The following is a 112,349-nucleotide window of genomic DNA, read 5'->3' on the forward strand; positions in this document are numbered from 1 at the left end:
TGGCTTTTTTATGATTTGTTTTCAACAATGGTGTCCTCCTTGGTCGTCTCCCATTAAGTCCACTTTGGCTCAAACGACGACGGATGGTGCGATCTGACACTGATGTTCCTTGAGCTTGAAGTTCACCTTTATTCTCTTTAAAAGTTTTTCTGGGCTCTTTTGTTACCGTTCGTATTATCCGTCTGTTTGATTTGTCATCAGTTTTCCTCCTGCGGCCACGTCCAGGGAGGTTGGCTACAGTCCCATGGATCTTAAATTTCTGAATAATATGTGCAACTGTAGTCACAGGAACATCAAACTGCTTGGAGATGGTCTTATAGCCTTTACCTTTAACATGCTTATCTATAATTTTCTTTCTAATCTCCTGAGACAACTCTTTCCTTTGCTTCCTCTGGTCCATATTGAGTGTGGTACACACCATGTCACCAAACAGCACAGTGACTACCTGTAGTCCTAAATATAGGCCCATTGACTGGTTACAAGATCGTAGACACCTGTAATGCTAATTAGTGGACACACCTTGGATTAACACGTCCCTTTGGTCACATTATTTTCAGTCTTTTGTAGGGGTACCATCATTTTTGTCCAGGCCTGTTTCATGAGTTTATTTTTTTAAATAATTCTGTTGAAACATGGTTGAAAAGCAATGCCTGACTTTCATTGGTTAAATTTCATAGAATTTTTATTTATTATTACTTTTGTGAGATTCAAGTTATTTCTGTGACCATTGTGATATTTTCTTTCATTAACCGAAGGGTACCAACAATTTTGTCCATGACTGTATGTCCAATGGATATCTGGAAATTCATCTCCTTTCTTTAGCCACCAACAGTTCCATCAGTCCTTTAATTAAGCTCAAACCATTGGCAGTATGAAGTAAAGTATGAAGCTGCTTCTGCAGGGCAATTACCTCTCTGAAGACAAAAGTATCGTGCAGCTATACTCTTTACCTCATCACACGATTGGTCATAAACCAAGTGTCTGGGCATGGCCAGGCTGCTGTAAAGCTGTCTCAGTGCTCTGCTACAGGAGAGAACATCCTGCCAGGGCATGAGCTCTCTTAGACATTAATTTCACTGCCATGGTCTTTGAAGGCAGTTCTCTCCCAACAAACTGTTACGGTACCGTGACTGAAGAGGGCAGAGGCCAGCTGTTAGTCACTCAGAGACGAGGGAAAGGCCCGATTGCTGGACTGTAGACCCTTTATTTGATTTCTCTAGAATGGCTGCAAGAGAGAAGACCAGGCAAGAAGCCTCTCAAATACAAACTGCTGTAAGATTATACTGTTCACAGACAATAAGGGAATATTTTTGCAACTTACTTCTTTATATTTATAGTCTGACCTTGTGGGAATTTTGTTTATTCTTGTGTAAATTTATATGAAACAGTAACTAGTCATGAGTCATAACCCTTCAACCATTTCTCAAAAGTGAAGAGAAACAGCAAAAATGTTATTAAATAAAAAAAATAATTAAGTAAAATTAAGCAAGTGTGGTCTTTGGGGATGCTTTTACAGAATACTGTCATACAGGCAGGTGCTACGACAACACAAGCTGAGCTTTCCTGGAGTATTTTTTATCCACTCACAGTAGTTATTTTAACCCTAGTGATTGTATATTAAATTTAAACCCACTATCTTCAATCTGAAAGTGGACTGTTGGAAGTTTTCAAATGAGGTTAGATTCACCTGTGTGAGTGATCCACTTAAGGAGGAGCTGAGCTACTCAGAGAGGAGGCAGCCAGGGTGTTCAGGTTGGTATCATTTATCTTGTGGCCACTAAATCCCCACTGCTGGTTTCCTCATTCTGTCAGTGAATTGCTTGTCCTGTTTGGTGTCCTGATTTGAAACACAATTTGGTAACTTTTTGACACAGATTGACCTGAGAGTGCTTCATCTTAATGTTTTTAAAGTACCTTTTAATGAATTAAGACTTAGTTTAAATTGCGGAAGAATGCTGTAGTCAGCACTAATTTTAAGAGTAAGCATCTAATCTAATCTAATTTAATCTAATAAACACATTTTTTTGTGTAAAAATACTGGATTTATCTTATTCCCTTAAATATGTTGCTACCACAAACAGCTACAAATGAGTGTATCACTTTAAATTCAACAACTAAAAGAAAAAACTGAGCTTTTATGGGTGTAACTAGCTGTTTCTGAATAATATATGATGAATATCCATGCCAGGACTTCCCGTTCTATACAGGAGTTATTGTTTGAATGTAAAAAGGTAATTAATCATCAGACAATAGCTAATGGTCTCAAGCTTCTATTCATGCCACTTTGCTCTAATTTTGAGTGTTATTTAAGTATTACCAGCTCAGTTTGTCTTATTATTTGGGGTGCAAATAGAAACTAATGTTTTCCAGAACTAAAGCTTTGCCCCTTGCCAACAGGATCTGTATTTTCATATAAGGATATCTGTTTATAGAGATAAGGCTAAGCGGAACAGAAATTTCACATGACCTACAGCAACTGACAAAAACAGTCACAAGCTGCTTGACAACATATCAACCAGTCACAGCAAAGCATCCCTCTGGCTGGACAAATCTAACATCTTCTAACTTTAAATTAAGCTTTTTTTTATTTAAATTTGTACCCACAGGAAGCTAGAAACTACAAAACAGAAATCTCCAGGAAACATGGGAAATTATACAGTAAATAAAAGTGGCCCTAAAGAAACTCCTTAATGAGATTGTAAAGTCATTTTATGTTTTTTTTTTTAACTCCAAACTAACTGTTGTTGCAGTATGTGCCTCCGGACCTGTGCATCTGTACCTTCGTGCTGGAGCAGTCTCTGTCAGTGCGGGCCCTGCAGGAGATGCTGGCCAAGAGCGGACAGAACAGTGAAGGAGTGAGTGACAGAAAACACAAATCCTAACACATGCAGAGATAAAACACACTGACAATCCATGCTTCAACTCATTTAAGCCATCTTTAAGTCATGATGTGTATGCCCCACTTTTTTATGATGCTCCAAATAAGCGGTTATAATGAACACAGACAGCTAAGTTGGCTTAACATGTTCAGTCACTGCAAAGAGATTATAAGGTACAATAGACCCTATTATAAAAGCTTGGATTGCAGAGATGTCCAAGTCACTACGATGAAGATGCCCTGACATTGCTGCAGCTTTTTCTCAACTGCTGCATGCACTTCCCCCCCCTCTGAATAACATCAAGACTGAACTATTTAGTCAATTGAGTTAGATATTTTCATTGCTAAAACAAGAATCTAATATTTAAGACATGCAGCTGAAAGTAGTCTTGGATTGCTGGACTTTTCTGAGAACTGCCAAAAAAGAAGAGTGGAGGAAATCTGAACATGTAATCAGTACCTTGCGGTTGCATTTGTTAGTAATTAGTGCTCATTCATCACTGTATTCTGTGCTCCTGATGTTTCATTTGTTGTCTTCTTGCAAGTTTGCTTCCTCTTCCTTTGCATTGCTGTGATAGATGTGTAACTCTCCCATATTTATCTTCTATTTTCTGTGTATAATCTTCATCCTTCGCATGGTAGACACGAGGCCCGGATCGATGGGTACGTCCACCACTCATGCCATTCCCCTCTCATCCCTTATGCATGCAAGACACAGTAGATACGTGACAATTAACAGTTTCATCTGTTCTCTCCTCATTGCTTTTCAGTAGTTTCTCCACGTTAACATGCCACCACTTAACATTTGTCTTTACATCGGAAATCATTAGATGATGATTTATCACACGCCTAAACCAATGCTTTGAAATGACTGATGATTGTATGGATTATTTGTGTACTCTATGTGAGTAGTTGGGTATGATTGGGTTTTGTATGGACTTCCCAGTAGCGTTCTCCTCAAATATAATTTCTCTCTCAACTTACTCTCTACTGCTCGAGAATTAGAGCAGCTTCAATGCTGGATTAGCATCCGATTAACATTTGTCTTGTCCTCAGGGGATTGAGATGGATGTTCATTGCAGTATCATTTAATTTTGTGCAGCCCACCATATATGATAAGCTCTCATTTGTCACAGCATTTTCCTGTAATCATAGTGGCCATATGAGATGCAGTGAGATGATGAAAATAGCTTAGCTGACACAAACATTTGTGAAATGAAACATAAAATCATAACAAGTGCTCTGGTCAAATAAACCTCTCAGCATGACTCTTCCCAGCTTTTCCATGTTTACCAATTAATGCAATGTGTCTAATGACTATGAGAATCTCCTTAAATTTTCAGTTTTAAAGCTCCAGTTAAGAGATAAAAGAAGGTGTCAGGACCAGAGGTTTTTGACCACAGGGGACAGTGCAGCAGAATGATGGACATCAAGACCATTAGTTCCACTCTTCTGTGGAATGTGTTAGCTAGCTGGAAGGAAAGGATAAAAAAGGAAGCTGAGGATAATCATAAAAGGCTCTTCAAAAGAACGTTTTTAACTTATAGGTTTATTCATTTAACAAATGCTTTTTTCTGGCCTTTTTTAAAATGCATTTTTTTAAATTGATTTATTTTTTCTGGTTGTTGATAGTATTATATGATTTACATAAAAATAAAGTGCAGAATACTTTCTGAAAGAAAAAAAAAGCCAAAAAACAAGCACGAATTACATTACAGTCATTTAGCAGATGCTTTTATCTGAAGCGACTTACAGTCGTTATGCAGTAGCGTTAAGAGTCTAGCCTAAGGACTGAACAGGAAGGGGTTAATATTCATCCTCTGGGGGATTCAAACCCTGGTCTCCCACATGGGAAACTGATGTTTTGCCAACTGAGCTAACCAGCAGAATTTTTTAATTGCCCTCATCCTTTTCTCAGATTTCAGTTCTCAAAATCTCTGAATGTTTATGGATAAAAACTTGTTTCCATATTTGGAAAAAAAAAAAAAAACAACAACTTGTAATACATAAATTTAATTATAACACAAATCAGTTAGACATAATCTCAAACTCTGGTCTTCAAGGGCCACTATCCTGCAAGATTTAGATGTTTGCCTACTCCAACGCACCTGACTAAAAGAATTAGGCCATTATGCAGAATTTTACAACAAGCTGTTGGATCAATTTAATTTGAATCAGGTGTGTTGGGGCAGGGAAGCATTTAGGAACCTGCAGGACAGTGGCCCTTGGGGATTTTGAGACCTCTGAACTATGGAAATGTCATTGTGGGATTTATTCATTAAAAATTAACCTGTGATGTGCCCACTTTAACACCATAAAACATGTCAACAACATGTCAATTTATATGCTGCTCTCTTGCATTTTTGCTTTTGATTTCACAAGGAGAAGCTAGGTTGCATTTCAGCTTGGCTTTAATATTATAGTATTTAATAGCTCCATAATATTTTTCTAGACCTTTCACATCTTGATGTTGTAGCAAATTCCTCTGGAGATCTTCAGACCTGAGATGGCTTGAATTAAATATTTTCACTGGGATACTCTCTCATTCACATATATCTGTTTTCATTATTGTCCATCTATTCATCATTCTTCGCCTGCACTGAAATGTCACTAGAGGAAGCACCATTAAAGAGGAAGTGGAGGCTGAATGTGTCTCAGGCCAAGGCTCTGAAATCAATATGTCTTTGAACAGATGGGCTTATCAATAGACACTGGCTGGAGAAAATGGCTTGTTCATGCTGTTTTAACCGGAAAACAATGAGACATGTTGAAAACCTGCAAAAATAACACAAAGCAACAAGTGTAAATGCCAAACCTTACTTAACGCAGGGTCTACCAGTGCTGAACTGTTTTTTTAGGGGAGATATGCCGGTCAAAAAGGCCAAGTTGATGCTGTCAGTTATTCTAAGTGACAGAACTGCTTGAGCTTCATTTGCTTTCTGTTCCTCTGCTGTTTTGTTTACTGAGAGAAGCCACAACACTGCAACTACACATAAACTGCTGCAGGGCTCACACTCCAGGAGGCTGGATGTTGGTAAAATGTCATACATCTAAAATGATATGAGGTTGTCATTTGTGGACACAACATATAATACATGACCTGTTATCTTTTTTTTGTCCCTCTCTAATCCAAAAATCTTTTCGCTTTTAGTTTATCGATTTATAGGGTGTTACAGTTTAGCTCATTTCACTTGTCTGAGGTGAACTGGATTTTTGTTGCAATGTGTTACACCTGTAGAAGATTAGTTTTCCTGCTGATAATGTTCTGCCCAGTGCTGGAAGTGAGCATAAGACTTAGTTTTATTGGTTGGAGGTGATTGCACATCGATGTGCCTCGCCGCATTAAGCTCAGTACCTCAGCCAGCATATAACAGTAGCCAGCAGCACAGACGAAGCCTTGAAGCCAGTGCTGCAGTCTGCACGACACAACTGCACCAAATCAGGCAGGCTATTGTCCCAGTAGCCAATCGAGGCAGATTAAGAGGGGAGGAGAAAAGGCAACACAATGAATATAATCATAGAAAAATTGTACATAGCACAGCCATGTTTCATGAATCTCTCAGATGTTGGATGGCTGTAATTTTATAAAATTTAAGAGAACAAAAATATGCTTTATTTGGCACACATGTTGTCAGTGTCCTGCTGAGATTGCAGTTTTAATTAAATTTGACATTTTTTCCATTAAATGTGTCTGTTTGGCATGGTTATATAACTCATGTCTAGATGTCATATTGATGACATTGCTTTGAAAAATGCCAAAACAATTTAACTTGTTTCCCCTTCATTCCTTTCCTTAACTTGTTAATGATCATATGTTTCCACTAAATATCAAAACAAAGCAGAAGGACTCAGGAGAACAATGGTTCTCTCTGAATAATGACACTCTTTCTTACCTTAATGCTTCCTAGAGGCTCATAAGGAAGGTGAGTAACATAGGAGTTGCTTGCCGAAGAAAACCAACAAAAGTCTTCTCTGCCCCGTTTGCATCTCTCCCAGTAGAGAAACCATTTGTCCCCCTCATCCATACTAATCCAACCCCAGAAACAATGCTGTCATTCCTTGCTAAAGACTGACAGTAGTAGTGCATCCTTCCCACATTCCTGTAGTCGGGAAAGATGACCCCGTATCCAGTTTGCTCAAGGATACAGGAGCCAGTAACACCATCTTCTTGTGGCGAGTCCGATTGCATGTCTTCATTGGAAAAAATCCTTCTCAGGAGATATGTGCCCCCTGCTTGAGGTCACCATCATCGGCCAGGAGGTCTTCACTGAGGTCAAGTGTTCAGTGTCAGAGGTCGGGTGGAGATTGAAGCAGTTGAAGGTGGACTGTTAGGGCTGTTTTGTGAGAAGCCTGTGCTGACGTGTATGTGTGTGTGTGAATTATCTCTACAGGCAGCGCAGAGCGGAGGGCACAAGACTCTACTCTATGGACACGCCATCCTTCTGCGGCATTCTTTCAGCTCTATGGTGAGAGATCACACACAACCACCATAAAAAAAAATAAAATCATTGCAGCAGGATTTATGCATAATTGTCACCTGGAAAAGAAAGAGAAAAAAAGAATAAATGTGCCAGGTGCTGTCTCTTATGGCTTGATGTTTGTGCTGACCACAGTACCTGGCATGTTTGAAGACATCAAGGTCACAAACAGATAAGCTATCCTTTGATGTTGGACTACAGGAGGATTCAACAGGTAAAAAAAGAAGCTCTGGAGCAGTTTCATTTTATCCCCCTTTTCCATTTTTTGAAGTTTTTGCTCCTGCTGTCTCACTGTCTTTGTTCTATGTTTGATTCTTTCACTTTTATAGTCTCTTTATCTTTCTCTTTGCACCTCATTTGCTCATGACTGAATTTCACTGTATTTCTTTTTCAGCATCTCAGTTAATTGTCCCCATGGAGCATGGCAGACACACAATGAGCCTATGTTGTCAGTTGTGATTACATCTGGGCAACATATTTGATAGTCTTGTTGTTACATCCTGATACTTAAACCCACTTTTTTCTTGTTACTATCATTTATTCTGCACTATGCAGTACAGTAGAGGACCAGATGCCTCAGGATAGTTTTAAAGATTGTTACCACCATTCATCCACATGTGCTAAAGTCCTCATTTCTGCTGACTGTAATCTAGCAGTGATATTACTAATAATAGATTACTTCTGAGCACAGTGTGGTGTTTTTTTAAAGAGTGGATTATTATGCTGATTCTCTGGCTTTTAATATCTTCTTGGGACCCATTCACTGTATTTATTTTTTCATACTTTACACTGCTGCAGCAACTCTTCAAATTTTATCTGAAATAATGTATTTTAACTTCTTTTTCTTAAAATAAATAAATAGATAAAAGCCCAGTGTATCATAGCTGGTCAGCTCCGTAAATGTATGTGTGTGTTTAAAATTATAGGTGAGGCCTGTTGGTGGACCATCCACCCTGCCTCCAAACAGAGATCAGAAGGAGAGAAAGTGCGCATCGGTGATGACCTCATCCTTGTCAGTGTGTCCTCTGAGCGATACCTTGTAAGTTTACTGTTTGCCTTTTTAATTCCTCAGAGTTAAGCTGGGGTATATGCATGTGTGCGTGGATGTGCATAATGTAGAGGTCTTAGTAGGAGAAACGCTATTTTTCATGATGTGACAACATTTCTGGTAAAATCGCAATCCTTTTACCACATGCCACACTCTCTTTATGACGTCTTTTCAGCAAAGCAAACAACTTTTGTTTTCTAGTTTGATCAGCACTGGAAATGTTTGGTTTTCTTCAGACTTTTGCCAGTGCTGTTTCAAATGAGCCTCTTCTGTTAAAACGTTTCTTTTAGCATTAGACCAACCGTCATATGAGCTTAGCATCAAAGAATGGTGCTGTCTTAACCCTTAAAACATGTTTTCTGTTATTCACAAATTAGATGGTAATAACCACACACACACACACACTGTGCTGAGGGCATGGGTGATAGACCTATATCTTCTTACAATCATCCATGTCAATCTGTTAGTTTGCCCCAGCTGTCACCAACCCGGTGGTGTGTGGGGACATTCAGCACCTAAGGGCTGCATGGAAACTCTAGGGAAAAGGAATGATTGGGACACAGCTGCCACAAATTTAGTTTTTTGAATAGAACATTGTGCTAAACACGCTAGTTCATAAACACATTACTTGCATTAAAGCCCACTACATAGGCTTTAAAGCCATAAATGCCACAAAACACTCAAGGCATCTGTCTGTCAGTTTTATGACTCCTTCAGTACTCAGCGATAAACTGGAACTTTCTTCTGGATCAGCAAGTAATGATGGTTTTAAACTCCAGTTGAACTCATGCCGTCATCACTTTCCATGATGAATCACTTTGTCAGATTTGTTTAATCAACAGAACTTACCGTGTTATATTCATGGTTCTAATTCCTTTTATACCATAAAAATCAGATTATTCATCTCAAGATTTGTTTTAATTTCTAAGTTTTACTCACTAACAGCAGTTGACATCTTAGTCAGTGTACTGTCTGGTGCAACATTGTGCAAAATAAGTCTCCTGTGGTCTTTCCTGCAGCACCTATCCATCTCCAATGGCAACATCCAGGTGGATGCATCCTTTATGCAGACTCTGTGGAACGTTCATCCCATCTGCTCTGGCAGCAACATAGAAGAAGGTGGACTTCACACAGCAAATGAGTGAAAATTGAGAAGGACTATGCTCCCTAATCAATGTAGTTATGGAAATACAGTGGGGCTCACTAATTAGTTAAGGAGAACATCCAAGTATTAGAAATTCTTCTCTTGAAGCAATTTAAATACTCACTTTTAACTACTTGCCATATTAGAATAACCAAAGTTTGCCAAAATTGTAGAAGTAAATTGTGAAATTTATGTGTAGCACACATCTGTGATCTAGAAATTCCATCTTTCCAACATGCATCTCTGATCTGGACGTTGAATTGCCTTCAGAAAAAGCAATATAACAGGAAAATTTACAGTAAGTCAATACAATTAAACCTTATGGTCTTCCTCCTCCAATAGGATACCTACTAGGTGGTCATGTTATGCGCTTGTTCCATGGACATGATGAGGTGGTCACCATCCCGGGATCAGACCAGAGTGAAGAGCAACAAAGGTGAAAAAAACAGTGCAGCCACAATCTAGAATACTAGCAAAAGTGTGTGTGTTTGTATGTGTGATAGTTGGAACTAAATTGATGGCAAAGCACATGTGAGAGCTGAAAGTTAACTGTTGCCTTTGCTTCTCTCACCTTTTACGAGTGTAACACTTGGCTCTCCAGGGAGCCAAAATGGATGCTGATGCTATTTTTAGCTACTGTATAGCTACAGGGTGTCACCACAGATAAGTTAGGCTGAATAAAAATGGCACACAAGACTTGAAGTGGGTCAAAACAGTGGGCACAGCCCATACACATCAGCCAGGTGCCAGGAGATGTGCTGCTTCCTCTTGGACACACATGCACACACACTGTGTCTATTTTTAGAACAGTGCATGGCAAACATGGGGGCGGGATTAGATAATAATTTTAGCTTTGGTTCTCCCCTTGTGTTGTCCTTGAAATTCAGCAGAAGGAGCTTTCTCTTAAGAGTTTGTACATTTTTCTGGGGCAGATCAAGCACTACTGAGCTGTCACCTCGGGGTGATGAGTGTTTTCTTTTATCTTCGGACCCAGTCACCCATATCACTGATAGACAGTGTAGCTGTGGATTATCAGGGCACACGCGTCTCTGTTTGAATGATGTGATGTTGTAGTCGGCAGAGTGAATACAGCCCATGCGTTAGCATGTGTTTGTGTGTTTCAGTCAAACATCTTGTCAGTGTGTATCGGTGTGACAAATGAGAGCTGCAGTGTAGAGGTGGTTTTCTCCAGAGCTAGGATGAATGACCTTGACAGTGTAAGTGGCAGCTACACAGTTAGAGCCGCCACAGATGGACCACCCACTCATGCTTCTCTGTACTCCCCAGGATAGTCAACTATGAGACGGGTAAAGCAGGTGCCAAGGCAAGGTCCTTGTGGAGGCTGGAGCCACTCCGAATCAGGTGGGCTCTTCCTTCCTGTCTGTCTTGCCCTCTTTCATATCCTTTTCATTATTTTTATCACTCTCTTATGTTTCCATCCCACAGCTTCTATTTCTTTTCTTAATGCCAATTTGTCCATCCCTCCCTCTTTCTGCCTGTGGCTTAATATAATTTCTTAAATCCTTCTCAGTTCCTTCTGTCCCTCTTTCTTTCACATCTCTGGCCCTGCCTATTTTACATAGTCACATATGATGTTTGTAACATCTGTTCTGCTTTGAACTTCCTAAACAAAGACAAAGCACATAATTAGAAAACGTTTGTTTCAGCCACAGCCACGCTAGATAATTAACCACTGGCAACGATGTTTAGATCAACTAATTAGCAGAATGCTCGTAAAAAGCATTTTTCTCTCTTTGATTGCTTGATTGTGTGCCTAATTTTAATGTGTCAGTGCTTTAACTCAACAGCTGGAGTGGAAGCCACATCCGCTGGGGCCAGCCTTTCCGACTACGACACCTGACCACCGGTCACTACCTGGCTCTGACTGAGGACAGGGGGCTGGTGCTGCAGGACCGGGAGAGGTCTGACACCGTTGCCACAGCCTTCTGCTTCAGAGCTTCAAAGGCAAGGACACCACAGAAAGAAACAAACACACATCAAGATGTGTGCACTTGAGCCCTTGCTGTTCCTCAAGGTGACCTGCATTACACGGGATCAGCCAGAGGCTTCCTAGTTAAATCAAAAAGATCACCTCTAAACCTTTGCAGAAGACCCACCCACAATCATTAGGCTGGAAAATCCCCATTTCTGTCAAGGACAATGAAAATGACAAGAGTTACTGGTGCAATGAAAACTATGCAATAGAGGTTAATTGAGTTGAATTTGCTAACTGCAACTGAACCAACCATTTAGCTGTACTTGGTGTAATGACATTTCCAGATATGACCACTGATTGTGATCCAATTAGTGATCCTTAAAAAGTGGATTTAAAGCTCGCATAATACAATATAATTGAAGTCATTTATCATTGGATTTTTTGTGCCCACTACGGAGCTTAAAAACAGGACAATTACAATCCTCTAACTGTGCTGGGTGGAGCCATAAACAGCAGATGCTGCTGACATTTGGATGGTGGTTTGATTAAGAATAAATTTGCATGCTGTTTGTGCTTGTTCGTATCATGGTTTTCATGTGACAGCTTTTTTCCCTCTCTTTTTTTCCCTGTATAGGAGAAGCTGGAGCAGAGCCCCAAGCGGGACATTGAGGGCATGGGGGTGGCGGAGATTAAGTATGGGGACTCGCTCTGCTTCATCATGCACGTGGCCACAGGTCTGTGGCTCTCCTACCAGGCTCCTGATGTCAAATCTGCTCGTCTAGGTCCCCTCAAGAGAAGAGTGAGTGGCAACACACGCAAGTGCTACATATCTTTAGATGCACAGCACATACACAAACAAGCAAAATGAATAAATGAGTAAAATTTCTCAGAGCAGATAATTATTTCAAGGATAATGAGTTGATTGGATCAGGAAAATTGTTTTTTGGTTTCTATGTCTGCCTCGACTAAACTGTGTCCCGTGCCTGCTCTAGCAGAAATGAAAAAAACGCACGTGCACTTAACGTGTTTGACGACGTGAACTCCATATAAATACAGCCAGATAGCCTGTAGTGTCAGCACCTGTGTTTGTGTCTCAGTGCCCTTTGAGGATGCTTGAAAAAAGAGTCTCAATTAAATACTTCCTTTATTTGCCCTTTTCTCCCTTCTTATGTATATCTTCTAATTGCATGTCTTATCCTCTTTGTGTCCCTCTCAAGGCATGCCTACATTCTGAGGGCCACATGGATGATGGGTTGACCCTCCAGCGATGTCAACATGAAGAGTCCCGCGCTGCGCGAATCATCCGAAACACCACGCTACTCTTTAATCGATTCATTAGGTATGCAGCTGTAAATAAACTGTGCTACAGTGTTACTCACCTCTGCACACTGTGATATGATTGCACAAATTATCCAATCAAATCAAATTACCGTCCACATTTGTCTTGAGCCACTTCACCAGGGTAATTTGCAAAATGCGTTGCCATTTGTAAAGTTAATATTAGTACCCACTGATAATGATGATAAAACTGAGTCTGTGATGCTACCACGGAACCCTAAATATATAGGTGAGGAGTAAATGTTGACTTCCCAAAGCACCCCAGACTCAGACACTGGCCAAACAGTTTGGGATTGTGAATGTGGAGATTCACACTCTGGGCCTCTGAATTTGACTGAGTGGGGTGCCAAAGTACTAGACAGCTCACTCAGTGGATCAGTCATGCATCTCCGAATGGCAGTCGCTGCAGCAGCGTAATAGCTACGCACGGCCAGCTGTGGAAAAAGTGAGCCGTGATGTGCATAAGTGGATGCTACCTTTATTTATTATCGAAAGACCCGCTTCTCCCCTGGGTCAGGCTCAGGGGCACTCGTGGTGGTAACATGTGAGAGGCTGTCAGCCTCCCCTGCGGCTGTGACACATACACCCTCCCCCCACCTCTCCCACGCATACGTCGGGATCTATTTTTAGCAGGTCAGCGGAAATCAGCATTTCAGCATGAATGAACTTGTGGGCTAAACATCGTGTTAGTCATCATTGAATACCCCCAAGTCTGCACAGCCTCCCAATGAGAGGGTTTCTATCAGCGTTTCTTTTAAAGCTTTACCAGATGACAAACCTCAGTAGGAAGTGTCTAAATGATGTATATTTGTCTTTGTCTTCCCATCACAGAGACCTTGACTGTCTGAGTGTTAAGAACAGGGCACTGGTCGCCCTGCCTGTCGAGGAGGTACTCCAAACCCTCAATGACCTCATCACCTATTTCCAGCTCCCTGATGCTGAGTTGGAGCATGAAGAGAGGCAGATCAAACTGCGCTCCCTCAAGAACAGGCAGAACCTCTTCAAGCAGGAAGTGAGTGTAGCAAACGAGGAGCTCTTGAAATATCAGCTGATAATATCACCACAGTTCAGCAAAATATTACAAACCCAGAGTAAAGACTTGTGATTGAGGCAATTTTAGTCATGACCACATGTGTGATTGAGCTCACAGCAGAGCAATCCTGAAAAAGTGTGAGAGAGGCAAAAACAATTGATCCTTTGTGGTGTGTTTCATTGCCTTCCAGTGTTTGGTCGTGCTGCATATGAACGTGTCAGCAGTTTTGGTGTTATAACTTTTCCATGAGAGGTGCATGAGTGCACTGAAGCTTCCTGCTAAGCCTTTAGGGTCTAAATTGCTTTCATCAGTTATGATATGCCTGCTGCCATACTGAGGGGCCCTGTAATGTCAAGTATCCAAATTACCCTTCATTCATTTTGACTTGTCATCCAATTTATTAGAGATCTTAAATGACTCTGAATCAGTAAAATGTAATGTATATGTTTCTTTCAACTTATGATTTCGTTTTACTTCTGTGTTAAAATAATAGGCCAAAATAGAAATGCCCTGTCCCACCCTGAATATATTACATTCAGAAGGTCAATTAGTCATCATACACAGCTGACTCATGATTTTTCATGGCATCATAAATCACCTCCAATTTCCATTTTGTCTTTTACCGCCATCCATCTTTCTTATCTTAGCAGATATTTCTTTACTGTATAAATCACTATGGTTTAACCACCTAACGGTACAGGGAAGAGCTGCAGCTTGGATGGTCAGCTAATTAAAAGCAGGAGGCAGATTTTACTGATACTAATGAGAGCTTGTTGTAATAAATAAGTGTGCAAAATGATCTGTTTCTTGATATATTTATTTTTTACTTTAGCTAAAACAGCAGCCGCAGTTTCCCAATTGCTAATCATAAAGGTGCGTTGTCTCCTATCACTGTAGATTTAAGCAATTATATTTATTAGAGAAGGACAAAAAAATTCCCAATGGGATTAATGTCAGGTAAGGACTGGGGTCATGCCATTACTTGATCATGTGGAATGCAAAAAGTGTTGTAGTTAGGAGCTTGTAGAAATTGGCAGCAGGTTTGAGAGTTAATTTGAATCCATCTTCATCTTGAAAACGTTCGTGTTCATCCCTAATAATAGCAGCCACACCAGTACCTCTCTTTTACCCTGCTGCCTGAAGTAAAGTAGTGCCAATTAGTGACACAGCAGTGATACAGACCATCTATTTGTTCCAGCCACTCTCATTTTATGTTCTTTCTGAAAAATCTCTCTTCAGTTTTTCTTGATCCAATTTTGAGACTTGAATTTTTGACTCATTCATGTGAGGTGGACTTGTTTCAGCCTTATCAACCTTCACCATGTCTCTGAGCACTTGTACTTTTGGATGCTACAGGCTGCAGCTGTGAAATATTTGCCACTAGAGAAAAACTGCCACCACGGTGACATCATGTTTAGTATTTCTCAAGTCTTTATCACCGATTTACGTCTCTTAATCTCCCATACATTTTTAGAGACCTTGCTTGCAGAAAAACATTTGATTGCACGTTGCTCATGCATCAATAGTTCAGCTGTTTGGAGTGTTGTATCTGCCTGAAAGGCATTTTATATGCTTTAAATTTTCACCATCAATTAAATCACTTTTCATTTTTGTCTATTTTACCTGAGATAAGAAAGATGGCTATTGAATTTTTCACTTAACATAAATAGTTACAAACTAATCCCTTGTTAAACTTCCAAGTATACCCTTAAAAGCATTCACATTTATGTAGTTTTGAGTACAAAATATGCATAGAAATAAAGATTAGTCTCTAATAGTTACACACATGGTGTATATGTAATTTTTTATTCCTTTTACTGTAGAATTATGTTAACGTCTTGGGTTACTGTGGGATTTTTAGGGAATGCTGGCTCTTGTGTCCAACTGTATCGACCGTCTGAACGTCTACAACAGTGCAGCCCACTTCGGGGAGTGTGCCGGGTCAGAGGCAGGTGCAGCCTGGAAGGACATTCTCAACCTGCTCTATGAGCTGCTAGGTAATAAGCTGATCCAGACAATGCCACACACACACACACACACACACACACACACACACACACACACACACACACACACACACACACACACACACACACACATGGATATGTACAAGAAACTCTCTACTATAAACAATTACAGTGAAAGATTTGTTTGTAGAGTAGCAGCATGTGGGATCAGCCCAACAATAGCTGTCAACCTAAACCCCATGCACACACACACACACACACACACACACACACACACCTACACACACACACACACAATTGTGGGCATCCCCGATTGGCACAGTTTAGTTGAATGTCAGTTTTCATCACTGTCTGTCCAATTATCTGATTTGTTTGCTTGTTCTTGCCATTCTCTTTATTCTTCTACGGCCCAATGTCGTCAGCCCTTCTGTCCAAAAATCCCTTTAACCTTTTCCACTGCAACCATATGCTACGTCAGACACAAACATATCTCTCTGAAGTGATCTGGCAGGGAGAAATATATCTTTTTGCGTTCCCTTTCTGTCTGTTAATCCTGCTGTCTTCTATCTGATGGGCACAATGTTTGTCATGCGCATCTTTTCATCAGCTGTCACATAAAAGATGTTTTGGCAGGAAATTGAGAGCAGGCTTGATTTTTCTAAATGGCAAAAGAACTAAAGAACAGCATCTTGGATTCTTGAGGCCTCATGTTAAATGTTAAAGTCCTTGCTTGTCTTGTCTGTTGTTTATCGGTTGCATTGACCTAATTTTAAGACAGCTTCAGGATGAGAGATTATCTAAAATTGTAAGAGTGTGTACTTTCTTTTTCACACATATGCTAGTAAGCATGATATATGTGTATATCCCGTTTGTGAAGAGATAAAGTGGAAGAGCCAGATGCAAAATCTTGCCAAACAGAAGCCCCTCTACTCTTCAAGAATGCCCTTCACGCTCTTGTTTACGCTGATTTCACCTCCTGGCTCAAATTAGTGTTCCAGCCACGTCTACTCACCCGTTCTCTCCTGCACACACCTGGTGCAGCGTTAAGTAGATTTGGGATGCCTCCTTCCTTTCTTCTTTCTGTCTCTAATGGATGACCCTGCATTTTTTTCTTTTTTGTGAGGACAAACATTATCTGAGCGTGTTTGCTCGCTTGTGTTTATGTCTTCTCCTTGTCTTCCTCCCTCATTGCATCTTAGGCACCCTTTGAAATTTAATATGTATAAGAGTGTCAAAGCACGACCTCTCACTTAACTGTCTTTGGCATGAATTTGTATCGTCCACCTTTGGATGACATTGTTTATCTGTCATGTTAGGCTATATGCTGGTGTGGATCAATCAAATCTCTTCTTTAATTTAAAGTTTGACTCATGTTCACCTTTTTTTGTGACTTGCAGCAGCGTTAATCCGAGGGAATCGGAACAACTGCACCCAGTTCTCCAACAACTTGGACTGGTTGGTGAGCAAACTGGAGAGGCTGGAGTCATCTTCAGGTACACTCATTTTTAAGATAACAGCTGTGAGATATCACAAATGAATTTTCTTTGATAGCAATCTGTAGGTGCCTGTGTGCTCGTTCCTTTTATCTTTTATATTTATAGTTAGGAAGCACTCAGTGTTTTCTGTTGATCCATGTGGACCGGAGGTTTCTTTGACAGGTGTCCTCTGCTGTGCCTTTCTGTTATGTGTGTGTTAACTAATTGATGAATTTTGTGGTCATGCAGGCATCCTGGAAGTTCTGCACTGCATTCTAATTGAGAGCCCTGAGGCGCTCAATATCATCCAGAGAGGACACATTAAGTCCATCATATCACTGCTGTACAAGCATGGACGCAACCACAAGGTGAGCATTAAGTAGCAACGCTGCGGTCAAGTGTTAATGCAGGATACTGTTGTGATATGAAATACTCCTCTGGGCTCTTGTTTTGTCTATGTGGAAGTACTGTACATGGGAAATGTTGCATGGTGGTTACAGCTTATAAAAAGGTGAACATGTGTGTGAATTTTTAGAGAAAAAACATTGACAATACAATGCACAGCAAATTACAAAGAAAAGAAGAATTGTGTGTATAAGCATAACATGATTACTTTTTTGCCTTGAATTTTGCATTTAATGCATCCATTCTTCTTTTTTCTAAATAAACAGGTAAAAAATTAGAAATGTTTTAGGTTTAGATTTTAATAGCAAGCCCATTTTCCCACATATTTTGGTCCCCCTCCCCCTTCTGAAATAATGAGTCATTTCTCCCTGATGTGAATAGAATTGACTGTTGAAAAAAAGGCATTGGTTGGATTTAATGTGTTTGTGCTTTATTTAAACCTTTAGGAATATTTCCATGGTACAGTAATGGTGGGAAGATGTCAAATTATGCCCCAGATCTATCCAACTTAAGACAAAAAAAGTGCATGAAATGCTGAAACGGATTTTAGTGAGAGAGATGAGACGCACCTAGTTTAGTTTTCTGATATGGGTCAACAAAGATTTACTTTCTTTTATGAAGTTTAAAGAGGAAGATCTAGTTTAAATTATGGATGCATCTGTGCACTGATAGTAGCTGCAGCAGAATTTATTATGCTTACAAAGGATGACAATGAAAGAACGAACTAGGGATACTTGTTTCTTAGTCATTAACTTGCTGCTGCTACTACTATTAATCCAGTCAGGTTATATAACTTAACAATACAGCTATCCCTGATCTTTAGATGAGCTGGTAGGTGCATTTTTTCAACTCTGTACTGAGCCATCCTTAGCTGTTAACATGTTTAGCATCTCTGCTCACCAAACAAGCTGCTGGTTAAGTATCAATATGCATGTTAAGTGCATATTGAGGGAAGTAATGATTTCCTCTCCTGGCAAGAAATTGTGACACTGTCAGGAATCAGTCTGTTTACTGGGGAAATTAGATCAGGAGGAGACATTCAGGTGGCTTGGGTCATAAATCAGCCTGAATGTATCATTTTGCTATAAAAGCAGAAGGAAAAGGTCAGTGATGAAGCAGCCTGCCACCCTTGGCTGAGCTTCCCAGCCAATTTAATTCAATGGCTTTGTTAAGCGAGCATCAAAGGGATATTACTGGACATGTTTTTACCTCCAGTAAGCATCACAGGTAATTATGCAGTGGTTGTGTAAAAAGAGGCTGTCCCCAGAGCTGCAACCTAGACAGTTATTAGGGACACAGATAATTAGTCTTTTCTGGGAAGATATGAATTCATATCCAGAGTTTAACAAGGAAAATGAATAAATGTGTAATAATCTGCTGGAGAACTGCTGTTGACTTGCACTCAGTGTTCTTTTTCTTCCTCTGTGCTGCCTCTACTCTGTGTTTCAGATTCTGGATGTGCTCTGCTCGCTCTGTGTGTGTAATGGTGTGGCTGTGCGAACCAATCAGAACCTCATCTGCGACCACTTGCTGCCCAAAAGAGATCTGCTGTTACAAACCCAGCTGGTCAACGATGTCCAGAGGTGACAAAAAACCATCCACCAATGCTTTTAACATGCTTCTCATGACATTTGAACATTATTATACTTTGCAGAGTTTGCAGATTGTGTGGCACAATCCATTTTTATTTGATAATGTGTAAATATGGGCTTTGTAAACACTGTGTTCCAATGAGGGTAATTTACAAATTTACAAACAGCTGTTCACATCAGCTCAAGAGGCACAAACATTTTATTATGTGTAATTGTACATTCAGAAATCCAATCTGTTGACCCGATTATTGGGCAAACAAGGTACGCATCTGAAACAACATGCCTTGTGTGGACTGTGTAGTCAAACTGGAACATTGACCATGAATGCTCAGCTTTCATGTCGCATTGGGGCCATGACATGCTGCAGCTCAGACTATATTTGATTGTTACACCCTCATTTTTTCTTCCACTTTTTACCATTTACAAGATTTTACTTGTTCAGGGGGACGTGTAATGATTTTGCATTTCATTTCATTGCCAGCATGAGACCAAACATCTTCCTGGGCGTGAGTGAGGGTTCAGCTCAGTATAAGAAGTGGTACTATGAGCTGATGATCGACCATGTTGACCACTTTGTGACCAGTGAGCCCTCCCACCTGAGAGTGGGTTGGGCCAACACCAAAGGTTATGCACCCTACCCTGGAGGAGGTGAGGGCTGGGGAGGCAATGGAGTCGGGGATGATCTCTACTCGTATGGTTTTGATGGACTGCACCTCTGGTCAGGTGAGTGGGATAGAGGATTTTCATTCTGTGACTGTGTCTAACTGAGATTGGAATAGGCTAACATATAATCTAAGCCTGGGTTAAGGCCAGGTTGTGTCTAGACAGAATCACTGTCCTGCAGGGATGATCTTCTTGCCCAGAGTGTGTAGCTGTGTACAAATGTGTTCCATCCTGTGTGTGTTTGAGAGATGTGATCCGTGCCAGCATCACTCACCAGGTGATATTCACATAACGGCATGTGTGTCCTAAACAGGTCGTATCCCACGGGCAGTTGCCTCTGTGAACCAGCACATCCTGACCTCAGAGGACGTGGTGAGCTGTTGTTTGGACTTGGGAGCACCCAGCATCTCTTTCAGGATCAACGGACAGCCCGTTCAGGGCATGTTTGAAAATTTCAACACGGATGGACTCTTCTTCCCCGTCGTCAGCTTCTCTGCAGGGGTCAGGTGAGTGTTGATTGCATTCTCCTGTGAGTTGATCAGATACTCTGACACGGGGGGTCCTAGGTATGCCATCAGAGACCGTAGGCGGTCAACCCAGAATCTTGTGAACATGTCCAATGACACTGGATCTACAAAAATATTTAGAAAGTGACACCCCTTTTACTGAAGCATATTGAAGTTACAGTTATAAATGGATATGGGTTTAAAATACAGACGCTCATCTTTTGCTCATTCATATCCTCATATCATCATAGCAAGAAAAAAGGTTGACAGTGATCTTATAATACCAGGTATCTGAACAGAACAAGCCAAAACAGAGAGCAAAAATAGTTCTAATTTTGTAATAAAACTTGGTATTTCTCATATAAATTAAAGTATTTAAAATCAGTCACAAATGAAAATAATGCAGATTCTTCCTCTTTTACTTGTGTCTTCCTCCTCTGAAAATGAATAGAAACCACTCTTGCTATGACTAGCGACTGGTTGCTCCTGAGTCGTTCTTTCAGCTCCCTCCCATTGCTCCCTTTTTTGGCCGTTGCCTCCATTGTTCCCTTCCTTCTGCACAAGTCAAACTCTTTTAATTAGATGACCTGAACAGTTATACTTTTCTGAGTTGTGAGAAACTCTGGGAAGTGTAGTTTGTGTTCTAGCAGCTATTTTGTAATCTGGTAACTGAAATTGTATTAATTATAATCTGCTAGGTAATAATTTTCCTGCCATAACATTTTTATATTTTTTTCCAGTGTGCTTGTACGTTGTCTGTCTGTGCTAAAAATAGCATCTTATAAAGTTGATGTACCTGGTTGAATAAGGAGACTGTATATTCATCTGTTTTACAGATGATTTTATGTTTAGGATCATGAGCCCCTGCAAGCTTTCCCTATTATACTTTTTTCCTGTCATTCTGTTACATATTGAGCTCAGAGAGTCCTGCTCAAGACCTGATCTGACGTTTTAAGATATTTTCTTCTGGCTTCTTGTGGTTTGCACCTTATGGTGAATTCTTTGTGTTCTTTCTTTAAGATGCTCTCTTTTTGTAGTAGACTTGGATAATGATATGCATTAAGCCTGTGAAAGAGCTGGTTTTACATATTTAAAAAAGCTATTCTTACTCTTACTTACTCTTCCCTTAAATGGGATAAAAAATTAAATCCTAGAGTCTATATTTTAAGCCCAGAAAATCGATACAACATTAACATAAAAAAGTTTTGGCAAAACAGCTGAAATTAGTTCACTTGCAAATATTTCCAAATCCAACAGTATATATATGAAGTATATTTAATCCACTTTCTTATTCTGTTCAGTGTTTAAATATTCAAGACCTTTACAAATAAAGAAAGGAAAAAGACTTTCTTTATCTTTCCCCCTGTTGTCATGGTGAACACATTTCGTGTGATTGACAAGCCTTTAAAAAGGAATTTCAAGCTTCAGCAGTTTTTCCACGATTCCATGATTGACTTTGCCCTCAAAAAGCACAGCAGGGTTTTCTATCAACAGATTTCACTCTGAGACACCAAGAGACAAGTAGGATTTTACTTGGTTATGTCAGTTATCAGTAAATTAATTAGTTACTAACTGTGGCAAAAAATGTTCATGAACAAGTAAAACTTTACTTATGATGAACAAAGAGAGTTGTGAGTGATTAAAGCAACAACTTCCTTTTTTATTTCTCCAAACATGTTTTCTCCTGTTATTTTTATCTATATGTATAGATAGAGGAATTGGAAACAGAGAATAAATGATATCCTAATTTTTAGAATCCATTATTTATAGATGTTTGTGTTTCCTATTAACAAATTATAACTTAGGGAAACTCACAAATTTACAAACCTTATTAAGAATACTAATATAAGACCATATTTGCAGTGGATCTAACTTTGCATTGTGGTGTGCATGGTGATTTTGTGTATTATACATGTGTTTTCTAAAACTTCCTCATAAAGCAAAAAATAATAGAAGGTTGTGATAAATTTAGATACTTAAACGAATACATTTGAGACAAGTTTTTCAGGCATAAGACAAACTTTTTCTGCAGGGGCCCCTTTTTTTCTTCAGTTTATTGGCTGTTAGTCTGTTTACTGTAGTTTAAACCATGTAAGTGGCAGAAGGAATCAGGAGACAGATGCTGCTTTATTAAAACAACTCTGATATATAGGACAGTTAAGTAATTTATTTAAAGTAAAAGGCTTTTCTTTGTGTTCAGGATATGATGTAGCCAAGTAGCATTGTTACTTGTTTAGCATCATACTGTCAGATGCTAATATTTGGCAGCATACAACAGTGTCTCTTCATTACCCACCATTGACCATTACCATTTATTGACCAGTACCTGGTCAAGCCTAGAAGAAAATATGCATCATCATATTTTCTTCTTCTTTTTTGTAGTTTAAATCTCTGTTGTTGATTCATCAGGACTTGCCCATTGGTACTTTCACAAATTTTTTCCATGTTTTACTAGCAGTGCAAAAACTATACGTTTTATTTAGCCTTGCTGCACCCCCTATGTCATAAGGAACCACTGGCATAAAAACGAGTATATTTAGGATTATTAAACTATTCTAAGATTCAGCATTTTCCTATAAAAAAGGAGCAACACATGAATTAATCAGTTGTTCTAAACTCGGATCATACTTGCAAATTTTGCAATAAAACCACAGGGTCTTTATCTTGTGTACATTTCTAGCACCATTCGTAGAGCTGCTAAATGCTGTGTTCTGTTTTCATTCCAGTTAGTGAATTTAGAGCCAAGGGGTTTTCCAAAAAAGTATTTCATTGATACTACACTAATATTACAATGTTTTTGTGTAGAGCAAAATGACGATTAATAGTTTAGAGCAAAGCATGAAACACTGGAAGTGTTTGAAAATGAGAAAATGAAATACTTCAAGTACTTCAAGCAATGACCTCTAACTTTTACCATTTTCATTCCTTTTCAAACTTGGCTGCTCCTTCACAAAATGAGACCTGAGAGCATTGGCCAAGGAGACACAGACAGCTGAAAGCAGTACATCAGAAAAAAGTAAAAAAGCACAGTTGCTTTAGAGCACAGCTACATGCTCATAGTGGTTTTCAGGACTCCAGTTCCTTACATTCTTTCATTTGCAACACACCCTATACTGGCATCTGCTTACATTTTCACCCCTGTAGACTTTATAATTATGATTACATGCATTTCATAGCAACACTTATAGTTCTTACATCATGCCATTAAAGAACATTTAAAAACTATTGAATGGATTGCACCTCCAGCAGTATTTGAAAGTGACCCAGTGAACAGGTGAACCTCTTTTCAGATTTAAATGTGCCAGAAAATGACAGTCACACAATTTGACTGCTCAATAATTGAGGGCTGCAGTCAGAATAGGTTGGTTGCGTCACCTCTACTACTCCAAGCTATTTTGGGCAGTCTCTGGAGAGCTTTTTACAGTGATGGACTAAGATGTTTTTCTCACTCTCAGAGCTCAACTTGTTCCTGTTAGAGCTGAGCTGAGAGATGGATTAAGAGTGGGGAAAATGTAGTTATACTTTATTTATCAGCATGATTAGTTTCCTTGCCAATGAATATGTCTTTCATTAATAGCTACTGATATAAGACAAAAGATATTTGAACAACTTTTGCTGCATGCAGCTTCTTTTTTTCTCATCAAATAATCCAAGACTAACCTTTTATCTCTCATCAGGGTACGTTTCCTGTTGGGTGGACGACATGGGGACTTTAAGTTTCTGCCTCCATCTAGTTATGCTCCATGTTATGAGGCTCTGCTGCCCAAAGAGAAGATGAAGGTGGAGCCAGTCAAAGAGTACAAGAGAGATATGAATGGAGTTAGAGATTTACTGGGCACCACCCAGTTCATGTCCCAGGCCTCCTTCATACCCACACCAGTGGAGACCGGCCAGGTAAGCTCATAAGAAGAACTGTAACATGACAAATCAAAAGACAAACATCTCAATGAGATTCTTTTCCCTTCAGATTGTCACACCACCTCATTTGGAGAAGGTTCGGGACAAGCTGGCTGAGAATATCCATGAACTGTGGGGCATGAATAAGATTGAGCTGGGCTGGACGTACGGCAAGGTAAGAATCATTACTTAGCTGGAAAGATGAAAAAGCATAATCCATACATTTTGCCATGTTTGTGAAAAAATAAATGTCATAATTAAGCATTTTCTCAAAAAAAAAAAAAAAAAAAGTCAGCTTGAAACGCATTATGAGTAGTAGTAGAATTAAACCATCACAGAAGCCTGTTCGTCATCTTGCTTTCTCTTTTATAATTTGCGGTTCACACCAAAAAGAGGGTAAGTGAAATGTACACTCTCATTTTCCCTGTTCAGTGCTTTTCATATAGCTCATTTAGATGCTTCATTCCAGTTTGTAGGTTGCAAATTCATCGTGTCATTGTGTGTTTACGATATGTCATGAATTAGTACTGTTTCACCCATGAGCAAAACAGGAGGTTTGGCAATTTTTACACAGCAATAAACCAAGAGCAAAGTCAGAATTTTTACTTTCTTCTTTTTGTTTACAAAAAAAAGCCTTTGGGATTCTAGTTGTTGTTTTTTTTTAAAGACTGTGACTCAAATTTAAACCCAAGTGATGAGTCATAATCTAAAGCCAAAATGCAAGGACTAAAAGACGCTTTGAGTTTTCATTGTTAAAACAAAGAATTAGCTTCTAATGTGATATCTATCTATTATTGATAAACAGATTAATATGCTTTTTTTGCAGCTTATGATAAATATTGCAAAATCTCCAGATCAAGTCTTAACAATTTTCCCATTTTACTGTGTAAATTTCTATGTAGTCGACTGAAAAACGATTTTGTACTTGTAATATACCATGCCAGTCCAAAGTCTTTACACATACTCATTAATATTTAATGGAAAGGTTTGTCAAAACTTTTGACTGGTAATGTATTTTATGTCAAAAATATTATTAATTGTGCAAAAGACTGAGACTTTCTGGTTTATTGTAAAGGGGCCATAAAACGATGCCAAAGTAACCTGTTTGGTCTTAAAGGAACAAAACCAACAACAATAGGGAACTCAGCTCTTATGTTTATAACACAAACACACACATAAACAAAAAATATTTCCTCTACTGACACTCATGCAATATTTATTAGTGAATAATAAATAAAAGGTTTGTCTGCTTAAGGGTTCTGTTACGATGTGTTAGATACTGTGGTGCTAAACATATTGGCTGGGTGCACTTAATTGTTACATTTAGTTTCCATTATTTGTATTTAATTATTGCAGCATTCTTATTTAAGGTAACAACACAGAGGGAACAAGCAAGAACGGTTTGGCAATAACATCCCAGCTCATAAAAATACTTTTTTGCTCCCTAAATGCAGTTGTGTCAGAGAAGAGAGATCCTGTAGTTCTTGTACTGTTCACAAAAGAGCTGGCTGCTTTTGTTTTTTGGACACAAATACACACACAGCTGCATATCAATACACAGCCCTGCATGTTTTCTTGGTAAACATCTACTACAGCCATGCCGCCTCCTCTGAGCTGCATTGCCAAAGGGATTTCTTTTTTTTTTGGCATAAAGTGCAGCCTTGAGATATGCATTAAAGTATTCAGCATTCCTGCTACATACCTTTCAATCTCTCCCCAAGAAAACATGCTTTCCTGTTCCTTTTCCATAACATGTTCACTAGAGAAGACTACCTTACCACTGCAAGCAGTCATACCCTGAACCTAAACCACATGCCAACTGCCTTGTTAGCTCACAAAGACTTACAAGGCTGTGTATTTCATATGCATCTACCCAGCAGACCTTTCCATGTGGTGTCCATATTTATGTTAACGATGAGAAATGCTAATGAAAACCGAAGAAGGTTGATATATTCTGTTTCCTTTTTTCCTCGCAGATAAGGGATGATAATAAACGACAACATCCATGCTTGGTGGATTTCTCCAAGCTGCCAGAAACTGAAAAGAACTACAACCTACAGATGTCAACGGAAACTCTGAAGTATGTTGAGCTTTATGGGGTTGTCTTCTTCACGATGCAGAGAGGGAGAGAAGCCATTCATAAAACGCAGACCAAAATATTAAACTTGCTTATTCATTAATGTGAAGACTATATCCAATATTATATGATTATATGATGCAAATGTGTCTAAAAACACACTGCATCACATCTAAGCCTTTGCTTTCAGTACCTGGGGGGACCTTTGTGCAGCACTAACAGAAAGGAGTTGTTAACTAACTTTTTCTTGAAGGGATTTTATACCTTTTCTCTGTATACAAAAGCTTCATCCTTGGTATATTTGTTTTTAAGTCAACTACTTGTTTCTTTGATGATTTTCTAGTATAACCTAGAACCAAATCTGTGGTGTACTTGCTGTCTTGCTGCACTTTTCATATGCTCCTCTGATGGTGGTTTCATGAACACTAGTGAGAACCCCTTATTGCTCAGAAATGACACTGTGTTCCTTTGGGATCGTATGTACAATTTTTATGGGTCGATCACTCATTTGGAGGGTAACAGTGGTCTTGAATTATCCTCTATTGCGCACAATCTGATTGTGGGCTGAGTTGAAACTCTTTAGAAATGGGTTTGTAACCTATTACTGAGCATCAACAGCTCTTCTAAGGTCCCATAAGGTTTTGCCATTTGACTCTATGCTTCGGAGCTTCCAGCATAGCCAGCAGATATCAGGATACAAGTTAATGGATATCTGTGGCCAAGACTTCCTGTACCACACATCAGTGAGTACTTGAAGGCAGATAGATTTGAAAGAGCCAATGAAATGCTACAGTGTCACCAGATGGTGGCTTTGGGGTTCTGTGTAGGACAATGTCCCTCTTGCTCCCTGCACTCATCTGCATGCAACCACATTGTCAAATATGATCAGTCAAAACTACTTGGCCTATAAACAGATGCCAGAAAAACGGTATCCTTTACCTAGAGATACTGTATATTTATGTGCCGACATGTCAGAGAACAATCGCGTTGGGCTACAGTTGGTAATGCTGATTGGTTTTCAAGAAACATAAAACTAATTTTGTCACTGTGCCCCTGACAAAAACGAGTCAAATGTATTTCACACCTAGTTCCTTCCTTTTGTTTATGTTTGGCTTTTATATTGAAACAGGTTAGAAAATGTAAAGTTTCACCCATTTTTGCCTGTTTCAACACTCATTAGTTACTAGCGTGTCCAGATGGATAGTCAAATCAGTATTGATGTTGATGTGGAAATAAAACATCTGCAGAGATTTTCTCCCCATTTTCTCACAGCAGGTTTTTTATTTTCTCTCTCCACAGGACTTTGCTGGCACTGGGTTGCCGTGTAGTTCATGTTAATCCAAATGCTGAGGACTCCCTCAAAAAGATAAAATTGCCCAAGAAGTAAGTGGGCATGATTTTGTTGTTATTCAGTTGATATTCTGTGTTAGACATGAAGCTAGAAATAACTACTGAAATAGCTGTTACATGATGATAAAAACACCATTGTTAACCTCTAAATCTAGATGAAACTGTAAATCAAATCATTATCAGAACATACGAACAATAAAAAGTTATAAATGACATTTATTGTTAATATAAATTCTGTACTGCCATTAAGATTTCTATCAGGCAGTAAATGTGAGAAAAATCTGTCCTGGTGGGTTTATTCTCTATTACAGTACACCCATAATTGAAGGAGAAATATTTATTTATTTATTTATTCCTCTCTGTAGCTATATGATGTCCAATGGTTATAAACCATCCCCTCTGGACCTGGCTGACATAAAACTGACTCCAGGTCAGGAGCTGTTAGTGGACAAATTGGCAGAAAATGCACACAATGTGTGGGCTAAAGATCGCATCAAACAGGGATGGACCTACGGCATTCAGCAGGTATTCCTGAATACACTCTTAAAATAAACAAACATACTATAAAGCATATAAAATTGTTGTTTTTCATCTGTACTTGGGCTTCTTTTTTATTCATTATAAGCAAAGCTATTCTAAAGAAGAGCTGTAACAGACAAAATAGTAACTAAAAACTGACAGCTGCTTTCAGTAAACTCAAGTGGGTTTTTTTAGTTATTCTCTTTAATACTATGATGGGGGAATAATTATATCTGCAACTTATATAAGAACATCTTACTTCAAATAAAGCACTACAGCTCTGCTTAAGTGGCGGTAACGTGACTATGAGTCCCAGTGAGAGTAATGCTAATGGAAATGACAGTAATATAGATGAGGTGAAGAGCAGTAATAACCCAATGGTAATACACTATATGGTTAATTAACTTCTAAATGAATGAGACTGACAGCACAGTGATATAAAAAAAATACATGTTTACGACTGATCTGACTTGATTCAGTCTACAGCTGATTGGATAAACAAGAGATTTTTGGGAATGACCTCTCATTAGATTGGTGGCTCCATGTCTCTTTTCTGCTCAGGATCTGAAGAGTAAACGTAACCCTCGTTTGGTTCCTTATGTGTTGCTGGATGAGCGTACCAAGAAGTCTAACAGGGACAGCCTGCGGGAAGCTATCCGTACTCTGATTGGATATGGGTACAACATTGAGCCATCGGACCAAGAAGGCGGTGAGCTTCACCCGTGCAATTAAGGCCTATTAAAATGCACTGTAGTTCAAATTGCATAGTACATAATAATAAGACGCTGATTAGATTATATCCTGACTTAATTTTCCAGTCCAGATATGGGAATCTGCCTCCCACGCTCTTTCCATTTACAGTAAAAGAGAAAAGGGTGTAAAATGCTTGCATTTAACTGTACCCACTGGGTTTATTGCAATCTATACTTCCATGAAAGGCTTCTTTCTTTGTTGAGCGTTCTCTTACATCACTGTGCTTTTCCCTTTTACCCGGTAGGACAAGTGGTTGAACGGCTCAGCATCGATAAGATTCGTTTCTTCAGAGTAGAGAGGACATATGCTGTAAAAACAGGAAAATGGTACTTTGAATTTGAGGCCGTTACAGGAGGCGACATGAGAGTGGGCTGGGCCAGACCTGGATGTAAGCCAGATGTGGAACTTGGTACAGATGAGCTTGCATTTGTGTTTGATGGGTACAGGGTAAGCCATCAAGCAGACCTTTATCAGTCCAATTTATTGTACTCTTGTGCTGCTATGTTTTTACCAGTATGTGTTGTAAACAGGGCCACTGTCTGAACATGGGCAGCCGGTTGTTCGGGCGTTGCTGGCACGCTGGGGATGTAGTCGGCTGCATGATCAACATGGAGGACAAATCTATGATCTTCACTCTTAATGGCGAGATCCTCATTACGACCAAGGGCTCCGAACTCTGCTTCACTGACTTTGAAACTGAGGATGGTAAGAAAGAGCATGTGTAAATGTGGGTATAATGTGAGCGACTTCTACGAGCTTAAGGTCAGGGAATGTCAGACTGAAAGTGATTTAAGGAAGAGTTGTTAAGCATAAGCAGCCCTCTGCTCATCTTTTAATAAAGCCTTCACATGCAGAGTAGAGAGCTTTAATCTAGAATGCTTGGAAATGTAAGTCAAAACAAAACCCCCCTCATTTAATGTGACAGTTAAATATCACCTTTCTGCAAAAGCTGTATTAATTTTTCTCCCTTCCTTCCTGCTGTGTGTGTATAGTTTTATTCTTTCATACCTCTACACCTGTCATCTCTTCCTCACTTACTTCCAACGGCTGTACCTCAGGGTTCATTCCAGTGTGCAGTCTCGGGCTGGCTCAGGTGGGTCGCATGAATCTAGGGAAGGACGCTAGCACCTTTAAGTATTACACAATGTGCGGCCTGCAGGAGGGATTCGAACCCTTCGCTGTCAACATGAACCGAGAGGTCACGATGTGGTTCAGCAAGCGCCTGCCTACTTTTGTCAACGTGCCGAAGGACCACAACCACATCGCAGTAAGATGAGAGCAGCACATGTGCTGTTTATAAAAAACAGAATTCATTAGGAGATAGATTCAAAGATCTTCTTCGTGTTTGCAGGTAACCAGGATTGACGGCACTGTCGACAGCCCTCCATGCCTTAAAGTCACTCACAAGACATTCGGCACTCAGAACAGCAATGCTGACATGGTGTTTTGTCGTCTCAGCATGCCTGTAGAGTTCCACTCCTTCTTCAAGACCTGTCCCGTCTTAGACATGAACGGAGTACACGAGGAAGATATTCTTAAAGTTAAACACAGGTGCTTACCTTTGCAAAAAAAAAAAAAGGATTTTAAGCCACATACACACATACAGCTTGTTTGTGAATGTTTTAAGTACAAGTGATGCAGTTGAATCTTTATAATTTTATAATAAATACATAATTTTCCAATCCAAATTCTATATATTTGTTTGCTAGCTACTTCATCATCACATTTTTCATGTCTCTTCTAGATATCCATTGAGATCTGTGAGACATAGTGAGGAAAGTAGACGGGTGGACTACAGCAGCATCACCATGGTATTTACTAATCTTCTTTGTGATAGCACTTTGTATTTGCAACACCTGCATTCTTTGCTAACTTCTTTTTGTTTTGTTCCAGTACTACCACTCAGTAAGGATCTTTGCAGGTCAGGACCCAGCCTTCGTGTGGGTTGGATGGGTTACCCCAGATTACCATTACTATAGCAACAACTTTAACCTCAGCAAAAACCGAACAGTGACTGTAACCCTTGGAGACGAGCGTGGACGAGTCCACGAGAGGTGAAGTCCCCCTCCTCCGTTGAGCATTCACTTCACATACTTTAAATGTTCTGAGGCTCAGGTGGTGAAAATGTGTATATCTGCTGATAACTGACAGTGTGAGGAGGAGTAACTGCTACATGGTGTGGGGTGGTGATGTGATCAGCACTGCTCATGCCTCCAGTCGCAGCAACGTTGACCTGGAGATTGGCTGTCTCATAGACCTGGCAACTGGTCTGGTGACATTCACTATCAACGGCAAGGAGATTTCTACATCCTACCAGGTGCTGAATGCTGGCAAATATTATGTTTTTATTGGGATCTGCTTTAGCTTATGCAAAACATGACATAAAAAAACACAATTAAAAAAAATACAGACAAACCTTTTAAAGGCTGCTGTGTTGCTTTTAGTTAAGTCTTGATATATAAACTGGAATAAACAAAGCTAAATCTACTGTCTTTGTTCCTGAAATTAAAAAAATTGCAGCTACAAATGTATTTCCTTAATCAGCCTATGGGAAGACAAAAGGAAATTAAGTAGCCACTGCTAATCAGAAGAGACACAGGAGGGTTTTTACTACTTATACTGGATAAAAAAAATGCCTGAGGCTTGTAGAGACAAGCTCACCACGAGAGACCATCAGATGGGAATATATATGCACATAAGTAGTGTAAAATGTTTGTTTTATTAAAACAAAATGTGCGACAAGTAATGCCAGTCTTTGAACATGAAGGGAAAATTGTGTGCTTGTCTGATCACCAACCAAGAGAAATGCCAAATGCCATTGTTTATGATATATTATGCATGTGATAGTACCAATGGTAAAAATGTGTTTTAAACACTTCTAATTTCTTAAAATGTGACAAACCCCCTAGACACTGGACAGGCAAGATGCAAAGAGTCTTGATGCACTGAAATATTATTTGAAGTGTATAAATCATGATCAGGATGAGGACCGGAGGTAGTGACCACTGCCGTAGATGAAGTCAGTGTGGAAATGTGGTTGTATTGCTCTGAATATAATGTTTGGGTTTAAAGTGGCTTTTTTTTAAAACCTTGACATATCAGTGCCAGCAATTGAATTATTTTCGCACAAAATAGATTTCAGATGTTTTCAAAGGCTATGCACAGATTCTGCGAACTTCTTACTGGGAAATCAGTGCTTGTTCATCTGTTAACTCAGTCATTCGGCTGCTCACACTCTTAACCTTGTGTGAACCTCATTTTAATGTTTTGAATATTTTCCTAACAGAGCAGTGATGTCTGTATTGTTGATTTTGTTCACTTGCAATTTGCTTGCTCAGATGTACTTTTAGAGCTAAATCTATAAAGAAAAACCTTTCAAGTTGTATAATCTTCTTACGTTCTCCCTCACTGAAATTCTGTGAAGCCTCACTCAGCGCTGACTCATCCTGCCTGACTCAACTCTTGAATGGTCACACACACAACACACACACAGAGGCACACAAACACGTGCAATCATTAAGTAGTAGCAGTCTTTACGCATCTTTAAGCAGCTTTCTGGAAGTCATGCTTTCTTGCTCCTGTGCAAGTTTTTAATGTGTTTTCTGTTTCTCTGCTCTAGGTGGAACCAAACACAAAACTCTTTCCTGCTGTGTTTGTGCGACCTACAAGCCCTAACCTCTTTCAGTTTGAACTGGCTAAAATAAAGGTAGGCTCCTGTAGATTTTCCTTTAGGACATTGTTGCTGAGTAGTTTGAGATCTACACCTTTATAAAGACAGCGCTAGAGACAATTACAGATACAGTCTTGTGAAGGTTTCACAGCTTTACACCTTCTATCTGGGGCTAATATTGTAATGCTTATGTCTGCAAAAAATATTGAAAGCATCACCAAAAAGAAGGATACTTTCCAGAGTAAAATATGTGTATCTGTGCAAGAAAAAGCCACATAATCACAAATATGTATTTAGACTAATAAGAACTTAAAGAGTGTTTTCAAAGAGCTTAGGAGATTTCTTATTTCTTCTTTTGTTTGTCCTCTTCAGAATGCCATGCCTTTGTCTTCAGCCATCTTTAAGAGCGAGCATAAGAACCCGGTGCCCCAGTGTCCCCCCAGACTTTATGTCCAAACCATAAATGCAGTGCTGTGGAGCCGCATGCCCAATACCTTCCTCAAAGTAGAAACGGCTAGAGTTAATGAGAGGCAAGGCTGGGTGGTTCAGTGTGTGGAACCTTTGCAGATGTTGGCCGTACACATACCAGAGGAGAACAGGTTTGTTACTTTATGTGTTCATGAGATGTACTGGATTCATTTAGTGTGTTTTAGTTTATCTTAAAGGGATTATAGAGCACACAAGTTTATACATGTCTTGCACATGTGTCATACTTTAAAAGTCAAATGTTTTGTCCAAACTTGGAGTTACAAACTAGATGGAAGCTCCAAAAAGCTCCATGTAATTAAATCTTTTGCTTATCAGTTCTCATATTTCCATTTCATTAAATATTACTTGATTATTTACAACCCTCAGTACAACCAAAAGTGAATACCAGAGTGAATTTTGTGTAATGCATTGTTGTTCACAGATATCTGGACAGTTAGATGTATCCTGAAAATGCCTGATCTTTTTCTTTCAAAGGTGTGTGGACATCATGGAGCTGTCAGAGCAGGAGGACATGAAGAAGTTCCACTACCACACCTTAAAGCTTTACTGTGCCCTCTGCGCACTGGGAAACACTCGTGTAGCCCATGCCCTGTGCAGCCACATGGACCAGTCACAGCTCTTATACACCATTGATAACCAGTATCTGTCTGGCATGCTACGTGAGGGTTTCTACAACGTTCTGATCAGCATCCACCTGGAGACAGCTAAACAGGCTAGACTCATGATGAAAGATGAGTTTATCATTCCAGTTACAGCGGAGACTCGTTCCATCCGTCTCTTTTCCAATGCTTCTAAAAGGCACCTTCCACCAGGGGTGGGGCTTAGTACCTCTCTCAAGCCCCGTCTCAACTTTACCCCGCCCTGTTTCATCAGCACCAAACGAGAGCATTTGTTCACCCCCCAAATGCCACTGGATGCACTAAAGGAGAAAGCTATTTCAATGCTGACAGAGGCTGTTCAAGGCGGTGGGCCACACATTCGGGATCCTGTAGGAGGAGGTGTGGAGTACCAGTTTGTGCCAATCTTGAAGCTTATTAGCACTTTGCTGACTATGGGGGTTTTATGCAGTGAGGATGTTCAAAAGATTTTACTGCTCATTGACCCGAATGTGTTCAGGGAGGCACGAGAGGAGGGAGTCACAGGGGCAACAGATAAAGAGGGACTAACAGGTACGGAGGAGAAAGCGGTGGAAGCTGGAGAGGAGGAAGCAGCCAAAGAGGCAAAACAGCCAATGAAGGGACTGCTGGAGAAGAGGCTGCCAGAGCCTGTCAAACGACAGGTAATGAAAACACATGTATGCACACACAGAAGATTTAACATCATCCCAACTGTGTTAAACATTAATGTCCAGCAATTGAGGTAAATCACCAAAACATGAAAAATCAATGAACACTTACATGCACAAGTACCAGTTCACATCTAAAGAGTGACACAGCTGTGCTTTCAATCACATGCGCCATAACTGCTCCACTGTAATAGGCCAATTCAGAGGTCAGTCAAACATGAAATGGCTGTCTGGCATTGAACAAATGATCACTTGGGAAAAGATGTCTTTTTAACAAGTGGGATAATGTGAAGCCATAAGGCGTTTGAATGTTTTTTTAACAGTCTTGCTTGTAAGAGTTGTGTGTAGATATGCAGCAGGGATGCAATGGGTGCATGTGTCTGAACAAATGTTTCTCCTCCTCTTGTCTGCTCTACAGATGTGTGAGCTGCTTCACTATTTCTGCGACTGTGAGCTGAAGCACCGCATCGAGGCCATTGTCTCCTTTTCCGACAACTTTGTCTCCAAACTGCAGTACAACCAGAAGTTCCGCTACAACGAGCTCATGCTGGCCCTCAATATGTCTGCGGCTGTTACAGCGAAGAAGACTAAAGAGTTCAGATCACCGCCTCAAGAACAGGTGAAACAGGTGTTGGAAGGGATAGAAATGTGGTGAAGCTTGGGATGAACTACATACATGGGGTGGTGTTGGTATAATGAGCTTCAAATGTATTTATTTGGTATTTTCATTAGAATGGCAGCACTTCTTAGGATGGGCAGATAGGACTCTATTCACTCAGATGAATGATAGATTTAGCCATTTTAAAACACAGATTACACAACATCACAAAGAGGAAATAGTTGTTATGCTTCTGACCTTTGCTTGTTCATGCTAACAAAAAAGAGGAGGCATAATGTCACCTCAGTTAATGCATTCAAATAGCACTCAGGCATTAAGGAAGAAGGGGAGCGGCAACAACAACAATTTCTAAAGCAGTAGCAACTTTGATCGGACCCACTTGTCAGTTCGGCTTTGTGAATACCTTAGCATCCTCTGCTACATGCTAACACAGTCATATGGAAAAGGATATATTATCTACTGTGTGAGAATCTTTACTGCTGTCTTTCTCATCTCAGCTTTAAATGTGGGTGTATGTGTATGTATGTATCCCTGGTGGCTGTTTGTCTTTGCCCCATTCAGCCATCATAAAGGATTCCCACCATTCATCCCACATTCTGTTTTCCTTTTTTGCCATCAGGAAAATGGCCCCGAAGCATCAGCTGCAGGACCAGCAGGATGCTGAACAGTTTCTTTTCCCAAGCAGTGACATTTGTCAACTCACTGTGTCCCCTACCAGCACTACACTACCACACACACAGACTAATTACCTGTATCCTGGCACATTTGCACCTAAGGAGGGCATGCACATGGAACTGTCTGCATCCTTACTAAAGTTTTTTTTTTACTTTACTAATTATTACTATTTGATCCTTTAATGTGTTCTAATTTAATTTAGTTTCTCATCTAATATAAAGATACTTGAGAAATGACAATAAAAGCTATTCTGTTCTATTCTATTCTATTCTATTCTATTCTATTCTATTCTATTCACACACAGACACAGTGTGAAGAAGAGCAATTCAAAAATATGTGTGTTCATAGAGCCAGGGGTTGCATGTATGACACTCTTAAGTCATAATTCTATTTTCTTGGTAAAAAAAAAAAAAAAAAAAAAAGAAGAGTTTAATCAATGCACAGAGGACAATTTTATATACTGTTCATCCGAAAATAAAAAGTTGTGAACGCCTCCTATAGCTTTGATTATGACACACATATCCTGTGTCATTGTTTCAGTAGCTTCTACAATATCACAACATTTACTTCCCACCAGAGTTGCATTCATTTCAGTCGGACCGCTACGCATTTTCTTCTTCAGCACATTCCAAAGATTCTCCATGGAGTTCAATCCATGTGTGAAAATCATGTCTGGTGCTCCCTGAACCACGCTTTCTGGCATTGTCATGCCCTTGCATTCAGGGAGGAAAAACATCCACTGATAGAATAACCTGAGCCAGTTTTTTATAAAGTGTTGGACAGTTCTTAATTTTAGTAGTTTCAGCATCTCCTTAGCTACTTTTTTTCTTGACACATGCCTATAAGTTGACCCTTCTGAAACAAATTAACATCTTTTTCACAATCACAGGATGTGTCTTCAGACATGATTGTTCGAGAAATGAGAAGCTACTCACTACATCAGTTTTGGCTAAATAACTTGTTCCGAACTGAAACATAGTGATCCATGAAGTTCTTGCCAATTTGCTCATTTAAAGCCAGGTCATGACTTTTTTTGGAAGGGCCGTGTATTTCTGTTGTTTCAGACACATCATATGTGATATATGCTGTAACTAAGGTGCTTTGAAACAAGAACTTTAAAACATAATTTCTGCTGTAAAATCTGTGTGCTTTAAAGTGAATTCCTACTGTGGATAAGAGGGTTATTATATTGTTACAAATTGAGGGCTTTTAGCACCTTCCTTATCTGTGCATTGCTCCCTTGTAACATATCAGTTTCACACTTTTGTTCCTGTTATTCTGATTACACATCTGCAGTCTGATTTCAGTGATGCAGTTGCTGCATCATTAAAAACATTAATGAAAAAAGAATACACATGAATCTACAAAAAGTGACTACAAAGACCTGCAGGCTCTGCACCTCAAATTATGCATGTAACTGAATAAATGAAGGGAGAGGTTACATAACTTCTGTAATTTTTCTCATACATGGTTCATTTCACTTCCAACTGTTATACTTTATCTTGCTTTTCGAATCGTTGAATTGTGTAATTTTGGCTTTGTGGCTTGAGAGAATGAGAGCTGCTCATTGTTCCAAACGTTTCTGAAAGCGTTCCTTTTTGAGTGTCGAGCAAAGCTCCGAGGCAAATACACTCAGAGGGTGCACTCGGCTGCGCAGGCACACACACATTCATTACAGTGTCTCTTTAAGGTCACAGTTGGAGACGGAGTGCAACACTTCGCAGCTACTTTAATGGCATGTCATGTTGTCCTGTCTGGGAGGCATTTAAGATGTTTTTCTTTCTCTCTCTCTGGATATTTCTCTTCACAGTAAGGTTGCATCATGTTCAAATGTTATTAAAGTTGAGAACAGTTTAGTCGAGTAATTTGATAAACAATTCATAGTTTTTCATTCACAAGAAAATATATTTTCTTATTTCAGATCAACATGCTGCTGACCTTCAGTATGGGTGAGGACTGTCCGTGTCCCACAGACATCCAGGAGGAACTCTATGATTTCCACACCCAGCTGCAGCTCCACTGTGGTGAGATGCAGATCAAGCAAAATGTTTATGAGCTGCTTTATTGGTTTTGTAATGATAGAGGCATTATTGTTTTTACCATTGAGCAGTAACCTTATATTACTGTAATCAATTTTTGAATTTATCATTTGTCAATTTATCAACATTTTCCAACTTCAAAACATATTAGAATGAATAATTTTCAAATAATAGGCATTTGTGTCACAATGTGTGTTGCTTCATTTGATTAATACTTTCCAGTAAGACGCTTAAGTTAGTTAGCCTCATTATCTCAGGTGAAATGGGTCAAAACAAACAAATACCCTTTAAATAGATGCAAACAACTTACAGTAACTACGACAATAGTGGCAATTGTATTGTTTCTGATTAACTTACTAGACATTTCCAAATGTGTTTACAAGGAAGAAAGTAGCAAATCAAGAGACTTTTACCTGAGTTTAGTGGGTAGAGTTACATAAAATCAGAGTAAGGGGGGTTTGGCTACAGACGTCCAACCGATCTTTCTTACCTACTGAAACTTTGGAATAATTATCTGGGCTCCATCTCAGCGGTCAGGAAGGTGCATACTGGGTCAATAAGTCTGAGATGTATTTAAGTTTTAGGCCTTTTAAAGCTTTAAAGTGGAGTAATGGCTTGGCTTCTTTCCTCACCTGACTTAACTCCTATTGAGGACTGAGGGGAAAACAATACACCTCTTTAAACAGCATTTGGGAAAGCTGTTAATGCTGCTTTTGTGACAGTTGATCATAAAATGATCAAATTGGGTGGATAAATGTACTTTGGCACATACACTCCCATGAGCAAAAAACTTCTCCTTCCGGTTTGAGGTTCAGAAACATTTCTAATTAGTTAAAAGTATAAAATAATCATTTATTCGTGCAAAAAAGAAGTAAATATTAAACACAAGAAAAGAAAACAAATTTTCCATGCTTCGTTCTAAGCTGCTATTGTGCCAGCATCAGCAGGGTTCTGCTGCTGTTGCCATGAAATGCTTTTTTTCCTGTTTCTGAGTTTTTTTCCATCTCTCAGTGGAGGCTTTAAAGTTCAGCGTCTCTATGGTTGTTCTGACATCTTCATGTTTTAATAAATAATTGAACTGCCCCACCCTCCATGGTACCACTGAGCCAATAGCAGTCCCAGCTGTGTCGCATGGTGCCAACAGGCGACACAATAAACTTTCAGCTGACAAAATACTGGGAGGGATGCTGTACATCCTGTACTATGCATAATACCAAAACCTCTTTTGAACTAAGCTTCAGTGAGATGTTTTATTATTCTCCATGGATATAGTTTGCAAGTCTTCTTCTTGTGTTGTGCAGGAATCCCTATGGACGAAGATGAAGATGAGCAAGATACATCTATTAAAGGTCGTCTGTTATTGCTGGTGAACAAGATCAAAAGTCAGTCTCACAAAGCAGAGGAGCCCACAGAGAAGGAGCAAGCTGCACCATGTGAGGAAGTAACATTTAAATTATCACTGAAGCTGTGTGCTTACAAACACCTGTTTACACACAGCTGGGAAGAATGTATTTGTAATTGGTCTGTTGATGTGGATTCAAATTAGATATCCACTCTATTATGCCACTGTTACCATAGCAACATTTTAGAAAGAGCTAAGTCCTTGGGGATCACAAATTTCTTATTCTGTGCCTTTTCTTTGCCCTACAAATGTCCATAAACAAAGAAATGCTCAAAATGCTCTTCATGGCTTATACACAAGAATTAAATGCACCACAGCACTAATGTATTTACTCCCCTGCACATTCGGCTAGTTCATGCCCTTGTTCACCTCTTTTTGTACAAGCTCTCTTGCTGTGCTCCTGGCACAAAGAACGGGGAGAATTAACATGAGTCGCTCCTGTATTGCATTTCTAGCCCCTTCGGCCTTACCTGCATGTCTGCCCAGTGGCTGTCATATGGACTGAGTCACTGTGTAGTAGTCATTTCCATTCCAATTTCTTTTCAATTTCATTATGGTAATACAGAGCCTGGTGGAGGAGAGGTTGCAGAGTGAAGTGTATCTTCTGTCAGCAGCTCCGGGAAGGGAGAGGGGAAAATTGAGGGGGGAAATAAAAATAAAAATAAAAACACACTGGTGATGAAGCCAAATCCTTCACCTGATTAAGTCCCCTGACATGTGTGTGGATGAGAAAATCCACACAAGGATGATACACAGTCAAATAAAAGCCATCCCAGTCAGTTTGTTGTCTCAAGTACCACTTATGTTAGCGATCTTCAAATTATTGATTTTTTCTAAGTACCAAAAATGTGCTTTGCTTTGTCTTGCTTATTCACCCTTTTTTGTTGATGCAGTAGAAAGCAGTACGAGTTTTTTTTTTATTTGTACATTTAAAATATCCCTGCAGCAAAAAGAAGAAAAAAAAAGCATATGCAACTGCCTTTGATTATATTGACTATGTGATATGAAATAGTGGATTTTATTACTCCTGAAAACCCTTTTTAGATTCAGCCAGAAATCGTAAGAATAAATTTAGGGCTTAAACCTGTGTTGCTGACTAGAGGGAATGAAAGGCAATCTCTCCACAGGGATTTGGTGTGACCCTGACAAGGCAGCTTATAGACCACTGCACATATCTCAAGGAGAAAAGTTGGATGAAAATAGAGTATCTTTCCTGAAACGAATGCTTTTTAAGTTATGGTGAAATGGCTGATGGACGGCACCGGAGGCTCAGGAGCATCACATACTTCTATAAAAACTCAAGTGATCAGAGAGGAAATGAGGGACGTTAAATGATGAAAATCTGTTGAAAGTGTTTTCATTTGAGTAATTTTCTAATTGTATTTGTATTTTGTGTAAAGCATGAATTGGAGGCTGTGTGTACCGTTTTCTGTCAACATCTTTAGCACAGGATATATGATTTATTATCAACCAGTGTTTTAAAGCTACTCCTCAGAGTCCTTAGCCACTTATTTAAAGCTGTATATCTCAAAAGAAACACACAACGGATTTTTGCAATAAACACTGAATGATTTATTATTGTCCTCTCTTTTCTCTACTCAAAAGACCCATTAAGAACTGCTGGATTTTTTGAGTGAGAAAGTGTTTATTTCTGCATTGAGACACCCATCAAATGACAGCAGAGGTTGTGGGTATTTATTGGCTCTGGCCCTGATCTGCATTGATAGGAACACAACATCCGAGTTCACTGACTGTGCTGCTACTAAGGCAACAAAAGTGGGCATGGAGCTCAATTTTTTAATTAATTTATATATCTCTTTTATTTAATATGAAGCTTATGAAATTGAAAATAACACCTTGCACTGCAGGTTTGATGTAAACTGGAAGAAAGCTGGCTGCTCATTCTCAGTCCTACTAAAGGCTGACGTGTGGTCAAGACAAAAATGAGAAATTAGTGTAATTGTATTTAAGTCATGATTATAGGAGATTGTGGTCCAAAATAGCTTACAGGATACAGTGTATCACCATCATCAGGCTTTATAACAATATATTTTTTTTAGCAATTTATAATATTTAGGCTGATAATTAATAATAATGGTAGAAATGGCTGCACTTATTATAAATATGTGCAAACAGGCACACATTTACTTCTCAGTTACTTAAATGCAAATAGATATCACCATCCCCTCCTCCTCCTCTTCTTTTGTGGATGCAATCTTGTTGAAAGCTCGTTCAAATATGCTTCTGTTGGTGTAAAAACAACATATAGTACAGGGCTATGCAATATGGATCGCACTGCAGGTTTTCAATGTGTCCCTGCTCCAACACACCTGATTAAAATTAATGGATCCAACAGCCTATTAAGTTCTGCACAATGATTTGAGTTCTACACATTAATCTGAGTCAGTTGTGTTGGAGCAGGGGTACACTGAAAACCTACAGGACTCCATGGGGCAGAATTGAGTAGCATAACATGATGAAATGGGTTGCCTCTGAATGTCCATATGTTATTTGTTTTAGGAATATTCTAATAAGTCACTTTGATCAACTGAGATTAAATCCAAGCAAAATAAATGTACAAATTTCACAGCAATTCATACAATAATTATTGAGCTATTTCAGTCTGACCTTGAGGACTAACATATGGACTGATCATCCAATTAAAATGATTAAAAAATACTAATTCAGCTCAGTTCTGTTTTGAAAGGCATATAAAACACAAGTAGATAGTTCTGGTTGTGAAAAGTGGGTCTATGAGGAGGAAGTAGGATGCAGTGAGGATAATGAATAACATGTTCTGAGCTGTGACTCCAGCCATAACTTCTCTTCCCCATCACATCATCTCACTACCAGAGACCCTGAAGATAAAGGCGTCGCCGCTGTCGTAGCATTATTTAATAAAAATGAAATAAAAGGAGAGAAAAAGTTATTTTCCTCCTCTGATGAATGGCTCATCTTGCTGAAGCATTTAATGGTTAGACATGATAAGTTGACTTGAAGAAGTCTGTGTGTGCATCACAGAGAGCATTAGAGTTTGTGTGAGCTCTTACACTATGAAAGATGTTGGCTTTCATCATTGTAACTCTTGACCAGCCAAATGTGTTGGAAAAGGTGCATTTGAGGCTACAACAAATGAAGAGAAAATGAGTGAGTGTGTTTTAAAGTGTAACATGTGAGTCAGGTGTTGTGAAGCATGTGGGCTGGGGGGATGAAATGTCACTTCTGATTGGGAACAGATATATTCTCCTGGTATTTTTCTTATTTTTTTACTTATATTTTTGACATCTGCACACCTCTCGGCAGAAGGATCCCTTACTGCTGTCATTCTGCAGTAATTCCCGTCTTTCTCCTGTTTTGTGTTTACACCCCAAGAACGTACCTACCCCACACGATTTACTGATTCAGTTTTAATGAAGCCATAAGGGTAGCCCAGGTATAAGCTATCCAAACAAATTTCTCTTTTAACCACAGGAGCAGAACACAGTTTTCTTCTTTTGGCCTGAGTAGTAGAAGGAAGGAAGGTTAAAGCTTATTTTACACTTGAGTCTAACAGAACATCATTCCCCTCTTGTTTTGGCATCTTTAATTTAAAAGAATCTCTTTGATTAGGACAAGATGTCCTTTGGTAAGAAATCTGCCTATAATATAAAAATTCTGTTGAGTAACTAAATGCCCTTCATTGTACATGTAATGAGTTGCAATCTACATGCAACTTCTTCAGCTAGATGCCATATTCTCTATAGGCTTCATCCAGCTATGCATGAGCCAGCAGCTGTGATGCTATAGAGGCACATTAATGAAAATGACATGGGGAACTTGCACATGCATTGTGAATGCTGAAAAATATATCCTCATGCTGCCATCCAGAAAATTTTTTAGTAAAGTTTTTTTTTTTTTTAATTATTTCAAGAAAACATAGCCAAGCCACATTCTGCAGACTTTACAGCTACAAGGCTCCAGGCTCAGAGTCCAGATGCTAAGCTGTAGTCCTGCCTGCAGTCCACACCTGTCACCCACTCACCCACTGAATATATTTAATTACATCATAAAATACAACAAAACAAGCCCCTTTGCTGTTGTGTTGTTGAAAACATTTATCCAGCAAGAATTGCGGAGAAAACATTTAGTTTCCACATCTGCAACAAATATTCTCCTTAAATGCTTACAAGATATGGATTAAAAGTCATTGCATACTGTTTTTATTGGGTTTGTCATGTTAGTAAGGTATGTTTGTTCCATTTAGAATATGATTTTAAAAGAAGAAAGAGTGCTTTTACTAATTATTTTATTGCTGAAATTCCTGTTCCACTGATAAAAAGGCGTCTGAGTAATTATTATTTCACCCTCTCTTCAGCCAATCTGAAGGAGCTCATCTCCCAGACTATGGTCAGCTGGGCCCAGGAGTGCCACATCCAGGACTCAGAGCTTGTTCGAAAGATGTTCAGCCTGCTGAGGAGGCAGTATGACAGCATTGGGGAGTTGCTTCGAGCCATGAGGAAGACTTATACCATCAGTGCTGTCTCAGTGCAGGACACCATAAACCTCCTGGCCTCTCTTGGTCAGATCAGATCTCTGTTGTCTGTTCGTATGGGAAAAGAAGAAGAGAAGCTAATGATAGATGGACTGGGGTAAGTTGCAAGACGAGTGACCAGTTTCTCTTAATTCTACAAAAACTTAGATTAGAAAACAGTTTCTGGTGAAAAATTTAAAATTTTGTCTAATAATTTGCTGCCAATGCTTATGAACGAACATATCTAGTCTTTTTATTTGATTTTTATTTACCTATTTACTTTCCAGTGACATCATGAACAACAAAGTTTTCTACCAGCACCCGAACCTGATGAGAATATTGGGCATGCACGAGACTGTCATGCAGGTCATGGTCAACGTTCTTGGAGGAGACAAGTCCCAGGTTTTAAAACTTCAACTCCTTAGTTTATCTGTTATATGAGTCAATTAAAAAGGCATCATAGACAAAAGATTTAGTATGTTATCCTTTGTGTGTGAAGTATGGTTGAAAGGGTAAGTGTGTGTTAATGATGATGCTGTGACAGCAGGAGCGTTGCTAGACTAGAGCTCTACTAGGGCACAGGTCCCCCCCATTACTCAGATCACATTTTTAATTATAACCTGCTATTTTCGTAAAATGGGCAACTGCCTTTTTTTCATCTTCTTCCCTTCTAAAAAAACAAATTGTATTGAAGAACTTTATTGTCCCACCAAGGTAGGAAATTTGATTTTGGTGTCACTAATAACAATAAAAACATAAAAGTCAGTAAATAATAATATAAATAATAATAATATGGTTGCAATAGACTTTGTGTGTGTTGTCTGCTTAATGTGAAAGATACAAATGTAAATTTATAAGCTAATTAAACCAATAACCTAATATGAATTCAAGTTAGAAATCTTGAATATCAGATTATTTTGGTAAAAGCAGTCAGATAATTTAATTATTTTCTTTCTTACATGAATTTGGAGTTTTCTCTTAGAAAAAAAACAACTAACAAAGTTCAAATAGTAAGACTATTCATATTTATTTATATTTGGAGAAAAAAATCATTATTAGGGATTTTGGAAATGTGTTCAAACAAAAATGTTTTTTAAAAAATGATGTTGGGATTTATTCTCCAGTCCACTGGGTCATGTTTTGTATTGAACCTGCTGTCTGACTATGAACTTCTTTTACACTATATCTTATAACGTGCAGGCTGAACACTTTTCTAGTGGGTGGTACTACCAAAAAACTTTATTTTCTATGAGTTGATAAATTGAATTTGGTACCTAACTTATTATTATTATTATTAAATTCCCCTCTTTCAACATAATATAATTATCATAAGACATTCAATCTGACTCATATGCACCCACAGTAGGTCATAATAATTAGATGATGCCTTATTCATTGTTCGCTATGGCCTTAATGCTGTAACATTAACTGCTTTAACTGTGACTTCTCAGAGTCAAATGATTATCTATAATAACTTTGATGAATTTCTGATTAATCTGTGTTGTCCCTGAATAAATCTTAACATGCTGTTGATATCAGCTCACACTGTGTTAGTCCAGGTGTGCTGCTCAAAAAAAAAAGAAAAAAAAAAGAAGCTTTTCCCTTTATTTTCTCTCCCTCTCCTTTCTTTTTTTTTTTTTTTTCAGACATAGACATCATACTTATATCTGCAAATAACTAGAGTGTGCACATCTGTTTTATTTCTGTAAATATTTTATACCTTAGATCTTTCATTTATTATTTATTTCTATACTGCTCTCTTTGCACTGACACTGGGGATGGCTTAATCTCGTTGTACATGTGTATAATGACAATAAAAGGCATTCTATTCTATTCTATTCTATTCTATTCTTATCTGTTTTGGTAGCTTGATTTTCCTTCTTTGGGAAAAGACATAACTTTTCCCCTGCTTCCTGTGGCTGCCCATCACAGGCTACCGGCAGGACTCATAACTCAGTTGAAACAGTCAGTGTGGATTGTTTATAGGGGTCAGAGAAGCTTCAGAGAACATACACAATTATTGTAAAAGGTGAATTTAGAGCAAACTGAAGGTTATATTCCCCTAAAACCTCATTATTTGAATGTGCATATTAGTCTGTAATAACTGTCTTCTGTCCTTGTTACTGTTATACCATCTTATCCCGTACTACTGGATGGTTAACTCCTGAGTTTTTACGGGGCATGTGCCTGGTATAAGAAGTCTGGTAGTTATGATGTGGTCTATGTGTGACTGAATCTTCAGAGAAGGACAAATAGGGCACAATGTGGCTTGGTGACTGACAATGTGTAAAAAATGTCAGGCTTTCTACACATTAACAAGGCATGAAGGCATGTGCGGGAATTCAAAAGAACTCGCCTGAAGTACCCTGGAGGAAAATAGCAACTCTCCAAATCCACTCCTTATCACATGTCAGCTTTCTGAGTGACAGTTTGTGAGCAGTAACTAGACAGGTTTTGGATTCTGTTGCATGCAAGTCTACTATAATAAAACCACAACAATGATCCCTGAAAAATACATCAACACTGAAACACAGTGTCAGCTTTTGGAACTTATTCTGTATGTTCCACCCAACAGGAAATTGCTTTCCCTAAGATGGTGGCCAGCTGTTGTCGTTTCCTCTGCTACTTCTGTCGGATCAGTCGCCAGAACCAGAAAGCCATGTTCGACCACCTCAGCTACCTGCTGGAGAACAGTAGCGTGGGCCTTGGTGTGTACAACTCTCTTTGTTTGGGCATTAGTTGACGGTAAGGTTTATGACGGTGTAATGTAAATAAATTTAACAATAAAATAAAAATAAGGCCAAATATGACCAAACTATCCAGAGCAAACCAGTGACACTAACCTCAAACAAGTGTTGCCAGATGAGCTGCTGGTTAGATTTTAAAGAGAGGAAACACCACCTCCTGCTGTTTGTTGAACATTGTGTTTAAATGTGGACAGAGAGCAGTAGTTAGCTGCTGATCCTGTTTATGTGCTTTGTGTTGTAGCTTCTCCAGCTATGAGGGGATCCACTCCTCTAGATGTAGCTGCTTCCTCTGTGATGGACAACAACGGTTTGGCTCTGGCACTGGAAGAACCTGATCTGGACAAGGTAGGTCCTTTTCTTAAAAAGTCTGCTTGATTCATAGGGGAAGTCAGATAAAGGTATGAGATCAAAACCACAGTATGGATGAAATTAATGTAATGTAATGTTTGTATAGGTGGTCACCTACCTGGCTGGCTGTGGCCTTCAAAGCTGTCCAATGCTTTTGGCTAAAGGCTATCCAGACATCGGCTGGAACCCTATAGAAGGAGAACGATATCTGTCCTTCTTGCGCTTTGCTGTTTTTGTTAACGGTATGCTTACAGTTATGCTCCGGCCTCTCTATCTCCTGTTTTTATATGTAAACATGCTAAAAATCCTGTAAAGTCTTATTGAAAGTAGGCATTAATATGTTTTTATTTTCCATGTCAGGAGAGAGTGTTGAAGAAAACTCCAGCGTTGTGGTCAAGCTCCTCATTCGTCGTCCTGAGTGTTTCGGACCTGCCCTGAGAGGTGAAGGCGGGAACGGCTTGCTAGCAGCTATGAAAGAAGCTATTAAGATATCTGAGACGCCTGCTTTGGACCTGCCGGGCTCCGTGCAGGGAGTCAGCTCTGATGTGTGAGCCATAAAAATCAAGCCAGTCTTCTATAATGAGTGTCACCACATGTTTATCTTCTTTATTTACATCTTTGCTGTGGTTCCCTTTAAAAATCTTCATCCTTTTGCTTTTTTTCTCTGGTAGGTCTGCTGATGGTGATGATGAGGAGGAAGTGGTCCACATGGGCAATGCCATCATGTCATTCTACTCTGCACTTATTGACCTGTTGGGACGCTGTGCCCCTGAGATGCATGTAAGTTTGTTTGTACCTATTGCATTTTTTTTTCTTATCATGGATTATTTTCTTTTTTATGATCACATTTCTTTTCCTTTCTTCAGCTCATCAACAAAGGGAAAGGTGAAGCTCTGCGTATCCGTGCCATCCTGCGCTCTCTGGTTCCTACTGAGGACCTTGTAGGAATTATCAGCATACCACTCAAAATGCCTGTTGTTAACAAAGGTATTAGTGAGGATGTTTGCCCTTTCTATATCAGATAATTCATCCCTGCTTTTTAGCATGCGACATCTGGATGTCAGTTACAATAGTTAGAAAATTGTACACATCCCTTGCAAAGTGGAAAATTATTGATTTCACTTCTCTCTTCGTGCCTTTTTAATCAGCACAACCCTTTACCATTCACTCCCATGACTGAGTTAGCCAGATTATTTCTATAGCGAGCTGTCCTGCACTATTGATTGATCTACATATGCATGGCAAGGCTTGGCTCTTAAATTTGCTGCTGTGAGCACCACCACGCATGCTTTGTCAGCAGGCCAAGAATGAAGACAGTGAGTGGAGGCTCCAGCACCAGAAAACTGCTGCATGCAGCTTAATGAATACACATGACTGTCCTAATCAGAAAGGACTTGCCATTATGTACTGTACACTTCTCCCTTGGTATTTTACTACTTCACAACCTGTGTGGATTGCACTGTTCAAATGTTTTGCCTTTCTGTGTCTGTTTCGATTTCTCCCAGATGGATCAGTAACTGAGCCGGATATGTCAGCGAGCTTCTGTCCGGACCACAAAGCTCCCATGGTGCTGTTTTTAGACCGAGTGTATGGTATTGAGGATCAAAGCTTTCTGCTTCACCTGCTAGAAGTGGGCTTCCTCCCTGACCTGAGGGCTGCTACTTCTTTGGATACGGTTGGTAGAGCTGACCATAGTGTTGCAAAGAGGCAGTAAATTTAGTCAAAGAGTTTCAGAAGCACTAATATTTGGGAGTATTTCATGCTAATGAACTTCTCATTAATCTGTGGTTTGGGTGTAATATTATTAGCTTGTACTTACCAAAGTTTTTGTAGTTTTGGGATGTAGGGGATGCACAAAAATGATAGTCTGCTCGACTTTAAGCACTCAAATCCAAATGGCACTGATTTTAACTTACAGCATATAGGTTAGGATCATTGGCTTGTCTTTGTTATCTCCCTAAAGCCCTGAAAACAGCTAACATGCACCTCTAATGGTGTACTGTGGTGTCTGTCTGGCCTCAGGATGTTGTGCTCATTGTGCCTGCTATGGCATATCTGACAGATGCTTGATTAGATTGGGATCTTGAGATTTTGGGAACTGTTTAAACACTTGGGAATGTGTTGTGTTCTTGGAGCCATTCCTGAGCATTTTGTGCAGTGTAGCAAAGCAGATTATCCTGCTGGGGGAAGCCACTGCTGTTAGGGAGTGCCTGTAACAGGGTTTTAGGTGGTGGAATGAATCCCAGAGCCCAGCAGAACATTGCATTATCGAGAAATGGCCGTTCACTTCAACTGCCAGTAGTTTTAACATGGTGGCCAATGGGTGTAATTTGTCATAATGTTAATTCAAAGCACAAAACCACACGGTGGGTGAAATGTTTTATCAGCCTCTGGCTATGTTTTGGGGTCAGTTATTCTGAGAGCTTGAGCATGTTTGTGAGTTTAAATTCTGGATTTGAACTTGACAGCAAAGGCGTTATAAGAAAAGGCCTAGACAAATCATATGGCTAATTTTGGCTGATATCTCTTCTGGTCAACTGTGTTAATATGGAAACACATTAAAATATCACTCAACCAGCAGCTATAATTTCTTCCATCAAGCTATATGCAGTCCTGATTACACTGATAAAAACTTCTTTGTGTACAAATTGATCCACTGGTGTACTGGTCTTCTGTTTGTTGCAGTTCTCCTTTAACTTGAACAAAAAGCACATAAATATGAATAACTATTGAATGATCTGTAATCTTTTCTCTCTGCAGGAGGGTCTGTGCACCACTGAGACAGCCCTAGCCATGAATCGTTACATCGGTTCAGCCATGCTGCCTCTCCTCACCCGCTGCGCGCCTCTCTTTGCTGGCACAGAGCACTATGCCACCCTCATGGACTCCACTCTGCACACCATCTACCGCCTGTCCAAGGGCCGTTCACTGACAAAGGCGCAGAGGGATGCCATAGAGGAGTGCTTGCTATCTGTCTGCAAGTAAGGAGCAAAAGAAACATTTCCAGCCAGTTATTAAACTTAATTATCTGTATCTCATCTAGCAGGAATGGCAAAGAGTGACACATTTTATCAGCTTTCTAGGAAAATCCACATATAACTCAGACAGATTTCCCCAAATATCATTTTAAGTCAGTGTGACAAACGTGGTCAGAGTGTGAGGATCATCAGGGCAGCAGTAATCTTATCTCCTTTTACCTTTTTCTTCAGGCACCTTCGTCCCTCCATGCTGCAGCAGCTCCTGCGACGCCTTGTCTTTGATGTGCCCTTGCTCACTGAATACTGCAAAATGCCTCTAAGGGTTGGCAAAAATTTCATCTTACATTTATTTATTTAATTTTTTTCATCTTTTATTCTACATCTTATGTGGTCCTTCTTGCCCTAGTTTAAGGTTCTTGCTTGCTCTTTTAACTGCTTAGCTTTCCTTTTTTCCCTTGACCCTTTCACCTAACCTCTTATTTTTTGTGGTCGCTACATTTTCACTGTCTGTTCCCTCAGTTTATTAGACTGTTAGCTTGCTACAAAGAGCCTATTTCCACCCAGCTCTTGTGAAGGTGCACCTTTAATGTAATATAACATGTTCTTCAACTCTTGCCTTCACACACACACGCTCAGAGGTGCATGGTGGTAACACTCGTGTGGTGTTAATAATCTGGTGTGCAAGAAGCTGGTAGCTAGAGGAGAGAAAACAAACAAAGTATTGGACTGTGTGATTACAAGCCTGTTGGCTCCAGTGCTCCACTCCGTCTGTCAGGTCTCACGGGAGAAATACTGGAGATGTAATAGATTGTGACTGGCCTGTGGAATTTTTAATGTGTTCTTTTGTCTTTTACTTTCATGTACTGATTTGTGTTTCATTGTGCCAAGAGAGAAGTCATTCCCTTTCAGCAACTGCCTACTGTACAAGCATTTTTTGTGCAACCTGTTGGCAGCATGCATGCACATTGCCTTCTTTACTAAATCTTCTACATCTATCATTATAAGTTCTACACTTTCCCTTCTCTGTGTCCTCCAGCTACTAACCAACCATTATGAGCAGAACTGGAAGTTCTACTGCCTCCCATCAGGCTGGGGCAGCTTTGGTACAGCATCAGAGGATGAACTGCTACTCACCAAGACAATCTTCTGGGGAGTGTTTGACTCTCTGTCCCAGAGGGTAAGATGCCGTTATTGCTGTTTTGTCACAACTTCATTTTGACCTTGTAATTTTTATTTACATTAGTTTTACAAATACTGGGCATCTAATTTTTTTTTAATGACTTCTTTCTAAGAATGTGTGACCACAACTGCTCTGCAGAAGTGATAATTCAGTAAAAGTGGCAGAACTCACCACTTTTATTTGTCTTGGTTAACATGTCTGCATGCAGGGGGGCTCTTCTTGTCACAATAAGTCTTCTAATACCTTATTAACGATGCAGAAAGCTGGACTCAGCACATCCCTCTGAACGCCCGTCATGAACGCAAGTTATGCAAAGGACCGGTCTGAAAACATCAATAATTGGAAAGTCGTCATTGATCCAAAGCCCTTAGCTGGCTGGTTCCGCTGGTTCCTCAGCATTTAGAATAATTTCTCATTTACGTCTGTTCCTCTGGTCCTGGCACTAACTGGAGAGATTTTTACAGCTTAATTTAGATTCAGCCTAAATTAACGACAAAGCAAATTACTTCTATTTGTTAAGTTAGGACAGTTTGAAAACATTTCTGGAGGTACATTTTTCTTGCAATTCTAACTTTCTTGCTCTTCCCATGCAGAAGTATGACCCAGAGCTATTCAAGATGGCCATGCCTTGTCTCAGTGCCATAGCTGGAGCTTTGCCACCAGACTACGTGGATGCCTCTATTAGCACCACGGTGGAAAAGCCCGTTTCTGTAGATGCTCAAGGAAACTTTGACCCTAAACCCATCAATACAGCTAAGTAAGCCATCTTTGTGCCAGAATCAATGAGAATTTGCATCAGCCTGGTTAAATATATTGAATTTATGACATATATATGACTCTACTAACATGCATTGGCACATGCTTGCAGAGTAATTGTCACACTACTTTTTTTTCTCCTAGCATTGCTCTTCCAGAGAAACTTGAGCATTTTGCCAACAAATATGCTGAACATTGCCATGAGAAATGGTGTGCGGAGAAGGTAAGGTCAAACATAAGAGCATCCTCCAGGTGTGCAATGTGTATTAAATGGTGCAGTATTGGACATAGAGTAAGACATAAGTGTTGTAAGAAAATAATAGGGCACTTGATGCCCTAAAATATAGAATATAAAATATTGGCCATGGCGTGAGCTGAAAAGCATTTCAGCCAAATCAGATTTCCACAGTACTGTACTGCTTTAGTAATGCCTTCTTTATGTTATAACCAAAGGTCAAACCTGTTTCTGTTGAAGGCCCTCGCTCTCTGTTGTACCAGCTGCTTAGACTGCATTGTTTTATCGATCAAAAACAATAAAAAGAGCTTAGAACAACAAGAACTGGACATCATAACTCCTTAACTAGAAGTCTGTTCTTTCAATCAGAAGGGGACTTTAAACATATTAGATTGTTTTTCTCCTTATGCATACCTCTCTGCTTGTGTTTCAGTTGCTGCTTGGGTGGAAATATGGGGACAGCGTGGATGAGAAGGCAAAGACTCACCCTCAGCTTAGGACCTACAAAGCCCTGACAGAGAAGGTAATGTAGAATACAGCACACTGGTGGTATATACCAACGATTAATGCCTCTCAGTCTATTCTTTGTTCTCAATTTCTGACACCGTGCTCCAGGAGAAAGAGATTTACAGATGGCCAATTAGGGAGTCTCTGAAGAGCATGCTAGCGATGGGCTGGAGCATCGACAGGACAAAGGATGGAGAAAGCATGTCTCAACAAAGGGAGAATGAGAAAATGAGAAAAATATCTCAGGCTTCTCAGGTACAATTCAAACATTGAAGGTTTTTGTCTGAAGTAGATAAAAACACAAAAGACTCCTAAGTCATTACACCCAACCTATAGATATGTGTTGGAAAAGTTGGCTGAGTATTAGCATCCAGTAAATAAAGGTCATAAAATCAAGTCTTTGTCTCCAGCATGGTGATGCACAGTGATTCACTTAGCATCCAGTGTGCACATTTTTATCTTTCAGTGAAGGAAATTTTTTTTTTAAGACTTAGAGGTTTTTACATGTACCATTAAATACAGTAGCATGTGAAAAATTGGATTGTAATTATTCATTTACAAAGGTGAAACTGTTTTAATGTTATTGTGATAAAAACAAGTAATTTTTCTTAAAAGCAGATGATAAACATTTAAAATACACACCAGTCTGTCAAATATGTCTGGCTAATATTCAGTAGGTCCTCCACATGCCACCATAAGAGCTATCATCAGTCAGGGCATGGACAAAGGGTGTCCTCAAAAATAGTCCCTAATGTGACATTAATAACTGATCCTTTGGGCCATGTGGGTTGTGGGGTAATGTCCTTGTGAACTGGGATTGTTTTCTACATCATTCAATACCATCAGACTGATATCCCAGAGCTGCTATGATTAGGGAATGTACTGTTGCTATGTGTAGGGGATTGTGATTGGACAGCAACAGCCTTTAGTTGGCTTGTGTCAAAGTAACATTTATATAAATGTCAGGATGCAGGTTTTCCCAGCAGATCATTGCACTGTAACAAAAGTTTAGTTAGTTTTAGTAATTTGTTTCTTTATACAGGTCAAAAGTGATTTTATTGCTATGAAAAATAGAAAATCTTAAGGCACAGAGAAACCCATGAATAACACTGTTAAAGTACTATAACACTGAAATTGTTAGTTTATGCATCAGTTAACATCCCAATGTAACTCAGTGTTAACCTACATCAATTTCCAGGCCAATGGCTTCAATCCGAGCCCGATAGACACAAGCAACGTGGTTCTATCCAGAGAGGTGCAGGTGAGTGACTTCATGTTTGTTTTGTTGTAAGTTTTTTCTTTTTTATATCAAAGGACCTGATTATGAGTGCGAGATCAAAGGCAGCACTTCCTGAATGTGAATGAGTAAAGTGGGCGGGATGTCCTCCTTGATGAGTTTGTTCTTTTTGTCTTTGGTCCAAGGGGATGGTGGAGGTGGTGGCTGAGAATCACCATAACATCTGGGCCAAGAAGAAAAAAAGTGACCTCGGCAGCAGAGGTGAATCACTAATGAAGTCAATCAGGAATGCATACTGCACAAAGACAGCTGCAAAACAGAATAGAGACATTTTGTATGCATATGTGCAGGTGGATTTAAAATGCTGTATGATTGTTGTGCTTAAATGTGATTAAGAGTGTATTGCTGGTCCCGACTAAATAGGTTCGTCTGAGAGAGTCTGCCACTCCATCTGCCCTCACATAGACACTCCGCAGTAAGATGTCTGAACGCAAAGTTGTTTATGGTTTCAGGTGGAGGAACACATCCACTGTTGGTACCCTACGACACATTGACAGCTAAAGAGAAGGCCCGAGATCGAGAGAAGGCTCAGGACCTTTTTCGGTTCTTACAAACGAACGGTTATAGCATCACAAGGTCAATATGCAGAGAGTATGTCGCTGATGTTATGTTAAAGTCTTTATAGTACTTCATAACCATCAGTGGTTGGGGGAGTAATTTATTCAATTTTATGAGAAGAGAATATAGTGCTATTGGAAAATTAATTATAGATATGTTCTATTGTTGCAGAGGTCTAAAAGACTTGGAGCAGGATGCTTCCTCCATGGAGAAAAGGTTTGCCTATAAATTCCTCAAGAAGCTGCTCAAGTATGTTGACTCAGCCCAGGAGTTCATTGCCCATTTAGGTATAATTATATAACAAAAAATTAAAAGCTATTTGCAGTGATCTTGCTACTTATTAATAAACATTTTTCCCCTATATAGAGGCCATGGCTGCCAGTGGGAAAATAGACAGGTCACCTCATGAACAAGAAATTAAGTTTTTTGCCAAAGTAAGGAAGTGGTACAAATACTGCAGCTGAGCGTTATTGGATTATTTGTTCAATATTTTACTCCATTAACCTGATCTGGTCTTGTGATCATTGTTGCTCTCCTTCAGGTTCTTCTCCCACTCATCGACCAGTACTTCAAGAACCACTCTCTGTACTTCCTCTCTTCTCCCAACAAGAACCTCAGCAGCAGTGGGTACGCCTCCAACAAAGAGAAGGAGATGGTCACCAGGTAAAAGTTCTCACCCCTTTACTGGCTTTTTGCACAGCTGCATGCCTGTCATGTAACTTTTCTGCTTAACATTTAAAACTCTCAATTTCTAAGACTTGACCTAGAGTGTTTTCCTCCCTGTTTTGTATTTTTCACACCTCCAGCCTGTTTTGCAAACTGGCAGCTCTTGTCAGACATAGGATTTCACTCTTTGGTAAGCCGATTACTACTTACCGGTTAGGGATCTGTGAGCATGTGTGTATGCATGACTGTTTTGTGTCAAGGCCTCTATTAACTGCTTCCTAAACATTTCTGGTAAACACTTTTAGTGGAGCACTTATTTATAAGACTGTAAAAACCTGCAAAAAATCATTTAACATCCTGAAAACCTTTTCCTATTCTTGCCAAAAGTTAAATGAGATGCTTTAAAATGGTCAATGGGAGCCAAATGCAAGAGACCTGAGGCAGATACAGACACAATCTGAAGTTTAATTACCAGGCAGGGATCATTATTGAGCAAGCATTTAGTGAAATACAGGCAAAGGGCAGGCAAAAGACAGTAAAGAGGAAACAAAAAGTAAAGTAAAGAAAAACAGTCCCACAAATTCTCTTAAAACTAAAGAAAGTCCAAAGACAAGAAGACAAAAGAAAAGCAGGGCGAATACACAAGTTTACAAAGTAATATATGACTAAATGAATGGTGATACAGAGGAGAAGAAGGCCAGAAAACTGGTACAACTCTGCAATGTAATGATGGTCTTTGTGCTTTCTTCTTCTTCTTCTTCTGTATATAGGGAGTGACTCCACCACCATGGTCAGCTGTCTGCACATCCTTGCACACACTCTGGACACCAGGTAAACAATTTTAATGAAGCTTGCACACAAAAAACTCACCAGCTTTGACTTTTCTCCTTGAACCTAAAAGCTGAAAAACTCAAGTACCCTCAGTTTGGTCACGGTTAAATAGGAACTATTCTGGATGCTTTTTAAATACTTCCCATGTTAAGTGGCTCTAACCTCATGTGGACTCTAAAGAGGTGCGTGCTTGTTGTGAGTGCTTTCTTTCAGTCAGAATTCTTTTGGGAAGCACTGGCATTTACAAAGAGCATCTTCTAGCATAAATAAGCACAAATTTCATGCAGCACATGTTGCCCACGGCTCTAGTGTTCTTTAGAGATGGTGCACTGTTTGTTAATGCAGCTCACACATAATGAGGCTAAATCGACAATGCACTCATTTCTACCAAAAAGCTACAGCTGATGCCCACAGACTCAATTTCTCATTTCTCTTTCCTTCCATGACACATCAAGGCTTCACAATGAGTAATTTATTTACTGGTGTTATGAACCATGAAATGCATAAAAACAGTCACACTAATCACATTAATGTACTGTGCTATTCCATTAGTAATTTCTAAGCTCCGTCACTGCCAGACTCTCCTTGAATTTAAATATTCTCCTTGCTAAATAAATAATGCGTCAGTGTGAAGGTGGTCCCGTTGATGCATACGTCTCATATTTTATAACAGTTTGCAGGACCAAAGCAATTGCATTTTGGCATCTGAAAAGGAGTCCATTGGTTTTTTTACAGCCTTGCTTTTGTATACCTCCTTTGTTTTCAGTGATTTTTTTACACTCTTCTTCACCCTAACAGGACAGTAATGAAGTCGGGCTCGGAGCAGGTCAGAGTAGGGTTGAGGACGTTTTTTGAGAACGCTGCAGAGGACCTGGAGAAGACTTTCGAGAACCTGAAGTTGGGGAAATTCACTCACTCCCGTTCGCAGATGAAAGGGGTGTCACAGAATATCAACTACACCACTGTGGCTCTGCTCCCCATCCTAACTGCTCTGTTTGAGCACATCACTCAACACCACTTCGGAGTAGACCTGCTTTGTGAGTCCTGACAGCAAAGAAATGATCAAACAAGATGTTTGAGTGGCTGCAAAGAAATTGGTATCAAGTGTCAAGTTCATTGTAATACATGATTGCACACTTCTTACACATAAGAAGTTTTCCACAGTCCTTTAAAAGCCCCCCTCAGTGCTGTCATACACTGTGATGTGCACAGAACATTTTAGCATCGAAAGCACTTTTTTTTAAGTTATGATGAGGTAAACACTTGGAGACATTTTTTTCAAGACTTTTGCAGATGTTTTCAGGGCTAGATCTCACTCACTCATCTGCTGCTCTCTTTATGTTTGATACGCATTCGAGAGAGGTTCATGCATATAATAATTAATCATGTATTCCACTGGATTTGCTGATGTTGTGCAATTTCTGAAGGTCTGTTAACAGGAGGGGTAGTTAGGGAGGAGGGGGAAGGGGATGTCTGCCTCTGAAAATCAAACCTAGCTAAAGCATTTGCATCAGGTACATGGAAGATTGTATTATGAGGCAATAGTAGTTGCACCACTATAAGTATCCAGAGAACATGACCCCATTGACAAGATACTACAGAATATATGGACCTACTCTACAGCTGAATGAAATGAAAGTACAACACACAATGCTTCTTCAGTGTTTCATCATTCATGTGCATTTGCCACAATCATCTTCACTGTCACCAAGTTAATGCCCAGCTGCAGTCTTCTGATTTTTGTTTCTTTCATTTTCACAGTGGATGATGTCCAAGTGTCTTGTTATCGAATCCTGACCAGCCTCTATGCACTGGGTACTGGGAAGAACATTTATGTGGAGAGGTATTCTAAGCTTAAATGTTCTATTGACTGAGCAACATTTTTGGAGAGAACTATATTTGATAAATTTGTGTCCCTCAGGCAGCTGCCGGCTCTTGGTCAGTGTCTGGCAACTCTGGCTGGGGCCATGCCTGTAGCCTTCCTGGAGCCGCTGCTCAACACGCACAACCCATGCTCTGTGTTTAATACTAAGAATGCCAGAGATCGAGCCGGTGAGTCACATGACTATTTTCTTAAAAATAGAATAGAACTTTATTTGTCATTACAACAAGTGCAATGAAATTACAAAAAAAAAGCCATTAAACAGTTATGATCATGGATAAAGAATCCCAAAAGAAATGCTCCTGATGTGCCATGTGACATTTTAGTTCTTGGAATACGGGAATCGGTGGAGGAGATGTGTCCAGGTATGCCACGGCTGGATGGCCTAATAAAGGATATCAATGACATGGCTGAGTCCGGAGCACGATATACAGAGATGCCGCACGTGATCGAGGTGGTGCTTCCCATGCTGTGTAATTATCTGTCCTACTGGTGGGAAAGGGGTCCTGAAAACCAGCCGGCCAGTGGAGGAAGCATCTGCTGCACCACGGTCACTTCAGAGCATCTTAGTCTCATCCTTGGCAACATCCTCAAGATCCTCAACAACAACCTGGGCATTGACGAGGCCTCGTGGATGAAGAGAATCGCAGGTAGGTGGTCATATACTACAGCATCACTATTACTATTAACATAACAGGGAAATATAGGCATTGTGACATTTTAGTCATACATATGTACTCACTTTTATAAATTTATTATAGTTTTATTCCTAATAGGCGAAGTGAATGTTTTCTCTCCTTCTCTGTTCAGTTTATGTGCAACCCATCATCAGCAAGGCCCGTGCAGACCTCTTGAAAAGCCACTTCCTGCCCACACTGGAGAAACTTAAGAAGAAGACGGTGAAGGTGGTGGCTGAAGAGGAGCTTCTCAAGGCGGACAGTAAAGGGGACACCCAGGAGGCCGAGCTGCTCATTCTGGATGAGTTTGCTGTGCTTTGCAGGGATCTATATGCCTTTTACCCCATGCTTATCCGTTATGTGGACAACAACAGGTTAGCTCGCTCAGCAGTCACTCAAGAAACTGTTGTACATAAGTACTTAGAGGGCAATGAGGAAGATGTTACTGTCTGCAAAAAGCCTAAAGAGAGTGTATTAATCTTTCTCTGCTGCTGCAGGTCCAGGTGGCTGAAAGAACCAGATTCAGACTCCAATGAGCTCTTCAAAATGGTTGCAGAGATATTTATCCTCTGGTGCAAGTCACATGTAAATGCTTTAATTTCTCTAAATCAGTTTAAACATCAATATAGCGGGTGCATTATTAATTGGCATTTTTCCATTTTTTTCTTTCCAGAATTTTAAAAGAGAAGAGCAGAACTTTGTGGTGCAGAACGAAATTAACAACCTTTCCTTCTTAACTGGAGACAATAAATCAAAGATGTCTAAGGCAGGTTTTATACCTACCCACTTCCTCTCAACACTGTCATTTTATTCTGGCTTTTACATCACACCAGATTAATACTGCTTTACTTGGTTTAACCCCACACAAAAGAAAAAAAATACTTAACACACTTTATTAGATACAGTCAAAAATAAACAAACATTAAAAGGAAAAGTCTAAATACCCATGTTAACATGTTCTCTGCCATGTTAACACATTATTTAAGTGTACATGTGCTCATATGTTAACATGTCAATTTCTCAAGACAGTGTTTGGAACAACAACACATGAATACACACACACACATGTAACAAAGAAAATTTATTAAAGCTCCTTTGCTTTAAATTGACTGGATTTTATTAAAATGGAACATTTGTGTGTATGTACATGGTGTGAATATAAATACACATGCATGTTTGTTACAGGAGCTAAGACAAACTAACCTTCATCCCTCAGCCCTTGCAAGCATCACAGGAGTTACAGAATGTAATTTCTTGTATGCCTGGTTCAGCTATTTTATGACAAAGAAATGGTTTTCATTGCAGCGCATGTCCATGAGAGGACTTTGCACCTCCATTAATTGTCCTCTCATCCTTTTTTTCTATCTGCCGCTCTCTCTATATGTCTCTTTCTATCTCTCTATCTTAAACAGTCCTTTAAGGAAAAGGTAGAGTGATGCAGTGCATGAGCCGTTTACCTGCCAGCTTATTGGCTTATATGCTCCAGTCGCTAAGCAGAAAAGCCAATAGCTTGTGCCGCTGTGCTACATAGTCTATAGTGTAGTTACATATTATGTTACCAGATTACTTGTTGCCTCCATTCATCACCATGTGTGACACGGTCACTTTGGCCATTCCTCATTTCCTTATTGGTGGAACATGTTTCATCTCGGTAATGAAGCCCTGCCCTTCTCTGGCGGATCATGTGTACTGTTGATTGATTGTGATATTCTGGTGTGTTTGTCCAGTAGTTATAGTATATTTATATGTTGTTGTAGTCGATGTGTCATGATGCTGTATATATGTGTGTCAGTGTATAAACAATATGTCCAGTATATGTGTGAATGTTTATATGAAGATTTTCACTGAGCCAGCTGCTCCAGTTTGGTTCAGTGTTGCAGTTTTGCATCATAAGCAGTTCTAACAGAAGCAGCTCTGCTTTCTAACTGAGGTGTGAAGCCTTATTCTTAATATTTAAATGGCACTAATAATTTACTCTAGTCACAGATTTTTGGTAAACCTGAAAAAGAAAATGCCACAGTTGCTTCTGGCTTTTGGTCAAATACAGTATAAGTGCTCCCACCATTAAACAAAATACTTTTGACAAGAATTTCTTTAGCAGAACTCTGAGATTTTGAAATCTCAGCTGCCTTTAGAGACAAAAACTATCCAGATGCTAAGAACACTTTTTCTGCCCCAGTATGTGTTTTCTGAAGATATTATGGTAAATCTTTCAGTCTGGAGGCCAAGACCAGGAGAGGAAACACAAAAAGCGAAGGGGTGAGTTTTACTCCATCCAGACCTCGCTGATTGTGGCTGCCTTGAAGAAGATGCTGCCAATCGGCCTCAACATGTGCAGCCCCGGGGATCAGGAGCTCATCTCTTTAGCCAAGACCCGCTACCTCATGGTGAGGAAATATTTGTATATTTGAAAATCCAGACACATACATATAAATGTTACAGCAAGAATACATAAACAGCAGCACATTGAAACAAGAATTCGCTGTTTTCTCATGCCACACGGTCACATAGTCAGGGCATTCTCCACTCCTAGTCCAGTACAGCTAAATACATGCAAGTAGTGTATGTTTAAATGCCACTACATTGGCCTTACAGCTTTAAGTACCAGATGCATTTTCAAGTAAGTTTGTTCAAAGCTGAAATGATTACTTAATGTAGTTCTGTAATTAATCAAAGGACAGAAAATTTAGAATTTACTTGCTCTTTAAGTTAACTGTAGCATCACACCACAGTATTTTCTTAATGTTAACCAAATAATTTGTGAACAATGATAAAAAGAATAGAATCCAAATTAATACAAAAAAAGGTTTGTTAGCTGCATAAAAATAAGTAAGATAGTAATATAGTAGTTTACAAAACATATTAGAATAACAAGCACAGGAACAGTACTTACATTTGCCTATTAACTTTTTTAGTGTAGAAACTTTATTTAACAAAGCATTTATTACAGTGTAGTAATCATGAACTAGAGTAAATTGTGTAGCTATTTCTTCCTTCAAGGTATGTAAGTAGGAATAACACCAAATGTTAACTTCTTGTTTTAACCCTTCTCATAAGTTGTTTTGTCCCTGCTGAACAGAAAGATACAGATGAAGAAGTCAAAGACCACATTCGCCAGAATCTTCACCTTCGAGAAAAGGTATGCACAACCAAATGAAGTAAGCTTTTTCCATGATGACAACGTTTTGAGTTTGATACTATGAGGTGGACATGTTAATGTGAATTGCACTTTTAGTCGGAGGACCCTGCAGTGAGGTGGCAGCTGAACCTTTACAAAGACATAGTCATGAGGACTGAAGGGTCTCCCAACCCTGACAGAGTGGTGGATCGTATCCAGAGGATCTCTGCTGCCGTCTTCAACCTGGAGCAGGTCAACATTTATATGTTCACAGTCACAGTCTGAGCTATAAATGACAGGGTTGGTCTTATTTTAAACCCCTTAAAGCGCAGATGTATTTACAATTTTATATATATATATATATATATATATATATATATATATATATATATATATATATACACATACAGTAAAAAATATCAGACAGAAAGACTTGATTGGACTAAAAATATTCACAAACTTCATACATGCTGCCAAAGACAGCTGTTGGGACTTTAGTCTTGCTGCTGCAAATTAAAATGTCACAGTTTATCCATCCATCTGTGGTTAAAAAAAGCTTTTCTGCTTGGTTTGTCATATATAACTAAACTAAAATTGCAGTCGTCCATGAAAGCTCTTTCTCATTTTTAAGAGAAAGCACCACTACCAAAGCACAAAACAACCGTGCTGAGGAAATGCTTCTGTGCCTGATAAAAAGTCCAGTGATTTATTTCTGTGGTTGGTCTGCAGAAGAATGCCATCCCTGAGTTTTCAAAGTAGCATCTTTTTCTATCCTTTTTAGGTGGAGCAACCACTGAGATCCAAAAAATGTGTATGGCAGAAGTTACTATCCAAACAGAGAAAGCGAGCAGTTGTTGCCTGCTTCCGAATGGCTCCACTTTATAACCTACCAAGGTATCAATATGTTGAGTTAGATATTAAATGTTAATAGTGTTTTCTTTTCTTTTTTTTTTTTTTTTTTTTGCAGGTTCAGTTTCAACAGTTTTGGATAATCAGTTGATTAAAGATACTCTACAGCTCCTTGAGCAGATGGGAAAATGTGCAGCAAGTGCTGTAGCATCACCTCTAACATTACATTTTTTTTCTGTCTTTGTCTCACAAACCTCTTTCCTCTTTTCTTGGGTTCTAATCCTGTATTAATGAGCAGCCTCCATTTGTTTGTAGGACACATTTCTAGCCTATAGCTGTTATCTGCTTATAAGAGTAAGAAAGAATGGACACTAGCAATTTCATGGCCTGCTGCTCTGTAACTCCATCACAGGAAGTCAGGTGGAGTGCTACAGTATCTAGGAAAATAATTATGAGCCCCGACCTCGAGGTGGCTGTTTTCAATATGTGCTTAGATGAAGCCACCTGCCTGGCTGACAGCATGACTCGTTTATTTAGAATTATTGACGGTGAAATATGATCCAGTAGTAGGTAATAATTGCAAGACAGTATTCACAATGCTGGAGCAGTTTTTTTTTAAATAGATCTATTCGAAATGTAAGGATGTGAAGCTTATGTGTCATAAATTTCTCACATTCAAATGCTGTCTCTTATATGTTTCTTTGCTCTGTCCTTAGTGTCATATTTTATTTTGCCTCTACCTCATCCCCTCAGGCACAAAAACAATAATTACTTCCTGAATACCTACCGACACATTTGGCTGGAGATAATGCATGAGAGCACAGACTATAACAGTCTGCTCTCAGTGTTGACGGTAATGTAGCGCTGATCCAGTGTTGCTGCCTCTTTAAATTGTGTTCCTCTCTTTAAGTACTGCTTGCTTTCCATCAAGCCTGTTATTTGATATGAGTTTTGACACACAGTATTTCCACTGGTCTAGTCTAATAGTTGTACAAGCTCATTTTAAAATCAGCCAGACTGAGCTTGTTGTATTGGCCATCAAAAAAGATTTCTAGCTGTTGCATTATGCCACTATTTAGTTAAAAAATAGCAGCTAAAAAAAACATTTTTTTACAAGATTTCTTTGCCAAGCACATTGACTTTCTTGAGAAATGCTGCTAAGCTAACCCTCAGTCCTTATGCTAAACTAATGCTAAGCTAACCGCTAACAAATAGGAGAATGTTTTTGTGCATTTTCCTGCACATTCAGTTGTAATAATTAATCATTCTAAGTGCAATTCTGTTTGCTGATGAGGACAAGATGAAAAGAATAAATAAATGACTAGTTCAATAATATGGCAGGAAGCCTGCATGTTTAGTGACCAGTTGGATGTGCCTGTAGCCTTTCCAAAACTAACCAGTATGAAGCCTTCCTAAAGGGACCTCCTTCTTTGCGTTCCTCCTATCTAACCCTGGCTAATCTCCTCCCTTAGGCATCGCTCTATTAACCTCTTCCTCCTGGCCTATCAGAGAATATGGATAGAAACAGAGGAGTACTCCTTTGAGGAAAAACTAGTGCAGGACCTTGCAGTAAGTATTAGTGTTGCTCCCCCTTCCCAGTGTCTTCATGTCCGTACTTGTGTGCAGCAGTTGGGGAGCTGTGTGTTGTTTGTACCATACTCTGTGTTAAAAGTGCCAAACATGTCCCACTTCCACTGTGTATCACTGGGCCATTCTCAGTCATTGATGTGGTGCTTTTCAGTAAGCATGACATCACAGCTGATGTCAGAGCCAGCTGATCTTAATCGACTAGTGTGTCCCATCCAACACAGGCAAGGAAGCGTGCCGTCAACACACTTTGACTCACCAGTGAATTTTTATAGAAGTTTTCCTGTTCAGTTTTCACATGAATTTGTAAGTTTAAGTGAAAGCACAGCAAACATCTGTAATTTCATGATACACCCTGGATTTTTAGATTTATAATTGTTTTTCCAGCTTATATTAATTCAAAGAGAAACAGTACTCTTTGGTTAATGAAGAACTGAATGATCACAACTGAGGAGCTCAGTTCTTAGGATCTTGTAAGCTTAAAAAAAATCCAAAATTTCAAAAATTGGGTTTCACAAATAGTTCCTCTGAGGTGAAAAAATCTAAAATATGTGCAACTTTTGGCAAAAAATATAAAATACAACAGGATTTTATCACAAAACAGAAAGGATTTCACAAAAAGAGGGGGAGTTAAAATATTTACTTGACTTAAAAAAACATGACATTTTACATAACACAATATTTATGTTATGTAAAATGGTTTTCTGCTCTTTTGATTTTGCACCTAAGTGCCACCACATTTATAAATGGAGTGGAGTGGAATTCTGATTGTGGCATTTAGGGATATCCTGACTTTCACATTGTTTTATGTCATTTTCAGTAATGATATTAAAATAAAATTGGAATTAATGCAGTTTTTATTTATGTTTTTAACCTTTTTATTTGTCCTCTTTTTATTTATTGTACATTATTTAAAATCAAAGCCATGGGGCATTACATAAGAAGGAAAGGGTGTAGTTTAAAAAAACCTGCTTAGCCAATCAGAATGAATTTACAGTAGTTCTTATCTGTGATTTCATTAGAAGTCTTCCTTCTCTGGGTTGTCATGCTTAATTCCATTCATTAAAACTGTTAAACATCATATGTGTGTGTACCAGCATGTGGGGATTTGCCAGTTTGCAAGCATGTGTTTATGGTCTACATTGTGCATGATTTCTCTTTCTATATATATTTTGTTTGTTTTTCTGATGATATGATACCTGACTCTTAGCAATGGTTAAATGCTACTGCACCCATCATTATGTACAAAGTCTTTTCAGATTTCCTGGTTCATCGATTATTTAGTTAAATTTGAGACATGCCTTATTTGCACTGCTGATTTGTTTGTTATTTCCCAGAAAACGCAGCCTAAAGTGGAGGAGGATGAAGAGGCGGAGGTCAGAAAGCAGCCAGATCCTCTTCATCAGCTCATTCTGCATTTTAGCCACAACGCTCTGACTGAATGCAGGTGAATACACATATGCACACACACACATACACACGTACACCTGGCCACCTGGCACAAGCATGAGTTGCTCCATCTGTGCTACATAATCGTTTTGGCTCATCTCATCTAAAAAAAAAGAGTATTAATCATAAATCACAGCCATATTCTTCATAAAAGGAGGAAAGCACATGCCGTTTTTTATCATGTCTCTGTAGTTTTGTTGATATAACAGCTGTTAAGTCTAATTGCTACAAGTTATACTTAGAGATGTGATGTGAAATCAGTATAACCACCAAAAACTTATCTTCCTTCTTTCATAGTTCTTTAGAAGAGGATCCCTTGTATATTGCCTATGCAGATATGATGGCAAAGGTATCTCCTTTCTCTAAACTGTTCCTGCATGCTGCTCTACAAACGTGCAGGTTTGACGTTCATTTTATCTTTCAGAGTTGTGCTGAGGGTGAAGAGGAAGAAGAAGAAGAAGGAAAAGAGAAAACATTTGAGGTACTTTTTAATTTCTAGGAAAGTATTCTGCAGCTCACCATTTTTTTTAATAGTTATTCTAAATGATGCATTTTCTGATGTCTTACAGGAGAAGGAAATGGAAAAACAAAAGATGCTGTATCAGCAAGCCCGACTACACGATCGAGGGGCTGCAGAAATGGCGCTTCAGATGATCAGTGCCAGCAAAGGTAGGAAAATACATCCGGACCTGTCCTCCATCTTACAGCAGCCATCTTTGTTTTAACGCTGATTTGTGGCCATCAGGTCATCTCGCTGCTACTGTGACTTTCACACTCAAGCTGGGCATCTCTATTCTCAATGGGGGAAACATACTGGTCCAGCAGGTATGCGGCACTCCTCACAATGAAAAGACAACGGCTTTAGATCCAATATTAATTGTATTTTTATTTTGATGCAGAAAATGCTGGACTATCTGAAGGAAAAAAGGGATGTTGGATTCTTCAAAAGTTTGTCTGGACTGATGATGTCATGCAGGTAATGGAGCCATGTCAAAACATTATTAAATCATAGAATACCTCATATGAAATATCTGTAGCACTAAAATTCAGTGTTTAATGGTACAGTTTGAGACTTTCTTTCTTAACAGTGTCCTGGACCTGAATGCTTTTGAAAGGCAAAACAAAGCTGAAGGTTTGGGGATGGTAACTGAAGAGGGATCAAGTAAGTGAGGACAATAAATGTGGTAAACTTGTGACACAGCACTGAGCAATTGACTAGTCGTCTACAAGCAGACCTTTATCAAGTTGATACAAAGAGAGGCTTAATGTGGCAGAATAAAATGGTTTGCAAGTCAATAATGTGCTTCTGTCTGTTGGAAAATCGCAACATAGACAGAACCTCACTAGTAAAAGTTCAGCAGTTTATTTGCTGCGCTCTGTGCTGTTGCTAAATGCTGATCTGGTGCAGATTGTAGAGCATCTTCATAAACTAGTAATGAAAGAGGTGATAAAATTGGTGGCTTTATTTGTGCAGCAGATGGGATATTGACCCACTGATACTGTGTGTAGGAATCAGGTTCTTGCTTACTCTTCTACACCTCAAATATTATGGATGTCACCCAGCAAACAGCCTTTATTTTACCCAGATGTGTGTCACTCTGGCTCATAATGTTGACTTGTAATTCACCACATCATAAATGACCAAGGATTATTTTGCCAGGATATTTACTGTTTACTTTGTTGTTTCTCAAGTCCATCTTCATATCATGTCTCTCTTGTTTCATGATGTCATGTCATCCTGCAGGTAAACCTGTGTTACTGTATGTCCAAGTCCTGTCTTGGCCTCGTCTGCCACTTAAAAAAACAACTCACAATCACAAATACATCTACATAAAACAATCCTGTTTTAATCAGAGGTTTCTATCAAAGTTGATGGGTTGCATACAGTATAAGAATATATTTTTTATCATACATTCTCCAGCTCATTTTCACTTCATAAGCCCAGGCATAAGTGATGGCAACTGTTACTTACACCTGCCGAGTGAGCAGACTCTACTTAAAGACTTTAAGAATTGTTACAGTATGTCAGTGTATGTAAAGTATATATCTACAGTCCTATCACTCTCTCCTGTTCCCACTTTTCTGATTGAATCTCAATGTCTTCTCCTTTGCTTATGTCTGCTTTTGTTTTGTTTGTTTGTTTCCTTCTGATCATGTTTTTATGTCATCGGTCGCAGTCAACGTGAGTGAGCGGGGTAAATACACGGTTTAGATTTTACTCATTTTATGCAATGCTGACATCTTGATTGCTCTCCGTCCCACTCCTTTCTTCCTCTCATTTCCTTCCAGTCCCTGTCTGCCCCTTCCTCTCCCTCGCTTATGATCTGAATCATAACCACCGTCTTTGTACCTTGGACTGAAAGAACACATGCATGCTCTTTTGACATGAGTCCGCGCTCCTAAAATTTACTCAAATCTTTTTCTCTTCTTTTCATAAGAAGACAGTGCTTGTTATTTGTATGGGCCTTTTTCTTTTATTTTTGATGATACTAACCTATGAATGTTAAGAACGAAATATCCCAAAGCTTTGTCTATATAGAAAAAAACAAACAAAAAAAACAACAAAGCTTTGCTGGTAATTAACAAAAAAAAAAAAAAAAATCTCAGTTTTATTTACTTTTTTTCTAATGATGCACTTTATCATTGCTGTGTGCTTTAATCTCTAAGTGTAATTCCTATAACATGATACTAGACAACAGCTTTATAAAGGGCAAAATCTTGTATATGTCTGTATAGATGTTAAACTGATGGGTCTTTGAGCTGCTTATCACTAAAAGGAAAAATAATATCATTTCCTATTTTCAGGTTCCAAAGTACTGCAGAATGATGAGTTCACTAAGGACCTGTTTAGATTTCTACAGCTTCTCTGTGAGGGTCACAATAATGGTAAGTGGGCTTTTTTTCCATTCAACAAGATAAGAGGTAAAGATGAGTTTCAAGGTTTCAGATTTTGTGGAGGTGATCAGGGGCAATCATATATTTAAATTGTTTTTTTTTCTTTTTCTATAATTTATTTTAGATTTTCAAAACTTCTTGAGGACTCAGACAGGAAACACAACTACAGTCAACATCATCATCAGCACTGTGGACTACCTGCTCAGACTGCAGGTATCACTTTGTGGCATAGTGCACAAGTCTTTTATACTTCTCAGGAAAATGATAAATTTAAGTCATTTCTTTGTTTCCCTGTTAGGAATCAATCAGTGATTTCTACTGGTACTATTCTGGTAAGGATGTCATTGATGAGGCTGGTCAAAGGAACTTCTCCAAAGCGTTAGCAGTGGCGAAACAGGTCTTCAACTCTTTAACCGAGTATATTCAGGTACATCATCACAGAAAACTGCTCCACAATTAAAAGCCCAGTGATGTTCTTTAACATCAAGAAGATATTTCGGATTGTGTGTAATCTGTGCTTCTTCTGTTGGCGCTGTGTTGTGTGTTCCAGGGTCCTTGTATAGGCAACCAGCAGAGTCTGGCTCACAGCAGGCTGTGGGATGCAGTGGTGGGCTTCCTTCATGTGTTTGCCAACATGCAGATGAAGTTATCACAGGTATGTGCTTTATATCTTAAAAAAAGGTAAATTAACTATTTGTGCCATAGTAAATGAAAAATATATTCAGGTTTAAACTTTGCTATGTTTGCTATGCACTTAATTTAATTGACTTCAGGATTAAATAAATATTTTACCATTTTTACTTCTTCTGAGAGTTTTTTTTTTTAGTTTTTTGCAATTGTCCTCTTGGGAAAATAATATTTTTTTTACATTTAATTAAATTTTATTTAATTTTTGCAGACAAATATATTCTGTTTGGCCACTATAATTGTAATAACTTATCGTTTTTTCTTCTTTTAAACATTTTCTCTTTTTGCCCATCCTTTGCATTGCAACACAAGAATCAGCTTGCAGAAGCGCTCATATGAGACTGCTCTGGCAAATGCCTAGAAGCTGAAGCACAAACCAGATGTTTGCTAATGTCAGTGTACCCACATGCTTTGCTGTAATTAATTTTATTTATAGATGTATGTGTGGGCTATTGCCTTTGCTTTTTCAAACCTCCGCTAAGTTCAGTGACAACCTGACATTTAATAAGGCTGCCAATAAGCTCAGCCACAAAACTGTGTGCACAATTATAGATGAAAATTCCAGAAAAAGTCAAAATATACATAAAAATTTATTAATAGAGTTTTTATGGAGTTATTCCTGTTTTTAGTGAGATAAAAATCTGAACACCATTGAAGTTTTATATAACACCACCAGAGGTCTCTCTTGCCTCTAGGATAACTTGAGGCTACTGCAATACAGTTACATGCCAATCCACTCAGTTAGCTCGTATATGGCTCCATCTATGCTATGGGCAACAAGCCAACAGTGGGATGAAAGCATGCACCAAACCTTATCTCATAGTCGTCACAGAGGGCCGGCTCTGAATCTGGAAGCCAGCATGAGGGAGATCGCAGGTGGAGTGGGCTGAATTTAGTCCATCAAAGTATGGTTTAGATTTATGGTATGTTGAGAACACTCTCTGGAGAGACCTTAAATGAGGCAGACTGACCCAGCCATCTGCTCCTAGACAGTAAAATAACATCAGTCCTGGTGATGATGGATGGACATTACCTAGCAGGACCTTCTGGTCCTCAGAAGAATTTGAAGCAGCCTTGATCTCTTCAAATAAAACTCAGGGTTATTAAAAAAGGTGGCAGTATCATTACAGGGGGGTCAACAGTACTCATGGGGTCCTCTTTCCTTCTCTTCTTCTTCTTCCATCAGGACTCCAGTCAAATTGAATTATTGAAGGAGCTGCTGGACTTGCAGAAGGACATGATTGTCATGATGCTTTCACTTCTTGAAGGTTTGTCTCTTTCAAGACTTTTATCAAAACAGATTTTTGCTCGGAATTAAGTCAAATGTGCACCACAACAGCATTTTTTGTGTGGTTCTTGTTACTAAAAACATGTTTTTTTTGTCATTTTATTACTGAACAGGTAACGTTGTCAATGGAACTATTGGGAAACAAATGGTGGACACCTTGGTGGAATCTTCCAGTAATGTGGAGATGATTCTGAAATTTTTTGACATGTTCCTCAAGTTGAAAGACTTGACCACTTCAGATAGCTTCAAGGAGTATGACGGCGAGAGTAAAGGAGTCATCTCAAAGAAGGACTTCCAGAAGTCCATGGAGAACCAGAAACAGTACTCTCAATCTGAGATCGAGTTTCTCCTCTCCTGTGCTGAGGCCGATGAGAATGACATGTTCAATTACAAGCAGTTTGTGGAGAGATTTCACGAACCAGCGAAGGACATTGGCTTTAACGTAGCTGTGTTGCTTACCAACCTCTCAGAGCATATGCCTCACGATTCTCGCCTCTCAACATTCCTCGATCTGGCTGAGAGCGTTCTCAGCTACTTCGAGCCTTTCTTAGGTCGTATTGAGATCATGGGCGGAGCCAAGCGCATTGAGAGAGTTTACTTTGAGATCAGCGAGTCGAGTCGTACGCAGTGGGAAAAGCCTCAGGTGAAAGAGTCAAAGCGGCAGTTCATATTCGATGTGGTCAACGAGGGTGGGGAGAGCGAGAAGATGGAACTGTTTGTCAACTTCTGCGAGGACACTATCTTTGAGATGCAGCTGGCTTCTCAGATTTCAGAGCCAGACCCAGTTGAGCTTCTGGAGGAAGATGAAGAGGACAGCCAGAGCGTGGTGGAGAACCAAGAAGAGGAAGAGGAGGAGAATGTGATGCTGGAGTCTTCGTCTGCGTTCACAATGGCCTGCATCTCAATGAGAAAGAGCCTCAGTAATTTCCGCCAGCTGCTCACACTCAAGAGCATGAGGCGGCAGTACAGGAAGTTAAGGAAGATGACTGTGAAGGAGATGGTGCAGGGCTTCTTCTCTTTCTTCTGGATGATCATCACAGGCCTTTTTCACTTTGTCAAGAACCTAATTTGGGGCTTCTTCCACATCTTGTGGACCACTATGTTTGGGGGGGGGCTGGTTGAGGGAGCCAAGAATATGAAGGTAACAGATATTTTGGGAAACATGCCAGACCCAACTCAGTTTGGGATACATGGAGATGTGTTGGAAACAGAGAAGATGGAGTTGCATGAGGCGTCAGCGTTGGCAGAGATGGGTCAGATGGCTCAGGGTGATGCAGCAGAGGCCGACCTGATGGCTGAGCTGCTGAACATACAGCCCAAGAGAGAGGGGAAGCATGGTGCCGAACCTGGTCTGGGTGACGTATCTGAGGTGGTGGTGGGAGACGCTCCATCGATAGCCAGTGCAGTCAAGCAGAAAAAGGCACAGGTCAGTAATCAAGTTTAGACTAAAAGAATGAGGATAGCTTTGTTTGTCCTCATGTGTTTGATTGTTGAAACATTTTTTGTGCTTAAATGAAAAAAAAAAAAAATGATGTTGTTATAGATGGCTGCAAAGAAGAGGGCTGCAAATGGAGACTACAAATCTGACTCCGAGAAAGGAGAGTGAGTGTAATTTAATCCATGGCTCAAGTTTGTCATAAAATATCAGAAATTAAACCACAATCTCAAAGTAGAGCTGGATGTGCATGCAAATATGTGCAAGTTGTTTTTTTCACACAGTAGGTATATTTAAATGCGTCTTGTTAGATTCAAAGGCTGCACGGTCCGTTACTAACAGCTAAGTTGTGCTTGCAGCTCAGAGGATGGTGAAAAGAAGGATGATGACAAGGCCAAAGATGAAACCCCTCCAGAGCTCTCAGTTGAAGAGAAGAGAGCCCCGAAGAAGCGGCTCGGCCTGAAGAAAGAACCACCAGAGGCCTTCATGGCCAGCTTCTTTGCTGGCTTGGAAATCTACCAGACCAAGATGCTTGTAGGATATATTACTCCCAGACACCTCTGAAGTTTAGAGCCTTGTTTATAAAATGTTTTTGCTTTAACTTCAGGCAGTTTGCAGATGTCTGATTCATGAGCATAAAAATCCATCTCAGTTCTAAGAGTTTCTTATGCCTTTTTCAAAGCTGTTTTTTTTTTATAATCAAATCAGTCTAAATTGATGGGAACTACCTTGTGGCATCCTATCACATAATTCCAGCTCAAATGAGGGCCTAGCCAGAAATAGTCAGATAAATTCATGGCTATAGTCACGTAAACTGGAATACAGACTTGACATTATTGTGTGGATTTATTAGCAGCATAACAAACAGACATAACTTTGGCTTATACAGTATAAACAGGAAACTCTGACTTCCAGGGAAAAGAATGGCCTGATATATCACCTTGTGTCTAATAAATTCTTAGTTAATTCTTGCGACCTTTAGCTGATGATTTCTAACTAATTGCATGCAGGGCTTGTCCAGTTTTCACCACGGACTTTATGAACTGCTCCACCTCTACACAACCCGCACAGTCACTTATGTGGTGTGGATTTTGCTTGGTGTTAAGCTTTTTTCTGCATGAATCATAACTCTATCAGAACAGATTTTAGTTTTAATCCAGACCTTTTAGTTTAATTCATTAAAACATCCATTTGTGCTTATACACATCTAACTCTGAAATAATTTTCATTTATTTCTGACAGAACTACCTAGCCAGAAATTTCTACAACCTTCGCTTCTTGGCACTTTTTGTTGCCTTTGCTATCAACTTCATTCTTCTTTTCTACAAGGTTTGTTTGTAATTAAATTATCCTGACGCATGTAGAGAGGGTTTCACATTGTTTTGGCTGCTTTGTTAAATATTTAATAATGTCTGATCATCTTGCAGGTGACTGGTGATTATTCAGATGATGAGGACCCTTGGAACGGTCGAGGCAGAGTAGGAGAGGAGGAGGATGAAGGGGCACTGGAGTACTTTGTCCTTCAGGAAAGCACTGGTTACATGGCGCCAACGCTGCGCTGTTTGGCAATACTACACACTATCATATCTTTCCTGTGTGTGGTGGGATACTACTACCTAAAGGTGCAATGTCCTCCACTGAAAATATGTAGTTGATTTAAACACATACAAGAAAATTTACATTTACATACATGCACATACATTTAGAATTTTTTTTTTTTTACACTTACATGTCATTGTCTCATTTGACACAAACTAGGTTCCTCTGGTGGTATTCAAACGGGAGAAAGAGATAGCGAGGAAGTTGGAGTTTGCAGGCCTCTACATCACTGAGCAGCCATCCGATGATGACATTAAAGGACAGTGGGACAGGCTGGTCATCAACACTCCGTAAGTCACCTACAGCACTGTTATTAAACTTTCAAGTCATAATCTTTTGCAAACAATGGTTTAATTCGGATGTTTTTTTTTCTGTTTTTATCAGTTCATTTCCCAACAACTACTGGGATAAATTTGTCAAACGCAAAGTAAGTGGCTTTATGTAATTCTAATTAAATCTGTAGTGCACACAGACTATAAATCAAATCTGGCTGAACCTTTTAAATGCCAGCTACAGTGTGCTCTTCTCTTGTGTTTTTCTGTGGCTGCTGTTTGTAGGTGATAAAGAAATATGGAGACCTGTACGGAGCAGAGAGGATAGCAGAGCTGCTGGGATTGGACAAGAGTGCCCTGGATTTCAACCCTACAGAGGAGACTGTTGCCAAGGAGGCCTCGCTCGTGTCATGGTGAGAGATTAAACCGATAAATAGCTGCCAAGCTGGGACTGCTGGAAGCAAAAGTAGAGGTCAAACTGAAAATATGAGCCTTTCATAGCAACTTTTTTCTCATTGCCAGGTTGAGCTCAATCGATACGAAGTACCATGTCTGGAAAATGGGGGTGGTGTTTACAGACAATGTAAGTTTGACATTAGTTGGGATGATTAATAAAGTTTGCTATGGCTGGTAAAGTTGTGAATGGATGATTGAATGATTTACAGGATAAACAGGTTAGTAGATGATATAAGAGGAAAGATGGATTCTAATGAATTCTATGATTTCAACAGTCATTCCTGTATCTAGTTTGGTACACCACCATGTCGATTTTGGGACACTACAACAACTTCTTCTTCGCTGCCCATCTGTTGGACATTGCCATGGGCTTCAAGACCCTTCGTACTATCCTTTCTTCTGTCACCCATAATGGCAAACAGGTGAGGAGGAGGAGGAGGAGGAGGAGTGGAACGCAGTTCCCCTTCTAAACAGCAGAGGTCACTACAGAGTTAGTGGTCTGTTGATTGTTACATGAGAACAGATGAAGTTTTGTCCCTCAAGCCTTTTTCAGCACCAGGAATCATTAGGACAAAGCACAGATGTGCCACATATTAGTAACAAATTTACTGTGACTGAATACACAAGCTCCATCAGTAAGTTAAGAAAAGCTATTCCACAGTCTCTGAATGACTCAAACCTTTCATGCATCGGAGAACATAGAGCACAGACAACAAATGAAGACTTAAAATGTCTTCACAATAATTTGGTTCAGTAGCTTCTAAAATTAAAAATTACGTAAACTTTTATTAGATTTGTAATAATAATATTTATATATATATATATATATAATGGTGCAATTCCAACTTTCAATTTTCTTGACCTGACCAACGTTTAATTTTACAAAGGTGCAAGTAGTAAAGTACCTCCAGATTTAGTATATGATAGGATTATTCCTTTCATTGGCAATCTGTACGTGTTTGTTGTTCCTCCCTTCAGTGAGTAAAATTGGAGTAACTACAACAACTGCAACAGTGGTTGCCCTTGGGACAAGTACTAAAGTTGCGTGTGCTAACTGAAAAGGAAGTAAACGTGACTGTGCTTAGTCTCTTTCAAGAGAGGCCATACTTTAGATACACAACAGATATGAGTTTACTGTTTGTAGATGTGGTATGGTATTTATTTTTCTCTGTCTTGCACCCTTGGAATGCTGATGTCTTTTGTGTTGGTAGCAGCATCAGATAATTCAGATTTTTTATTTTTGTTGAAAATAATTTCAAATTTCATGTTTTTCATTTTGAAAGTGATATTTTTCTTTGCCAAATATATTTTGGCTGCAAAAATTAGTAATAAGGAGATTTTAACTCCACATTTTAGAAGATTGCGTTGATATCAGCTCCTGTCAGTTCCCTGATGTGAGGCACAGTTATAATGCTGCTGCTTCACTGTTGCCATTTTTGCTATGCTCATCATCATCCTGCATGTTTTTCTACCTTGTAGAAATGATACATCACTGAAATGCTGTGTTCATTTTAGGTTAATTTAATCTAATCTTTAATCTTGTGTGTTGCTATTTATTAGCAACACACAAGCCAATCATGATCTATTTTTTCTGCTTGACTCTTAAAAACAAACATGGCAGGATAGTCAAGACATTCAACAACTACTTTGGTGTATAAGGTCCATAATCTTAATCATGTTTGTCCACAAATTAACAAAGAATATTTAACTTTATTTATGGTTTTATAATTACGACATTTGGAATCAAATACCTCAAGTTTCCCTAAATAAATTTTTTCTTAAAAATAGTTCCTCTGTAAACTGGCTAGGGGCATGAATGAAAATGTTATTTCACATTAGTCCCTGAGGATAAAAATACTAAATGCCGAAGCCTCAAGGATTCCTCACTACTTCTCAGACTCGAGCATTCGAGCAGATCAATCTTGCTGTCAGTTCAGATGCACTTTACTGCTGTTTACACCGTTGTTGTCCTTTTAAGTCAACAAGTAAATTAGTTCCTGAGCTGCACCTGGTAGCATGCTTGAATTTATTTACCACAAACAAAACAACTAATATGTGAGATTTGTTATCGCTTCCATATCTTCTATATTTTCTCTCTCCCATTTTGTCAAATGGGGACTCTTCCCCTGCTGTCTCCACTGTGTTTTAAACTAGAATAGAGTATATGGGCAGTCTGTAAAGGGCTTATCTTCATGCTCCTCTGCAGCTGGTGTTGACGGTGGGCTTGCTGGCAGTCGTGGTCTACCTCTACACTGTGGTGGCCTTCAACTTCTTCAGGAAGTTCTACAACAAGAGTGGGGATGAGGATGAGCCAGACATGAAGTGTGATGACATGATGACGGTAAACAGAAGTCACTGTTTCACCTGCTTTGACTCTAAGGCTTTCATTTAAACCGACATTCTCCTTGTGTTTCTGCAGTGCTACCTATTCCACATGTACGTTGGCGTGAGAGCTGGAGGCGGGATCGGGGATGAGATTGAGGATCCAGCTGGTGATCCCTATGAACTTTATCGCATCCTTTTTGACATCACTTTCTTCTTCTTTGTGATTGTCATCCTCCTGGCCATCATCCAGGGTAAGTTTTAGCTCTAAACATACACATCGTCACATACACAAAAACAAAAAAAAAAACTTTAGATTCCATCAATAACACTTCCTTTGCTAATGTGTACTTAAAGCAAACTTACAGCTTTTGTCAGTTACCACAAATATACTGACTTTTATTTTATTTACCATAAGAGTAGTAAAACTGTGTTACAATCCCTACTACTACAAGAGAATTAGGATACAGTATACATTATATGCTTATAGGAATTCTCTTTTGGCTGCAGGTTTGATTATTGATGCCTTTGGAGAGCTGAGAGACCAACAGGAACAAGTCAAAGAGGACATGGAAGTAAGAGGACATTTCATTCTCACCTGCACTTGCTTATGGAGTGCTGAGGGACTTTCATGAGCCGAAGGGGGAAATGATGCAGGGTTTTTCTTTTCATTTTTGCAGCAGATTTTTGCAGTGTTCGCAGCAGTGTGCTTGTCTTAAACTGAAGTAATAACCTATACAGTCAATGCTGTTTTGTAGAAATTAATTAGGAGTGTAGACATGTGATACACTTAAAAAAAAAGCTTAATCTCTCTTAAGATTGAGCTTCTTCTAAACAAAATAATGTCAGAATGCAACTTTTGGAACATAAATATTTTGTCCACAGTTCAAGTGGTCAAATGACAGCTTTGGAAAAATCTGAATGAATATACAGAAGAGGGCAGGATTTGCTGCTCTCAACAATCTTCAGGGTTATTTTCTCAGATTTCTAAAAGTTTCAGATCAACAAAAAACATCAAGTAACTGCCAACAAGCTGAGTGGTTGTTACCCTGAGAAATGAACAAGCCATTCTGTGGAAAATCAAAGAAAACTGATGCAAACCTTTCTCTGCATTACTACTGTATAGCTCATAAAACTAAGCTTAGATAGCAAAACTAAGTATATGCTAAAACATGTTTTCATTTTTCCTTTTCTCAGACCAAATGCTTCATTTGTGGCATTGGTAATGACTACTTTGACACGACACCCCATGGCTTTGAGACCCATACGTTACAAGAGCACAATTTGGCAAACTACCTGTAAGTATGAACATTTAAAACAAATATTTTAGTTATTATGCTCATTTTTCATCATTATTTGCTTCCCTATAATTTGTCTGCATGCCGGAAAGCTTCTGGGGCCAAAGTCACTAACAGCTGAAGTGATATAGATCAGTAGATCCCAAACATTTTCTGTTTGCTTCCTCTCTCCTCAGTGCTTAGCTATTGCCTCTGTTTAATACCGACAACAATAGGAAGACTCGGTCCATTTGCTCTTGCAGTCATCTGGCTGGAGGATATGAGAACGACCTCATTATGTTGCTTCATTACGATTTAATGCCGTGAACTTTATTGGAAAATAGGTTTATGAAAGGGTGCTCTCATACAGTATTTATCATGATTTGGCATGTAGTGATGCCCAGTGGGATACAGCAGCCCATTGCCATTTCCTCTTGATTTAGGAAACAACAGGTGATTCAGTGATGGAGATGAGCTGGTGTTGCTTTGTTTAGACACTTGCGTCACAATTTGTGAAGTGTCCTGGAAACATGAACGTGACATTTAAGTGACATATGTGCAAAAATCAAATGTGCATCACTACAGCTCATCTCCTCTCTGTTCTGTGTTTCGGCTTTGATAATAGAATATGTTCTCAATGTTACTAATTTGTTGTGGCACTATTGTTTTTTTTCAAGGTTTTTCCTGATGTACCTTATTAACAAGGATGAGACAGAGCACACTGGCCAGGTAGAGTATCTTTTCTTTACTAATGATCTTGTTCTTTTAGAATGGTGCATCATCAAGAAGCAACTCTGTCCTTTTCATAAGAGGAGCAAAATAACTGTACACTCCTTAGATTATGTAAAAAATGTCATTGGTGTTCAGCATCTATAAAACCACCTGCAATTAAAATGCACAGAAACACATAATTGTGGAGAATTAGAACATAATCAGAGTCATTACAGAAGAAAATGCAATAACTAGCTTAAACTGCCACCTCCAACAACTTAGCGCAATTTGAATGACTTGACGTTTGAAATTTGAAACATTTCTAATCGAAGTTTAAATGGATTCTGTGTTTTATGTCTTTTAAAGAGCTCTCATTTACAAGTTAATTGTATTCCTGGAATCTGTTAGAAGCATTTACATGCTTTAATGCTCAAAAGACTCATTATTTTTGTACTGTACATTGCTGCAAAACCTTTTGTCACCATACATCTAAAATGTTTTGTTTTACCTCCTCTGTAAGTTTCAGTAATAAACCAAAAGGTAATGCACAGAGAAAGTCATGTGGGCTACCTCCAAACAAATTTTTATTGGAAGAAAACACAAGAGAGTATTTAGAGGTGATAAAACATGTGAATGGTTTGGATAAACAAGACTCAAAGAGTGAGCCAATGATCCTCACCACTCACTCTAACTAACATACCCTGTGTGTTTTCACTCTTTTTCTCTAATCAACATCCCTGTTAGGCTTAAAATAAGATTTGATGGATGATTGTGTGGACTATCAATGAATAAACAACAGCAAAAGTATATTTAAGTTTGTAGGAACATTAAAAACAAAGATACTTAAAGACAACATAAGAAATCTTTTATATGTCCTCCATAAGACAGAATAGCTGTGAAAAGTGTGAACTGACTATGTTGTGCAAGGTATCTGTTTATTCTTTGTTGGAATTGTTGGTGGTTTAGGTTTCTGGGTAAAAAAACAATGCCCTTCAGTGTGGTTTCCATAACACTGCAGAACTTTGACATGCACAGAAAAGACCTTGACAGTAAAAGAAAGGCGTCTTTAGGCTAAACTTTGTAAGATTTTGCTTTTCTGTGTGTGTCTAGGAGTCATATGTGTGGAAGATGTATCAGGAGCGCTGCTGGGATTTCTTTCCAGCCGGAGATTGCTTCCGTAAGCAGTATGAAGATCAGCTGGGATAGAGAAGACGCATCCTCCTTACCTCTGTCATTGTGAAATGGGGCTGAAGCATTCTGACATACACACATATCCTTGTATTGCTCTGGATTTCTTTAAAGAGAACTATAAGAAAAAAACAATTTTCTATCCAAAAGGAGAAAAAAGGGTGAGGGTGTTGTTTCCTGCCTGTGTCACATGTACCCTTGTCACTGTCGGTACAGTACCAGTCTTTGAGGAAATGGACCTGCAACTTGCTCAGACTTATTGGTTCTCTAATAGATTTGGGACTTGTTTTTGACAGCGTGTTGCCTTTTACTCCACATAACCCCAAGTCATTGCACAATTCCTTTTTCTTTACTTTCTTTTTATTTTGTCCTTTTGAGAAACAGTGAGTTGTGTGGGGTTATGGGACAATGTGTCAGTCATATTATGCACAATGTATGAATGTTGAACTTGAGACTTAATGCCAAATGAAAAGCAGAGAAGTAGATATACATATTGTGTAGAAGTGTGGTTTAAGAAAAAAAAATATTCAAATGTTGTAACATTGCATATTAAGGTGAAGTTTGTAGAATGAAGTGGCAAAAGGTAAAAAAAATGCCTAAAATTTTTCATAAAGTGCCTTAAAGTACTGTATCTACATTACAATGAAGCTATGCAAAACTTTTGTTTCTTTCTTTATTGTATGTCAGTACAGTAGTTTTACTGGAGCGGTAATCCATCACTGACCAGATACAGTATGACGTTTGTGGCTGAACGTTTTCATTTAAACAGCATCTGTATGTTTATTTTGTTGCTGAATGCAGGATCACTGCAAATGTCCAAGATAAACAGTGTATAAATGACACAAAATTTCTGGATCACCCCTTAAACACGAAAGAAAAAAATGCTATTGTATGGCAATTTGTATGTAATAGCTTTGTTGATCTGTGCATTTCTTTTGATGGAAAGAAATAAAATAACTGAAGAGCTGTGAATGTTCATTCTTTGCTTATTACAACATGAAGGTCGAGCTTCTCCCTCCTCAACCTCCTTATGGTAAGACTTGAAACAGTGAGTCATTTCAGACCACAAAATCAGCAGGATTGCAACATCAGCCTCTGCTGCTCAGATTTTTCAAAGCAATTTGCCTGCTGTGTGTGCACAGCCTTTGGCGTTACTTCTAAATTCATTTCACTTACCCCAAACCTCAACTTGATATCATAACTGTGACATTTCTGCAGCTTTTAATAATAATGTACTCATAAATAAGCAGGGGCTAAGTAGGTGAGCACATTTGGTTGGCCAGAAAGGTAGGGCGGAGTCTCAGCAGGCTGCATGACGGGAGTTTTAGCCCTATTACCCATGGTGCCACCTGTCAACTTGCATCATGTCACCACACCTCAGGCACCACACAGTGCTGCAGCTTGCTGCTGAGAGCAACCCTGTCTCCTCAATCTGTAACAGCTCTGCCAAGGTTCTGATGGACCCAGTGAGTGAGTTATGTTTTTTTTTTTATTTTTAATTAAAGAATAATTTGTTGCCATTATTCTTCAATGAAATGACTCATAATAGCTACCCGAAAAAGTAACATATAATCCTGTCAATGTTAAAGAAATACATAATAAATATTGTTTTAGCAGCATGAACTAGCAACAATTAAACCATCACATAACTGAAAACAACATACTCATTAAATTCTTGCTTCTTTTGATTAAGTCTGGTCTCAACCTTAATCTATCTATAGCAAACCGTTGCTATGATAGTTAAACAAAACAGGCCTGAAAATGCTCATTTAATGCACAGAAGACTAGCTAAAAATAAAGCATTGTGGATGCATGAGCAACATTTTGTGACTAAGTTTACTTTATTGTTAATTTAATTCAAATCTGTCTGAGGTTTCATGAGAAGACGCTGGGCAACGATAAATGTTAAACTGTTACAACTTTTTTTGAGATTTGTTTTTATTTATTTATTTATTTTCTTAACCTTTGTTTATACAGGTAGTCCCATTGGAACATGCTTTTTCCTTTATAAGACAGACCTGTGCTGGACAGACAAAAAACATTTAGTTACGGTTACAGACGGCTCTAACAATACAGAATACAAAAAGTAATAACACTAAAAACAAGATCAATTCAAAGATGTTTTCTTCAGTCTTATGAAAATGCCCTTTTGCCAATCTGGTGTATGCACTGAGGGAACGCTGAAAGTAATAAAATCCTGGGAGCGTAGGCTGTGACTGTTCTGTCTAAGTAGCAGGTAAGAGGATAAACAGGATGGCAGCAGCCCAAGGATGGGTTTGGAAATGAAGTGCAAGATTCTGCAGATAGAAAGTGAAGACCAGGGATGACCAGATGTGTTGCCATTATATACATTTCAAACTAACCAAATTTTTCCTCAAAATGGTAAAATGTCTGAGTTTCAACATCTGATATGTTGTTTATGTTCTATTGGGAATAAAATATGGCTTAAGGAAATTTGCAAATCATTGCATTGTTTATATTTACATTTTATGAAGCATCCCAACTTTTTTGGAATTGGGTCTTTTCATCCCACCTACATGGCCATTATACAATATATTAAAAAATTTTTCTCATCTGTCCTGCTGTGTCAGATTAACACATATCTCTGATCTGTTGCACTTGCTCAATACAATTTTATACCTCATAAAGTAGATATGTTTTTACATATGCAATAAATGGGATGTTAAAATAATTTTCACATTTGTGCTCAGTAGGCTATCAATATACTAATTTAACACATACACATCTATTCAGATGAATATAGTGTCACATTAACTCTGGGAAAGTATGCATTTTTTAATGAATGCATAAAAAATAATGCTTCCAAATATGCTACCTCCTTTTAAAGAGAGAGGTCATTTTGAGATAGTTTGTATCTGAGAGCTCTTAACTCATGAACTCCAGGGGCTTTGCTCTCTGGCAGGGAGACATTATAAAACATGACCTACAGTATTAAAGTGATATAAATAAAGGGACATTGTCCACTACTTTCTATGATCATCCTCCCAAGGTCACATTGAAAAAAATCCAATAAAAACATACAATTGTTTTTCTTCTACTTATTTATATTTATTTATATGTCTGGTTTAACATTACTTTGCTGAAAACTAATCTGCTCCTTTTCTCCTCTGTATGACACCTATTGCTGATGTAATGTGGTTGAAAGTTGTGTCTGGCCTGTCATCATAGGGCCCTGAATGGTGTGCGGCTGCAGTAAGAGTGACAGAACACTCAAGAGGGAAGAAAAGAGAGCAGCTTGAGTCACATTCTGTGCTGTCACCTAGAGCGGGCCACCTGCAGACATGCCTCCAACTGGTGACAAAAAAACTACATACAGTATGGTTCCCTTGTGCTTCCTGTCAAGCACTTTCACACCACAGACATCCCAGAAGCCAAACCAGATGTGCTGAGACAAGGGAGAGAGGCTATCTTGGTAATTCTACTTTCAACTCATTTGATCAATATGCAATTATTGTTAACTTAAGGCAGCATCCCACTTATCTTCAAATTATTATGCAACAAGACTATTGGTAAAACTGCACATATACAAATAGACCCCACTTCAAGTACTTAGGTCATCGAGCAGTTTGTTGCAAATCCATTAGCAAAAAAGTCTGCTTTGTGATGTTTTGTTGCATTTTATTTCATAAAGTTCTTGACAATAAAAAGCAGCCTGTGAAAAATGTAGTCTTCCTCCCTTCACATTGTCTTTGGTCTCTGTTTTGCTTATATCAGAACTTGAAGTACTGTTAGATGTTATAAAAAAGTCACCAATTGTTGGCATTGTGAGGTAGTAGTATAATATAACAAAAACAAGGGAAATGAGAAAACATAAAAACAATGTCAGGAACAGAGCTCATAAACAGAAAATCCTCCATAAACCAAGAGTCCCAGCACAGACATGAATAACAGAACAAAAGTAGAATACAAACAAGAGCAGCAAAATAATTAACTTTTCAATCTCTGAAACGGTGCTTACAATGAAAGACTAAACACAAACAGGAAAATTAGCTTTTTCAGAGGTTTTTTTCTGTTTTCTCTCGCAATCGAAATAATGGATTTCTGAAGCAAGTTAGAACAATTTTATGTTTATTTATGAAATGAAAATCTGGTGTTTTCCCCATGCAGAATCAGATTTTATTTCAGTTGTGTGGTCTGTCCACTTCACACATGTCTGCATATAAATCTACAGTTATCCACAACAATACTGAAAAACAGAGGCATCAGAACGCACTACAAAACTAACCCACTGCACAGTCCAACACTTTACTTGCTGGTGTCATCACTTTTGGATGAGAATCGATTGAACCTTTAGCCTGTGAACAACTTTCAGGATGAAATGATGTTGCTGCAGAATGGAGACAGATAGTGCTCTGTTGCTTTGAGTAAAATGCTTCGCCTGTACATTGAGAGGAAGACAAGTGTAACGAGATCACCTATCAGGAAAGCAGAAAAGTTACTATGTAGTTACTGAATGCAATTAAGAATTTGGGAGAGGGCTAGGAGGTGCTTCATTGAGGGCTCAAGTGTTTCCTTGTTCAAAGATAGTGAAATAATCAATAGTTTGCATTGAGTGTGTAATTTAATATATCCAAGAATCTAATCTGGACGGCACAGCCTCTTTACTATTGTAATAAAGTGTTTATAGACGCAGCCAAGTGTGTAAATTGTGTGTGAAGATAAAGCCCTTCATATTTTGCATTTATTTTTTAGCCATTTTCAGTGATGCATATGCAACCATTTTCCATAAATACAATATCTTGTTGGAGGAAATTATTAATTTGGCATCATCGCAAGTTAAAAAATAATCCAGGATCAGGAACCAGGGTCCAAAACACAGTTGCTGTAGTTTTTCATGATGCTTTTTAAGACATATGTTGGTTTGAGGCTATTTAAAAAAAATTAAAAATTGATTTGCAAAGTATGTGCAGAAAACTTTACACTCTTTAGCGTCTCAGTGAGAAAAGAGCTTCTTCTATAAACGCCTGCTGATTTCATGTTTGGAAGTCAGTCAGCCCTCAAATATCAAGTTTTCTAAGTGTCTGCAATTCAATTTTAATGCTGATTTTACCTTTGCCAAAAACAAAAATATCAAAGTTATTGTCATTCTCGTCAGTCAAAACAACACCCTCATATTTACTGCACTTTAAAAATACCTGATAAGAACAACATATCTGGTTTAATGGACGTTGTTGCTGAATTTCTGCTAAGAACTTGGTCTTTTTTTGTTTTTCTTTACCCTCAAAGATCTATTTCACGTTCAAGGTTACACAGGGCACATACAGTAAGCTGTTCAGAAGCTGCATGGCCAGCAGTGCATACAGGCAATGATGCAAGGTGAGTGGTGCTGACTGAGGGGCTGAAGTGAGCTGAACAGGCTGCTTCCTACTCCATGGGTGTTCTATTGTGCTGACACAGCAGGGGACAAGTCAAGTGCAGCTCCAGCCCTGACGCCATGGGCCAAACCTCAGTGGAAAGGATGGATGAGAGTTAAGAGGATTGTGCAAAAAGCTAGACTGTTCAGGCTTATACATTATGCTTATAGATCACCTCTGGATTATAGAATGGAATCATCAAGCAGAAATTCTGTATGGCCCAATAATTAATACTTTTTACATTGTTTATACTGGCATGAGTTAAGCTGTAGGTACATTTTTGATCCACACAATTAAAAGATCATTTGTTAAATTTTAACCTGTTTAAGAAGTGAAATTTTTTAGATAAACTTACTTGAGCTTTCTTGCTAAATAGTGCTGAAGTCAAGAATCTTTATTTATTTGCTTGATGACTATACAGTACACATAATCCTGTTACATAATTTAAAACTTTACATCTTTTTCTTTTCATCCAAGCTTCAATTTATGTACCGAACACCTTGCAGACCTTGTCCATAACAGAAAGGGTTACAAAGCTTCCCCAGCATTTATTGACAAATAGTTTTTTTCCCCACTGAAATTAAATGTAATCTCTTTGGGAGATGAATATGATGAAATCTTTTTAAGCCACAAAGATGCTTTATGAGGATATTCACTCATCCAGCAAATGGCTGCCTGTTAATATGATGCGATTAGAGCTTTACTAAAGAGCCACCCCCTTCCAGTAATTATTGTCTTTCTGATCATATGGTATCTATGTCATAACCTTGTAACCTATCATGATTTGTTTTGAACTTGAGGTTTTAAAAAATATAAATGTAAAAATGTAACACTTTATGGCGCATCTATTATATGCAACAAATATTTTTTATCTGGCTAAGACTGATTCAGATCATTTATCCTTGCTTTAAGTCATGCTGCCTGCTGACCGTGACTGTATTTGTAGAGGAATTTAGAGACCAGACTTCTAAATTAGGCATGAGATTTGTGTTGGAACAGCTTTAAAGGCATATTTAATTGATTAAGACTTCTTTGTACATTAGAGATATGGGTAGATATAATGCCACCAATCCAGACAAATCAGCTACATTTTGAAGGAGGCTTGGGTAGATTTTACAATAAATAAATAAATAAATAAATAAAAAGGAAAAAGCAGCTTTTGAAGTTCCAATAAAAAGAATCTGTACTTTGAATTATATCATTATAGTACTTTCATATGCATTCACTGTATTTTAGAGTCAGCTTTATTCATTTAACAGGTCCCAGAGACCAGAGAAAGATGCAGCTCTAGTAGCATAATATGAGTTAGTATATCATTGTAAACTAAACCTAAAAATGATGATTGAAGACACTGATAATAAAGATGCCCTGCAGGATTTTTATTACTGGGTTTATGAGCATTCTTCTCCTTAATGAATTGTGACTTCATAAGAAATCCATCCATCCATCCATCCATCCATCCATCTATCCAAGTATATACATGTAATATATATTTGTGTATAAATTCTACCTGACACTAACAGCTAGGAGTGCAGGAGTTTTATCAGAGGGGAAGTTTTGATGTTGTCTAATGTATGCAATTCTATACTGACATTTTTGTAAATGCCTGACAACAGTGTCACTATTATTATTGCTACTAGTATGTAGCGATAAAAAGCTTGGAAACATCCTTACTGTATCTGCTGTCGCTGTCTTGGAGTTAAAAATCTTCCTCTACTTTTTTGTGACCACAGTGGTTGGTTCTCAAAACCTCATTCCATCTGTGTCTAGTCAGAGCCCCCAGTTTTAATACTAGTCTGAGAAACGATGTCTATGTCACGACCTTTTTTAAAACTAGCAATGGGACAGTTTGGACTGTGAAGCTCTGCAAAGATGCACCCCATGCAATTAGCTTCACATGTATCTTTGGCATCTTTGTGGTTTTTGGTCTCAGCCTTGCAGTTATTGTAAAGCTGCTTCATCAGTTGTTTCAAAATAAATAAATATCTTAACTTCCTGTTGCCCTTTTTTTGTCAAATACAGCTGTAATTCAAACGTGTTATCTGACATTTTTCTCATTTTTGTAAATAGTTTTAGTCACAGATTTAAAGACGTCACTATGCTGGATCAGTACAATAAACTTTGGGACTAACATTTTCCTTTTGACATTTTCTAACAAATCAGCCTTTTAAAAGCTGCCATTTTCCATACTGTGCCCTGTTTGGCATTTATTTCATGTCAATCTTTTTTTAAAAAAATTGTAGATTTCTTTCACTTTCAGCTTTGTCTTTTAACCTCTCTTACTTTTTCTGTTCTAGTTTTTTGTTTATATTTCTTTACTGGGAGTTTTTCACAATCCCCTGTTCAATGTCTTAAAAGCTACGTCAACATAAGCAATCATTCATGGGGTTTTCAGTTGTTATTAACCCCCTCTAATTAATACATCTGTATTATTCCCTTTCAAATATCCTTAAAATTCATCATCATTATTGTATTTAGACTTTTAAAGTGGATCATATGTCTTTTCTGCTAACAGGGAAGGGATTAGCTCCCAACCACCAAAAAGAAGATATTTTTTGTGTCAAGTCCTCAATTTTGGAGAGCAATCAGTGTTTGATATCCACCCTCTCTGAGAAAAAAAGGGGGATAAATATCAAAATGTCAGACCACTGCTTTAATGTACGCTTTCATGCTCTATAATATTGATCCTGATAATGCTACACAAACCACAAAGTCTCTGAGATCAGTAAAAAGATAAGCCTACACCTGTGGATGGATTCATACACAGAAAAGAAAAAGGTGAGAGGATTATACAGAGGATCAGACAGAAAGGTAGAGATGGTGTTAGAGAAATGTCAAACTCTGTATAATACCATCTTACTTTAATCTTATCTCATTCCAGCTCTTCTAACAAAAACCATACAAGTAGCATACAAAGGCAAAAGAACCATGACATCAGTATCCTCTGCCTGACACAAAGCAAAGCGTCATTGAAATCAAGGTACGGTAATTGTGCTGGAGATTGTTGTCTGTGAGCATAAACATGTTTAAGTAATGATCCCTAATCACGGGGTTGTCATTTAAGTTTCTGCCTCCTTCCTGAAAATTGTTTTTCATGGAGGGGTGCAGCCACCCTCTTCTCAAAGATGATGATAATTGCAGTTCAATCATAACGTGATTCACAGATAGTGAAGAACAATGATAATCTGGAACCTAAGCAGTATCACTTAGTATAAAGTGAAAAAAAAAACACATGATTGAAGACGCTGATAAAGATGGTGATTACATAATTAAATCTTAAGATGCTATTATCTGAAAAAGTTATTATCAGTTACCAGTATGAATGTGTTTGACATGGCTGCCGACTAATGCAAAATTTAGAAAGAATGCAGAGGTAAATTTTTTAGAAGTATTTTATGATGTTGCTCTATTCTTCTAAAGAGTTTTAAATTTCTCCTTCATTGTGCATTGCTGCTTAGATCTTTGCCACATTCAGCTTGTGTAATTTGAAGCGTCAGAGCTGAGAGTACTGAAAAAGTAAGTTCGCATGGACCCCCCTTGTAATGAGATGTACAAGTTACACATTTTGACTGCTTGTACTAAAACTGTTTGTCTGGTGAAGGTCATAGAGAGAACTGAAATTGGCTGCTCTTTGACTTTACATAGCAGAGCTCTGAAATGTGCAAATCTAAAACAATATGTTTGGAGTAATGCCACTAAAATGCCCTTCTTTAGCTGTTCTTGATGATAAGACATGGCCAAAACATAAAACATGCCAGACCTTGGTCACTGACCAATCAGAGCTTGCTGTTGAATCTTACGGATGTCGTAAGCTGAGAAACGCTTTAAAAAATGAAAGATGAGCTGTGAACTCATCCATGGGTGGCAGAAGTAGGTCAGTCTCTCCTTGAGTCTTTGTTTCCAGAGGCAACTTTTTGTCTCCTTTTGGTCAACATTTAACTCACACCATGACATGACAGAAAAGGAACATAAGACCTTGTCAGCTATCGTATTATTTAGAATTATCTGTAAATTACTTCTTATTGTTCTGTTTTAGTAGTACTGTCCTGATCTTGATTTAGATGGCTTAACTGAACATCTAGGTTAACATCTTGAAAAGGTCAGCCAGTTCCAGATAAACAAAGGGGAGATCACCCCCTTACATCAAGAAATAGTGGCATCAAAAGTCACAACCCTGGGTTTGCTCTGTGCATCACACCAGTTCCCAAATTGTGATACCTGCCAGTCATTAGTCATTTTTCAGCTTCCTCTGAATAAATTCTAAAGGTTTTTCCTTTCCTTGATACTCTGTTGTTGTCAATATGTTTAATCCTATAGTTGTGATCTTTATATTCAGAAAAGGATAAGGATTTTATGACCTCTTAAACATAACTGCAGATACGAATGGGGTACAGTTACATGTTAAATTGATTTTTATTGAAGATAATTTAAATAAATGTGTTTTTAGCAACAGTTAAATGTATGTAGTTGCTTTATGTGTGCACCTTGCATCCATTTGACCACCTGGGTCACAATGTGTGATGTTTGAAGAGATGCTTTACAGATGTGGACAGGGAGTAAAACCAGCTCATGGCACAGACATCCCTCTATAACTCTCCACTGCCTTGAGGTTACAAAGCTCAACAAACAACTTAATTTGGCTCTAGACAGCACTGAAGAGGGAAAACTGATATTACAATGACATTTGATCCATTTTGGAAGCCTTAAGTTCCATAGGTAATTTCAACATGGCTCAAGCATATAAACTCAATTTACTGCTGTTTTCCACACAGCTTTATGAATTTTTCTGCCCCAGGACTTGGCTGAGACAGCTTGAGGTTATTGTGTTCATAAAACAATGCAGACAGTTGCTACCAGTGCCCAAAGCCAGTATTAAAGCTGTTATCTGAAACCGGTTTTATGCAGCCATTGTTATCATGCCAGGAGATAAATGGAACAATAAGTTATTGATTAAAGATACAATCACTACTTTGTAATCCTACTTATGAATCTTCAAAGCTGTTTGCTTTTATTTTATGCTGCAAATGAAAATTTGGGATTATACTGCAGCAGCAAGCAGAATGCCTTTAATAACAAGAAGAGGTTGGATCAGTAAAGGTCACTGCAGTTAATGTAATGCAGTGGCTGTTGTGTTATGGATTTTGACCTCTCCTCTGTTTGACCAGCATGTCTGGTGCAAGAGGGAGAAAAAGAGAAAAATTTGGTCAGTGGAGGTCATTTTTGATTCCCTTTAATTAAATAAGTGGCTGTATTTATTTTATGTTATAAATAATATTTAATATATCATATTTTATATCATATTACAATTTTTTCACACATTAAAACTTTTTTTTTTTTTTACTCATCATTTGTACAAATACCATTTAACTCCTTGCCTTGATTACATATGAGGACATTACATTATGTCTAAACTTTGTAATTTCCTAGTTGGCTCTATACAGTATTATCATTTTGTTAGAGTTAGAAATCACAACAATTTTGTTGGAGTTAGAAAAGAATCACTGTCAAGCTAAATACATTAAACAAATACACATTAGTATGCTGCATCAAGCAAATTCTGAATATTCTTTGAACTGGACATATGGGCATACTCCAGGGATGAGGAGGGTCTCAAATCAGGTCATGTGATTTACAGCAATATTAAGTGGCTCTCAGATAAGAATGGGTTGACTTATTTCAACACTTGAGTTTTCGCTTAAATTTCCTACGTTTTCCTCAACAATATTTCTGAGATGCCATGTACTGATGAAAAAGACTCATAAACAAGAACCCAAGATAGTCTTGCACTTTAGATGGCACCTATACCTAACCCAAAATGGGCAAGCTACTCTTTTCCAACTGAGCTCTACGAACTAAGACATGGAGGTGCTAATTCTCATCCCAGCTGCTTCACACTCAGCTGCAAACCATTCTTGTGCTTTTTAGATGTTTCTGCTTGATGAAGCCAACAGGACCGCATCTGCAAAAAGCAAAGCTGTGATCACAAACCAGCTGAAGTGGAAACCCTCTGTCCCTTAGTTGTGCCCCAAAATTCCCCTTATAAAGGTTATGAACAGAATTTATGACATTGACACTTGCTAGTGGAGTTCAGCAACCACAAGAGAGAAATATGACCTGCTGCTTACAATACCAACCAAACTCACATTAGACATACAGGAACCAAAAGGGCTGTAGCAAAAGCCTCAATGTCACATATTTCCAAAGCACCTCCTGGTTTTAAGCCCTCTCCAAAATAAAAACACATGAGGTGTGGTTGGGCAAACACCCTACAATGTCCAGGGCAAACGCCCATTTATGCTCAAAGCAAAAGATAGATACGCAGACAGAAGGACATTTTCATCCATCTTTTGCGTTGGTTTCGCGCATAATATGGTTTGTTTTGACATGTGACCAGCGGAAGAAACAAATCAGAGAAGAAGAAGAGGATCAGGAAGGGGAAAAAACAGCAGAAGAAGAATGAAGACGAGCACAACTGTAGAAATGGTGCACGCTTTCGAAGAAGGACTATATGCAAGTATTTAGGATGTGTTGGGCTGTTGGAAACATCTTCATACCGGTGCATTACCGCTGCCAAATGGTGTCTGAAAATGACGCCAGCTTGCAGGAATGACCTCTGAACCTAGCACTGCCCACTAGTGGAGAAACTGACTTAACAACCATGGCAACGCAAAAGACATATGGAAGTATGAGGATGCCAATGTGTGATAATGTTTGAAATGAAAGCTGCTATTTACTTACTTAAGAGAGCGTAAATGGGCCTTAAAGTGCTTGCCCAATTTTCTACGACCAGGATTAAATTAACCGGGTGGTTGCCAAACTCTTTTTGGAGGGCCCCCTTTTAATCTGCAACAATATTGTTGAGGCACTGATCTCAATTTGGTGTTGCGTGAGGAAGTGTCAGGTGAAAGGACTTACATCTGCAATGACGTGGCTTTATGATATGAAATAAACTTATTAAGAAAAGTAAGTTAAATACAGTAAAGTGCTAAAAAACGTAAACCACATGACATTGTTTCCTGTGGCAGGCTTTTATCATGCCATTTTAATAATTTGCCTATTTGATTTTTGTTTCTGTGCACTGTGCTTTCCAAATTTAAGGTTTGAAGCCTAAAACTATCATCACTTTTTTTTAAAAAATAAAGAAAAACATGTGCCACGTTATCTCAAGTTGCTGTCTTGTCTAACTCTTTCACTTTGTTGAGAGCTCAGTTTAGCTTCAGCTAATTGGCACACAGCTCCACGGTAAAGTAAACCTCATCAATAAACCATGGCACATTATTTAGGAAGGAAATAAAGAGTCATACTTAAGACAACTTAGAAAGACAAGCATGGCACTTCAAACCTTCCAAGTGCACTTTATGAATTAGCCTAAATTCATCCTCAAACTTTTGATAAGATGCCACTTCTAATATTTTTTTGATGGCCCAGTGGTGTGACGCCAAACCTCTGATGCATTGGGAGTTCTCAGCAGTTGGGGAGGCCATCTGTGTTTATTTTCCATTAAAAGCAGCGCTCTCATCTCTCTTCATCGAGGATCCACTTTACATTAGATGTATCAATTAATTATTCAAGAATTGAAATTAGTCTATCTTACTGATGAACAACAAGGAATACTATGAGCAATGGCTCATATTTACTAGCGCACTAATCCATATTCTCAAAGCAAAGTCATGCAACAGTGCTTCTGACTCATACAAAAACAAGTCATCTACATCTACAAGCTGAAACAATATGGATCGCTTGCTTGAGGGGGATCACAGTATGGTTCTTACAAATGAGGAATTCAGTAGAGCTTTAATGCCAAATTCATACAATGGGCTGCATCTGTGAGAGTGAGTACTTTGTTGGTGTGTGGTGGGGTGCTAAACTGTCTGTGTGGAGGATGGAGGACCACATGAAGGGCACTGGCTGTATGCTGAAAATAAACACTTGCGTGGAGAGTCAGGGTGGTGCTGGGTAAACGGCCTGCAGGTATCAGCCCACTGAGGACTCCTGACAGACATCTCAGCCAATTAGCATTCTGCACCTTGCCTGCTGCTTTGGGCAACAAACAATATTTTAGCATAGTGTAATTTTCATCAAAAACAAACAGTGTGACAATTGTCTGTCCAAAGTATAGAAAGATGTATTGCAAGTCCAGGCAAGGACTCATAACGGTCAACTCTCATTAGAAGTTTTAAGGGTTGGACGTGAAATGCAAACAAGTTTTGTTAGTTTTCAGTAACAAGATGGAGGAAAACTAAATTTGTGTAATTGAGGGCAATCTGAAATTCTTTATAAAAGTCTTTGTTTACAGTGAAGTCAAGAAGTAGGTCTCAAGTTACAGCTCCCCTGTCTCTACCTTTTCTTATTTGTGTCTTGCAGCAAAGTCATCATTGCTTGCATCTTGTTTGGAAGTGCGTTTAAAGCTTCTTCGGTCAGTATTTCAAATAACCAGTGAGTTAGAGGACAATGTATTGATAGATAGTGATTAATAATCTGGGTGCTGGGACCCATTGTGCTTTTGTTTGTCCTTGTCCCCTTATCCTTCTGTGTGTATGTCTGTTCTCTTGTATATGTGAATGGTGTGTTTAAGGTTGCCTGTCGGGTATGTGAAGTCTATCCTTTTTCTAGGTCTTCATGGTGGGAGATCAGGCAGCTCTTGTATTTTCTATTTGGCAGCTTAAGTTTTTCATCTAGTAGAATTTGATCACAGTGTATCTGTAATATTGCTATACTGATTTGTGTGTTAGTACAATCCTCTGTTGCTCTTTTTTTCTTTACTCCAAGAAATAGGTATTTTGCAGACTAATTTAGAATTGAAGAGGGTACTTTTTATGCAGTAGATAGCAGTCAGATCTCTTTCAGAAGCTTTTCTCATTCATAATACTAAAGCTAAAAGCTACTCAAAGTCAAACATTTTTTTAAAAGAATGATTCAATCCAGACCTGTTTTGTAGGTATTTATTGTGTAATTTCTGCATGAGACAACAGTTTTCACTTTCTTAACTGTCATGTCCATGTAGTAACATGGTCTCTGGTACATTTAAAGACAAGTGTGTGAAAATATGGATTAACCCAGTCTGATTAACAAACACAGGCAAAGTAGTGTAAATATCCACAATATATATCTCATATTAACTTCTAGGATTTTTTTTCTTTAGCTTTGAGTTATTTAAGATGAGAAGAAATTGCTTTTATGATAGCATTGGACATTAGACATTCATTGGAGAGCCATCTGACTCTCTGAAATACACTCCTGTCTACTACAGGTAAGATTCTGACTACTCATATTCTACATATTCATTCGTTCTACCGTCCATTACGGGTCGGGGGTAAGCTAGAGCCTATCCCAGCATTTAGCAGGTGAGAGGCAGGGTACACCTGGACAGGTCACCAGTCCATCGCAGGGCCAACACAGATAGGAATAAACAACCATTCACACACTAACTCACTCCTAGGAAGAATTTAGAGTGATACATTAACCATCTAAAATCACCAAGCGGGCACCAGCGAAAGCCGGATCCTCTCCGAGGGGCATGGACAGGCACCACTCATGAACATTTAAAGGCTCAGACACAGAAACAGCCCGTTCTCAGTAGAGCTACTTTTGGAATGGCTGAAATTAAGGACCAAGGCTGAATTTGGGGTAATACACTTTGAAAACAATGTTGTTGGACCTCTGACACCCATAGAAATTGTCGTAAAAATGTAAAATATGGCGAAGCGCAACAATATCAAAATAGTGGGTATCCCTGAAGAGGAGGAGAAGGGAAGGCCGTCCGACTTTGTCTCCAAGTTGATCCCCATGCTACTTGGAGCAGAAAACTTCGACAAACCAGTGGCCATTGACGGGACGCACCGTACCCTGCAGCCCAAACCAGCGGTCGGCTCCAAGCCGCGCACCATCATCGCACGAGTGCATCTGGCTCAGGACAGAGAGAAAATTCTACGGCTCGGAAGACAGCGCTCTTTGGAATATGGGGGTAGACGGATTTTCATCTTCCCCGACTACACCGCGGAGGTGATGGAGAAACGGCGGAGCTTCAGGGACGTGCTGAGGCTGCTCCGGGAGAAGAACATCCAGCACTCCCTTCACTTCCCGGCGCGGCTTCAAGTTCACCGTCAAGGGCAGGTAAAAGTGTTTAACAACCCTGCTGATGCTAAAAACTTCATGGACAACAAACTTAATCAAGAAGAAGGAAACACTGGCAAAAAATAATGCATAAGTTGGTCGCTTTGTTTTGTAACTGCTGGCATGTTATTCTAATCACGTGGCTGCGGAGTGCCGCGGGGAAAAGTTTCTTTTTCTTTTTTCTCTCTTTCCTTTTTGGCCTGCAGCCCCAGGTAGGATGAGGGTAGCTCAGCTTCGTTCGGGGAAGCTATGGGTGGGGATACTGTTCACACTTAGGTTCTATATGAGTGTGTGTTTTTTTTGTTGTGTTACATTGTCTACTGCCAGACAAAAAATTGAATCTACTTTTTTAGTTGCAACGGCACAATGTGTGATATTTTTTTTAATTTATAAATGTCTATGATGACTACTCCTGTTGGCGCTTTGTCCTTGGTCTCATGGAATGTCCATGGTTTGGGTCACCCCATCAAACGTGGTAAAGTGTTTGCACATTTGAAGTCCTTGATGGCTGAACAATCAAGAAGGGGGAGCAACACTGTCTTTAGATGCTCATAAGGCCTTCGATACAATAGAGTGGCCATACCTTTTTACAACACTAAAAAATTCGGTTTTAGCAACAGTTTCATTGATTGGGTCAGAATTTTGTATAAGAGTCCCAAGTCCTCCATACTCACAAACGGGAATAAAACCAAACTGTTTTCATTGCAAAGAGGTGTGCGACAGGGAGACCGTTTGTCCCCCTTGCTATTTCACATCGCACTGGAATCACTTGCGATAGGGATCCGGGCGCACCCAAACATCAAGGGCATCAAAACTGGGCAAAACAGAGACCCGTGTGACACTATATGCTGATGATCTCCTTATCTGCCTAGCCAACCCTAAAGCCTCCATCCCTGCTCTTCTGGATTATGTTAACTCATTCAGCATCATCTCTGGTTATACAATAAATTGGGGAAAGAGTGAATTTATGCCTCTGGGGGATAACTTGCCTCAGGAATTTCTGGACGCCTTGCCTTTCAAAGTAGCATATGAGTATTTTAACTACCTTGGGCTGAAACTGACAAATAACTCTGCACACCTCTTTAAAGCTAATTTTGCCGATTTGGTGGACAAACTTAAGGCCAATATCAACGCCTGGAGGACATTACCTCTAACCATGATTGGACGAGTTAATGCAATCAAAATGGTTAGTTTACCTAGATTCTTGTATTTGTTTCAGAACTTACCCATCTATTTAAGCACGAGTTTTTAAAAAAAACTGGACTCTATTATACTACCCTTTGTGTGGGGCTATAAGTCACACAGGATTTCTAAAGCCCACCTGTATAAATCAACAAATGAAGGTGGTCTTGGCCTTCCAAACATCAAGCACTATTATTGGGCAGCTAACTCCAGGGCTCTCACGTATTGGAAACACAGTCCTACAGAGGAGGCGCAGGAAGGTACCCCCTCCTGGTTACAACTTGAAACTCCTGTTACTGGTAATAATGATATATTGCTTTGTGCATGGTTATTTTCCAATCCTACATTAGATAAATCAACACAGAAAGGCTTTGTCCTAAATAACTCCCTGCGCATATTACGTCAGATTAAAATAGCCAATAAACTCCCCAAAGATTCTGTCTATGCTCCCATTTGTCAAAATCCTTCTTTTAAACCTGGGCAGCTGGATGGAACCTTCGCTATTTGGAAAAGAAAAGGTATTGCAACTTTGGCTGACCTGTACATTGATGGTTGCTTTGCCTCATTTGCTCAACTACGCAATAAATATGATATACCTAACTCACATTTTTTCCGTTACCTCCAAATTAGGCACTATGTCAAACAAAGGTTTGACCACTTTGAGACTATTCCAAATTCTCATCCTTTTTATGACAATCTACTGCTTGCTCCAGACTCAAAACATTTAATAACTAAATTTGTAGAGTGTTTCGCTTCCTCTGTCTCCTCAGAATTCTTGAGGCATGCCTGGGCTAAAGACCTTCACTCTGATGTATCAGCACAGCTCTGGGAAAAAGCCTTAGCACTGGTTCACTCCTGTTCTATTAACACCCGCTATCGACTAATACAGTACAAGGTGATCCATAGATTGCATTATTCAAAGACTAAATTGAACAAAATTTTCCTGTCAATATCCCCCCAGTTTGATAAGTGCTCTTCTGCTGAGGGGTCTTTGGCACATCTTTTCTGGTTCTGCCCCCAACTGTTTGGTTTCTGGTCTGCAATCTTCCACTGGTTTTCCAAATGTTACTCTAGAGACATTTTACCTAATCAAAATCTGGCAATATTTGGATGTTCGACAGAGACGCTATGCTACACGTTGGATATGCAAGCAGCCCTGCACCTTGGAATGGTGGTTGCTAAGAAGCTTGTGTTACTGGCCTGGAAATCCACCACTCCTCCAACCTTTGACCACTGGCTTAAGGAAATGGTGTCTGTGATACAGATGGAGCGGCTTCGTTTAGATAAAGTGGACAAACAAAATAGGCATGAGACTATATGGGGACCATTCTTGGCCCAGTGCCACATTACTACATGATCTGGACCAATGGTCATACTGATCAACCATTCTGCGCTGTATCAATGTATGCATTGTCTGTTGCTTGTCTATTTCATTGTCTGGCAGCTTTTGTTTTTGTTTTTGTTCTTGTGATGGTTTTATTTCTTGTATTGTAAGCTAAAAAAAATTAATAAATATAATATTAAAAAAAAAAAAAAAAAAAAAAAAAAAGTATAATATGAGACCTTTAAAAGAATAAGCTCACACGTCTACAAGCTTTGGGATCAGGAAAATACATTTGAGATAATTTCCTCTAAATGGGTATTTTTCATTGAAGAACATTATTACCATCTAAGGAATTATATGTAAAAGAACCCTATTCAAAAGGATCAGAGCATATGGAGTTTATTCAGATATCTGTTCAGTGATCAGGGAAGGGCGGGCAGGTTTAATGAGATAAGTATCATAGACTAAACAGTTAATAAATATCCCACCACTTTTCAATGACATTTCTTACTCATAAAGCTTACTTATTCCAGTCCCATTTCACTAATTCAATCTTTTCCTCTCCTTCAATTAAAGAGAAATGTAAAAGGCAAATAGCCCCTAAGTAACAGCAGGAGAGAAAAACACAAGAGGGTCTGAATTACCAAAAACAAAAAGCATTATTCTTTCATTGTTTCTTCTGGTCAACGCAGGATTCTCTTATTTAAAGCGAGGTTAATTAAGGTGTCAGCAGGACGAACTTTAACGAACATGCTGATATTTACATAATAAAGTTCGTACAAATTTAAAAAGGTCAATTAAAAAGACTGAAGTAAAGCTGCAGAATAGGTAATGAAATATTGTTAATGCAAATTTAACAGACTGTGAAGCATATTAATTTGATTCTGCTGATGATATTTCCATACCCGCTGGGCTGTGCTGTTTTTAAGCCGTCCCCAGGTGAAATTAAAATTCGGACGGATCTTGGCAGGTCAGTAGGAACCTTTATTTCCAGCTAACTGTTCTGGCAAATTACTGTCAAACAAATAGAGAGAAGAGTCACAACAGAAGATGAGCTGAAAGCAGCGGCAGATGGCTTTTGTGTCTCTACTTCCTTAATATTTCTACCCAGTCAATGGGGACAACATCCCAAAATCACATCTCACATCTCAAAGTTTCCCAGTAATGGTACTGACAAAGGAACTGCCCATTAAGCTTTGACCAAATAAATGTGCAGGTACGATTCTGTGTCCCCTGGGAGCCATTAGAGAGGGTGACCAGGTTGGCCTCTGCTCCCAGTGAGGGGCTAAGCTGCTGTAATTTGCAGCTTTAGAACATGGAGTAGAGGCGGTCCCACCATGTGGCTGTTTCAGAGCCTCGTAGGGCCACGATAATGAGGCAAGTTGCTTCATTAAAAGCCATGAGGCTTGCACACAAAAGAACGTAACATCAAAAGCCACAACCCTGCCTTTAGTATGCCTCCAAACACATGCTTTTGACCACAGTGGTAAAACCACAATATCACAAAGTCAAAGTCACAGATCACACAACAAGCCTCTCTGCTACTGCACTAACACTCTGTTCTGTTTTTTGTGTTTATAAATGATTAATTAATTGTTAATGTTTTTAATACCCAGACAATCAGCTTAATATGCAGAAATAAAAAGATAATAAATACTGCTTGAAAAACAGATCCCTAAATGAAATTGAATCCAATCGCATGGCTATTTGTAAACTGTCAAGAGATGAACTCAACTCAGTTGCATTCATGGAAACCTTTATTCTGTTTATTGTGATTTAACAGATATGAAGAAATTAAATGTAGAGCAGTTTAGTTCTAAGAGGTGATTTACCAAGTTTTTTTTTCATGTTTAGGTACTAACATATTAAGATTTAGGAATCAACATTACTTGTCTAGTTTTAGGAAATATTGTTAATGCCTTTAGAATAGACTTAAAACATTACCAAGACGATGATTCATGTGACTGACACATGAGAGTGGGAATAGAAGAAGCATCCCACTGAAATGCTGTTTATTACTTAAATATCTGGCTGTTACACATGGTTTTTATCTGATTAAAACAATTAAAATTAAAATGAAAAGTGACTGAATTATTATTTAAACAAAAGGAGCAAACGTTGAGATGTTTCCGAGCTGCTGTATGTAGCAAACAGTGAGCATGGTCTTGTGTTGCTCCCTGAAACTTTTGGCAGAAAATCCATCAAACTATCAGTGAGACGTGGATTAAATTCTATGTTGTTGCTGAAGAGGAAAGCAACCTCTCTTTGACTTTTTTCTACTGCGTTCTCCTTGCTCAAGGTTTCTACTTCACTAATCCCAGTATAGTTAGCCGATCGACATTATTGATCATGCAAGAACTTCATAATGCAGGATTGCCTCTGTATGAATGGATCAAGAGTGTGTGTTTTCATTGGGTATTTAATAAAATTGTACTTTTTGATGTCCTATTATTCTTAGATTCCACAGAGATTGTTTTAAACTTGACGAAAGTATTCTCAAGGTCTTGATGGAGCCATTTAAAGATTCCTCTTGTCCTCCTGCAGGCATTTTGCCATTGAGCTGTTTGGAGTCACAGGAGGGTTGATGCTGTGTGAATGTGACAGGAAGCAGATGAGACGTGCTCTTACAGCCGCACTCCTCCACTGCTGGACAGCAAATGTCAAGCATCACATGTCATATACAGGCAAGAGTGCGAAAAACAATTAGCGACTATGTTTTATAGGCTTTAGTGTTTGAGGTATTTGGGGTTTAGGAAGATGAAAAATTGCAGTACTTTTACATAGCAATATAAAGTCTTGGTACTTTCAGTTGCATGTCCTTCGCTACATTGTGTCAGGGTAAATTGAGGTAAGCCCTTCAGAGTCTATCACTGGAAAAAATTCAAGGCTTCTCCGTGGTCAAGCCTTGACAAAGGCATTGAGGTACAGCTGAAGATAAGCAGATGCACTTTGCTCAGGCATGAAATGTTTTCCAAGGAATGCGGACAGAGATACGGAGAGAGGGAGAAAGATAAAGAATTAAACTGACAGAAAGAGGAAGAGGAGGCAGAAAAAGTGAGTGAGTCACCACACAGAACATAAAACATATTCTTTTGTTCACATAGAGATGAGTCACATTGGATTAATGTGTCTGACATTTCCCTTGTGGTCCTAACATTGTATGATCTAAGATACGTTTGTGCTGAAATTGGTCAATTATTGTCCACCTTTGAAGAGAGCTCGACTTTGACCTTCTTTTATTTATCTATTTATTTATTTGTTTACTTACTTATTTCTTTGAAAATGTCAGAGATGTGGTGAGCCAAGGAGATGGAGGCGACAAAGGAAATTTAAAGGCAACATGAACAAGTATCGCTTGACTTTTAACTATGTATATTTAAGTATTTTAACCTATGAAATCAAATGTTTATATTTGTTCTATGCGCCACTTTAGAGTGTTGTCCAACACAGATAAAAAAGTCAATATGCTTAATGGTATTTTGGAGTTTCCAACAAAATATTTTGGAAAATCTTTAGGACTTGGCTGATGAAACTGACCAGTCAGAGCAGAGTGGGCGTTTAAGAGAAGAAAAAGCCTCCCTTGCTTCTGTTTTGTATAAAAAGAAAAAAAAATGCAAATAGGCAGATGGCACTGTGTTAACCATTTAATGGGGGCTATGAAGCACAAGCACGTAGTCTAAGCTGTCTTACAATATCTTTTGTAAGGAGTGTGCAGTATCCGTTGTCACCAAAGTAATTATGAGAATCTGGGTTCAGTTTCATAATCATTTACTAACCAAATTTATGCTCATCTGATTATGTGATTATGCACACTGATGTGCACACTAATTATAAACCAGCCTACCTAAAATTGCAATCTAAGCTTTAAAATCTTACAATAACATATTTTTGGAGCTGTATCACATGACAGGAATTACAAAAATCTCTGCAATCCATCCATAGATTTGTTTTTAAACCATGTACACTGATAAAAAATAAACACCTTACAGTACTTAAAAGAATTTTGGCAACTTTTTGCATCATTTTATTATGTAGTTTGAGCAAGAATAGTCTTTGTATAAACTACTATATATTTTGACCACAAGAACAAAAATTTGTGAGTAAAGTCAGCTTTATTTTAACATTCCTGTTGTTTGTGTGATCTACCAGATCTTAAGAATTTCAAATATCTACTTTCATGTTAAACAAACTTTTTTTTTTTTCAATTCCCCCACTTATTTTAAGTTATAATTTTAAGTAGTTCCTTCTTAGATTGCTGATAATTGTCGGCTGTCTGCATCCGATATCATACATGAATTACATCCGTTTCCATTTTTCACAATAGCAGCAGGTAAAAAACTTAATTCTTTTAGCTTATGAGGGGTTACAGAGACTTTTAATGTTTACATGACTTTGACAGAGTTCTGTGAGAACATTTACTCTGATCTATTGTCCTGGCATGTCCTGGCATATTTATAGAATATTTAAGAAACATTGTGAATCAAGATTTTTGTAGATTTTTACTAACTCTGGTTGTAACCTTTTTTTTAAAATTATGTATTAATGTCAGCTTCAGTATGCACTCTCAGAGGCAAACATCATGGAGAAAAGCACATGAGAGGCAAAATGACTGGACATGACGTTAAGTTACTTTAATTTTGTCATTTTTCACCATGACTGCCTACACCAACCAACAAGAATGACTACAACTGACGGCTTATACAGATAAGCTTAATTGGATCATACCATTTGCATAGGTGTCCAAAGACAGCTATACACAAAGAAATAATGGAAATGTTTACATTAAAGGTTTCCCAGAGACTATTTATATATTTACACAAACCTAAACTACTCAAAAATCATGCTAAATAACTCAACCAATGATAAACCAAAACCATAGAAAATGTTCCCCACAAACTCCCCCTTAACCAATTTCCAACGTTGAGTTGGGAACATCTTTTGTCCATGCACCACACAGAAAACAGCAAGAGGTAAGTACAAATATTAAATAAACTTTTCAGTATCTTTACTTAATACTCTACTTAAAAGCATTTTAAGGGAAGATCTTATTTAAACAGAGCAAAACAAACAGGACAAAAGTGACTTCATCATCATCAGATGAGCTGATTCTCCCCTCTAATCCCCAACACAAAAACATCTCAGAATATTTTCTTAAATGTTAAACTATTGACGTAAACCTTCCTGATAATAAATCATGAAGAATTAAGAATCTAACTGAACCTTTGTTATTATAGTTTTAGATCAGTCTCCGTGTGACAATGTATGCAACAATATGTCAGTGAGCTGTTTGCTCCCACAGAGTTTACAGTAGGCGGTGGGTGGACTCAAACTAAATATACAGAATGAAAAGTCAACATTCAAAAGGAAGAAAAGAGTGTAGAGAAACACTTTGGGAGGACAGCAAAACTTTTCTTTATGGTAATTCAGGCATTAGTTAGATCTTTGTTTGAGATTAACTTCCTGTCTGCCGTTCATATAACTCATCACAGCAAATCCAGCAGGTCTGGTGAACATGTAATACATGACCATCAGAGGATGGCATTCATGTCAGAGCTGTCAGAATTACATTAAGCACAGATTTATGTGGCATCATTGCATTTTCTGACATCCACATCACTCCTCAGGTGTAAATAGATTATTAAAAGAGATTTTCTTTGAATGAATGTGTTTAGACATCAGAGTGATTTAAAGTCTTTACATACAGAAATAGGCCTGCAGGTCAGCAGCCTCTCTTCCAGGCAGAAGACTCTGTGTCAGTTGTTCAAACCCACATTCTAAACTGGGTCATGCTGTTTTTGGTAGCAGGATCTAATAGTGTCTTTTAGGCCACATACACAAGTTTTATCTATGAGAAAGCAGACTGTTGTCTTTGTTCAGCTGAGGTCTTTGATTTAGCAGCAAGAACCCGCTGCAGACATGCTTTGATGTAAACGTGTGTCCACTTGCTTCAGAGCAAGGATGCACTCAGTCTTTGAAGCAGTGATTTATGTCATTTTAATCCACAACAGGGGTGGAACATTTGTGTTCCCTTTTAGTGCAACTAAAACAATTTTTTTTAGTGGGGGAAAAAAAATCGTGACATCAAAACTGAGTGAAATGGTTTTAAATCTTCACATGAGGTGCACCCAGTCATACTAGCAACTGGGTTAAAACAGTTTGGGTCTTAATCTGTAGTTAAAACAGCAGATTTATGTCACTTTCCTAATCTCGATTTAAGGTTGTTTTAGTTAGTCTGACACTATGGAGTACGGGATTCAGCCAAGTAAATCTGGTGATAATAATAACCCGGAGTGAGTCAAGTACACCGTATTTCTCTCTTTATTCCATGCCATCACTTCTATTATATTATCTGCCATTACAGACATAATTTAAGAATTCGAAACTGGCATTAAACAAAGCATAAAAGTCAGAAATCACAAGAAAATGGTTTATTAATGGTGGTTGATCACCTCAAGACAAGACCTGATAAACTGGCTTCCTGTCTGGAATACTAAAGAGCCAGCAACCCCCCTGATGATCATTTGCACATTGTATTTTTTAATTATCAGTTAATTAGTGTGGCTTAGTTATTTTTAAAAATATCAGTTTGGGGAACTTATTTGTACATCTACCAATGCTGATATTTCCCAGAGGAAAGGAATTTAAACAGGTAACAAGATGCAGCCCTTTTCCCGCCATTCCTGCAACAATGTCACAATCACCTCTTGACAGAAATCCAAAAATATGATTATCCATGAGAATTTAGATAAAAAAAAATTCTGAGCAAAGATGTAAATATCTGAAAGAGTGAAAATAAATTCTGCAAGTTGAATTAAAAACTAAGTTTGAACAGAGAGCTATAATGAAGAAAAGACCTAAAGAGTAGACCGTGACTAAACATCATGATTGATCATATGAAAAGTAAAAATCCATGTTTTCTATTCAAATATTCATGAGTGTGTTTCAGTGGCCATTAACTACTCAGTCAAACAGTTTTTATTTTGTACATGACAAATACAATCAAATAGAAAGCAATAAAAAAAACAAATAATACCTTCCGTTTCTAAATGCTGCTTGCAATAGTTTGCAGGCTCTTCTTGGTCATTGCTCAACCAGAGATATTAGTTCCAAGGAATTTCCTTTGTACATACAAAAGTGGTCTGGAAAAGTTATTTAATCAAAACAAATCAGTATTCTTCCTGCCTGCAAGCAGTGTTGTCACAAGCGACTGTGGTGTATATTAGTCTGAACTTAAATAATTAGTTCCTAGTCCCCAGCAAACATTTCTAAACCTTCCCCTTTGAGAGATAAATTTAAATATGCATTACTTAGCTTTTGCCATTTTCTCAGCCAATCGATGGCTAATTCTGCATCTTTCTTTCATCCAAACTGTACTGTTAGCTCTCTCCAGACAGTAAAAAACAGTCTTATGTTGACTCTTGTCTTATCTCTTGCTCCGTCTCTGGCTCTCTCTTCACTGTGCCATCAAATGAGTCCAGAATGTAGAGTTTTAAGGTCGTAACTTGCGGAGTGGGTCTAGATAGATATATGGAGTCAGAATAGATATGGAGGACACAATTAAAAAAAAAAAAAAAGAAAATCTACCAGGTCTTGTGAATGTGCTGGTCTGGAGCTTTCAGGGGTGTCTTTCCTCCTTGGCACATAATGCCAAGAAGAGAAGGCATCAGTAGTGATCAATTGTTGCTGCCCATCAGACTGAAAAGTGTTATTACGAGGACATTTATAAACCATTTTGAGTTCATAACTCTACAGTTAGAAAGATTTTTACCAAGTGGAAAACATTCAAGGTGGTTGACAGTTTTTTGAGGAGTGGACATTGGAGCAAGTTCACTCCAAGGCCAGACCATGCAATGCTCAGAGAAAATGAAAAAATTCTCCAAAGTTACATCTGATTCATGTTAAAGTTCATGACAGTATTATGGGTTGTTTGTTAGGGTTTCAGGAGAAAGCCTTTTCTCTCTTATAAGACCTTGACAGCACAGCTTAGCTTAGCAAAGTTGTATGTGAACAAGCAATATGTGTGTTGGACAGACATGACCAAAGTGAAGATATCTGGCACCAATTTAGGAGAAAATTAAACAGAATATCACCAAAACATTTAGTCAGTGTGATGGAGATCAGGGGGATTTGGGCTTGTTCTTCAGCCACTGTTCCTGGGTGCCTTGAAGTTATTGAGTCAACCTTGAACTCCTCTAGATACCAAAGTATCCTACAGTTAAACGTGAAGCCATCTGTCCGACATTTAAAGCTTAGCCAAAACTGAATTATGTAACTCGGAAAAGATCCTAAGCACAGCTGTAAATCTACAACAGAAAGAATCAAGGTATTTCAGTGGCTCTGTCAAAGTCGAGACCTCCACCTGGTAGCGATGTGAGCAGCAGGACCTTCAGACAGCTATGCATAGACAGTGCCTGCAAATCTCAATGAACAGCAAGTGAGAGATTGATGATAATGTCTGACAGAAAAAAGATTACTTCAAGTTCTTCCTGCTAACAGCGGCTCTAAAAGCTACTAAACCCACAAGTGAGGTCTCTTGAGTTTTCACACACTGCTTCTACAATGTTATACTTGTTACTTAAATGTCATGGTTATGTTTTTAAATGATTATCATCTCATTTTAAGACCTGATTAGGACCGGGTGATTTTTTTTCTTGTGTACTGATATGTAAAAATTTTAAATTTAAATATGTACTTTTTACATGACTGTAGAAGGTCATAACAAGTCATGTAAAACCCTATAAGAGTAGAAAGAAGGACATTCCAATCATGCTTTATCCTCCTCCTCATAGGTGTCCTTGTCATCATTCATTTCTGTGAAGGTGATGAGGACAGCAAAGCAACAGGACAAGGGTGTGGGTCTCCATGGCGATGATGCGCCTTCTGGCCAGTATTCTCCCAATTAAAGTTTGCAGTGACACTTCCAAGAAAAAAACTGAATAAAAAGTTTGATTAGTGTGTTATCTTTTTAAATACATATGAATTTAGATGTCTCCAAAAATATATTCTAATTCTAATTTTAAAATGACCAAGTGAGATTGATTACTAATTAAATATCAGAAGGACCCATTAAAGGTAAATATAACTTTAAATCTTAACTGGGCTTAACTTAAATCAGATTAGTCAAGCAAAAATCTAAAATTACTTGTCTATGATAAATTTTTTAAAATATTATCTCATCAGATATGAATGTGTATTTAATGTCGTAATAAAAGATTAAATTAGAAGATGATTGCAAGCTCAAAGTGGTGTAATATTTATAGACTAAGTTCTGAAATTCTGATATTTACCGCAGTGTCTAACTTTTAGGTCTGTCATTTTGAGAAGTAGAGTGATGCAAATGCTAAAATTTTCTTTATAAATGGACAGGCCTCTCAAATTTGTTCAAACAGATAGCAAAGAGCTCCTCAGGGCAGCTGCCAAGCTCACTAAAAATCTAAATTATATCCACAGGACTGGGTCAGTTCCTTAGTTCAACATTATGAAAAAAATGACAGTGATGGTAAAGGTTATGTTTGGTATATTAAGAGTGTTGCTACACGTTCACTAAAAGCCTATTTATTTGCCATAAGCAAATAAATTTAATAATGCTGTGATTTATTTATCATCACATTATTATGTGTATATTACCAATTTCCTAATCAGTTATTCTTTTTTGTCACAGTTGTCATCATAATGATATTTTGGACACCTTTCTGAGAAAATGCTATTGCAAATCTATTCTTAACTCTAAGAGCTTCAGGAGGATTAAACAGACTCTAGGGTGCTTTAGCCATACCTGCACAAATATGATGGAAGAGGTTTTTTTTCCTCGCATTTTGGAAACAAGTCCTGTGGATTAAAATGGTACTTTTTGACCCCAGTGAGCAAGGGTATGAGCTAAAGAGAAAATTGCAATTCAGAGTATGTTTCAACCTTGCGCTGTAGCCATAGTTGGAATAATTCTTTGACAATGAGAAGAATTTATCAAATCATATCAAATCTGCAAACACACCAGAGCCAATAGACTATCCTGAGATGCCCAGCAGGACATTTTGCTGTATGGTTCTCATCCCCCAGATTTTAACACTGTCAAGAATCTGAGGCCAGACCTCATATGATTAAAGTCTGGCAGAAAAAGCAGCCTTTAACAAGAAGAATGAAAAGAAAATCTCCTGAACAAGAACTGAAGGATTCTCAGCTGACCATGAAAAGTGCTTACAAGCTGTGATTCTTGCCAAAGGGAGAACCAACTAAAAACTGACCATATATGTTTCTGAAACTTTTGCTTGCTGCCTTTAACCCTTTTTTTATTTTGATACTGTTATAGATTGAAATAATATATATCCTAAGTACGTGTTATCATTTAGTTTTTTTTATCAGTTTACACAAAAAACTTTTTAAAAATCTATTGCATGCTACTCTTCCTTGTATTGTCTCCAAAAGTCCAATATACTGTAAGTAGTTATTTACATTTTGTCAGTGAAATAATTTTATTTTCACCACACAATCTGAGCATGACCATAAAACCTCCCTTTGCAGAAGAAAACCATCATCTATTCTCAGCTATATTTGCAGAAACTCATGGCTTGTGGCTTACATATTCACACATGGTGGATTCATCCAGTATAGCATGAAAGATACTGAACCTCAGGATACTGCATGAGGACTCATCCCTCCTCTTAAGGTTAACGTTGCATGGGAATTAAGTGCATTAGAACAAAGACCTGGGGACGAATGCAAAAACTTGTCTAGTTGCAAGCTTTTACATATACTGGGATAAACTGAGAGCAGAAGCTTTCCACAAAGAATAAACAGAAAATACAGAAGATTAAATAGAGTAGTTGTTCTTGTTGTGCTTCTCCCCCTCCTATCAGGATAATTATTAACATGATAGCTCCATTTCATTGTTCTTCTGAGGGTTGCCTTCTCTTACTTAAAATTTTTCTATCTTTCACTTTAGAGGGAGGCAGATGGAGGGATTCAGCTGGAGGTCCTGAATTACAGTAATTAAAAAAAGACACAGACGGCCCTGCAAAGCTAAACCCAACATGAGGGGGCTGTTGTATGCAGGTGGACAGATGTCAAGCATAAAGACGTAGAGGCAGAAATCAGATATTCTTTATCAATTTTTGTTCTCTTTTTTTTCTTTCTTTTTCCTTATGGGTTTAGGGTGGGAATAGCTGTTGAAAAGGTGTTTAATCCTTTTTTTTAGTGTGCACAGTTAAAAATGTTCTGCTCCTGATAAGATTCTCTGTGGTAATGGTGGAGCACATTTGAAGCCTTGACACCCTTTTTTGGTGACCAATAATTCAGACGAATGGTGACTGGACATCCTGATAGGGAGGGAGTCTGGACGTCTTGAACACAGTGTCCCCAGCAGCATCTGCGTCAGTATGCACATCAGTGCATGCACATATCTCACACACCTGCGTAAACAAGGACAACACAAAGACAGTCATCGAGCCTGTGGCATGAAAAAGGGGGGAAAGTTGAATACAGCTGGGCTTTTTTAATTTTGTGTTGTGCATCAGTCTGTGTTTGCAGGAATTAAAGTGTTTGCTAGGTTTGTTTACTTCCAGTTTCTGTTCATGCCACAGAACTTCTGCTTAACATAAGTCAGGTAAATTTTTTACACACATACACTCCACCTACTGCTCTCACTTTGACATTTGTATTAACCATTTTGTTTACTTTGATGATAGTTCTAGGAGCATTAAACAACATGTTATTAGCCACATACTAAATGCTTACTTTGTAATTATCTAAAAAAAAAAAGGGTTGAAAAGGGCACTGCTGTTTCCAGTCTGACTACTCAACCACCAGATTCATCAGCTCCACAAAATGAAGCTCTTAAGTTTCTATGCTCTAAAATCTTTCCAAACATTAACAATGCTGTAAATGTCCTCAGAAGAACCCAATCAGGAGATCTAACTTTACTCACAGTCTGGTTAGATTTCTGCAAAAGGCACATGGTTAGGGTTTAAAAAATATCAAAACACCTAAAATGCTTTCTTTATCACGTTACAAAATGCCATGTTGTAAGTTTCTCTTATTCTTCCTTTTTTATTCCTTATTTCTTTTTTAAGCTGTCAGCGTGGTGGAATGACATTTTGATGAGAAGATTATCATGAGCTGAAATCTAAAAAGCAACAGTTATTCCTTTCACAGCACACAACCTACATAGCAAAGCCTGCACTGGTTAGCTCAGGACTCGTCCAGACAAAGTCATTGTTGTTGATGCAGGAGCATAAAGAGTATAGGATGTCCTTAAAGGAATATAAGCTATTAGCTCACAATGGCAGTTCAATCAGAGCTGGTTACTATTGTATCTCGTCTGTCAAGGCAGCATTAAAGTTTCATTGCTAATGTGAAGAGCTCAGGTTCTTAAAACAACAACAACAACAACAACAAAAACAGTAAAAAAATAAATCATATCAACGTTATATCTTAAACTTGATTTCTGCACACAAAATTCTTTGAAAAAGTAAAAACCTTTTTTTGTTTTTTCAATCTTTAGAGTTTTAAACAAGCGAGTCTAACTACTGAGGGAATAAAAGCAAACCCCACAGCAGGGGGCTTGTAAACCCACAAAATCATTCAGCGTGTTGGCCAATCACTATGTCAAAAAGGAGTTGTTGATCAGGGCCAGAGGGAGACACACACTCACTAAAACAAAAACAACAAGGCGGACCTGAGGGAGATAAACGTTTGCTGCACATCAAAGCCTTGCAGTAACGAGAACATCACAGAAGTTAATGCTTTCAGCCACTGTGGAGAGTCACATATGCCAAATAGCAACTAGATGAAAGCTCCAAAGTCAGTATTGATTGTTATCTTGTATATATGGACAGAATAAGGACAGGATTCAGGTAAAAACTGTTTCAGATGGAACGTAGACAGAGAAAAAAAAAATAGAAGGGAGGGGGGGGGGGGGGGGGGGGGGGACAAATTAAAAATGTTAAAAATGTAACTCTACCATGTAGAGGTTAATCCGTTTTTCTTTTTGCCAGCATATGGGTGTACAATTGGGTCAGGAGATAAGCATGATAAGCAAGCCACTGTGGACAGATGCAATTCATCTTTGGATGTGCTGATGTCCTGCCCCATCTTGTCTCCGTGCAGGGATCTGACAGGGTCTTGTGGAAAAACAGCCATCCTTCAGCACAGAGATGATGGGCGAGGATGACACCTGAATGGTTGTGATGGCTTCCATCCATCTACCATCACTATTCATCATAGAAGTCTTGTCAATGTGTGTTAAAGCAGATCAAAATTTGAAAAGATAAATAGATCAAGAAGATGTATTGGAAAACAGTTATACTTTGGCCTCACAGATCAAGGTCACACACTTAATTTGAGTAACCAGTTCAAGGCAATTACATATATCAGTGTAATTAGGAGGTTAACGGTGCCTGCACCTGTCATAACTTCTGACAGACTTTTGTGATTTTGCCAATAAGGCACATTGAGCAAAATGAATCGGTATGATGAAGCATCCAAGGCAATAACACATGCGTGCACACTCGGACGAATGTGCGTGCATGCTAATGTGTGAATATATCACATAAAAAAATATAGGGACACTGTAAAGTGCATGCAGGTCAGCAGTTCAGCGGCAATGATGAGCCAGGTGTCTGTCCTTTGGCCGCCTGCCTGGAAATGGCATTAGATCAGCCTGTCAGGGAGGGCGAAGGGGAGGGTGGAGTGGAGTGGAGATAGAGGCTACGGTGCTGTGTGGCAAGATTTTCATGAAATACATCAATCATGATGCCACAACTATACAGCTCTCATCTAGTAGCAAAGTCATTATATCAGATGTCATTTGGAAGTATAGTTTTCCCCATTTTGTTGTCTACCAGTCGGCCTATTCTGTGTGTGCCAACACATCTCATCTTCTCATTATAATTTCATGGCTGAATATTTATTATTTACTTTCAGTTTCATATCTGTTTTATTTATCACTTCCATGTTTTCTCTTTGATTGTTTATAACCCTAACACATCAGATTCACAAAGATGTTATAAAAAATAGATTTTTCTCCTTTGTCTTACATATTGTTTACTTACAATACTCATACTTTTACTCTATTGTTTTCCAGATTTTTCTGAAAAAAACATAAATAATTTAAAAAAAATTAAAACAAATTTATTGAAAGTGTCATTTAAATTAAAAACCTTTGTAATGTCTTTAATAAAAGTGTCAAAATCAAAGTCAGATAGACTCACTGGGTGGGTAATACACTGTTTTTTTCTTTCCCACTCTTCCATATAACTTCCAATGACTGGAATGTTAGGAAAAAGACTAAAGGAGCTGCAATACAGCATCAATGCATATTTAAAAGTAAGAAATTTCAAAGCAATCCAACTTTTCTCTGATGTAAACATCAAATTCTGTCCACCATTATGGCTTTGACCCATCAATAAGTCACCTGCATAAACTGAATGAGGGAAAATAGCAATAGTTTATTCTATAATTCACAGAAAACATTGACAGCAGCTTGATTTTATCATTGTTTTCTCTTGTGATTTGATGGAAACTCATGGGGCACATCAGCACCCATCATCCGGATTAAAATGCACAGTGTAAAGACTTTACACCCAAGCACACACACGCACACAAACATGCACATAAGGGTCCCAGTGAAAAAACATCTGTCATTTCAGTGGTGTGCTTATCTGGCCCAGCCATGTCAGCTCTCTCCCCTGAGTAAAAAGGCAGCAGCAGCATTGTCCAGATGAGGTTGTTGATAGCTACGCTGCTTCAGTCTTAACATTATTTAACTGGGAGAACCATGAGTGGCGATAATCAGTCACCTCTTGCTCTTCACAGACAA

The 112,349-nt window shown here is 38.6% G+C and overlaps 1 protein-coding gene across 1 annotated transcript; it reads left to right on the plus strand.

Moving 5' to 3' along the window:
- The first annotated feature begins 2,775 nt into the window (after positions 1-2,775).
- Positions 2,776-80,509, plus strand: LOC121631195 (ryanodine receptor 3-like). Its single transcript, XM_041971925.1, is given in 101 exon segments — positions 2,776-2,855; positions 7,270-7,344; positions 7,492-7,570; positions 8,283-8,395; positions 9,424-9,523; positions 9,891-9,984; positions 10,836-10,910; positions 11,357-11,513; positions 12,119-12,283; positions 12,702-12,823; positions 13,654-13,834; positions 15,717-15,852; positions 17,220-17,315; positions 17,547-17,665; positions 19,152-19,285; positions 19,776-20,017; positions 20,271-20,463; positions 24,141-24,357; positions 24,431-24,535; positions 26,337-26,440; positions 27,737-27,820; positions 28,153-28,312; positions 28,868-29,015; positions 29,304-29,506; positions 29,590-29,764; positions 30,118-30,326; positions 30,411-30,646; positions 30,840-30,870; positions 30,953-31,113; positions 31,211-31,376; positions 32,679-32,765; positions 33,102-33,328; positions 33,693-34,497; positions 34,922-35,122; positions 37,719-37,821; positions 39,138-39,269; positions 43,593-43,866; positions 44,036-44,150; positions 46,324-46,456; positions 46,737-46,840; positions 46,950-47,085; positions 47,204-47,390; positions 47,515-47,623; positions 47,710-47,830; positions 48,349-48,518; positions 49,604-49,824; positions 50,053-50,143; positions 50,858-50,998; positions 51,595-51,758; positions 51,902-51,980; positions 52,426-52,515; positions 52,608-52,754; positions 53,698-53,760; positions 53,922-53,997; positions 54,249-54,372; positions 54,526-54,641; positions 54,721-54,788; positions 54,896-55,017; positions 55,161-55,210; positions 55,791-55,851; positions 56,650-56,888; positions 57,613-57,694; positions 57,773-57,903; positions 58,060-58,383; positions 58,544-58,784; positions 58,908-58,995; positions 59,084-59,176; positions 60,627-60,797; positions 61,490-61,549; positions 61,646-61,780; positions 62,310-62,422; positions 63,850-63,946; positions 65,302-65,411; positions 65,711-65,762; positions 65,838-65,894; positions 65,983-66,082; positions 66,159-66,238; positions 66,313-66,389; positions 66,502-66,575; positions 67,591-67,608; positions 68,219-68,299; positions 68,433-68,521; positions 68,607-68,735; positions 68,859-68,963; positions 70,182-70,263; positions 70,397-71,709; positions 71,827-71,885; positions 72,078-72,252; positions 72,961-73,074; positions 73,146-73,340; positions 73,477-73,607; positions 73,702-73,744; positions 73,875-74,002; positions 74,112-74,172; positions 74,321-74,467; positions 76,252-76,386; positions 76,465-76,621; positions 76,878-76,942; positions 77,565-77,665; positions 78,322-78,373; positions 79,466-80,509. Coding segments are annotated over 101 exon segments (14,430 nt in total). The 5' UTR covers positions 2,776-2,822; the 3' UTR covers positions 79,562-80,509.
- Positions 80,510-112,349: the final 31,840 nt, after the last annotated feature.

The sequence above is a fragment of the Melanotaenia boesemani genome, chromosome 20 (assembly GCF_017639745.1).
Source record: "Melanotaenia boesemani isolate fMelBoe1 chromosome 20, fMelBoe1.pri, whole genome shotgun sequence".
In the NCBI taxonomy this organism is placed as follows: domain Eukaryota; kingdom Metazoa; phylum Chordata; class Actinopteri; order Atheriniformes; family Melanotaeniidae; genus Melanotaenia; species Melanotaenia boesemani.